A 110543-nucleotide genomic window follows, 5' to 3' on the forward strand; every position below is an offset into this window, starting at 1 on the left:
AATGATCCCTGATGAAGGGACATTTACAGCCTTGCATTTCATACTTAAAAAACACTGATTACAAAACTCAAAGTAATATTTTAATATTTTCATTTCTGGTGTGAACTTATATTTAAATTGCTGACCCCTGTCAAGGTATGTTGTTAATTATGGTTAAGAAATAGAATTTACTGCAACCATCTAAATCTATGAGCAGCAATTTGTTTTTGATATCAGATAAAGTATTTATGAAACTTATATTTCACAGCAGTATACTGACACCTACTCTTGACTACAGTTTAAAGTGAATAAAAGATATCTTCTTTTAGCAGTAATAGGCTAATGAGCACAGCGTGTATACTCCTTTGATTTCATAAACTGACATTTTATGAAATCTAAAAATATTTTCTCAGAAACTAAACTTTGAAGTCTTGTATGTGGGAAAAAATAATCACAGTAAGTGTTATTGATTGGTTCGATACCAAAAAAGGAACAGTTCAGAACAGTATGAGCTAAACTGTACAGTATCAGGGAAAAAAAATACATACTTTGATTAAATTTGTAAAAAATATGAATTAATTCATAAATATATGTAGTTCTACTAAATTATTGATACTCAATCATTTGAGGATGTGGAAGTCCAAACTTATCTTTGAAAACTGCTTGTTATTATTTTAAGAAAGGGCAACATGGCAGCAAAAGCCAAGTCAGGTATATCATTTTACCCATTAAGACACACAAATATGCAGAATCCAGCAGTTATCGCACATAAACACACACAAAAAAAGTTTCAACAGAAAAGTACTGCATGCCTTGTTTTTGCTCTTTTGGATTATGCAGTAATTGAGAAATAAATAAATGTGTATATGCTGTGGGCTGTGACAGTGTAATCTTTCCATGTGCACTAGACAGAGAAATCCAGGCTGCTGGGTGCTTTGTTTATACAAGATTAACAGTTTGAGATTTATGATCCTGGAGGCACATCGTGTTTGGACATTTTGCTCTAACAAATATTTTCCATCATCATTTCTACATCCTGACAAAACTCCTCCATGCTTGTAAAACCTTTGAGCAGGGGGAAGATATGCAGCCAAAGTGAAAGCCAGACGAGGAGAGGTTGGTACTTGCATGTTATACCAGACGCCAGCGGAGCAGCCATGGCAGCAGCTGAACAGAGCTGCAGAGAGAGGGAAGAAGATACACGACGGATCTCTGTCCATCACTCCACTCCTTCCCCTAAAAACACGCAGCCTGCGTCCAAACAATCTCCTATCTCTATCCGTCACTCATTTCTCTGTTTTTAGCAGGATGCTTTCAGGGCAGCCAAAGAGAGAGGGTCTGTTGCCACAGTAACCACTCCAGCTCTTGGATGAAGCCCAGGGTTGTAAAAGTGAAGAGAAAGGGCTTGTAACAAGCAAAGTCTGTTTCCTTCCAAGTCCAAGATTTAATGGATAGGGTCACAGAGGGGAGACAGTTGTCTAAGCCAACATTTGAACTCAACTACATCAAGATTATTTCAAAAGGGATGAACCCACCAGTCTATGCCTGTAAATTTAGCCCAGCTTAGAGCGTAATAAAAAGAGGAGCAAATGGGCTTTGACACTGTTTGCGAAGGAGAAAACAAGAGTTGAGTTTGAGGCACATAAAGTGGGTCAGAGACAGCGAAACAGACTAAAGGGAAACAAGAGGAAGCAGCCAAGACCTTGGATGTTGTTTTTATCAAGTTCAGTTTGTCGCCTGGTTATTTCCCCGACTCCAGAATACACGATTACATCACTCCGAGCATGGGAAACTTCTCCAAACCAACACACAGCCGCAGAGTGTCTCGCTTATCTCTTCTGATGTCAGCTGCAGAGAAATTAATCATTAGTTGAGCATCATCCTAACACAATACAGTCTCCTTATGCATCTGCTCAGAAAAAATAAGAATAATCATACAGTGAGCAGAGTGCACTTCAAGCATTGTAATTACAGATTAAACATTATGATAGCAGGATAAACTCATTGATGAAAACATTTTGGCAAAAACCTTTGCGAGTATCGTGTTTTTTTCCCACGTGTTTATATACTTTTGAGGCAGTACTGCTGAGAGAACAGTAGTCTAATCCTCAGAGAAGTTGACATAATATATAGATTTACTGGAGGAAAAAGTAAACAAACCAGCTTAACATAAAACAAGACGTCAAAAACCAAATCAGCCTTTCACACACTCTTCAATTGTCTGTTCTGTCTGTGGATAAAAGAGGAGTCATGTCTTGGAAATGTTTGAAGCCATCTTGATAGGCACAGCTGTTGGAAATGCAGAGGAAAAGCAGAAAAAAAAACACTTTTATGGCAACCACAAACATGTTTTATTCACATGAATGTATCTTTCACAGACACAAAACAGAGGGAAATAAACAACGTCAGGGTTTCCCTGGTATTCTACCAGCAACTTGTGCTGTCTACCACTGGCACCATCTCTTCTATTTTATGGTCTTCTACCTCCAAAAGTGAGCCCTTCAAACGTTTTGCTATGATACAATTACATAAACCAAACAAAAAAAAAAAAAAAACTCTGCGGAACAAGCAATATAAAAACAAGCTGAGGGAAGTAAGGAAGGCAGCAACCACGGCCTGGAGACACAGTATGGATTAAATCATGGAGAGTGACAGGGAACAAGATTCAACAAAAGCAAGTGTAGCTTTGCTCAGTTCAGACTACTTTCCATTGCAGTTCATCATAACAAGTAGGAGCATAGTAATGCTTGAGGTGGGATTCAGGGCCTTTAAATACCCTCATGGGGTTTTCACTGGGTTAGCCAAGGATCTGAACTCCAAATAACTTCTATGTTTTCCAAGGCTGATGTAAACAAGCATCTCTGCTGATGAAGTGGCAGGCGGATGGTCTCCCTGAACGGATTATAATCCCACTGTGTATTCTGCGAGGAGTCAGGTCCTCCTGGTGATGAAAACAACAGGAAGACCACAGCTGATTTCGGCCTATCATGATCTTTTCAAGTTCTCAGGGAACATTGCCATGTGATGACATCTGGTTGGCAACAAATTGAGAAGTTTGTTGGGAAAACAAAAACTGAAAAACAGAAAAAGGAAATGCTTCTTCTCTGTGTTTCACCATTTGTTAACAAGCTGTTCCAACTTGATTGCTTTTCAGACTGTGAGCAGTTTGATGTTTCATCAAGACTGGTTGGGAGATGCTTCAGCATACGGAGGTGGACTATGTTGAACAGGACAATCTCTCAGGTGGCTACAGATGTGACGATCTGGACTACCTCGCCGTTCTCTCCCTGGATGGCTCCCTGGATGGCTTCTTTCACCTCCATGTCTGCCTGCAGGGCTGGGGCCAGCTCAGCAGCCTGGAGCACAGTAAAAAACAATAAGAGATGTTACACATGAAAAATGATGCAGACACAAAAGAAGGATTGTGTGTGTTACCTAACATGACATACGTGTTTTATGGTGCGGAAGTGCTTTATGTACTTGGAAGTCGGGATTCACAAGTCCCAAGTGGGAAATTTCAACTGGAACGGGCCCTGAGGTCAGAATTTCCTACTAGGAAGTTGGCGAATCCACACCACCCCTGAGTTTACAATCAAAGATGGCTGCCCTGGGTGTAAACATCAGTTAAGCTTCTGTTATATTCTGCTTATTTTAGCATTTCTGACCAGTGTTTGTTGACATAAATCAGCCACATAGTATCATTCGATGTTTGTATGTAGAAATATTGCTGTTATGGCAAGTTTTTACGACTTGGCAACTGGAACGCTTTCAACTCGGAGATGACGTCATTCCCACTCCCCACTTCCCAGTTCCAGTGTAATTGGAACACACCATTAGGACCCATTTAGCATCTTAATAATGAGCCAGTGGTTTGGGCTGTTTAACTTCGTATCCCCTCATTCCTCTCAGGCTAACTCTGGCTTTGGAATACAAACATGGTGCCAGCAAATGCCAATTTTGAGGCTTGGATGAAGTCTGAGTTGATATTTGTAATTTGTATTTATAGTCTACAGTGTTTTTATAAAGAAGCACTGACTTGACCAGAGAGATCAGAAGGAGGGGACAAACAATGAATGGCTGGGAAAAAGTAGTGGGGACTGTTGGAGTGATGAGTTTTTGTATTTAGATGCATCCACACTGTCTCTGTGGCTCATGTCTGACCGCGAGGTTTTGTGAGGCTGAAAAAAAAATCCTTAAAAGATGAGAAGGGTTCATGACTCAGTCCTGGATGATGACCATGAAAAGTGACTCACTCCTTCCTCTAATGTACGCCAAAGGTTCCCTCAAACACACCTGCAGCATTTAATCCTCCCTCCAGCCCAGCATGCTGTCACTAGACAACAGCACTGAGTGGTTCACAGCTGCACCACAGCAGCACAAACACAAAAACAACACATGAAGCTGACACAGTATGACCACCATCTGTAAAAAAAAACTACAAATTGAACTCATCAGTTAGTTTTCCAATTGAGGACACAACATGGGGGCTGCTGAAATAGCCTTGCTCTTTTTGATTTTGTAGATATCAGAAACTGGTCTGGCATTTCTTTATAAACTCTGCTAGAACCAGGCATTAGTCCAGAATCTAGACCAGAGCTGGAGAAGAGACATGCTGCATGAAAACGAGCCACATCATCACAAATGTGTGCACAAATGGTCCCAGAAATACAGCAATGTCATTGCATTAACCCCAAGTTTATCTGCTTTGTGTAATGGAAACCATTAAATAAAAAAAGAAAGGAAAAATGCAGAGATAAATAAATACAAGGGCTCAGGTCATTTTTCAAGAATTTCTATAAATGCTACAACATGTCTGGAGACAGACGAGAGCAATTCACTTGATTCAACACTTAGAGAGATGGGGGAAGAACAGCACTGACTTTTCTGTGAACTATGAACTTCACAATGTTTATTTCCCAAGTGGGGAATGCTGGTCCTTTTCCCAACTTTACTTTCTAGTTTCTTAATTCATGCACTGCATAGTTTTTGTCTAAGTTACTCATAAAGTCCTAGAAAGTGCCAAAAAATCACGGAGGCATCAACCTCTTTTTTCTTTGACCAAATTTAAGGGGTTAAAGATGAGCAGAAATCTGTTTCACTGTCTTATAATTTTTAAATCAACAGACTACATCATGCACCCACTGGTTTTTTGCCCATGTGCCCTTGCTGAACCCACAGCTGATGACTGGTCAGACGTCTGGCTGACTTTGCTGAGTTGTGTTCAAATCTGTGTAGAATCGAACAATAGGAAAAACTGACCTCATTTCGGACTCAGAAATCACTTCAAACAAATCAGTTAAAGTAAACAAACAATCTGATTGCTCTCAGTGCCAAGCAACACAGAGCGCAGGCCTTTGTACAACTCTGCCTGATGTGGCAACCATTGTGGATGTCTGTGAATATGTAAATAATTAGCTGTTTGGTGTAAATCCATTCTTTTTTTGATCCACATGCAGCAGCATTAATCAACACAAGCCTCTACAGTCATTTGAAAAATTCAAAAGAAAAAAAACTGAACACAATGCGTGGCTAATCCACATTTGCTCCTCTTCCTTCAAAGAAAAGAGAATATGATCACTTCCACTACATCTTCAGAGGGATCCATAGCATGGCAGGGCTGGTGCACTTCACAGACATGATTCATTTGAAGTTTTTTTTTTGTTTGGACAACAACACTGCAAAGAATTGACTCGGGCCAGAGTTAAAGCAGAGAGAATTCAGACTTTGGGGAAAAATGCTGTGGGGATAATAAAGGACAAAATTCAACAGAAAGCAGAGAGCAATGGTAATGTGCTCTTCTTTTACAGTTAACCTGACCACTTCAAAGGCTGCTGAGCTTCATGTCTGTTTACCATCCTGATTCAACATGTGGTCATTTCATAACAAGCTCAATCATCTCAGGGTTTAAGGTAAATATCTCCAGATCCTTATGTTAAATTGAGGTTTGTTATCATGACTGGAAGAGAAGTGGATTTTACAATGGATGAAAAAAAGATCACAGTAGTGGAAACTGATCTATTGCATAGCCCAGAATTTTATCTAAATGACAGAATTAACAGTTTCATACCTCCAACTACCCACCACAACAGTACAACTGTTGAAAGATCATTTCTGTCACATTATTAACTTTGAGGGAATAACAGACTGTACAGAATATGGACGGCTCAACTACTCCCCAAAAAATGAAACCGAAACATTTGGAGTGTATCCTGATGTCTTAAGTCTAAAGTGACATAGTGTCCAAGATCAAGCCTTTAGTCAGACTTGAGCCCTGATTTTCAGGAACTACGACTCAACTTCCACTGACTCAGACAGACTCAGATTTAAGCACAGACGAACGCCTGGTTTCTAGTTCTGCACTGACCCTATGCCACGGGCTGATGCAGTTGTGAGCTCTAAACGCTTCTACGTGTCTGCTTCGCTCTAGAATACTCATCTGAAATGACTGAGGCTGGTGTGATATGTGTGATGGCTAAATTGTCTGTTTTTTTGTTTTGCTATGTTTTGTGCTTTAACAGCAATTCAACAGCGATTTCGTGCATTTTATGTTTCACTGAAGCTGAAAGATCTTTCAGTTTTTCATATAGCAGCAATAACAACGGACAGAGAGGATACATTGGAGGAGATAAAATGCACAGCTGATATGCAGTAAAGCCTGGCTCACACTACAGGATTTTAAAAATCTTCTAAGATTCTGAAAGCGGGTTATATCTCACACATTAGGAGAATCTTCACAGATCATCTTCTCTTAAATCTTAAGCACACTGTAACAACAATATTTGAAAATACTGACCAGCACACACAACAGGATTTCACCAAGATTATTCGACCAGAGAGAGTGATGCACCACATGTGCTCAGTTGTTTGATCTGAGGTTTTTAGCGCACTGGTGGGACAGGAGGAGAGACAAGCGGAGCCGTCTGCGGTGCCTTTCATCCATAACATGCACGCAGAGGGACAGAGGTGAAACTGTTGCTGTATCAGCCAATAATGGCATGATCTCACACCGATCACTGATAAAACAACAGTTTGCTACTGAAAATGGCGTGATTATGTGTTATTTTTAAAGGCATTATTGATCTGGCTCGAGTGGGCCAGTGGAGCGCGCAGTCAGCTGACCTGGAGCCTTTCAGTTGCACTTTGAGCCTGTGTTTGTTGTCTGTTGTCTGGTCTCTTGTAAGGGGTCTCTCTCTAATTGTCTGTTGTCATCCTCAGTGAGAATGAATGTTGTAATCATCCAGATAAATATCAAACATGTTTGAAAATTATCGGAGCGGATCCGACAAGTCTGTGAGACGATCGTGGGGCTAAAGATTCATCTGTCAACCGCTCACACTAGAAGATAATCTTGCCCGAACGTCAGGGCCGATTTTAGTCCCCGACCAGATTTCTTCATCGATTGTTGGGAGGACCGAATCTGGGTCAAATCGGGCCGAGAATCCAGTGGTGTGAGCCAGGCTTAAGATGACATATACATACAGGGAACACTATCCTGGTCAGTGGACCATTCATAGGGCTTTCAGCTCACATTGATTTTATACAGTGGCATTTAGGAAGAGGTGCACGTCAATCATCGATGCAGAAGTATAAGCCAGACTTACGTCTGAAATACACAGAATGTGTCTGCAATGCGCATCCGTTCTGTCATTAAAATAAATGTGTCAACTTGCACAGGATCTGTTTTGTCGCTGCATGTCTGTGTGGCTAGTCCGTTGTGTTGCAAGTAATACCTAGCCATCCTGTTTTTGACAAGGAGCTGCAACGCATAAATTCAGAGAAGGGAAGATCGAGCGGGACAGGAAGTCGTGACCGGAAACTACCTGTAAATACCCAGTGACTTTCAAAATAAAACAGTACGTGACAAAATCAGTTCGTATTTAGCTTATCTACGATGATGGACAGTCATAATGAGCGAAGCCAGACCAGGAGTCAACAGGTTTGAGGTTTTATAGCCCAACATGAATGAAGAGAGACTTATCAATGGAGTGGAAAGTGCGGGAACTCCTCAGTCTGTGACTCCAGCTGTCTGTCAGTCATGCAGCTTGTTGTGTTCATGCAGTGAACACGCAGTCGGTGTAAGTTGATAAACGCAGTCAAGACACAGCGCAACGTAGTCGTACTGCACACTTATCCAGTGTATTTCAGGCATTAAGAGCCACAAGTCGTGTTTCGCTTTCAAAGATTATTAAGTAAAATCAGTGACCACTGGGTTAAGATGTGATACAGGACAGATCATGCTTACCAACTACACCTCACCCTTTGTAGACGTAGTAAAATGTATAAAAGGTCGGCACACCAATGCTTTTCTCAGCCCTCAAACATGTCTGTTGGTGGACTGTATGCTACTGCTAGACTGTGCTCTGTTTGACTTTAAAAAACATTTTTTGTCTCTTTGTGTTAACACTTGAACTATGCCTTAACATGTTGAAAAATCATCATAAATAGTCAAAAGTGTGTTTTTTTAAAGGAGAGAGGGTAAACAAATTTTTTCCATATTAATAGATGTATCACAAAAGTGAAGATCATTTATTATACTTAGTTCTTAATTCAAAGAATATCTAATGGGTAAGAATAACTGCCTCAAATGTTTTCTTGAAAAACAAATACTAGTTTCTTAGATCAGCATGATTTTTAAAGCCAAAAATACATCATGATAGCTCTGATAAAGGGGAATTTGGTACTTATTGAAACTGTTTCTTTGAATTGTTGTCGTAGACTTGAGGTTTGACTGTGTTAGGTTGTTTGTTTGGTACGATAGCGTTTGATATCACCAGTTTATACAAAAATTATTGTGTGGCTCAGAGAGAGTGTGTTTAGTTCCATTTGTCAAAACAAGCTAAGAAAAAAGTGTGATATAACTCTGAAATATTAATTACAGATGAGCCATAACATCATCATGCAGCTTCATAACAGTTCTCAGAAAACAAATAGTTTTGGAAAGCTAATGCTTCTCTTAACAGTAAACTTTCGAATTAAGAACATCAAACCTGATTTGACACACTGTATATTTAGGTTTGTGCCATTTTCTCCATGCATTCAAAATCTTGATGCTTGTTTCTTCAAAGTATTGGGAAATGATTAATAGTGTCAGTGAAAGACAGACTGTGGTTTGTGTATTTCAGAAGATGAAAGAGATGGCTTAAAAGAAACATGTTACTGAAGACAGGATAAAAAGCCAAACATGTGAAGCTGAAATGATTTAGATTTGAACATGGGTCTGTTTATTTTCACATGATCACCATCCATGTGTGGAAATTCCTAGAAAGCCTGTGTTTTTATGTTTCTGTGTATTTGTGTTTTTACCTGTACTGCAGCTGTATGATCAGCCACAGGCGCTAGCTGGACGTACTGCACTTGGATGTCAGGGGGGAGGGGCGAGCCCTCAACTGCTGTTGCCCCACCATCAGCTGACGCCACAGCTATGAGCTGAGCTCCACGCAGCACCTAGGACAGTCAAGAAGAAGAAAAAAGTCAGCCAGTGTTTACACTTTCAGTCTAATTTCAGTATTATCATCAGTCTTTCAATCTCCTTTGACACATGAAAGTGTGAAAATAACCCCCTCATTAGCTATCTCTAGCTAAAAGCCAATAATCAGACTGGCCTCCTAGAAATGATCTAAAGCACACATCACTGGAAACATGAACTGAATAAAAGCAAACAGCAGAAGGCCTTGTCCACGTCCTATCTGATGTGTTTATGTTCTTTGGTTGATTACTGCAATCAGTGTATACAAGTAAGGTGTCAAACAAACACCCAGAAACTTTGGGGAAGAGAATAAGTCATGTGGAGGCACCTAAATGAAGTAAATAAACATTTCAGTCCTGCTGTTCCCCCTCTTCCTCTTTTCTGTTTTTACATCAAGATGTAGAAAAACTTTATAGCACACAGAATTAAGTTATGTTTTACAAGTTTTCTTTTTCCAGGCCAAGAACACGATAGGCTTGTTAAGATTCATTTTTATCTTAGTTTGTTTTGTTGAAGCTATACTTCGACAACGATATAAAAAAGAACTGGCAGAGAAATGAGAGCAAGTCGTCACAGGGAGATCCTGATTCCCCCAAAGTGCTGAAAGTCAGCCAGGCAACATCAGAGCTCGGCGGATTCAGTGGGTTAATTACAGAGCAGCGAGGGCAGCTGGTGTGTTGTTGGGTTTCCCTATAGCTTGTTGAGGCCATTCTCTATAGATAGACTGCAACCACAAACACAGAGGGGACAGCATGTGTGTGTGTGTGTGTGTGTGTGTGTGTGTGTGTGTGTGAGTGCATACAAGTGGCTCACACTCATATGCTGTGGGATTAGCAAAGCACTGCTGTTAATTTGCATAGCATAACTCCCATGTGACAACAGACATACAAATTAACATACAATCATCCTGTCAACACAGGCCCGGAAAAAGACGAATGGAGGGAAACATTCACTGAGTTTCTTAGCAGGATGTTTGTTTTAATCAGAAAAGAGGTTCAAGACAACACTTCTATCCACCAGTGTGGCCAAAAGCTTTCCAACAAAAACTTTCTTTAAGAGAGAGGTTGAAATAAAAGGCATTCCTCCATGATCTGACAGCTTGGTCTCGTTTTGCTTTTTTCTGCTTGCACGGCCTTGAACTGAACACAGGCCTCTTTCAGTGTCTCCTGTCTTACAGATTTCATACGTATGTCTTTGTGAGCCTTCTCCACAATGTTATGTGAGGTCTCGGTCTCCAGTTCAGCCGGCTTCCAGCTGCATTCATTGCTGGGACTGGCAGGGGCATGCTCCACAGACATGAAAAATTTAAAGGAAAATATGCAAGCCTGCAGAAAAACCCGAACCCTCACAAACCACAATTACAGACGATGTTTGTTGCCCCCAACCCTTTCAATCCCAGAGTCCCACACTGCCTCCCAGACCCTGGATCCAACCTTTGCTTTGAAGTTCTGAGTTAGCGACAGGCACGGAGGGTTCAGTTAACCCATCCCCCTCCATAAACCCATTGGTTTGCTTCATCACCGGAGACACTTTGCCAGTTTTACCACAAAATCTGTCGCCTCATGCCGTAACGCGCCGTGCTCAGCCAAGCCGATGGAAGCTATTAGTGTAAGAAGTCTGCCTGACTCACCCAATCAGAAAACCAGGACACTTCGGGAACAGACATGAATCAAGGCTGAGTGAGTGAGACTCTTTTAAACCAAAAGACTGTTAAATTTTGGTTAAATGAGTCAGAGTTTGATCACCCTAAACATGTCCCATCAACTGCAGCGTTAGCCTAAAGGGCTGGTGTTTCGAGTAATCAGTCTGTGAAAAGTCGTTTGATGAGCTGGAAAATACGCTCATTGACTTAAGCTTTGATCAAGAGAATAAATCTAAACCATCCTTATGACTGAATTTAAAGGTTGAAATCAACGGTCAGCTTGCTTTGCTTAGCGCAAGGACCGTATTCTGTAAGCTAATAATACTTAGATATCAACACTTAATGTTTTTTTTAATTTTAAACTACTCCATGTTAGGGATGCACCGATCTTGCTTTTCTGGTCACCATTACTGATACGGATACCTGGGCCTTGGGTATCAACCAGTACCGATCCTGATCCAATACCAGTGTTAAATGATAAGCTGCATGCTCTACTGTGGGATAAGACTGGTAATGTTTTGAGCAAAAGTCAAAAATGGGTACATATGGAATGACTGAAGTAAATATTTTAACTAGTTGGTGGGACTTGATTAAAAAAATTAATCGAATTGATTATGCCATTTGCAATTAATTAATTGTAATCGTATTTTAATCACATCAATATTCAACATCAAAAGCAACACTTTTCAGTTCAAACTGATTTTGGTAGAAGACTAAATTATTAAATATTCTCATACGCAAGTTTAAACAACAAAATCCTGTTTATTTTGTTCAGAAGATTTTTTTTGTGGACACTACTTTCAAGTACATTCATCAGCCATTATGTGGTAAATAGTGCTGTCAGGAGATTAAAAAATAATCTAATTATTTACAGGATTTGTAATTAATTGATCTAATTAATCACATTTTAATCTTATATATGCTTAAGGTCCCCACATAAAGAATTTGAATTCTAGGGCATTACAAAATTATAGTGCATGACTAATCGAATGAATACACGAAAAAGAGAAGATTTGAAAATCCTTTTTTTTTTTTCAACTGGTCAATATTAATTAAAATGTCAGTGTTCCCTGCCATTGACATTCGATTATTCGATCTATAGAAGTAAAATATATTTTTCAGCAGAGGGAGGCTGGGTCTAGTGGAGCTTGTCAATCAAAATCCTGCTCGTAAACCACTGTGGGTGGTGGGCTCTTTGGACGAGAGCTCAGCATGGATATGAGGAGAAATGTGAGATGACAGAGGCATAGCAAGACGCTGCGAGTAAGAAAAGGACAAGATCATGGAGAGGATCAAAGAATGGAGCGCCCAAGGTGAACGCGATCAAAAACGTTTGAAATTTCTATTTTTTGGACCAAAATCAGGAAGAGAGACATAAAAGAAGAGAGTCCACTCTTCTTAGGTAACTTTGGTGTGTACATGGTCATAGAATATATATTTGGGTCTTAAAAGATTGTTCAAGACGCTCTGAAAATGGCTGGCAGCCAATAAGTTAATCTTGCGTTGATTTTTATAACGCGTTAATGTGCGGTGTAATTAATTAATCTAATTAACGCGTTAAAGTCACAGCCCTAATTTTAACTTTAAATGTTTAAATTTTAACAGCAGTTTGGTTTAAAAAATGCTCCAGAATTTACAGAAATTACTATTTGATTGTACAATTTTATACCTAAGTCATAGTATACTAGTATAGTATAGTATACTAAGTCATAGTTTAGCCTTAGTGTCAAGTTTGGACCGATCCTTTCCCACCGATAACCCAATCCAGCTTTGAGGGGCTAGATCGGGTCGCATTACAGCAATGCCAATATTCAATACTAGGATCAGAACAGTGCATCTCTTCTCCATGTATGCATCCTTGAAGTTCTTTCACAGAGGCTCAGTTCATATCAAGAACCCTGAATCAGACAGCTCATTGAACACAGTGCTAAAAACAAACACGCAACCAGCTGCTCAAGTGACTAAAGTGTATCTTCACGGTCAACCCCTGAAGAGATACATCCTTATCTTCACACTTCATCACACTATTTCTTTTTTTGGAATCAATCCAAGTGCTCATCTGTCTGCATTCATGTGAATCTGTCTGCATGTGTGAGTGAATGTGAGTGTGTAAACTCAAACACGATTATGTGTCTGTACTTTCTAACTTGTGTATCTAAGTGCATAATTACCGGAGTTCAAGAGATGCTACGGTTGATACTCGATAGTGTAAACCCTTGTCTTATTCAATTAGCTTCTCAACCTCCATTTGAGAGTAGTTTGCATTCTCAGCTGTGAGGAGCCGCACACAGAGGCTCATAAAAGCATTTACAGAGTTGGAACGGTGTGTGAGATCTCCGTGGCGATTACACAGGAACTTCTCGGGTCCACATCCTGTCCCACGACTCAGTTCAAAACATCTCACTTCCACTCGTTGGGTGTGCTAATGTCATGCTTTAAAGACAGGCTTGGTTAAAAGAATCAAAAAAGACAAACGCATCCACTGCAGCAGATCCATTCAGAGGGTACCCAGAGGATTAATCTCAGTCATGGGAGATAATTTTGTCATATTTGCAGAAAATATTGGCTTTTTGTTTATGATGAGCCATGATTGTGAGTACATTTAAAGCCCTTATTGAGCAACTTTAAGTGATTCTCTAAGCACTGATGATAATTACCTCTCATTCAGCTAATTGGATATAATCATCATCAAGCTGGTTGGCAATGATACAAAAGCACAAATAATTACCAAATTGCATTGGGGGAAACATTTAGGAGGAAGAAGATAAATCAACAAATCAAGATCATGAGAACAAAGAACTTCACTACAGAGCAGGAAGAGAAATGATGATGGAGCTCTCTTGGAGCAGACAAGTCCCACGGCTCTAAGAAACTTCACAGTTTTGCCTCAATGCAACAGTTTTCATCTGAGAGCTGGAGTGACTCACTAAAGAATAAAATGTAGCCCACAATATTCAATTTGACATAGTGAGCTCAATATGTCAGAAACAGGGGCCACCTCCTGATCTTAAGTGCATTAACTACTGCTGACCTCAAGCTCTGATGAATAGGGACCTTTAAATAATCAGTGCTGACTGGCTGCTCACCACCACGCAGGAGGTCCAGAGAGCGGAGCAGACGAGCAGGATTAAAGAGCAGTAAGACAAGAAGAGCACAGAACAACCAAGAGCATCTTAAATCCTCTGCGGGCTTTGCTTGCTGCCATGGCCTTGGGAGAAAAATGGGAAGAAAAAATAAATCTTTTGCTGATGCTGTAATGCTTTCAGTAATGGATTCAGTACATGGAGAGGGGAGAGAAATGAACAACAGCAGCAGCTTGATGCAGAAAACAGTCATGGCTGTCAGACTGAAAAAACAACAACAAATACATAAAAAGTCATGTTCTGTGCTTGTCTTTGAGTTATAAACTCATTTCTATCTCACCTTTTTACAACATACAGCAATGAAAGGTTTCCTTCTTTACTCTTTATTACACTTTCAGAGTTTTGTATTGTCAAGGAAATCCGTCTCAACAATGCTCTGATTTCGTACAGGCTGGTATTAATTCCCAGGCTCACAGGAGGTCTCATTTAAACTCAGCTGTTCATCGGACGATGTGATGACTCACCCTCTTGATGTGCATGTCTGTGTGTTTGTGTCTGAGGATGTTTTTAAAGATTATGCTACACCCTAGCTGCAAATGAAGCACATTGGAATCACCCGTACCACGAGAACCTCCTTTAAGAAAAAAACACACACAAACCAAAACAACAATAAATTTACATGAGACCGGTTTCCTTGTGCTTTAGGGGAAGACAATGTGGTTCCTATCATTCTCAAAGGCATGTCTAGTCTTCTTACAGATGTGACAAAAGAGGGGGGGGGGGGGAGAGGGGGATGTAAAAAGAAACATTTGGACTTTGGAGTGGCTGGAACTTCCTCCCGGCTTCACAGCCGTCAACAACATCTGCAACTGCCAACGCTGGACAGATGTCCAGGCAGAAACAATATCTCCGGGTGGGTAGGTGGGGCGGAGGGAGGGGGAAAGGCCTGGCCTTCACTTGGCTGCAAATGTGCCCAAAGACAGTGAGATTTTAAAAGATCTTGTTAGGTGTAGACTGGGAAAAAGAAAGAAAGACACTGCCCTACATGTTTTTCACAGTGGTCGTTAACTCGTGGTTATACAAGCCCTTTCGTAACCCTGTAAATAAACATAAAGACTTTGACAAAAAGCTGAAACAGAATAAAAACTGATTATACTTTTCCCTTTTATTCATTCCTACCTTTTTTCCAGTATGTGTTGAGATTTCTATCAAGTGATCTTGCCATTTCTGCTCTTTAAAATGCATCTTCTTTACAAACAATCATTATGCTTGACCCTTGGCTTCCTAACCTGGCCCACTGCATCCAGTCTCCACCCACCCACTGACACTGTCTCAGCACCTGCATCTAATCAAACCCTCCCTTTGCATCTTTTACTCCAAAACTCCCACCAGCAGACCGGGAGTCAGATTCAAACACAGCTGAGAAAGGTTTTATGACAAAACCAGCTTGACTTGAATCCTGATCCAGAACCAGCAAATCAAAGGGGGACTGATGACAAAAATAACAGTTCTAATTAAAAGTCAGGCTCTTTAAAAACAAAGTGGGAGAAAATTCAACTGGAAGTTCTTTCTGTTCTCTCAAGAGCAAATCCAAATTTGGCCTCCTTAATTGACAAAGGCATTTTTACGGTGTCGGTAAATTTAACGATTTAAGATGACGACCGTATCGTGTTTTCAGTTATCTGGTTTTACTCAAAGAAGCCACAAGTCATGATAGACGCAGGTTGTAAAACTTAGCTAACACAATACCACATATCACAAAAGCACCCATTTTAACGTGTCATTACGTCCTTTGTTCTCTTTTAGAATTGAGCTAGAAATAAGTGCATGCTGACGAATCCACAACTCTGTAAATCAAAAGTAGCTTTTGAAAAAAACCTGCAGTGATTCAACTCAGTTTTTGGCTCTGGCACTGCTTTTTTAAATATTCAAAACAAATGAAAATGCTTTGGAAAAGAGGTTTGAAGACTTGACATCTCCAAATGACCTAACGCTGAACCTTCAAACAAACCCCCCCTTTAAGAGAATTCAGCGGGCCTGAACCTATGCACGTCTGACAAACTGCAGGAGACAGTCCAACTGTTCTACCTCAGGTCTGGAGTCACCTGTCAGTTGATGTTAGGTTGTAGAACACAGAGCTTAAACTCATTGAGATATCTCTTCTATCATACACAATCACTTTTGATGTGGTCTGTTCATAGGTTATGAATCTGTTTTCCCAAAAAATGTGGTCTTAATACATTATATTTAAGGCATTTAAAGCATTTCATTCATTTTTTTATATATATAAATGATGTGTTTGAGTTGATTTACCTTATTTTTTGTTCTTTCATTTAGAAATATAAAACCTGCCTTTCTAAACCCCAGTGTTTTTGTATCTGTCAAATTAAGATTAAACTCTGGCTCATAGATGGGGACATTGGGGGTAAGAGGGAACAGGATATGTTTTTTATATTTTGCACAATTTGACAAATCTGTCTACCCAGATCAAAATGCTATTTAGGAAAAAAAGAGATGCAGTGTAGGTGGTGTACACTCTTTTACCATAATTCCCACAAAGAACTAAACTTCTCCTGTTCTCACACTGCTTACCCTGCAGATTCCCTTTGTTTACTTTTTGTTTTTTAAAAGGGTGCCTCTATTTGAAGGAACAGCTTTGGAGAGACAACTTGGAAGAAAAGAGCAAATGACATGCACGTGATATAGTATTCGAACAGCCAATGCAGCAAGATCTGTAGTCTCCTACGTGGAGTGTCTGCTTCACCAACTGAGGTAAACTAGTGCCACGCAATTTTCCCTTTTTACAAACACAATACTTTGAATTCCATATTTTGTGGTGCTTGTGTCAGCAGAAAATTCAGACAGCAATCAGACGAGAGTCGTCTCGAACAATGAGCCATCTAGCCCTATAAAACAGACATGCTTATTCAGGCTATGACTCCAATGTTTGTCAGAAACCTTAACAAAGATGTTTACATGACAGAAATATTACTTTAGCCTCGCTACAATAAACCGTCAGATCATTTAAAATCACATATTTGAGGAGGACTGCAGTCACCATCAAGATCCCGCTGGAAACGGATGATGAGTTCTGTTGGCCTGGGACTGGTGAGGAAGGGCTGCGCCCAGCCTGTGCTGATGATGAGTCACACCAAAATAAATCAGATACATCTGGTCCCCTCTTGCTCTGCCCACAGAGACATAAGTAAACACCGCTGGGGGTACCCTCCTCTGCACTGCTCCCAAACGCTGAGTAACAAACACACACACACTCACACACTCACAGGGACAAAACTCAGGATTCCCGATCTGTTGCCCTTTATCTCAGGGCCAAAATGCCACAAGGACACAAAGCAGACCACTACTCCTTTGAAACACAATCCACCACTAGACCTCTAAATCCTACACTGCTTACGTACATCCCACTTACGCTAAACATCGGTCATAAAACATCTTGTTTGTATCTTTTCATCTCCTTTCACCCTCCCTTTGTGCTGTGAATCACAAGAATCCCCCCCCTTACACACGAGGAACAACATTCTTGAGCAGAGAGAGAAAAAGGACAAGTGAGGAACTCGTGCCAAGAGGCAGCTGTTTGATTCCAGCACAAATCACACCCTGATTCAACCCTACACTTTGTTTAGGCATCTGCTTTGTGCGCAGAAATGACATGTCATGTGATATGGTAAGGAAACAGAATACTCTGTGACTGCACAAACCTACAGACACACACAATCTTTTCAAGAGCACTTCAAGTGCAACATGAGTTCAGAAGTGGGGAGGAAAAGGAGGAGGAGGAGAAGGAGGAGGAGGAGCTGAGGTCAAGATACATTAATTTATCTGTTTCCTCTTCATCTCTTCTTTATGACCTCACTTTATTCCCTTATGTTTCCTTAATCATTCTTTTATAGAATGTACAGCCTGTACTTTTCCAGGTTCTGTGTTAAAAAGGTCGTACAGTACAGACCGAGAGACCAGAGTCAAACTGGAGTCCATGACCCAGTTCCCACAATGACCGTGAATAATGCATCTTGGGACAGTGCAACAGATGCACCGCAACATGTGCTGACAGAAGGGGATGGCAGGGGTTCAACTAGGGTGAGGAAGTGAGGTGGGGAATGAGTTCAGACTCTTCAAAATCATATCCAAAGCCCCCAATGGGCGGTGATCAGGTCCATGGTGAGTGAATGACGCAGGGAGATGACAGGATCAGTAAATTTGAAGAAGTAAACGGCTGTCTCTTGTGGTATGCTGAATATTTCACACTGTCACGCCATAGGTTCACAGTTTACAAAAGAGTTGTTACATCACCAAACGTGGACTTTCTACTCTTTCTATACATTTTGTAGTAATTAACCTTTATTTAGCTTTGCTTCATGCAGAAGGAAGACTGACATTTTGATGTGAAAGAAAAGTCTAGGTCATTTGTGCTAGCTTGAGTATCATCATCTCCTTCAGTGTTCTCAAGCAGCACCTGGTTGAATGTGTTGGTTTAACTATGTTTTGTGCACTTTAAATGGTCTCAGTTTTCAATCATAAATGGGACAAAACATCTTTTCCAGACGGTCTGCCTTTTTTGGCTTTTCTCCCCGTCCTTTTTTCCCCTTTTTCCCTTCCCCTCATCAGTTGCGCCTTTCATCTTTCAGTTCTCCATTTGGTCTGCATCAGTGCTGGGTAAGATCACAGCACTGAGAGGAGGGCACTAGATAAGAGGCTACGACAGACAAGGAGAGTCGTTGTTTTATAGTTTCTTTTCTTTTCTTTTCTTTTGTCTGACACAAGTTTTCATCGGCACAAAGAGATTTATTTTGGTTCACCCTCTCAGTTAGCATTGCTAAGCTAAGCTGAGGGCTAAGCTGGCATAGCCTGAAGTGGCAGCAGACACAGAAACATCAGATGTAATTAAGAGTCACCAGCTGGACAAATAAAAATGTGGGATGTGTTGGGCATATGGAGATGATCTTGAATGCAGAGATTATTAGGTGACAGTAAGAACAGAGGGCAGCCCTCTTAAAACGTAAACACAGCGTGTCCACTTAACTACAAAGACACCTCAATTACTTTGTCATAAACTGAAGCAGGAGTTTGACCCCTCTGAGTTAGAAAAAAACTACAACCCTCTCACTCTTGTCTTACTTCAAGGGGCTGAGGACTATCCAGAAAAGCCAGTGTTTTTCCAGGAAAAACACTCAATTTCCCATGAGCTCTTGCACCTACTGTTGTGAGGACATGACTCTTACTAAGGTGTGTTTGATTTGAAGCCAATGAATAAAGAGCAGATCTTCTTTTAACACTACATTTCTCTGGTCAAGACAACTTTTTACAAAACCTTTTTACAAAGTGACGTGGTACTGTATTTATCGTCCGTAACTTGTAATGTTAGTGAATCCTGGACATGTCCTGCTAGTGCTCAACTACCAAGCAGAGTTAATGTAACCTTACTCTTCATTTTATTTATAGACTGTCAAGTTTGAACAGACCACTGCAGAATAACAGCTGCATGCGGGTTGGAATGAACATTATCACAAACATTTTAACTCATGTTTTAGCCTTTACCTGTGCTCTACCACTCTCCAGTTAAGCTGTTTTTTTTTGTTTGTTTTTTGCTCTTCTGTGCTTTTTCTGTCTGACAGTTAGGCTCCTGTGTCCACCGTCACTTAAAAATTTATCCAAGAAATCCTTTTCAGCAGAAAAAAAAAGCACAGCTCTCTCTTCTCACTACTAAACTTTGTCAGCCAGCTTGGTGTTGTCATGGGAACTTCTATCTAGCATAAAATAATCTGGTCCTGTCTGGCTTGATGGGGATTTTACGTTCCAGTCTCTTGTTTACACAGAAACAGCGTTTTAGCTTACCTAAAACGGAAACTTTTGAAACTTCCAGGGTGGTATTTTTCTGAGAGGCCTCAGCCACTCTTGCCTTGTATACAGCAAGCTGGAGTTGTCAGTGAAAACGCTGATGTCACATTCTTCTTTGAGCATAAAACAGTACAACAGTACAACGGTACTGTTATCACAAACTACCATGTTGTGCTTGTGCTGCAGAAAGAGCTGAATCTGCTCTTTCAACAGCATCTGTTGCACCACATCTGCATTTGGCGTTCAATTATTACACCAGATGATTGGCCCAACTCCACTTCGGTGGAGAGCTACCTCCTAGACAAGACAGTTATAGCACCAACTACAGGGTTGCATGCTTACCACAGCATTTTTACTCCCTCAGTGTTTCCGTGAAATGCAGATTTTTTTTATTGAGCTTTTTCCGTTTTTGGGTGAATAATTGTTATGGGCCTAAGAGAGGGGGACACAGGTCACATTTTGGAAGTACAAGTCAAGTCTGAAGTCTTAAAGGGCAGCGCTTGTTCACGACAATCCAAAACTGAAAGTTCTGAAGCCAGCTGCATGCAGCTGCAAAATACTGCCAAAAACAGCAGAATGACACCTTACATGTGGCTGTTAAGCGCTCTCTCCCAAAAAAGTGAATGAGTTCAAAAGCTCAAGTCTGCATCAAGTCTCAAGCCACGTCAGTGTGCAACTTGACTGTTACTAAATCCAAGTTCACCCACAGACTTTGCAGTTCTGTGTCTTAACAGGTTAAGGAAATTTCACTCAGTTTTGACTCTTTGCTTAGTGTTTTTTAACCTTTGGTCAGACGGTTAGCCAGAATTCATATCTCTGTTCCAAAAGTTAGAAATTATTCACTTTGGAAAATCTCCATTCAAATTCTGCATAAAAATAGTCCTCTGGTTTGCATTTAAGTGTGTTTTTAGTCCAAGAAAGATTAACCAATCACACATTAGGCTCTGGCTTTCTGCACGGAAAGCTGTTCACGTGGGAAGCACATCTCAAAACCAATGGTATCATCTTAGGATGATTGTGCTTTTTATGAATCCCTAGAGACCAAAATTTGCACACAGCTGTACTTAGATGTGCTAATAGAAGGTGGTATTCTGTTACTTTATGTATAAAACATGCAAGCACTGAGATTCTGTTTCTATCTGTTGGCTGTAACGGAAGCTTTTAAGAGTTGGCTTTTGAGATATTAATGCATTCTAATCTCCAGATTGCGCCTGTAGTGAAACAGAAAGGGCACATTTGCTCTAAGTTAACTTAGTGACTGAGAATAATTTACGATACCATAACATCTGTTTAAATGCTGAATTAGGTTCAAATGAATACGATGAATAATACCCTAAGGTCACAGATAAGATGCATGGAATCTCCACCCAAAACTGAGATCCAAAAAGAAAAACAAAAGACATGTAACTGCAAAATCTGCTTTTTGATGATGGACCTTGAAAGGAAAAGTAGTGCAGTGCAGGGAAACATGAATAAATGTATCTACACGTGCATTAAATAAAAGATCCTGATTGAGGCTGAGTGTGACAACTCGTCATTTTCAAGTACTACATCTTAGTGCAGCCAAAACTCCACCTAAGAGTATGAACATCTGTCAGTTATTGACAGTGAGTGACTGAATGAGGCTGGCGGCCTTTATAAGACAGGTGTAAAGAAGAGCTACATTGCACTGGGAGGATAAAAGATTGGGAATTTAAAGGAGAAGAAAACAGCCTGAGAGTAGGAAAAAAAAACGTGAGCCTTTGTGTGATGAACTGTATGGTGGGTTACACTAACACAGCCTGAGCGCTCTTCTGCCAGATTACAAAAACAGTGACATCATTCATAGCCCATTTGATCCAAGCCTCTCTGTAAACACACAAATTACACATTAAAAAGCAGACACCAGGAAAAAAAGTCTGATCTGTATTATCTTTGTTCGAGACTCTAAAAATCTTGTCCAAGATACATTACACTTATCATCACGACATAATATTTCATTTGTATGCAGGCATATGTGGTGATAATGATTTATCTCATGAATAAATGCTATCACCAAAATCATTCTTGCTCGGGCTCTGTTTCCCCTCGAGTGTCCTTGTCCTCTTTCTGTGATTCATCAGCTTTGAGAGCTGACCTTGTTGCTCCATGAGGGTATGCGAGGAGACACTGCCACTGTTAAGCACAACTGCATCTGTGTGAAAAGCTTGACCTGCACATGACGGTTAAAGAATAAGTGAGTATGTGTTTGTTTTGGCGCTGCACTTATATCATTTTACAGACCCAAACAAAGCAAAAGCAAAGAAAAAAGGAAAAAATAAAAGAGCTTTTTATTGGACTGGGCTCCCAGACGCTGCCAAGGGAATTGAGGCCTTTTGTGCAGTTCTTTGTTCTTGCATCCTGGAGCGCTTCGGTGTCGTTCTCACAACCAGCGCCTATGCATATCCCACAATGCAGTCACAATGACTTCTTTTTGAAATGCATTACTTAAACCCTATGGATACAACTCGATGGTAACCTGCAAAATCAACTCAATGAACTTCTTTGAAGACATGCTGCAAATGTGTGTTGTGGTGCAAAATCTAAACCAAAAGCTGTCCTAATCTTGTTCCAAGATCCTAGAGAGAGAGACAGAGAGGAATGCCTGGAGTCAAGCTCAGCGAGCAGGTCACCCGAGGACACGAGCATGAGTGTGTGTTTATGAGTGTGTGAGAGAGAAGAAGCAAGGGGATATGTGGTGACTACCTCAATCAATTGGAAACACACACTGAGTCAAACAGCTCATAAAACAATACAAACAACCAAAAAAAAAAAACAGCTCATACAAAGCAGATGCATTCACACATTATAAATGAGTGCAGATAGATAGCCGATGGCGCCGTGATGATATGAGCGAACTGGATGACTGAGGTCTTAATCAGACCATAAAATGAAGAATAGAGCAGCCAAAAGTACATGCTTCCAGGCTGTGGGTGGCTTGTAACTTATTCTTCTGCTCAAGTTTCATCATATGCATTACATGCAAAGGGCGATGACTGTCTTGGTTTGAGAGCACAGCATCTGAGGTTCTTAGAAAGCAATAATGTGATCACACTGCTATTTGCAGCATTGAATTCACTACTCCTGTCCTGTAGTGAGCGAGGAAAACGGTTGTTACTTCCATTACATTGTCAATCCTCTAAAGTCTCTTAATTGGCGTTATGTCGATGGAAAAACCTACTTTTCAGCCTTCAGATGGTGCCAGAGGTGTATGAGTTATGGGCTGAGAGCATACGACAGAGCCAAAAAAGTGGCACATACAACTCAGAGAGCTTGAATTTATAGCTGCAGACTACATTCTCGACTATTTTTACTACAACCTTGGAAGTAAGAGGCAAGCAACTTTACTCGGCCTTTAAAAACGAGGGCCTCTGTTGGTCCAGGCCTGTTGTCCTTACAAGAGGCTAAAATATAATTTGGTAAGGGTGGTTTAAGCAGTAGGTCCATAAATTTGAAAGTTATCAGTTGCCAAAGCATGGCACACTGGTTTATTGCTCCATGACGAATAACTGTTTAACTCTTTAAAGGTCTCATGGTGATTACTACTTCTCCTTCATTCACTTCTCAAACAAAAGCATGACACTGCTAAGTGTTAGCTTGGTCAGTGCTCCACCCAGGGTCTTGATACAGGGCATTGTTTTGCTGCACAGCTCAAGCACTTTTGGGTCCTAGACCTCTATTGTTTTGTGCTCAAAGAGTTTTGGTTGGCACCACACCGAGCCTTCACATGGGCAGTACGCAGCATGAAACAATACAGCAAACAAGAGGGGTGTCTTCATCTCTTTCTTAGAATATCTAAGGATGTGCTCAAACATATTGGGATGTAATGAGTGTTATTTCTACTTTCCTAAGTATAATCTATGTGCAGTATGTCACATTTCAGTCACAAAAAAAATCTATTGGCTTTCCCATTAAAACACCTGTCCTAAAGAAACAACAACAGCTAAGCCGCCAGACAGGCAGCGTGAGACAGAACTTCCTCCCCCAAAGCCTCGCTGCTGGACAAACATGATGAAATCATGAATGTGGTAATTATGTGTTAGTCTTCAGGCAGCCATATGTGGCCTTCAGTGAACATACACAGGCCAGCTTTGCTTTGATCCAGATTCACTTGGATCTTAGAGGAAAGAAAGGAGAAACAGGAAGAGCCCTCGATCCAAAACATCCAGGACAGGGATGGAGGAAGAGGATGGACAAACAGACATGGACACTGACTGGGTGGACACAAAACTGTGTTTGTTTGTGTAGGTTTTAGAGGTGTTATGTTGGATGTTTCTAATTAGTTTATCATGTTTGCACCAACTATTGTATTGTTTATGTTTCTAAAAGGCAATGTGCATAGCTGGCTCTGGATTAAACCATCCAAACATAGCAAACTGTGCCATTTGCAAACACTAAATAACAATATACTATGATACATGATCAACAGGAAAAATAAACAGATGATGTAATCAACACTTTCACATCATGCACAGTGCTATCCTCTACATATGCTGAGCAAACCAACAGAAGAGACTTATAAAAAAAAGATGTAAAGAAAAAAACCCAACGGAGTTATAGAAATGCTTGAAAAACTATTCTGTGTATGTTTTAGTATGTATATTCAACACATGTGTTAGAGCTCAGGGGTCCACACAGTGCACTCTGTTGAGTGAGACTGAATGTAAACATAACTTCTGATTGTTAACGTAGAGACTCAGCAGGACACCTGCAAACTTAGATTTTCTGCCATTTTGACAGTAAACCCATATTTCTCACAGCTCTTCCACAGCCTGCCTCAGCAGTGTCTGGAAATGCCCCCCACTGACCAAATAAAACTTGTTTCATTCAAGATTTGATTCATTTTTAGTTGAAAAGATCACAGACATGTTCAAAGCAGGGGTTTATGTTTTTAAGGATTTAAACTGTCCCTCTGGTAACCACATTGTAGCTTTAGATGATTTACAGCTAAAAAAGATTGTATTTTACTTCCACTAGTGTTTTAGAAAACCTTTATGTCAGCCTGTGTGTGGAGCAATTCATTTTAGTTGCTGTCTCTTTAAGGCTCCCTGCTCCTTAAACCCCCTTATTTCTGATTGGCCAGCTCTCTGGAGGCATATCAGGGGCAAAGCTATGAGCAGACTTTGGTTGAGGCCCATCTCTCCAACATGTCATGAATGTCAGGAGATCCTTACATGACTGCCTCATAATTTCAGCAAGTTTCATGAAGATTTTTAGAATTCACACCTTGGACCAGAAACGTCTATCCTGAGATCACTCTTTTTGGCTTTTAATTTCCTGCTACAGATGCTAACTAACCTTGAGCCCCATACACCTTCATTTAACACTTACAGATATATTTTTTTTCCATCACAGAGTACAGGCTGCTCTCTCTGTCACATCCACACACAGTGCAGAAGCAGCAGAGCGGAGCAGATGACGACAGGGGAAAGTAATGAAGTGGTGCAAAACGTTTGTTTAATTACATGAAGTGTGCTGTGCCTGGTGTGTTAGTTGTGTGGTTTATCTTCGAATAGCTATGCTGATATGATTAGCACCAATCATTCTGTATTGATAAATTAAAAGGAGCCTTCCTCAATAAATACAGACATGATAACCTATGTTGTGCACCCTATTTATTGTAATGACAAGAAAACTAAGAACACAGTGAGACAAAGCAGTAAATATTAAATCTAGCAAGACGGTTGTTTGTTACTCCTCATAATCATTTCCGAGGATACGAAGAGGGTGGCTGGTTCTTAATGTGGCCGGAAACAGAGCCACACACTACCAGACAAATGTGGACAAATGCCCCCCAAACCCCCTCTGCACGGGGACGGAGGGGTCAGATCAGACAAAGCTGTTTAAGCAGTGTGGAGCTCACTGGGTCCATCCATCAATCACGGGACTTAAAGGGTTGTGCAGAGACTCATCAATTTAAAAAAATGTATAAATGCAAAAAATGAGTCAATACACACTAGAAAACTAAATTGGATGTGATGTATGTTTTGAGATTTAAATTTGAATTTTTGGGGGGGTTATTTATTTTATTGTGGGTTATTTATTTGTTTTTGTTTTGTTGTTAAAATCAATGACTGGTTAATGTAGGCTGTTGAAATTCAACTGTATGTGATGTCAGACCATCTGTTCTTTTTTAAAAGTTGTTCTAGTAGGGGCAGACAAATATAAGAGACATTTCTCTTCACGCTGCTTCTGCTTTTCTATCATGAATGTGTTTGTTTTAGGGTGTAATGTGCACCTGTGTATGGATTTGGTTGTCAGCTTTCATATATGGAACAAATGAATAAATAATAAGTAAATAAATAAAAACATAGACTTCTAAAGGACTTGATTTAGTTGTAAATATTTTCCTGTGATTTCTTTTGGTGAATATATTTTCTCTAACTTTTCAACCAACTCAGTACAGCCCTGGTTACATTTTATTAATGATGAGGCTCAGGCTTAAGTAACCATGTTTTTAAATGTCTATTTGAGTGAGTATGCACTGATTAGGTGTGTTTAGACTATTAAATTTAACCAGCTTCTCATTCTATTAGGTCCTCAATGGAAAAGTGGAAAACTGGCAAAGCGTAACATGTTTGTGAGAGGAATTTGGTTTAAGTAAATGCAGCTTTAGTCAGACTATTGGCCAAATGTTCTGTACACCAAAAGTACAACAACTGCATTCCCAGGAACAGTTAAACAGAAACAAGACACCAGGGTTTGTTAAGAGTTATTGCACATATAATGTCCATACATTAACATAGATAAGCCCATGTGTTGGAGAAATTACGTATCTTATCATCAAAGATCTGATGAGGACTTGAGCAACAATCTACAGCATGGATTTGTTCCTGTAGAGTAACTAAGATCACATTTGCTGAGACTGTGTTCTTACCTGTCCGTCCTGACCGACATGTACCTGGTGGATCTGAAGGTTTCCCTGAAACAAAGAAGTAAAACATTACATCAAAGTCCTGATGCCATATCGTACATTCACAGCTCTGTATACACATTTCAGCCAGCAAACTTAAAGACATACAGATGTCATAAACATCCATATTTCTACTTTCTTTGCCTTTATTTTTGCAAAAACCTGTGTGGAACTCAGACTGACAAGACCTGGGCTGCCACAATATGACTGACGCAAACATACAGCTGGAGTGAGACAGTGTGAATATCTCCTTGTTGAAAATGTTTACATTGGACTCTGGGCATTTGGGGTTTGGCACAGAAGTATTTGAACACGATGACATAAGTGTGCAAATCGGATGCAATGTCTTTGCATGTATGTCAGCTTTTCTGTCATTTCTGGCAACGCTAATGCTGCTGTAAACAAAAACAGAAACCCCTTCAGGCACACGCAGGCCTAATCACTGTCTCATCAAGATAAAATGGCTATCATAAAGTATCTGAACACCCACAGTGATGTTAACAAGACCACAAGAGAGAGGACATCATTTAAGCCATATTTAGCCAACCCTAAGTTTCAGCTGTGTTCCCTTGCTAATTTTATTTCATGTATATATATCAAGCTGTGTCTGAGCTGCCATATGGCCAGAGAGCAGTGTAATCTCTCAAACAGCTCATTTCCTTTTCATGCACGCAAAAACCAATGTCTTTGAAGAGAGGGGCCCATTCCTAATGAAAACATATTCCATGAGTGGCAGTTGAGAGATTTGGGATTTTGTTGCTAAGCTTTGAACTCCAAAAAACAAACAGTATCAAGGAATAGGAAGGAGAGAGGAGAAGAAAATCTGGGCTCGGGCACAAAGAGCAGGAAAGACTTTAGAGCTTTTCTGCCTCCAGTTCATTCTGTCTCTCTCACTCAATCCTGCATTTCTTCTTCTGAGTTTAGCCCAACTGAGTAGGAAATGAGAAAAACACTTGGTCAAGGTGTCAACTGCTTTTTGCATAAATGTCCTGCTCGTGTGGAAGCTATCATTTACAGTATGTGATTACACATGCATGTGTGTACACAGACTGGTGCCTTGGAGTGGAAATGTTTCCCACATTCTTAAGAAGTCACTAACAATGATGCGGAAATTTCTTTCAGCAGTCGGTGCAGTGAGGAGTCAGATTTTGATTTCAGCTGGCAAGCTAGCGCTGCGTGTGCTAGTCTGCTGGAAACATGAGACATCTGGGCATTTTGGGGACTGAAAAGTCATGAGCGAATGGATATGGAAGCAAATATATTTACACATCAATATGCTCATCACAGAACATCTGTTTTTGATCAAACTCACTAATAGCTGCAGTGTTGTTAGGTATACTTGGATGCATTAGGCTTCACTGAAATGCATTTGGTATGGCCCAACACAAACATAAAGAGCGCAAAGAGAGCATGCATGTTTAGATTCTAACTAGGTTAATTTGAGAGATGAAAAAGTATTTTACACTCTGTTTCTGCTTCTCTAGATGGAAATCAGCCTCTTGTTCCTACAAAAGGAGTAACTACAATGCAACTTTTAATACATCACACCAATTCTTCTTTTCCACAAATGCAATTTTTTTTCCCAAATCTCAAACCAGACTTCTAGTGAAATGAACTGACATCCCCACACTTAAGAACTTGTTTTCCTTCCCAGACCATTTCTCCCTCAAGCGTGAGTTCGCTGTAAAAATTATATTCTTGTTTAGAGACTAATTCTCCTGACTGACGTGTTTGGTAAGAAACTTAATACACTGAGAATGACTCAAGAAAAGGAGCGGCACTTTTCTCTAGATAAACACACACACACTAAGTTACCTCACTGTCTTGTGTGATCTGCACCTCCTCTCCTTGTGGCACCTGGGCAATATGCAGCTGACCCTGTGGGATCTGAGAGACACAGATGACAGATGAGGGACAGAAGAACCAAAGAAAAACTCCACAAATTAATAAGTGCACACATGTTTTCCTGTAATCCTTAACATTACTCCACAGGGAAATTAAGTTGTTTATTGTTATGTGGTGGTAAAGTATGGCTGAAGGACCTGTTCACACATTTTTAAACCAACTGTCTGGATCCCATAGTTTGATTGATATGGTTTATGAATTTATTGTTATAATGTATACATTACATTTGCTATCAATCAGCCAAAGAAACAATCCAAATCTGCTCAGTAACTATTGATGGTTCCCGCCCTGAACCACAGCCAGTAAGTATACTTGATTTCCTTCGCTGTATTAGCAGCACTCATAAATTTCAGGCTCAGCTGCACCCTCTAATAGCCTGCAGAGCGTCGGGTGGGTAATAACTGCACAGCAAGTTCCTGACAATCATCAGTCTCTCCCACTCCTCCACCTTATTGCCTAGCTTCTCTTCCTGCCTATCCACCGTCCGTCTTCTGGGTTGGTTCCTTCCAGTCACCTATCATGAGAAACTCCAAACCCATGCATCACGCAAGACCCTGTTAACAGCAGCAATGCACCACGCTGTAAATTATGAGGTTGCTTGTAGCACTGTCATTACATAAAATGGGTGTACCTCCCAGCAGAATGGAAATTACTTCCCTAATGCTCACTTAGTATAATCAAATCATGTGTTACAATTACATTCACATATTTAAATTGTTTACACCTGCACTCACACTCAAGCATTTGTAGCACTGCTGAAAGCGACTAATCTAATTTCCTTTCCCTGTGAAAGAAACGTTCACCGGCTTGCAGCTTGTGTGCGTGTTGTATTGGCTGATTGAACGCACAGCATGTAAACAAGCTCCTCTCATCTGGCTAAAGTTTGTAAACCTCAGTGATTAAATTTGAAATAACATCTTGTCCTTTATCATTTTGATCATTTCTGAAACAAAGTTAAGATCCAAAGCTGTCAACTTTCTCATCTTTGAGACAAAAATTGTGTGATTGTTTTAAAGACCCAGTGTCTACCTCAGTTAAAACCAGACAGTAACAGCTTTTGACCCTGCACCAACTGTTAGTTAATATGGACCATACATCTCCACTTAATGAACAAAAGTAAAGCCAAAATTCAGGACATTAAACCACATGCTGGCCTCCTGACATCACTTTGGGGCCTTTTGAGTCAGTCTGAAGCAGACAGTCAAGGATGAGGAAAGTCAGGTGACTCATTTAATTTCTATGTTGCCACTCTTTTATGTAGCACACACTACATTTTGGTGCAATATTTGTCAACAGAGCTATTAATCATGGTGTTACACCTCTTTTTACAACATCAAAAACAGCTACATCCAAACGTGGGCATGAATTGTCTTAAAAAATAATGTTAATGACAAAAAAATTGGCAATTTTTGACTCATGTCTTGTCTGATAACACAGAGAGGGCAGAGTTTATGACCTGTACAACAGTAAGTCAGATAGGAATCAAAATGGTTTGCCTTCACTTTTGGGGAGCTGTGATGTTGTCCATCTGTTTTGAGAGTTCATACACTCAATAGTGACCCTAAGTCATTACAGCTGTAAGAGATCATCCAGAAAATATAGTAAACTGCTTATCAAATACATAAGAAAGTAGTAAAGGGGATGATACAGACATAGAGGACACTTCATTATGTGTCTTTAAATTTAAACATCTGCAAAAGAGTCATAGAAAGAGCCGCGCCTCACACTTACCACTTGAACTTGTCCATCCTCACCAATTCGGTGAAACTGGACCTGCTGGTTGGCGAGTGTGTAGTGCAAAGTCTGTGGAGTGGTGGTCTCAATGTGGGCTGTTTCCTCAGTCATGCCTCCCTCTAGTTAAGAGGACAAGCAGAGTGGTCAGTGATGGGTTTGTGTGCCCAGAGAAAGTAGGTCAGAGAAACAGAGGTCAGCACAAATAATTCCAGCATACACAAGAAATACAAATGAAACAAAACACAGAAACGAAAACCCAATCTACAGTCAGACAGGATCCTGTAAAGGGCCTCGGAAACCTCCTTGAAAAAAAACTGGCTAATTCCCAGACCATCTGTTCAATGTTGCTGTGTTTATAGTCTATCAAATGCCTAAATACACAACAAGGTCTCTCCAGCTTGCCATACAAACACACTTGTAGTCAAGCAGCTAAACACAAACTCAAGGCTTGAATCAAAACACTAGAAATCATACAAGCAATCTTAAATCTTTTTGCTTTTCATTCAAAAAAGTGTGTCGTTTTCTAACCACTGTAGCATCTCTATTATTCTAGGATGCCTGACAAGTCCAAGCAAAGCGGCTAAATTCAGGTATGGCTGTATTTAATTCTTTTTAAGTGTTGATGAGCAATGTACAGAGTTCATCAAACAAATAAAGATAGATTTAAATAAATAAAGACTGCACGTGTGAATTGGTTTGTAGCTGCAGATAATTCTTTTAAATCACCAACCCCTGCTCCAAACCAACTTTTAAAACATGGAAACAGAGGTGGGACATTGGAGAGATGCAGCCTAAACTGAGAACTTCTTTAAAAATTATTGCTTTATATCACCAGCTCATAGTATCCCAATATTTTGCAAACTATCACATTGAGCCGTTGAATTGCAAATTCATTTTCAAAATACAGTCAAAATCAAGGCTTTTTTTAGTTTTGAGGTCATTTTTCTAGCAGAAGCACAGGGAGCTCATTGTTTTAGAAACAGAAGATTCACCTATTTCCGGTCTATAAAATGTAATCTGATGATGGATGAAATGATTGTTTGGCGTGTGCGTTTTCATGTCTGTTCAAGGATCAACTGATTTTGTATTTTTGTTTTTACTCTAGGGTGTGTGGCCTAAAAAGGAACGGCCTGACAATCCACCCCTCATGTGTGCACACAGGATATTTGGGTTTCCCCCACAGTTTAACTTTTCCCTGGTCAGAGGTGAGAGGTGATGGCTCACAGGGAGGGAAGGACAGCAGGCATTGTGTGCAGATTACAACCATCTGCAGCAATTCACGCTGTGTCTGCGTTTGGGTTAAGGTCTAAGAACTTTTTTTTTTTTTTAAGCGGATAAAATAAGACGTCTGACTGACAGACACTGAAAACGGTTTTTGTGATCATTTCTATTCAAATTAAATGATAGAAGAGGAGTTCTCATCATTTGTCTTACATTGTGAAAAGTGTCACAATAAGTGATATCTGAAATATCCTTATTTTTATACTTGGCAGTTGATACAGTCGAGTAAGGAGACAACTATTTTTTTCAGCAGAACAATTCACACAAAGAAAAAAATTCTGGTATAAACTAAGCAATACCCTGGTATTTGGGTATTAGCACATCTAAAATAATGAATTCATCACTCAAGCTGTGCAGCAGTGCTTAGAAATGGGCTGCATGATTCTGAGAAAAACACAAGATATTGCCATGTGTTTCCTTTCTCCGATATTTGTTGCAATATGGTAAAATTTCAGGAAATGAAACCACATAAATGTGTCTTACATCATCAGCTGATCATTTTTCTGACAGCAGAGCAAATAGAAAGTGCTGTTTTCCTCAAACCAAGGAGAAAGCTGTAATGTGCTTGCTACCAAAGTCTTTCACAAGAAAGTCTCAGAAAGTTCAAATGTGCTTTTATTTGTGCAGCAACAAACACTTAAAAGCTTTAACAGTTGAATGGAATATGCTTTTAAAATGTCATCTAGGCCGCAACTCACATATTTTAAGGATTATCGCATACTTCTTCACTACAACATTTCAACATCACACACATGAACATGCCAGTTTGTAAAGGGACAATAAACTGAAATGTACCTGAAGATGCAGCGCGAGGTGTACGCTTGGAGAAGCTCTTGACAGCCAGGCTCTGGCCTCTCTGTTTACGTCTCCACGCAGTGCGACACTTGGAGTCAATGCTTTGCTTGATGCGGTACCAGTCTGACTCAGAAATTCCAAATTTATGGAACAAGTGGCCTATGAGGAAACAAAGTAGAAAAGGGGCAAAAAATATCAAACATTTTTGGCTTCCTCACTAATGGGTCAATTTTATCCCTAAGTTTACAACATGTCCACAAGAGACCTTTTATTTTAGGTGCCAATTTGCTTTGAGAACTGTGCCGTGCCTGCTCTATTCAGGTAAAAGTTTTAACTTCAGTGGATAAAACATGTAAACCAAGTGGGAGTACAGCACGAAGCAGTGGCAGCACAACGATGTATATTATGAAAAAGCCAAGGTTTCACTGACTGACCCTGACAGAGTAGTAACATGCCTATGGCTTTCATTCAGCTCCATAATAATACCAATAATTGATAGAGATCAAAGAACTGTCATTGTTAATAAGGCAGACAAGATCACTATGGTTGATATGAGCTAGTTATTCTGCAATCCACATTCTTTGTAGCAAACAACTGTTCTGATGTGTTTATTTCACCTCTGTGTCCATTCACATGCAGAGCAAACACAGGTTTGTGACAGTGCCTCTTCAATCCAGGGAGATATAGGCATGTATGACTGGGTGCAGCTGTATTCAGCTGCTGTCTACCTCACCGTAATGAACTGTTTAAAGGGAGAGAACAGCTTGACAGCTCATTTATACATAAATTAAAAAAGCAGCTCCAGCCTCAGGGCAGAAAATGAGATAGGGAGACAGCTAAGGGGTATCATGGGATGGCAGTGTTTTTTCACCTGACGGGTCCTGCACAGGCAGGCAGAGCAGTTGCTTCTTCATTCCTTCTCTTTCATTTTTTTTCCCTTTTGGGAAAGCAGAATGAGTCACCCAAAAGTCACCTGGCTCTGCTCCAGCTTCTGCATACCTCGATGTCAGGGCAAATCTGCATGTAACTGTACACACCCACAATGCACCGACGAAATACAGGTAACCGAGTGCGCAGCTACTTTTGCTATGGGGGATATTTACTCAAATCTCCTGCAGGGGGCACAAGCTGCACTGTGGAGGATGGGAAAAGCTAACACAGACTTCACTTGTGCGATATAAATTTACTTTATAGCCAGAGAACTTACATAAATATCCGTCTGTCTGCCTGTCGTCACAGACCTGACTCTGCTTAATCTGAAATCAAAGAGTTCACTGTACGGAGGGTGACTCCATAAGGGTCTTTGTAGCAGACATGTGCTTGTCATTTAGAGTCTGGTATGTTGTAAAATGTGTTGCACATTTATGCGTGTGTGCTATGATGAATGCATGTTGTTGTAACCCAGCCTTGGGAATACAGGCTACAGTCTATTTCTGTGTTCAATTTGATGCTGCTTTGTAATGAAATAGGGATGAAATGTGGGAAGGTCTCACAGAGTTCATTTATCGCTGTGAGGGGGCATGGATTAAAGCATGGCTGAGTGAAATTCATTAAATCTAACTGTGCAACAAACATGAAGTACTAATAAACAAAAAAAATGACTACAGTAGAAGCTACATCTGGGTCATCTGCTCAAAGAAGAAATCACAAACTTGCAAGTTAAACTGCAAAACTAAATGATGGAGAATGTGCAAGGCTTGTTGATCTCTTTCACTACCGGCAGCTGCTACTTAAAAGACTCTTCTTTATGTGAACTGAATGTATAGTGATTAATGTATACCATCAGGCTTTTCTCCGCTTTCTGAAACACTCTCACCAAATCAAGCAGCTGGCATGAAGTCATTTGATGCTTATGATTTTCACACAGGAGGACTCACAGCGAATGCCGAAGATCATGAGCGGGTCCAGCTGCTTCTTGCCGTGTTTGCCCTGGCCTGAGAGGTTTGACATGGCTTGAATCTCTCGATGGAACAAGTAGTCCAACAGTGTCAGGGCCATTTTCTCTGGTGTGCGGCAGTTTGAGGTGATATGGATCATGTCAGCTGGAGACACTGGGCAGCGAACCCGCATCTCAGAGTTGGTTTCATCCCCTAACCAGGTGCCTGCTGGGTAATCCTCTGGAGGACACAGGAAAGGGAACAATTACCCAAACGATTCTCAATCAGCAAACATCTTATACAACAGCACACCCATGTGGTGATTGAGGGGAAGTAGGTAAATCCTGGGCAATCCTGTATTTTTCTGAAGCAGAATATGTGCTTTGGCTGTTTTCTCTCAGCGTATGTTAGACGTTATGTCAACCACACAAACAAACAGACAAACAAAGTATGGGAGACACTGCTCATAACACCAGATGGTACCATCCAGCTTGTTCTGACGAACATTTTATCATGGCAACCCACAGCTGCTAATAAATGAACGGTGGTATGTCTTTGAAGATAACTAAGTGCTGCCCAAATCCAATAAAGATTACTAAACCAAAAATCAGCTAAATTAACAACAATGTGGACTTAATATAAGTTAACAGAATGAGAAACCAACTGATCCCTTTCAGCTTTAGCCAGACCAACGAGAACAGACACTAAAAAGCTGAAAATACCAGTCAATAAAGCCTGAAGCAAAACCAAAGGGACATGAACATGACACATCAGCAAAGTTCACTTTCCATTCAATGTGGAGACCATCTGAAGGAGGAATGTAAGCCAAGAGAACTAAAACAAAAGTTGAAAAATCTTTTAAGTATTTATTTTAGGAAGAGTGCGGCTTAGGAGGGGATGCGGCTCATCCACTTGCCAAATCAGAGTTTGACTTAGGGGGGCACTTAAACCTTTTAATCAAACTTAAGTACAGGATTACTTACTCATCAGCCCAAAATTGGCAATGACAGCCCTGATGTAGATGTTATTTGATAGTATGTCTGTTTAGTGACAGGTTAGATTAGCAGCTTAACCCTCACAAGTCACACCAAATGGAAAATCATCCAAATCAAGGATAAGAAGGGTCACGAAACAAGCCAGTTTAACAATGGTGGTACAGTAGAAGAAGGTCGATTACCAAAACATTGCTCATTAAATATTTCTGCAAGTTGGACTGGGTGCAGGATTTTTTTTTACTGATGCTGGTTTTATTTTATTACCTGTATTTAGGCATCATACCTTCTGAATTCAGTGTGATGAATGTGACATTTGGCGTGTTGCTAGAACTTCCACCATTTGACACAGAGTCACTGGCCTCCGAGCCGCTCTCTTGATCTTCCTGGCTCTCTTCATGACCAGGAACCTTTACTAAGATTGTGTTGTGCCGCCTCCTGGCTGCCGTGCTTTAATGAAAAGAGTAATGTGTTTACAGCATATTTGACATGCACACACATAAGGAGGTTGCATTCAGTGAGTAATCCAGGTTCAGTATTGAATAAAAACAAGATGAATGCTTGCATAATCGGTGTTTTCCACTAAAAACTCAAACATTGTCTTTGAGTCACAGTGATGAAAGAATTCATGCTTCTTTGAATTAGATAGGGCAAAAATAAAATACTCACTTGCTGAGCAGGTTCTCCAGTGGGGTGTCTTCTTGGCTGGTGCCTTTTGGGTTTTCATTGCTCACTATCACGTTTGTTTGTGGAACCACACTGAAGGTAAAGTAAAACACATAAGTTAACCAGCATGTCTGCACGTTGCGGCAAGTCCTGATACATGTAAGAAATGGGCCCCACATTAACAGTTAGGGTGGACGTGCGAGGCGCCTCCCTGTTGGCTGTGGCTGCCTGTTTCAGCAGCTCTCTCCTCCTTGTCCATTTCTTGTAATTTTTCATCTCTTTTTCGTCATTTTTGCATTTGGAGTGGATCATTACTTTGAATGATTCATTTGTTGGTCATGGACACCAAACTGTTAATTTCTTCAGTGATGTTTTGACTATTTTTGCTCCTGTGTGTGTCTGGATATCCTACATGTAACCATGGCCTCATTGTTTACATGTTAAACCAGGTGTTATCAGCCTGCAGTATGTCAATGCTAACTGGTGCAAGGCCTGATGATTTCCCACAAGGTTAGAAGATTGGCTGACTGGAGAATGATGGCCAAGCAGTCATCATCTATGTTGTTATGGACCTTTTTGCACTTTCTTTACACTTTCTTTCTTTTGTTTTCTTGATTGCTGCTGTGACTCCTCCTGAATTTCCCCTAGGGGATAAATAAAGTATTTTCTATTCTATTCTATCTAGTTTAGCCTTGGATTTACAATTCATCCCATTTGTTAACTTCTGAGTCTGACAGGTATAACAGAAAGTGGAAGCTGAGAGGATGCTAGCATGTGATGACTTACCATCGTACTTTGTTCCAAGTCTGAGTGGCCCCCTGAGGAGACCCTGCAACCATAGGGACTTGGATAGGACTCTTTGCACTGGGCATCATACTGTCCAGTTTTCGTCCAAGGGCTCTGCATGTTGCATCCAGAGCTTGTAACTTTGACTCAATTCCCTCTAGTCTCTGATTTATTGATGCCGTAAATGAGACCAACAGGTTCTAAATACAAAAATGAAAAGATAAATATGTGATTTGTCCTCAAGAGTCATAAAAGGTATCAATTCCTATATGTGATTTTTAAGTAAATATTTTCGGATGAGCTTTTTCACACAGCTTGTACCTTAATAAAAGATATGTCTTGGTTCATGTTGACACTTTCCTGGCTGTTGCTTAGTTTCCTCTTCTTCTTTTGAGGCTTCTCCTCATTGATATCTTCATGATTGTCAAGCATTTCTGTCAAGACAAACACAGAGACAGAAAAAAAGCTGTTGAAACCAACTTTCAAGATTCATATAGAATACACAGAATGATGCTCGAACACCACTGTTGGTGCATATTAAATACAAATTAGAGATGATAAGGAGAGGATGTAAATCTTGCACAGATAAAAACACAGAATAGAATAGAATAGAATAGAATAGAATAGAATAGAATAGAATGCACTTCATTAATCCTGAAGGGGAATTCAGGAACTAATAATAATAACAGTAACAAGCCATAATATTTTTACACAGCAACTTTACCTGTGTGGTCATCGTGGGCAAAGTCTTCAACTGTTATTTGCACAATTTCATCCAACTCTTGCTCGGACATCGTTTACAACTGAAATAAGGCCAAATGAAAACTTGATGAACTGCACAATACATTTCTTGACATGCTGCCATGACACAAAATATGTTAATGTGCACTGATATTTTAAGGGTTTTTTTAAGTTAAGTACTATAGATAAATCATTTGCTTCTACATTTTGTTTTTACTGTAATAGAGTCTGGAGTAGGTGAACTACACTATATGTGAATCATTTATAGTCTTCTCTTCTTAAGTAACACATGAAATAAAAACAAAAACATACAACTCTAGATAGAGATATCAAACTTGAAACATCCCAATAAATGAAATTATTACACAAATTACAAATGCAGTATATGTCAGGCTTATTCCCAAGGGCTCTGACCGTCTGTCTCTGTGGTCTGAGTAGATTTTTTGTGCCATATCATGTCTGCTGTGCATGTCTGCATCTTGTATGTTGCTTTTAAGGAACCTCACAGTGTCATGCTTTTCCATTTGTCTACTACTCACACTTACAAACACTACAACTCACACTCTATGTAAATATACTTGTTTTTGCATAATGTAATAGTCATTCACTCATGACCCATTGTCCATACTTATATACTTGTACAGCAACTGTGTAGCAGTCCTACAACAAACCCTTTAATTGCTTACTAGACTGGATTTTGTAGTTAGACTCAGGTGTATTGGCACATTTAAAATGAACAAACACAAAAGGTGTGCTATAATTTATTTTTGTGAATCAGACATCCTGCAATGCACGTTCCACGTGCACGTTTATTTATGATTTACATGTTGTTGTTGTTGTTGTTGTTGTTGTTTTGGTTAGTTTTTTAGCTCTCTTTTAGTTTTGCATTTCAGAGTTTATCTATGTTGGAGCAGGGGGAGTACAGTTTAAAACTGTTATCACTTGGCGATTAAATGTTTCTAAAGAGAAGATGAAAAAAGAACAAACAGAAATTCGCAATGACGTGTTCGTCGGATGTTTTTCACTGACTAAGCATAAGTCCGAGTCTATCATTTCTGTCTTATATTACCAACAAAAAGCCAAATTGCTTAAACGGTTCGAGGCATCTCGGAGATGAAGACGCCAACTACCAACATGTTTCAGTACCTTCAGCAAAGCGGAGTAGCATGGTATAGCACAGTTAGCTCTAGAAGCATAAATTGGATGTCGTACATACGCACTAGCAATAGCCCGCTTTGCATGACACTGCCCTCTATAATCTGTTTTAATTTCACAGCCATGAAAAGGCTCACAAAGCCAATGTTTGTCACTCTGAAATGTATTTCACGTTATGTCCCAGTTACGCTAACAAGGCTAGCTGTTAGCTCATGGGGCGGGAATGTCGCTTTAAACTAAACGAAAGTTAACCAGTGTGATATATATGCATTTACACATACTACGGATACTTAAATAGCTAACCCACAAGATTATATTTATACAAAAGTTAGTTACAACGCATTAATATGAACGCAAACACGCAAACCGTAGCTAGTAAAACCAAATAGGATTTGAAAGCTTGCGCGCGAACATCGAAGCTAAAGCACTGAAAATGATTCTATATTTAAGCTAGCATTGTGGTTAGCATGCTAGTTGGGCCTAAAGGCCGCCGACACGGTATTCCAAAGTCGAAAACATTTAGTAGAAATTATGATAAAAAATGATTTTGGGTGGTGTCTTTCCTCTCACTGCTGGCACACAACACATGTACCGTGTAAGATTGGGTTATATTACCATGTGAATGATGAATTCTCGTGTTGTTTGTAGAGATTCCGATAACGGCGTCGTTCCTCGCGAGAGATGAGCCTCCGCCTTCGTGTGTTGCTCACATGGGGACCGCTCAGCTGTAGAAGGAGCACAAGGCTGTCAGAAGCAGTCATCCTCCTGCTCGGCAGCGGCAGTATGCATTTTAAAGGAGGGTGTAACATTACTTTTTGTGTCATCCAACAGCTTCACAAGCAAAAAATAGAAATAATAACGCCGTTAATTGTGTGGTAACGTGGTTTCCACTAAAAGTGGACTAAACGGTTTTTGCGACGTAGATTGTGGTGTTGTAACATTTGACCCTTGACTTCACTAATAGCACAACACGATTAACCATGACATCAGTCATAATACACACGCGCGCGCGCGCACACACACACACAGACACACACACACACACAGACACACACACACACACACACACACACACACACACACGTTTGTATGTGTGACAAGAGTACAGTCAAGTGAAATACAGTTGAACTGCACCTAACATAATACTGTATAATTGGGACTTTCATGCAGAAGCTATACTTAGAAAGGCTATACCAAAATGTAAAGATGTAAAGAGGTATTGCTTAGTGGTCGAGCGTTTAACTGCAGAGGTCTCCAATTCAAATTTGGATATCCTTGGAAGGTTTTGTGATGGCAGTAGCTTATTCCATTGGGACATATCTATGGCTTGGCAACCAAAGGGTTGCTTGTTCAAGTTCTGATCTGAACCAAAATTTGAAATTGGTCTGGTAGCTGGAGGAAAGCTTCCTGGGCCCCAACTGGTCAGGTGCAGCTACTGGTGCAGCCCCCGCACTCTACATTCCCTAATGCAAAAAGTCCTGTTTTATGGTGGAGTGTAGAGTGAGGAAATTAAAGAAGTATATCTTCTTCAGAATAAGACAAGATGGAGAAAGTGACATTGTGTGTATAAAGTACAGTACAGATGCTGAAAAAAAAGAAAGACTGGTTACCCTGATGACAGCACAAGGATTTTGTTGTCATCAAACAGTCTGATGGCAGTGGGTACCAAGGAGTACATGAAGCACTAAGACTGGCACCTGACTGAGATGATGTGGCTAGATGAGCAGCCCATCTGCCAGAGGATGCCAGACCCAAGATGGCTTTGATTTTGTACTTTGTCCTCTATGCCACTGATTCTGCCAAGTTCTTGCAAACCACTGAGCATTTTGATTTTGCTGGCTGCACCGTTCATGACAGCATCAGCACTAAAAGCCTGTGCCAAATTGTACCACAAGGGTGGTGCCATTTCTGTCTGTAGAAAGCCTGTAAGCGGTATGATTTTGACTTACCTCACTCACCCTTACTTTCACTGTGTGTGAGCAATCTTTTATCTAAGTCTTTTAGATAGTTAATGAATTTGTTTGATGATGTCTGGAACATATGGAGCCTTCTCACTAACTCAAAATACAAGCTCTGACCTTATTACTTTCATTCAGTTTACAGGACCACAGGTTTGCTAATTGTGTCTGAGTCCTCTGTGATGATGTATTGTGATCCTTATCAGAAATTCATGTAAAACTGTATGGAGTATATCTCTTGTAAAAATCTGCTAGTACAGTCAAAGTATCTAAATGATATTAAAATGTTAAACAAATGAACATGTAAGGGGAGAAAAACATTGCTTACAAGGTTTGGTTTCAGTGGGGAAAATCTGCCTTTTACCTTTTGAAAAAAAAAAATAAATGAAATAAAAATTTAAATTACATATTTTATATTTATTCTGTCTTTTGGACGTTGCTGGTTAAGCATGTTACTCCCTACCAAAAGAGGAGCAGAACGTGGAAGTATATGCATCCTGGCTGAGTAGGGTAAAGCATGACGGTGAATATGCTTAATCAGAGGAGAGAGCAGGAGGGCAGGTTGAGACCAAATTGTCATAGTGTGCTTGGTGGCAGCAGGGGAATGAGGAGTTTTTCCAGCAAATTGTTAAGTTTCAGATACCTGTGACTGACTGTTTTGTGCCTTTGTAGATACACATCTACAAATCGATGATCTGTAAGTTTTAATACACATGAATAAATGATTAGACATCATTTTTGTGAAAATTAACTTCTTTTTCTTAAAAAAATTACAGGTTGTTAGGGCTAATGCCTATAATGTTTCATATGAAGATATGTCATTAAATGTGAGAAAATTTAGAATGCACTCATAATTTTTGCACTAAAACAAAATTCAACTTGTCATTATTAAGTTATTTAGTGATCATCTCCTGGTTAGGTCAGCTTGATATTAAATTGTGCTGTATGTGGCCAAGCACTAATATGAGTTTCACAACCCTGCTCTCCAGGCTGAAGTGCACTGTCTGAGAGAGCCTGAGGTTCAAAGAGGAGACTTGGAAAAAGGAATGCCTGGTTAGGCATAGACTCCAGTCTCCATCCTTACTCTCACATACTGTACTCACCTGTCAGAATTCCTTGTGTTGTTTTGACTTCAGACACTGTTTGAAAGTCAAGTCTGGATCAGTGTCAGGTTCAATTCAAAAATTTTATGATAAGCTCCGTTGCTGTTGCTTTTGATAAAATGAGCCATGCTGAACACATTGCAGCGTCACACCCAGTAATTCATCACACTGGATCAGTGTGGGATTCAGGTGGCAACTGGCACTCTAGCTTTACTTTGTGCACCCTCGAGTGTTATTCACTTAAGGTAGTTTCTAAATGCTTGTGTTTTAGCGTGCTCAATTGTGACAGACAATGTATTTTTCCATTTAGAGACACGTTAATATAAACATACTATTGATATTCATTCCACACGTCAGTTTTCCTTTGTTTTACTTTGTTACCTTTTACCAAACGCCATTCATATTTGAAGTCTACTGGGAAAACTAAAAGTATCAATTTAATTAAACAGAACAATAAGTGAAGAAAGTAGGAAAATAATTGGAATTTCACTCCAAATTCAGAGGCTTGGACACAAAAACTGTCATCCATGATACACTGTTTCCTGAAAAGCATAGCTGAACTCCCACATGTGTAGGCAGGTATAGTAAACTGCTAAAAAAGTTCAAACGAGAGACTCCTAAAAATTATGCTTAGTATCAAGCGTGTCCATACACACATCGATATAAAATTCATATTGAGGTTATCTGTTGTCATAATTAAGACACATATGTAATGTATGCCATAGGTCATCCCACTGTTGGAGCATGTGCTCAAGCCTTGAGCGGCTACAATCGTGCATGCGCGCTGGCAGCTGCAGCAAATGCGCGCATTAAAGAGCGAGCCTTTGGCTGACCTGGATATCCCCATTATCGTGGATAATTAATGGAAAAAGCCAATGACTGTTAACGGGCCAGACCAAATGCTAGGTATTGTGTTAAAATAATTCCGCTATAGGGGGCAGGGAAGGGGCGGGCCCTTAAACCCCCTCTGGTGTGCACGTTCCTGTGAGGCAATGTGTTTTCCTGGAAGAGAAGTTGTTCGTTTTAAAGAGTGGAAAAAAATCTTTGTTCTTGTATCATCATCATCGGCAATAATAAAATCAATAAAAATGAATAAAATAATAAAGGCAAACTGTTCCCCCCGGATTGTCCCCGATTCTGTCGTCACCTGGGATAAAGCATAAGTGTAGTTAAGGGGTGGGGAGTCGCTGTCCCGTTGAGGTGGTGTAAAACAACCCTACGTCATATAATGAAAGTAATATAATCCAGCAGCACATCGGTCGAAGTCACTGTAAGCTTGGTAGCTGGAGATTTCTTCAACAGTGTCACCTCTCTGTCAAAGAAGATTGACATGAAGTCTCCTGCAAGGCGAACTTTAATCTTCTTCTCAGCGTCTGTGCTGTTGCTCTTAGTCTCTGCAGACAGAATTGGTGAGTGAGCGAAATACTTCATTTAAATGTGGTGAAATCGTCTATGTTAACACCAAAAAAGCGGTTGTGATAGTCTTTAATACCTTTCCATGACATTAGTACACAGGTATAATATACATGCTTCGGGACTTAATCCCTCATGCAACACGAGTGCTTGGTCTCCTGGTTGATTTTTTTTGCTCCCCAGTTAACCTTCTACCAACCATTGACTCAGGCGAACCTTGTGGTGTCCAAAGGTGAACCCTCAGTGCCAACCAGAGTGCAGACTTTTTCCAGAACAAATTCATTTAAATCTCTTTGTAGAATTGCCAAAAAAGAGCACTACAACAGGCATTATTTTTATGAATTAAATATATTACTGCTTATTTTTCTTTCTGTACAAAGCAGTATTCTTCTACATTTTTACTGTCTACATTTTACAACAGATAAACTGCGGACTTATCAATGTAACTTTAGATGTAACTTTCATGCACAGAACAAAAATAAGCATGTAAATGCACCGTGTTGTATTTGAAACCTGTTTGACGTCATTCCACTCCCTTGGCCTTTCTATTGTCCATTGGCATGAAAAATGATTTCAGAAAAAGAAAACAGTGACTGGATCTGCGGTGTCTTTAACCCAAATCCACTAAATCCATCCCTCACAGGCTTGACTCACTAACACTTTTGTGACAGGCCAGTGGGCAGTGAAACCTGTTTTGCAACATGGTTAGTACTAACGTGGCCAGAATTAAACTTCATTGTATGAGACCCAGTTGAGTAGAGTTTGGTACTCTGTTGGAATCTCAGTAATGTTTCATAAAAACCTAAAGACCCTTACGAAAGAAAAATATATGTACCAATATATTTTCTGAGATGTATTGTAATATATTATTGATATATTATGATATACATGGAATAATATATTGAGGGTACATATACAATATATTATTTATTCATGAAATATATTGCAATATATTGCAAAATATACAAATGATTGCCGCTTTCCATATATTGCAATATATTGGAAAATATAAATACTAAATCTCATTTATGGGAATACATTACCTAATACATGACATGATATTTTCCAATATGCTGCAATATATTTTTCTTTCGTAAGGGGAGAGTCTTGAATTGCACCATAATCTCTCCCAGGGACGGAATAGTGCATATTCTGTCACTTCAGTAAGGATCAAGAATGTAGATATTGGAGATAGTACTATCATCTTAAAAGAATATAAAAAATGAATATTTCATTATAAAATGAATTGAGGTTAAACAGATTATTTTTAACTAATTTATGCTTTTATGTATTTTTATAATAAAAGTATGCATCAGGTTATTTGAAAACTACCAAATCAGTATCCTCTCCAAGTAAGTGTGTGTACGCTGATAAAACAGATGAATGATAATGGTAAAAAATAGCACAGAGTTCATGCAGTAGGCAAAAGTTGAATCAGGGTGTGCCTGTCAACCTGACTATCACATATTCAGTCCCAGTGGATTCGTAGGCTCTTTTTCATTGCCTAATTACTTGCTCCAACAGTGTCTATCGATGAATCGTGAATTTTCATTAATGATTAATCCATCAATATCTTAAAATGCATGACACCATAAACTAGATTTATTGTAGTGACACTGACAGGGAAGGAAATAATACCAGGGCAAAGGGTAAGTCATAGTTTCCCTTGTTTTTCCTCCTAACTATCCAAAACCTCAGAGTATGGTGTTCATAAAACTAAGCTAGGATCAGTTTTTGAATGTGATATCAACTGATTTTCTTTTTAAATGAATAACACACTCATCAAAATAGTTGTAGAATAGAATAGAATATAACAGAATAGAATAGAAGAAACAGAAAATAATTGAAACGATGAATTTCATGGTTACATAATATCATGTTGAAGAAACAATGGGCATATGTAAGTTTCCCTTACACATTATTAACAAGTTCTGTATTTTTTACTTTTGACTCTGTTTTAATATCCAAACAGTGCCTGAGGTCCACACTGCTCTTGGATATCTGAGAGGTGAGTATGTGAATGTAAAGGGCACAGAGGCTGGAGTCCATGCCTTCCTAGGTGTCCCTTTTGCCAAGCCGCCTGTTGGCCCTGCTCTAAGACTCTCTGCGCCTCAGCCTGTTGAGGGATGGAAAGGAACGAGAGATGCCACCAAGCAGCCACCAATGTGAGTCATTCATGTGTTTTCATAACAGACAACACCTGGATAAAACTGTACAATAATTATCCATATTATTTTCAGGTGTGTTCAAAAAAAGAGTCTGGTTATTGATCTCATGGAACATTTTGGTGATATGGCAGCAGATCTTCCTGACGTTTCAGAAGACTGTCTGTACCTCAACATTTACACACCTGCAAACAGAGCTGAGGATTCCAAGCTTCCAGTAAGAGCTTGTTGCTGTCAGTTTAAGAATTTGTCTTTGGGGAGTTGATTTGATTACTTTTGTAGAATCTTCAGGTATAACAACAGTTTCTATTAATTATTACCACTATTTGTTCAAGACTGAAAATATTAAGCTGTCATAAATTTGTTTTTTTTATTTCACTTGATCTGACTGAGATAAGTTTTTTTGTGAGGTCAGATTTAATGATATGCTCTTATGTTGTGTTGTATAGATAAAGAGCTTCTTTTATCTTCCCAGGTTATGGTCTGGATCCACGGAGGTGGCTTTGCAATAGGGTCAGCGTCAATGTATGATGGCTCTGCTTTAGCTGCTTACCAGGATGTAGTGGTGGTTCTGGTCCAGTATCGTCTGGGACTCCTGGGATTTTTGAGGTAATAAAGACACACTGTAGATTCACAGTGAGAAGTGAAATACTTCCTTTTGCCTTTTGAATTCTCAGTAATATTCCTGATCAAATTGATTGATAAAGGAGGATAATAATTTTGATTTTTATGAAAAATTTCTTGAATGCTAAGTACACATGCACCAATCGATCTCAAACTGATCTCATATACCTCCCGTAAGGTCTGTCAGCCAGCCATTGTTGCTTTTTGCTCTGAGACCTAAATCTCAAGACATTTAATTGGTTGTTTAGGTTAAAACATAAAGATTTTATTGTTTCACTGGTAATGTCCCATGATTTTCAACAAAATTAAGTTGGAACATTGAAGGCATATGCTGTTAGTTATAAAAAAATAAAAATTGTCCTCCACCCAAATTGGTATCGGCAGGTCAGTCTTTTTAAAGATCAGTGATTGGTGATCGGCCAGAAAGTTGTGATCTGTGCACCCCCAATACTAAGTAACAGAACAATAATCTAGGATATTGTCTGCGTTAAACGATATGCATTTGTGAAATAGTATTACACAGCTTGAGAGACTATTTCTAATGATATAACCACCTTGGATGGCATCACTCCAGCATCAAGTGCCCTCAAGATTCAAGAACAGCCTTAGTATGAATATATTTATTGTTGTGTTGTGTTTTCTGGTTTCAAGCACAGTTTCAATAGTGGGCACAGAGGGTTTCGGACAGGGGCACCATCCAAAGAACCAGAGAGCCAGGGTGGCTCATGAGACAAGATGACACAAAAATGTGTGCCATCTTGTCTCAATAGCCAGTCATGCCAGTCATGTCAAAGTTGTCCCATACCCAGACTATGGGGAGTGTTTTTTTGCCTTGTGCTTGGTTAAATCCTATACTCTCCCAATTCTCATGATATAGGTGCCAACCCTAAACTTTGTGTCTAAAGGGTCCTGGAAGGTTAGAGAGATCAGCTAATGCCCCCTCTATTATAGCCTTGAAAATACTATACATATGAGACCAGAGCCTCTTTACCGGCTCTGATACCTGGTGCCCCTCTTCATGCCACTCTAAACTTAGGGCTCTGGATGGCGCAAACGACAGAGGGGGCGCTCAGAAGCCACATTCATGTCAGATCCAGTGTAGACTTTCTACCATGTAATTTTTCTATGAGGCACCAGGGTGAGCACATGTAGAACAGCTACTCTATTTACGGACTTTGGCTTTTCTATAACAGCCTTAGGATGGCATCTTAGCCAGGGCCACAGAATATATTGTGATATTCTCTCATGCCAGAACCACTTTCCTTGAAGTGGTATTTTAACCTAAAGGTTAGAAATTCTGGACCTGTCTCCTGAATAGTCCTTTACACAGTGCCCTGTATTCAGTTGCAGTCCTTGTTCAAAGGTTCCCCGAGTTCCATAATTCTTAACAAGCAGGAAAGTTCTTTGGATGCTTGGCATTATCTTACAGCCTCCTTTTGCTAAAGCCTACTCCATGAAATGTGCAAAACCAGAATGCACTCAAGATTAGCCCAGACTTGTTGGCTCCAGGCCTAAGGTCAGTTGTGTGAACCCTGCAAAGTGGTTCCCAAGAGTTCCCCACTACTTTAAGTATTCAGTTTTCTGCAGTCATAGCTGGTCAAGAAGCTCGCAGCCCCAGCTTTGAGAGTCTATGTTGCTGCAAATTCACATCACGCAACAAAAGTTGTTTTACAGCTGAAAACACATTCTCATAGAAAACAACTGTTTCCTTTATCCAGCACTGGAGATGAACACATGTCTGGGAACTTTGGTCTACTGGACCAGATACAAGCTCTGAGGTGGATCAAGCAGCACATTCACAGCTTTGGGGGTGACCCAGATTTAGTAACAATATTTGGGGAGTCTGCTGGTGGAGTGAGTGTGTCCCTCCTGGTAAGTCGTACTGTGTGTGTGTGTGTGTGTGTGTGTGTGTGTGTGTGTGTGTGTGTGTGTGTGTGTGTGTGTGTGTGTGTGTGTGTGTGTGTGTGTGTGTGTGTGTGTGTGTAACTTTATCTCAAGTATTTTATTGTGAGATCTTACAGCCTCACCAACCTTCAATTTTCTTATTTGTTTCTGATCATCAGCTTCTTTCTCCGTTGAGTGAAGGACTTTTCCACCGAGCCATTGCTGAGAGTGGCACTGCTGCAATGGATTTACTCGTTAACAACGACCCTCTACCGGTGACACAGGTACAGTACTGGGGGGTTCTCTTGTTTTAAACTTTTTACTGTTCTTACCCTCAGAGAAGCTTTACCCAAAATACTCTGGTACTCGGTTTCTTAACTGTTGAAGTTATTTGTTTTCTGTCCTCAGATAATAGCAAATATCTCTGGCTGCAGCATGGACAGCACAGAGAAGCTCTCTGAGTGCATGAAAAACCTTGATCTTGAAACTATTTTAAATGTTGCAGAAGTAAGTAAATCTATGAACTGCTGCTGTAGACTAGGTTGCAAGTTTTTAGTGTGAAGCCTCCTATGTGGTCTTTTTTTCAATGTTTTAACACACAAATGTCATTCTCTCAAGGATGAAAAATTAAGGTATGTTTTAAATGTTGATGGACACTTCCTGACAAAACCTGCGGATGAGCTGTTGAGGAAACATGAACTTCTAACTGTACCCTTCATGACTGGTGTAACCAACCATGAAGGGGGGTTTTTACTTGTTAATGTGAGTATTCAAACAGAAATTTCACTAAAGTAGAAATAACACAGTTCATGGGATTTTTTGTCATAAGCCTACCTGTGGAAGGTGAAAATGAGTTAAGCTTTTGTGAAAGTCTGAAATATTGAATTATGTCTCCCTCTAGTTTTTTGCACCCCAAAACTGGACAGAGGGACTGGATCTGGAGTATGTCAGGAGCATGCTCTCCATGTTTTACCCCGATACTGTCATCGCAGATTTGATGATAGAGGAGTACATGGGAACTGGTGAAGATCGTGTGAAAAATAGGGATGCATACACTGAGCTGCTTGGGGATTTGATATTCACAATCCCAGCCATCAAGGCTGCTAATGCTCACAGAGGTATCTTTTGCAAAACATTTGAATTTGTTGAATATTCACCATCACACACTTTTAGAAATAAGAAATGAGATTGAACACAGCCATTTGTCTTCTACTAGATGCTGGTGCACCTGTATACCTGTATGAATACCAACATCCTCCAAGTTTACTGCAGGCAAAAAGACCAAGCTTTGTTAAAGCTGACCATGGAGATGAAATTTTTTCAACATTAGGCATTTGCTTCACAACTAAACACGTCACATTGACAGAATGTAAGCATGGTCTGAGTATCAGAATTTTCTTACTGACCAATAGAATCCAAATTAGGTAGTACATATGAAGTTTAACCAGATAACTGATGTTTATGCAGCATGCACTGAAGAGGAGAAACAGTTGAGCAAGACTGTGATGAGCTACTGGGGCAACTTTGCTCGCACAGGGTAAGAACCAGCATTCAATATTGTAATCATAGGACAAAGAGTAAGGCAGTTTGTTCTTGGTACATTTTTTCTTTGTTGTACCCATCTTGGCTTTATTTGTTTATCATATGAAAGCTTCTCTGTTTAGCCTTGACATGACCTCACATTTGTAAGGAACATTTGTGGAATCAGCAGCAGCAGAGCTGAGTGTGCAGATTGCACCCATGAAAATTTGCCTAATCTTCACTGCCGATGACAGATTTTTCTACCACTGACTCGTTTAGTGGATTATATGATTAAAGTCTGAAGAAACAAGATGTTTTGGTAATTTTTAAAGAAAAAAAATTGTTAAACAAAAAGGAACATTAGTCCGGTATGGAAGATCCATACACAGCCACAACAGTCTGTCACCTCTTCATGCTGGTCTCCAGCCTGGTCACACACTGTTGTGGGATGGCATCCCATTCTTCAACCAGCATTTGATGCAAGCAAGCTAACATGGTTGATTTGGTCTCTCTGGCATGTCAGGCCTATCCCTTAAGTGTTCGTTGAGGTCAAAGTCTGGCCAGCTGGCACACCAGATTCCATCCTCTCTGCTCACAAATTCAGAAGGTAGTCTGAGAAATCCGGCTCTGCATAGGCAAGTGTTGTCACCTTGGAAGATAGAGTTCAATCCCAGAATGTGGAGATATTGGATTGCCACTGGTTGCAAAATCTCATCTTGATATTCCTTCTGCTTTGAGATTTCCACCACTGATAACAAATCTTGTTTCTCCAGTAACTGGGGTGCCGCCTTTCACCATCAGACTCCAATTAATGCCACTCTTGAGCTTGCAGAACACCCAGTTTAAGTTTTCCCTATTACAGGGGCCCTGTCCAGATTAGTCAAAAGGGGCATGCTGATCTCTGTGAAGACATAGACCAGGGCTGTAGCAGGGCCCATGTTCTTAGATGCTTAAAATCAGATGCAAATTAGGCACCTGAGGGAGCAGCAACTCAAAACAAGCAACAGCAAGATTAACTGTTTGGCATCAGCAGAAAGGATATAGCAAATTTTCCATGAGCACAACCAACATACTCAACTCTGCTGCTTAACCCTCAAATGCATATCCCTAAGAAATGTGGCATGTTATGGATGGGAAATAAACAGTCTTTCCAATGGTAAAGAATGTTATGCCAATATGCTTTGTTGCGACAAAGAAAAAGTCTGCCAAACACAAACTGCCTTCCTTTTTGTGCTGGGTTTTTTCATTTTAAGTTTTTACAATTTGTTTTTGGGTATGTTAAGGTCTCCTAATGGGGAAGGCCTTGCTAACTGGCCAAAGTATGGAGCAGAAGAACAGTACTTGAAGATAGATTTAAAGGAGCAACTGGTTGATCAGCATCTGAAGAGGGACCGGTTTGTCTTTATGACCCAGACCCTGCCCAAGAAAATCAAACAGTTGATAAGTATGAGTGTTTTCCATTGCTTCATTATTTGTTTTGGAAGTCAGGCTGTGTCAATCAGTAAATTTGTTTGTAGATGATTATTAAGTCAATAACTTTTTATTTACACTAATAATACCCTGGTTTACAAAACGACAAATTTTTTAACAGAAAAAGTCATCAGCGGGCATGAACTGATATACCGTAAGCATCCATAACAAGTTACAGTTACATTCTAGTGTTTACGCAAGGTTCACAAATGCAGAAATTTGAGACATGAAAATCGTCTACATGACTCAATATGGCCATTATCATCTGAAAAGATGTTGTACTGACAATTGTCCTTTTTTAGTGTGTAACATGACAGTTTTAAATGGAATGCTGTATGATACCAGACTGAAATACACACATAACAAACAAGCTCTGTATTTTTTGTCTCAGCTCTAACTCTGTCCTAATATCCAAACAGCGCCTGAGGTCCACACCGCTCTTGGAAGTCTGAAAGGTGAGTATGTGAGTGTAAAGGGAACAGAGGCCGGAGTTCATGCCTTCCTGGGTGTCCCTTTTGCCAAGCCGCCTGTAGGTCCTTCTCTGAGATACTCTGCACCTCAGCCTGTAGAGGAATGGAAAGGAGTGAGAGATGCCACCAAGCAGCCACCTATGTGAGTCATTCATGTGTTTTTCATGATGAATACAACATTTTAATTAGTTTTATTCACTTACTCTCTGTCTCATTTTCCCCAGGTGTATTCAGCGTAGAGAATCTACTCTTGAGCTACTGAAAAAACTAAGTGGTATGAGTGTAGAGATTCCTGATATTTCAGAAGATTGTCTGTACCTCAACATTTACACGCCGGCAAACAGAGCTGATGACTCCAAGCTTCCAGTAAGAGCTTGTTACTATCAGTTGATTGTCTGGGGGGTTGGGGGTTGCTCGAAATGCAATGTTAATGTGACTGCTACCCATTTAAGAACCATGCATCAAATACACTGTGTCAGTGTTTGATTTAGTCTGATCCAAGTTTTTTTTCTACCAGTAGGGTGTCCTTTAGTAAATGCTCCTGAGAGCTTGAATTCAATGATATGTGTGTATGTTATGTAGGAAAGATAAAGAGCTTCTGTTATCTGCCCAGGTTATGGTTTGGATCCATGGAGGAGGGTTTGCTATCGGCTCAGCTTCAATATTTGATGGCTCCTCATTGGCTGCTTATCATGATGTGGTGGTGGTGATGGTCCAGTATCGTCTGGGACTCCTGGGATTTTTGAGGTAAGGAGACACAATGTAGACTCACAGTTAATAGTGAAATATTGCAGAAGCCATTTGACGTGATAGTGCCTGTCCTGGTCTAACCAATAGAGTTTGTAGGGGTGTTTTTTTCATTTTATTTTTCTTGCACATGATGATTAATGGCTAAATTTTGGCTGCATTGGGTTGTTCAGACCTGCCATTTCCTCCCTCCTAATATCTCTGAATCACTATAGATGGCCTGCTGCTCTAGACCTGCCAGACTCTTGCAAGTCATACTATTAGTATCAGAATCTAATGTTAGTTTTAGTACAGCTCAATTTCAACTGCTTTTATCGATACTTTTATTCGAATGTACATTTTTTGAATGTAGAATCCCTGTTTATGATTCCTCACCTTAAATGCAAAAATCATCCAACCTGTCATAGTTGGACAAAAAGCTCAACTCCTCAATCTTGAGGGCTTATGTTGCTGTAATTCCATATGGCAAAACAAAGACTATTTTACAGCTGAAAACACACTCTCATAGAAAATAACTTTCCTTTATCCAGCACTGGAGATGAACACATGTCTGGGAACTTTGGTCTACTGGACCAGATACAAGCTCTGAGGTGGATCAAGCAGCACATTCACAGCTTTGGAGGTGACCCAGATTTAGTAACAATATTTGGGGAGTCTGCTGGTGGAGCAAGTGTATCCCTCCTGGTAAGTTGTACTCTGTGTGTGTGTTTGTGGAACTTACTAATTATCTAAATAAATTTACAGTGAGATCACTGCTCACTTACAGCCTCACCAATAACCTTTCACCTTTTTCTAATTTGTCTCTGATCACCAGCTCCTTTCTCCTTTGAGTGAAGGACTGTTCCACCGTGCCATTGCCGAGAGTGGCACTGCAGCAATGGATTTCCTTTTTGTAAATGACCCTCTACCAGTGGCACAGGTAGAGTACCAGAGATTTCGATACTTTCAAAACTTTATCAGCATAAAGAAAAGGCTACTAGCATGCCAAGGTCTGTTGACTGTTAAGGTTATTAATTTTCTGTCCACAGATGATTGCAAATATCTCCGGCTGTAGCATCGACAGCACAGAGAAGCTCTCTGAGTGCATGAAAAACCTTGATCTTGATACTGTTTTAACTGTTGCGAGTGTAAGTGATTTCATATAATGCTGCTCTTTACTGGCTCGTACGTCCTATGTGGTCTTTATCCTCAATTTCTAACCTACATGTTGTTCTTTCAAGGATGAAAGATTAAGGTATGTATTAAATGTTGATGGACACTTCCTGACAAAACCTGCGGATGAGCTGTTGAGAAAACATGAACTTCTTACTGTTCCCTTCATGACTGGTGTTACTAATGATGAAGGAGGCTTTTTACTTGTTGACGTGAGTATGAACACTGACTTGTAAAGAAAATTCATTGATTTCCATGAGCCTGTAGAAGGTGGAAAAAAGTTAAGCTCTTGTGAAAGTTTGACATCTTTAAGCTGTGTCTTTCTCTAGTTCTTACTACCCAAAAACTGGACAGAGGGACTGGATCTGGAGCAAATCAGGAGCATGCTCTACATGTTTATCCCTGATCCAATCATGACAGATTTGATGATAGAGGAGTACATGGGAACTGGTAAAGATCGAGTGAAAAATAGGGATGGATACACTGAGCTGCTTGGGGATTTTTTATTCACAATCCCAGCTATCAAGGCCGCTAATGCTCACAGAGGTATCTTTTGTAAAACATTTGAATTTGTTGAATATTCACCATCACACACTTTTAGAAATAAGAAATTTAACACAGCCATTTATTTCCCACCAGATGCAGGTGCACCTGTATACCTGTATGAATACCGTCATCCTCCAAGTTTCCTGCAGGCACAAAGACCTAGCTTTGTTGGGGCTGACCATTCAGATGAGATTGTTGCAGTATTAGGCTATTGCTTCACAACTAAACATGTCACATTGACAGAAGGTTAGCTTGGGCTGAATATCAGAATTTTCTTACTGACCAATAGAATCCAGACTGTGTAGAACAAATAAAGTTTAACCGGATAACTGATGTTTATGCAGACTGCCCTGAAGAAGAGAAACAGTTGAGCAAGACTGTGATGAGCTACTGGACCAACTTTGCTCGCACAGGGTGAGAACCAACCCTTGTTATTCAAGTTTTTAATGCACTTTTGTATAATCATAACTTAACATAAGTCGTTTTTAACGGGTTTGGGGTGTGTTAAGGTCTCCTAATGGGGAAGGCCTTGTTCAGTGGCCAAAGTATGGAGCAGAGGAACATTACTTGAAGGTAGATTTGACAGAGCAATGGATTGATCAGCATCTGAAGAGGGACCGGTTTCACTTTTTGACCCAGACCCTACCTGAGAAAATCAAACAACAAAAAGAGAAGATGGAACATTTAATGAGTATGAGTGTTTTCTATTACTTCATTATTTGTTTTGGAAGACAGTCTTTTCTAATGTGTGATAAATTTGTAGATAATTAATCAGTTAATATCTTTTTATTTACATGAATATTACCCTGGTTTACAGCAATGGCAAATCTTATAAGGGAAGGAAGTCATCAGCTGGCATGAACTTATATTTACATTCTTGTGTTTGAGGGCATGGTCACATTTGCCATCCATACCATGCTGTTCCCAAGCATAATTGAGCCCCACAGCTCCTGCTGGCCAGTACAGCTCACAGTCTCACTACTCTAGTACCAAGTGGACTTAAGGAACATGCATGGCCTGCCTACTTCATCATGCAGCATCTGTGTACAAGAAGCATGGTTTTACCAGAGTCAGCACAATGATAAACACAGAGAGCATGGTTACGACTTTAGTTACTTTTTGGCTCTCCTTAAATCATTTTGGTCTGAATCAGCCCTCTAAGACCCCCGCTATTTTTTAAAATGATTGTTAAGAAGAGTATAATCAATATCTTACCTTGCAGAAATATGAGACATGAAAATCTTCTACATCACTCACTATGGCTATTATCATCTGGAAAAAATGTTGTACTGACAATTGTCCTTTTGTTGTATGTAACATGACAATTTTAAATGGAATGCTGTATGATACCAGACTAAAATACACGCAAACTAACAAGTTCTGTAATTTTGTCTCAGCCTTGACTCTGTCTTAATATCCAAACAGATCCTGAGGTCCACACTGCCCTTGGAAGTCTGAAAGGGGAGTATGTGAGTGTAAAGGGGACAGAGGCCGGAGTTCATGCCTTCCTAGGTGTCCCTTTTGCCAAGCCACCTGTAGGCCCTGCTCTGAGACTCTCTGCACCTCAGCCTGTAGAGGGATGGAAAGGAGTGAGAGATGCCACCAAGCAGCCACTTATGTGAGTCATTCATGTGTTTTCATGATGGACACTACACTGTGATAAGTTCTGTTCACTTACTATTTATATCATTTTTCTAGGTGTATTCAACACAGACAGATTACTGTGGATCTCATGGAACATTTTGTTGGTATGAATGCAGAGATTCCTGACGTTTCAGAAGACTGTCTGTACCTCAACATTTACACACCTGCAAACAGAGCTGATGACTCCAAAATTCCAGTAAGAGTCTGTTGCTGTCAGTTAGACTCTTAGGAATACATCCAATAGTATGTTGTGCTGTCATGACAAAGAGCTTCTTTTATCTGCCCAGGTTATGGTTTGGATCCATGGAGGGGGCTTTACATTAGGCTCAGCTTCAACATATGATGGCTCTGCTTTGGCTGCTTACCAGGATGTAGTAGTGGTTCTGATCCAGTATCGTCTAGGACTCCTGGGATTTCTGAGGTGAGAATTTAACAATGTAGATTCACAGTGAGAAGTGAAATATTGTGGAAGCCGTCTAAATTAAAAGTGCCTGTCCTGGTCTAACTGATCTAATTAGCAGTTGTCTCATTTTAATTTTCTTGCACCTGATGTCCAATAGCTAGACTTTGGCAGCTACTTGAGCCTGCCCCAGCCTTTCCCGTAGTCTCTCTTGACAAGGCTAGAGGCCAGGTGCCTCCATCTCCATTGTTGTGCCACATGGACCTGCTGGTCAACAGACAGCGTGAATGTAGCCCTTGACGATTTGAGAGAGCACTCACACTGGCCATCCAAACCAAGTTATACTCAAGCACAGCTGCCCCCCTATGGCGCCGTTACCCCACTGGCCAATATGGCCCGCAGTCACATACCCCAGCATGAACAAGACTCAAGCATGATTGCCTCTCATCCATATTAGTGCTGCACGATTTGGGGAAAAGGTGCGATTTGCGATTAGGTGGACAATATTGCGATTGCAATTGTGCTTGCGATTTAATAAAAAAAGTTGTGTCATGATGAGTCTACAGACTTGCTTGGTTACCATGGAGAAAAATGTGCTGACATTGCGATTGCGATTGCGATTGCGATTGCGATTGCGATAACCTCTTTTGGGATTACGTAATTGCATGTGCTGACATTGCGATTGCGATTGCAATTGCGATAATCGTGCAGCCCTAATCCATATGCGTCTTCACATTATAATACATCACACACATGGCCATTATGCTGTCATGAAGTGTGTGTTTACAAGAAGTGCAGTCTCATCAGAGTCGACACAACAAGACAAAGAGAGCACAGCTAGGACTTAAGTAACTTTCTGACGTATGTTAAGTCATATTGGTCTGACACAGCCCTGTAACATCCTCCCTCTGTTATTTGAACCACGCCCTTAGTGACACCCTTGCAAGTGTTTTGCACTTAAGTCACAGGAACTGTGACCTGCCGGTCCTTAAGCTATAGGGCCAGCAGGTGGTTATTTCTCCAGGCAGAAACTCACTTACTGGACAATCTGTACATCATGGAGTCTACCTTAACCCAGGATTACAGGTTTTGATTCACATGACAGTCCCTGGCCTCCATCCAGATTGAAATGACCATTATCACTGATTTCCCAAAGACCATAACCCTGATCCAAGATCCCCTTGTCCAAAGGTGTCCACCACTCCCTCAACTTGGGGAATTCTACTCGACTCACTAATTTTGGGAAACAGAAATGATGAAGTTTAGGGGAATAAGTTGAATCAGTGGACCTTGAAGACACTCATTTTCATGTTCCCATCATGTCTCACTAAAAGTGGGTCCTGCATTTCGGATTTTAGTACCAGTTTTCAGTGGAGTACTTCCATTTGAACTCTTTTTCCCACCACAGGTGTTCACACAGTGCATCGCTTTGCCCCTGTCACCTGTGCAGGTGTGTTAAGATCATGCTTTGCCTGGGAGACTGGCTGCTAAATTCACCGTCCCATTTCGGGACCTTTCGCCTGTGGCATGGCTTGGACTCTGGGTGAACTTGGAGAAGAACTCTCTGTCCCCCTCTGAGTGTACAACCTTTTTTGGGCTGGCTCCAAATTTTGTTGAAGTGAAAGCCTGTCCACAGCAGCTTGTAGACACCATCCTCAATTTTCTAAGCACAAATTTGGAGAGGTGCAGTGGTACCCTACAGCCTTTCTTTTACTTCTTGGGCAAACTGACAGCCATGTCAAGGAAGCCAAGGAACATTGAGTATGCTTGACCCTTGCGCCACGTATGTGGTACTTAAGGATCTCCTGTGGTGTAAAAGGGGAAAGCTGGTACATCATAAACTCATATTGCAGCATAGCATCCATTTAAACTCAAGCTATGCTAAAATAATGTCGATAATGACATGAATCAAACCCTAAAAGGACATCATTTTTAGCGGAGCTAAGCCAAACTTCAACATTTGGTGGGTTTTTTTGGATCCACCATGATTTTATGCAATTTGGTGACATGCTGCACTTAGTGACAAAACATCTGCCTACACAGTAGGTCTGGATGGATAAGTAAGACTTACTAATTTTGTAATCCAACCAAGTTGAGAGGGGAAAGCAGTAATGGTTGGACAAAAAGCTCAACTCCTCAATCTTGAGGGTTTATGTTGCTGTAATTCCATATGGCAAAACAAAGACTACAGCTAAAATCACACTCTCATTAAAAATAACTGTTTCCTTTATCCAGCACTGGAGATGAACACATGTCTGGGAACTTTGGTCTACTGGACCAGATACAAGCTCTGAGGTGGATCAAGCAGCACATTCACAGCTTTGGAGGTGACCCAGATTTAGTAACAATATTTGGGGAGTCTGCTGGTGGAGTGAGTGTGTCTGTCCTGGTAAGTTGTACTCTGGGCGCACGCACACACGCACGCACGCACGCACACGTGTGTCTGTGTGTGAGTGTGTGTGTGTGTGTGTGTAACTTACTTTTTATCTAAAGTATTTCAGAGTGAGATACTTACAAACCTCATCAATAACCTTTCATCTTTTTTTGATTTGTTTCTGATCATCAGCTTCTTTCTCCGTTGAGTGAAGGACTTTTCCACCGAGCCATTGCTGAGAGTGGCACTGCTGCAATGGATTTACTTGTTAACAACGACCCTCTACCGGTGACACAGGTACAGAACTGGGGGGTTCTCTTGTTTTAAACTTTTTACTTTTCTTACCCTCAGAGAAGCTTTACCCAAAATACTCTGGTACTCGGGTTCTTAACTGTTGAAGTTATTTGTTTTCTGTCCTCAGGTGATTGCAAATATCTCTGGCTGCAGCATGGACAGCACAGAGAAGCTCTCTGAGTGCATGAAAAACCTTGATCTTGAAACTATTTTAAATATTGCAGAGGTAGGTCATTTATTAATAATACTTAATTTACTGTTGCTGTAGACTGGGTTGTAGTTTATTGATTTGAATGTGGTCTTTGTAGTTAAGTATTATTGTAAAAATTTCGTTCAAGGACGCCACACTGAGATATCCTGTAAACGTTGATGGACACTTCCTGACAAAACCTGTGGATGAGCTGTTGAGGAAGCATGAACTTCTAACTGTACCCTTCATGACTGGTGTTAATAATGATGAAGGAGGCTTCTTAATTGCTGAGGTGAGTATGAACATTGAAGTGTAACAAAATTAGAAGTGACCCACTGCTCAGGGATTTCCCAATGAGCCTGTGGAAGGTGAAAATGAGTTAAGCTTTTGTGAAAGTCTGACATATTGAAATGATATCTTCCTTTAGTTCTTTGCTCCCAAAAACTGGACGGAGGGACTGGATCTGGAGCAAATCAAAAACATGCTCTCCATGTTTTTCCCTGATCCAGTCATCTCCCATTTGGTGATAGAGGAATACATGGGAACTGGTGAAGATCGTGTGAAAAATAGGGATGGATACACTAAGCTGCTTGGGGATTCGATATTCACAATCCCAGCCATCAAGGCTGCTAATGCCCACAGAGGTTTCTTTTACAAAACATTTGAAATTTTTATATAATTACTGTCGTACAGTTTTAGAAATAAGGAATGAGATTGAACACAGCCATTTATCTTCCACCAGATGCTGGTGCACCTGTATACCTGTATGAATACCAGCATCCTCCAAAGTTCATGCAGGCAAAAAGACCAAGCTTTGTTAAAGCTGACCATGGAGATGAAATCCTTTCAGCATTTGGCTATTGCTTCACAACTAAACACGTCACATTGACAGGATGTAAGTATGGTCAGAATTTTCTTATTGGCCAGCTGAAATCAGGATTGTAAAGAAAATATGACGTTTAACCAGATAACTGATGTTTATGCAGCATGCACTGAAGAAGAGAAACAGTTGAGCAAGACTGTGATGAGCTACTGGACCAACTTTGCTCGCACAGGGTAAGAATCTATGCTCATTGTTTTAAAAAATAACACAGAAGGTGAGGCAGTTTGTGTCTGGTAGATTATTTCTTTGTTGTATGATTTTGGCTTTATATGTTAACTATAGGAAAGCTTCTTCATTTACTTTTTACATGATCTCACTTTTATAAGGGACATGCATTTGTGGAATTCAAAAACATGTTCATTTATCTGTTTTCTTTTGTGGGTGTGTTTAGGTCTCCCAATGGGGAAGGCCTAGTTCACTGGCCAAAGTACGGAGCAGAAGAACAATACTTGAAGATAGATTTGACAGAGCAATCCATTGGTCAGCATCTGAAGAGGGACCGGTTTATCTTCTTGACCCAGACCCTACCCGAAAAAACCAAACAACAAAAAGAGAAGATGGAACACAGCGAGCTGTAGAGGAGTCTTCTTTTTTCTGTGTCATTCATTTCTCAATGAATTCACCCCCCCCCCCCCCCCCCCATAAAAAAAAAAAGCTGTATAATGGATGTTTTTGAAAACATCCAAAGGAAATTATCCTTAAAAGACATAAATTTAAACTCTATTTTCTGTAAATTTAATGGTTGGAGAGTCACAAACTTAGTGGGCTGTAGATTTTGTCACTTTTTTTGTAAACCCTCAATTTAAAGTTTAGACACTCCGCTATTGGTAAAACCTGAAAAACCCACCACCATGTATAGAACTACTGGGTCTTTATAGAAGCATGAGATTGACTTTTAAAGTTTTTGAGTGAAACACATTATTAAATGATATCCTGTTTATATTTCTCACTCCACCTTGTTTGACAGGTATATTCAATGACAACATAGGCCTTGTACTCGTGTAGTCAGGTATTTTCAAAAATGAATCCCCAGTCATTTATTTTGAAAAATACTGAGACGTAAAACCTGTCAGCCAATCAGAATGAACCCCCGTCATTCAACTGTGAAGTTTGAGAACCAAGAACTGTTTCCAGGCATCTACATGAAACCATTAACTGGAGTTTTTAGAAAACAACGATTTTAGTTTAAGTACTTTTGTGTGGATGACAGGTTTAAACGTGCAAATATGCAGTTTTCTGGATACCCGGCTACGTGTGGACATGGCCATAGACAGACTTGGAATATACACATCTCATGATCAGGGTCTTTGAAGGGTCTGGCTCCTGAATCAAAGGTGAACATGTATCATTTGTACTAGCCTTATATACTGATAACAGTAGTGTGTTATCTATGGTTTTATGTGTCATGGGCCACACAACAGTGGAGGGAGATAGTAGTCCTGGTTGATGGTTGACAACATTCACATTCATTTAAGTAATGCACATGCAAACAGCAGAAAAGAATAAACAGATTTGACAAAACCTTGTTTACAGTTTTGTATTTTTTATTACTGAGAAGAGCATTTATGCTGAAAAGCTCCCTGAAGTCTAAAGTGAGCAGTTCCATAGGTCAAAATTAAGATTATTTTCCATAAAATCAGGCATTGAAAATAAGACAAAGCAACACCTTTTTAAAAGCAAATCATTCAAATAGCTGGGTACAGAAGGCTTACAGATACAATAATGTATAAATAAACGTACCAAATTAAAGAGGAAATTAATATAATCATATCCAAGTAAATTGAAGATGCTTGAGCAGACATTTTTGTTGTTTTCTTTTTTGCAAATGTTAGTAAAGCTGCAGTCTGATATAAAAGTGCTGGCCAGTGGTTCTCACTGATTCGCTATACTGCCCAGAAAAGTGCACTTGGAGTAGGAAAGCTACTGGGCACCACCATCAGGCCGTAATGACACATACAGACACTTACTTGGTACTTTGAGATGCACTTTAGCTGTTACATTGTGTAATATTCAGCCTGCTTGGTCTCAGGTTCAAAATAAATTAAGAAACTGGGGGTGGGGGGGTAGCTTTGCAAGTGTAAAGCCAGGCAAACGCTTTGTCAGCTTTTTGAACAAACAACAAATGCAGTACATTTCCAAGGTAAGAGAAGCTTCTGTTTCAGACCATAATTATATAAGCACATAAACTGTATAGTTTTTGTTAAATCCAGCTTACCAGTATGTTTAGGTTATGTTGATCTATTGCAATACAATATTTTTTCAGCTTATATAACATTATGAAAAGTATGTTTGATGCAAAGCATATACTTGTAAAAGTTATCACCTACGGTTAAAGGGCAAAAACATATCAGCCCAACCAAAACTGGCTGATGTAGCTACACTGTTTGATAAGACAGCAAATCCTCTTGTCAATGGTTAAAAAAATTGCCCATTATAAATCTCACTCAGTACTCTTATGGGACAAATTAACAAATGTGGATGCATTATCCTACTGTTTTCTTTACAACATAAATACTTGTGTCCTGTTTTTCCCTTGCTTGTGGAAAAGAGTGAAACACCTGAGATGCTGTTCTTCTTTAACTAAGGATGTCAAAAGTAAAAAAAGAAAAAAAACAGACATCAAGTTGGGATACTTGTTATGATTGTTACATGATTAGATCTAAATAAAATGCAGCATGCAGTTTAATATGTTGGGCACCAAAATTGGCATAATACTTTATAGTAGAATACATTGGACACCATTATCTTCTTCAAGCACAACCAAGTACAGACATGGTTTTAGAATCAGAGGCACGTACAGTTTGCTCCATAATAAGTGGTATGAAATATCATTCCTCTTCTCCTGCAGGGAATAAATAAATAAATAATAAAATTTAAAGTGACCTGTTCTCATGCTGCACTGGAGGATTAAGGTCGTACTGAGGTGAGGTGATAAACGGTGACTGAGGAGGTCTTCCAAAGTGCTCGTACAGGAACAGGAGCGTGAGTGTGACATAACTAGCATAATAAGACAGTAAGACACATGTTTCTGAAACAGATATGGACAGAGTAGGGATATTTAAGGTCAAGGGCTATTGTGATAGCAGTGCTGTCAGTGGAGGGTGGAGGTTATTTGTGTGTAATGGTATTTCTATGTATTGTATTGAGGGAGGAGATTTAGAGCGTGCTGCATCAGGATGTCCAGGACTGCATGTTGCGCAGCATGGCCTCAAATCGCTCCATGTTTGGAGCTTCAGCGTGAGCTAGGTGGTCCGTCAGGCGACTGTACAGACTGAAAGACTTCAACTCCAACCAGATGAAACCAAAACGGTCCTCATCAAACAGCACAAAGAGCCCTGGGGTACGCTCTGGACTTGTAAAGCCATGCCCAGCAATCAGGCCTGTCCCATAGAAGCTAAAACATAAGGAAACAGAGATACGAATCAATTAATACTTTGATGTATATTAAATGGAATTTTCTAAAGAATCAAGTGCACAAAAAATAACAGCTTTGACTTATTTCAGGTGAACTGTCCCCCCCCCTAACAATGAGGCAAAGATGGCAACAGTTCATGTGCTCTTTAAGTTATTGTAGTCAGATGTTTACCATTTCCTGCAGGTGCGAGGGTACACCTCATTGCGGGCCATGACTCCCAGGGGCAGGACAAAAGGCTGGGCTTCAGAAGGGCTGGTGGTGCTGGGACCGGGCTGGCAGCCGTCTGAGGCGCCACAGTCTGCCTCTGCTCCCTCTGCTGCATTAGCACCACCACAGGCTCCCTCTGTTGCATCTCTGGCATTGGAGCTCTTTGCCTGTTGTTCTGCTTCTCTCTCTACCTGCTTGTGCACACCCATGACCAGCCGAGACAGCTCCTCTATGTTGCGCTGTTGCTCCAAGTCTGGGAGGACCACAGGTCGGCTAAGGTCGACATCCAGAGTGAGTTGTCCTGCAGGAACATTGGGATCTCCCTGCAGATAGAAGTAATGTTATGGTCTGCTCCAGCATAAGATAAGCCCTTAGAGTTTGTACATTTTGTTCATTGATGTGTGAGACTGTCTGATACAAAGCTGAGCACTTATCACATCACCGTAGTTGTAAGGCTGTATAATGAGGCCAACGGGGAGGGATAACACATTTTACAGTTAAGCAGCTCTTCCACAGAAAGAAAAACACAAACTACATTATATTCATCGTGGTTATAAAAAATCTTACAGTGAGCTTTGTGGCTCTTGCAGAGGTCTCATGGAAACTTAGCATGACAATCTCCAATCCATGGCTGCCGTAAGTGCCTTTAAAGAGGCCTGGCTGCAGTAGGTCAGAGGGCATCATGGGAGGAAGGTAGATCCTGCGGTATGTCAAGCAGTTGCTGGCAAACAAAAGCAAATAGAAATTGTTACCTGGGAGTTTCTTGAAAGGGAATGGAACACTCACCCACAGAGGAAACAAGAATCATCTCCCCAGATTATCTGTTAAACCTGTCAGAATTACTTTGGGCATTACATGCACACACACTCTGGTTTTCACCTCAGATAAAGTGTAATAGAGGAAAGAGATTCATACTCATATTGACTTGTGTAAATGAACTTCATTAGGATGAGCTCCTGCATGTGCTCATGGAAAATTTCTTCCAGTGTTCGACCCCATTCTTCTTCCAACCACGTCCTGAACTCCTGTATAAACATTTGCACACACAGGCATACAAGCATAAAAATTATAGATACTGATAACAGTCTTTGGATTTGATTGTCATTATCACTGAGGTTATAAAAACATAATCAGACGAGATAAGTCAATAAGTAGAACAGGTCATGGCCTAGTTACAGCTAACTGTTTTAACTCACCTCCTGTCTGCCCCCTGGCATGCGATGATGATCTGTCTGGTTACACTTTGTCGAAAATTCGTCCTTCTTCACAGTCTAAAATTAAGAAAGTATGACACACATTAAAGGATGACCTACTTTTAATCGCTTCTAATCTCAAATTGAAGTGAAATGTGTCAAGGAATATCCTCATTATAAGGGTTTCTGATTTCTGTAGTGCACAAAGAAGCTTCTGAGCTTCTGACTTGAGCTATCACCTGTATGTCTCCTTTGTGGGGCCCTTTGTGTCCGTACATGCACTCCACTGTTGCTTTCTTGCTCTCCCACATGTGGATACGGAAAAGTGGCCGTCGTCTCATTGGATCCTCCACGCGGGGGTCATGAGGTGGCAAATACATCCAGCCAATGATGAAGAGCCCATCCACCTTTATGGACACTTTTAATGAATGTTTGGTTTTTTTTTGTAATAGAGTAACAGCTCAATACTGTCCCACCTTCCAATTAATCTTTATTTTTTTTTCATGTTTCATGCAAGAAATCATGAATTCCTCGCATGTTTATGCGTATAAAGAGGGACCACTTACCACAACGTTGAGCAGTCCACCATAAGGCCCAATGTCAGGCTGCCATAAACCCAAGATATGTCTGTATGGATGAAGCACTGCAACACAACAACACAACATTACTCTATGTACACCAGTCTCTGTGGTGAAACACACATGCTTTATGACAAGCTACATCTATCAATGTTAGAAACACTTGAGACGATGTCAAAACTGTGAGATCTGTTTAGTGTCTGCGAGGATTCAATCTGTGAGGTTTAAACATGAAGAGAAAGAGGAAATTATCCTGGATCCTGTCAGTAAGCCCATACAAAACACACAGCATCCACATTTTCCAGTTTTCTGTCAGCAACTTAACAGCAAACAGCCTCGGAAAGAAGTATTAGCACATTTCTTCTACACACGATGCAATCAGCTGCTGCAAACAATAAGACCTCAACCCACACAGCCCCTACATGCTTCAGCCATGTACATACAGTGTGTGTAAATGTCTCTATAGTCCATGTGCTCGTAGTCCGGGAGGAGTTTCATAAAGCGCCCAGACTTCACTCGGGGGTTGACACCTGGACACAAAATAGGTATGTATAGGGCAGCTGCAGGCCGCTGTGGGCTCATAGCAGCCGTCCATTGAATACAGCATAATCTAATCTGTTAGCAAACAGGTGCTGCCACTGTGTCAGCCATGTGATGTGGAATTGCTGAATTCCAGGAATTGTCTGTCCCTCACATTTTTGAGCAAATTTCAGTCTGTCAGGGAAATTTCTTTGACATTTAAACCCACATACAATAAAGAGAGCAAAATGAGGTGGAAATAAAAGATGAAAATAAATTATTTATCTATTAATGAATAGATCAAAAGTCAGTAAACTCACGTTTTACATAGAGGTCTCGGCTCGATACTCCTCCCACTTCCATTTTACGTAGATCCTCCTTCATGCCAAACTCTGCAGGAAGAAAACACATAGAGGATAGTGGCTTAGCATGACATTTAGTTCCTTAGTCTGAAGCATTATGTTTCACTTTTTTCTGGTTGAAATGGTAATGTAGTCAGTCAGATCTGTTAACTTTAGAGAAATGCAAACATCAAACAGACTGTAATCAAACTGTCCACAGCGGATTTGAGGTGTCTAGTCCAAATTTGTTCTTTAGTCAGCGACGAATACAAACTTAACACAACCTTGACCAATGGACAAATGTATAAAACACAAAGCTTACTTTAGAAGGAAATAAACCAAATCAGAACATTGAAGCACAATGCCAATGCTTAAAATATATTTATTCATTTATCTATATGATAAATCAACTTTTTTTGTTATTCAATTTACTTTTTTTGTTTAAATGACAAACTGTTGACATGAAAAGGATTGTCTTCAGTGATGATGAGTATGGCTTGGTTTCAGGGAGACTACAAAAATTTGGCAATTTGCAGTTTTTTTTTCTGGTAGACCAACATAAATACCAGGGGCTCTTATCTCTTTAGGGTGTAGCTGGTTAACACGGGCAGTGTTCAAAGATATTACAAGGTAAAACTACTTTGTGGTAGTACTGAACCTTGGGTAAACAGGAAACTGTGTGTCATAACAGATGATTTTATAACTCAGCGCCTGAAATTAATAAATTGATCCATTACTCATAAATATATATTTTACGTTATTTGCCTCAAAAATACTCTTCCAACAAACTATGAGAATGTTTGTTGTTGTTTTTATTCCAAAGATCTTTATTTTGTTTATTGAATGGTACCTGTGAGACCTGTACTATCATCTCATTAGTCTTGTAGTGGTAGATGTGATTCAGAATAATACTCAAGGCCTCCACAGGGCTCGACCCTGCATCGTCTTCTCAGCTGCTCGGAAAAGCTGACATGAATTTAAAAACAAAGAGACGCCTCAAAGATCGCTTTTTCGGTATGAGTGACTAAGGACGTTGAGGTTGACGATAATTTCCACGGCGGATCAATAGAAATGCTTTTAGCGTAACGCATTTCCAAGGAGATACAGCAGGGCACCGAGCCTGACACTAATAGTCAACAGGACTCAGTCTAACGTAGACAACTATTTATACCTGAGTGCTTTGTATAGTATTCTGTCAAAAATCGCTTCATTTACCCTCCGTGCATCGCCGTCTCCAGATGGTTTCAGTGTTCACGATTTGCCTGAATTTTTTGCAGACAAGGGAAACATTTGGTAGCGCTGTTCCGGGGAGCAAGGACAGTATTTCTACTAAAAGCTCCGGTGGTAAATCCGCTAATGATTGCGGGTGTGGAGGTCCTGTGTGATCCGGAAAGCTTCTTCTGTTGACACGACCGCTGCCATATTCACAAGCGTCACTGGGCCCTGCAGTGGCAACGTCGCTCTCCAGGCCTCCGCCGCCGACTCCGACGTCGGCTTGCCTGTGTCCGACAATCCGCTCTTCTTCCTCCTCGTCCATTTCAGAATCGCTTCCCTGGTCCTGTTGATTTTGCCGCTGTCGCCTTCTGCACCTCCGCGACTGACCCACTCCGCACAGCCTGGCACAAACAGCCATCCGTAGTCACCAAACAGGCAACATTACATCACTAAACACATCCAGCAGCTGCAGGAGGCTCATCTCCGTGGAAAGCCCTGGGAGCATGAGCAGAGCGTGCATAGACAGAGCGTGTGTTCTGACGTCACAGCAGGAGACGTACAGAGCGTAGAAACTCTCCTACTCTGCCTTTCCTGACCTTTACCTGTTTTTTTTAAAGACAAATAATTAGTGTGACGGGGTTCTGCTGACTTTCACAGCCTTTACTTTGAAAGCTTAATCTCCTTTTTTATGATCATTTAATACGGAAGGCCATTTGGCTATCCATCAAAAACCCCCTCTTATGACTTGTGACTGAAATGCTTGATGTGGATTCATACACCCTTGGCACATGTACTGGTGTGCAAGTGCCTAACATATTCCTTCATAAACACAAATGACAAGTATTAAGAAAATGATCAGATTAAAAAGAAACATTAGAATAATATAATCAAAATAAACAACAACAACAACAACAAAAAATCAATTCTCCTTAGAGTGCTTTTTGTCATAGAGCCAACATGAGATGCTGTGTCAGCATGCTCAACATCTTGACAGGTGAGTTTATTGGAGTAATGCCAGTGACTTATTGCAACACAACTAACCTGCAGTTAGTTTCAATTCATCTGAACACTCTTCACAATCTGGAGTTGGTACGAATTGAAGAAGTCAGGCAGCAAACTTTGTGCCATTCTCAAAATTTTTGGCCATGACTGTAGACTTGGTGTCTGACTTGGTGTTTGCCATAAGAAATAATTATCAATAATTTCTCTGATTTTAGTCTAGCCAGACCGTTTAAATAGTGGCGTCACAGGGGAATCAGACAGTTGTATGCTATTTTAGCTGCCCTCGTTCCACAGAGAGGCAGGAATTCTTTGAGTTTCACCAACAACAGGATGTAAGAAACCCTGTTGCCCAGAGGCTCTTCACTAGAACGGACAGCATGGCAAAGAAATGGCTGACATAATGGTGATCCAAGTACTTTCATTGGAGGCATGACAAAATGGAGGCATGTGCACTAAAGAACACATGAGCATGGGAGAGGCATGGCATTGATTAGGTTTGCATACAACAATATAACTTTGACTTTACAGCAGAATTTTGACTAACTTCACTGAACACACAAACAAATATACATCACTCCCTCACAAAAGATTTCTATTCGATACATCATTAATCTCCTTTACCACACAGCTGTGATGGCTGGAGGAGCTGTCACCCCATCTTTGAAAGGACATTTTTGTACATTTACATGTCTTCATATAAAACACTTAAAGTATTAGGTAGCAAGTAAAAACATTAACAGGAATATTAACATATACAACACAATAACAATGTAAATGGACACTTTTGATGTATCAACAACAAGCATTCAATGGTAGCATATGGTAGCACTCCAGGGTAACTGGAAGTCTGCATCCAGACTGAGACCAAACTCTTTTACTTTTCTGTTCTACTTTCACTGGTTCTACTTCTTCTTTATTTTATCTTATGAAATATCAGAAATGCCATACTTTCAAGGAATGCAACTTTTAGTTTAAGATATTTCACAAGATACCATATTAGTCATGGTTATGAGATACTATCTCATTAATATGACCACCAAACTTGTTTTTTAAGGAATTTTCAGGAATAGGCTTCCAAATATAACAGCTTTGTATCAGGTGGGAAAAAATATTTTTTGATGAGTGAATTTTTTTTTTTGCAAATAGTAAAAATAGAGCGAACCAAAATAAGGTAAAGTAAAAAAAAAAAAAGTAACCAATTTAATTGTGTAATTTATAAATTATTTTACCACTAACTGAAATTTTCCTACTGCAGTAATGTACAAGCGGAGGTAAGGTTAGCGCTGTGATTGACAAAGTCTTTGGCCAACCGTTGGAAGGGGGCGGGACTTCATGTTTGACCTGTTTCCGGAAACTAAGAAAACATATATACACACGTGCGAGAAAAGCCTGCATTCAACTGCACTCTCCTAAATTTCACAAGACACAGGTAAGTTGACAACGGGTTGTCTCGGGACAGCATTTTACATCCCATGTACACAGACTTATCAACTTAACGGGTCTGATTGCAACGGCGACATTAGCAAGCTGTGTTAGCTAGCAGCTATTTGATGACCATGCCATCGCGATAGCGGCTTTGCTAGCTTTTAATATGCCAGATGCTTTCATGATATCTCCCAGCACTACAGTTTAGTTGGGAGGTGTTTTTTCAGGAAGAGTACTACAGATCGAATGCTGCTCTCCATAACACCATCGCAACAAACGCTAAGCTAGAGGCTTTTCTTTTAAGGCCAATGATGCAAATATTGTTGTGTCATTTGTCATACAACTACACTGCAAGTGCAGCTGTATTTATGACCATTCAAGATTTTTCATCGTATTTTTATTGTGACAGAGACATTGTGTAGTCATTTGGCTGTACCAGAATTAGCTATGAGCTGATTAACATCATCTTCCCTACACAAAAAACAGTCCATTGTTCAAACTGCCGAACAAAAATACATAACTGCTGTACAACAACACCGCAGTGACATTAACAGTACAGAAGAACAAATATTAGAAGCTAAACGCACCGTGCTATGATGCTACAAAAGTAAAACAATAGTGCATTATCATTATTCAGCAGTAGCCTCCCGATTGGTTTTATTTTGAATTTAACATATCAAAGTGCTGCAGATTTAGGTTCATGCATATCTATTGCAACATGTTGCATGTTTTATAGGTCATTAGATAATATTCATTCATTCATTCATGTTCCGAACCCATTACACCATGATGAGTTCCCTTGGAAACATTTTCACAGCAAAGAGTGCTCCAGTGACTTGCATTTCACAACATTTCAAAGGTTCAAAATTGATCAGTAAAATCAAACACTTACATAGATGATACATCCCAGAGATACCTGATAATAATTGGTCAAACACGTTTAGATGCTTAAATGGGCAATAAATTCAACTGAATTGTGTTTTCCACCTTGTTGTAGCAGGCTGGCTCTGATGGCTGATTCAGAGCCCAACCCTGTTCCTGCTCAGGTAGGAGAAAAGAGAAGCTGTCTTGAGGACAAAGAGGAAAGCACACCATCAAAAAAACTCAGAGTTGAGAATGATAGCAAGAATGGAGGCCCCCCCGAGCCAGATGAGGAGGAGGAGCCTGAGGGAGAAGCAAGTGATGGAGAAGGGGAGGATGGCGAGACCTTTGCTGATATGATGAAGCATGGACTCACTGAGGTAGATGTTGGTATCTTGAAGTATGTCAGTGACCATGAAGGCTTCTCAGGAATCCTGAAGGAAAGGTACATCCTCCATAAGTCAGGGGGTAGTATGCAAGAATGTTTTCAGAATGTCAAATGTGATGATCACTTGGGTCTTTTTCTTTCTCAGATATTCAGATTTTGTGGTGCATGAAATCAACAAACAAGGAAAAATAGTGCACTTGGATGACCTCTCAATCCCTGCGGAGGAGGAGGTAAGACATTTGATTTTGGTTGTTGCTTTTCTAAATCGCCATCAATATTTGAATTTGTTAGATTGGTCAGGACCCTGTCTTTTTATGTTTCTTGGAAGTGAAACTGAAATGTAATTTCCTTTTAGGGATCAAAAAAGTATTTCTGATTCTGATATGAGGAAGAATTGTTAACATTTCTTGTTAGCCCCAATTAGAGCCAAATAAGTAAAGGTTTGAGAATACCTGCAAACTGTGATACATTGTTACTTTTATTGATACAGATATTTGCATAGAAATCTTTACAGAGAGAAAGTTCCTCCAATGTAATCTATGTGTTTCTTTTATGTAAGGCAACCCCAGAGGTTGAAGAGCAGCCAATCGAATCTGATGTGCTGACCGAAGAGCAGAAAAGGCAGCTTGGGGAGCTGCAGCTATTCAAGAACAAAGAATCGAATGTCTCTATTGAGGTGAGTTCACACTTTCTGAATTAACAGTATTGACAGTTGGGGGTTAATTGCTGAATTTAATACAGTGTATTGAACCAAGGTCATTTAACAGATTGAAACGGCTCATTACAACATCTGTAATACTCTTTTGTGGGCTTTAAATTTTAAGGTGCTGGATGACACAAAAGAAAAGCGGACGCTGGTTCACAAAGCCATCAAGACTCAGTTTCCTGGTCTGGAAACAAAGACAGAAGAAAGGGAGGGGCGCAGGTTTATAGTGGCATACCATGCTGCTGGGAAGAAAGCTCTGGCAGGTATGTAGACAGGAGACAAAAAATAAGTTTGGCCTAAATTATGCTGATAGAGTTGTTGATTAGTTGATCTGTCAAATTAGCAGACATTTTTGCTTGTCTACTTTAAGCTTCTCGGGTGTAATGCATGTGGTACCACATAAATTCCATGCAATAAAGTATGATGCATGCACCAGTGCATCTGCATGATTACGGTACCTGCATGACTGCTCCAGTCTTTTTTCAGAGTGGTTTAAACACATTGTCATTATTTCAGCAGAATGCCTAGATGTACCTTATTGACCCTAATATAAGACAAGGTTTTATTGACTGAAGGGGGTGGCGTCTTATAATTGGGGTCTAACTATTGACACATGCTGATAGTTGTCTAGGGTCGCTACACAACCATAAGAGCAGAGAGCACCAGCCATAAATGAAATCTTAACTTCAATGATTGTCTCCGATTTTAAATAAAAAAATAATTACAAAGTAAAGTTTGGTCATTAGTCTTTTTCTGAAGATTGGTTTTGAAAAGAGAGCATCCCTTTATAATTGGGGTCGTCCTATATTTGGGTCAATATAGTAAGTCTTGTCTAAATCAGAGACAGAATAATTTTTTTATTTTTTTTTAAAGAAAGGGATAACTTTTAAAAACTCCCACATCTATCCGACACTGCACACCACTCAAAGGCTCTGCATGCAACCTCACCCCTGGCAACTCAGCGGTGTTTTAACATCTTTAGTAACAATATTCTATCCTCCTTTTGCCTTTCTCTGATGGATAGAGGTCAAAGCAGCTACAGGTAAGAATCTATTCTCCGCTCAGCACAGATAAAGTGGTTCAGGACCACAAGAGACTAGGCTGGGTTTTTTATTAGTACAACATACCATGTTTTTATTCTTTTCTTCTAAAACCTGAATACAATTTTTGGTTTGAAAAATTAATTAACAGAAATAAAAAAAAGGTATTGATTTTTTTACAGGTGACATAAGAGTCTTTTTCAGCAAAGGGTTGACTCTTTGAAGGGAATTCATTCTGGTGGATTCATTTTTGATGTTTAAGTGCAACCCTTTTCTCTGTGTCCATAAAGCTCCAAGAAAACACTTCTGGCCCAAAAACCGGGGCAGCTTCTGTCACTTTGTCCTGTACAAGGAGAACAAAGACACCATGGATGCTATCAATGTGCTGTCAAAGTTCCTCAGGTCTGAATTTTTTTTTTCAGTGACAGACAGATTGACAGTCTGATGAAATGTGTACATGTGAAGTTTACCATGATGTAGAATGCTTCCTGTCTTTCTAGGCTTAGACCCAACATGTTTTCCTACATGGGAACCAAGGACAAGAGAGCCATCACTGTGCAGGAGATCGCAGTGCTCAAGTGAGTAAATCACAGCATTAAGTACATGTAGCATCTTGGTGAATCAGCTTGTTGCACAGGATTTGTAATCAAAGAAGCCCTTTCTCTCAGGATCACAGCAGAGAGGTTAGCTCACCTCAACAAGTGCCTCATGAACCTCAAGCTGGGAAACTTCTGTTACAAAAACCACCCTCTGAAACTGGGGGAGCTGCAGGGAAACCATTTCACTGTGGTCATCAGGTAAGTGCACATTGTCTATGAAGGTTTCTTTATGTGGCTAGTAATAACTACAGACTTGAGGCTGATACTTTTTGCTTGATTATATCGTTTTTTGTGCCTCAAGGTGTCTCAGTCTTTCTCAACACAGTCTGTCCTTGTCATCAGTGTTTTATCCAACCATTGTTGTGCTTGATTCTGTTTGTGAAAACAGAAATATCTCAGGGACAGATGAACAGGTCAATCAGGCCATGACATCCCTCAAGCAAACAGGATTCATCAACTACTATGGCATGCAGCGATTTGGCACCACAGCTGTGCCCACACATCTGGTCGGCAGGTGGGCCCATGACATTAAGGTCCTAACATAAATCATAAAAGATAAAGAATACATTCAACCTTTGCTTCCTTTTTTTGTTCGTGGACAGGGCAATCTTAAGAAATGACTGGAATGAGGTGGTGGATTTGATTTTGAAGCCCCGTCCCGGAGGTATTTTACTTCTCACTCTCGTTTTTTTGTTTCTTCTGTAAATTCATTTCACATGTTTTTCAAGCCACCTTTCCTTTTTCCCTCAGCGGAGAAAGAGTTTCTGGTGCGCTGCAGAGAGGAGTGGGCAAAAAGTCAGGACCCAGAGGCAGCTCTAAAGAAGCTGCCCAACAAGCGCTGTGTGGAGGGGCAGCTGCTGAGAGGCTTGTCTATGTATGGAAAGAAGAACATTGTCACTGCCTTTGGACTGGTTGGTTTCTTGCTAGTTATGCTTCAAATACTTAGTAGACATACAGAACATAAATAAATGATGCGTTAATTGTATTTGCTCTCGGATACACAGCGTCAACAGGATGAAACACACAGACATTTATCTTTTTGGACAGGTTTTCTTATTAGTTGTATGTGTCCCCTTTTTTCAGATCCCCCGTAACAACCGTCTGATGTACATCCACAGCTACCAGAGCAAGGTGTGGAACACCATGGTGAGCCGCAGAATTGAAGCCTTCGGCCTCAAGGCTGTGGAAGGAGACCTGGTGCTACGAGGAAGTTAGTAGCTTTTCAGCTAGCTTATGCTAGTTATTATAAGATTGATTGATATTTTGGATAAAGTATGTCAAATAATAACCCAGTCCAAACTATGACAGGCAGTCAATATGTTGCCATCCAAAAAAGAAACAACCATAAGGCTGTCATTTTTATTTTGGCACATGCACTTAAGAGCCATGTAAACAGCTAAAGATCATCGGATTAGAAAATGCTCTGAACTGATATTGTCTCTGATTTACTCCTAAAGCTACAGCACACGTGCTGTCCGCAGAGGAGGCTGAGAGTCACTCCATTCATGACATCGTGATGCCATTACCTGGGTTTGATGTCATCTATCCAACTCATCATGGTATGAAGGGGCTTAGGATAAAAGAAAAAAATATTTTGCTGACTTAAACTCATTAAAAAAAAAGTTTTAAAAAAAGTTGGATTCTGGGTCTGTATTGACTTGTTACACTTGTGTCTTTCTGTCAGTGGGTAAAGGATACAGAGAGATGCTCTCTGCAGACAACCTGGACATTGACAACATGAGACACAAAGTGAAGGACTACTCTCTTGCTGGAGCCTACAGACGCATCATCATCAGACCCAGTGACGTTAGCTGGTCAGTAGCAAATTAAATGAATAGTTTCTACGTACTGAGGTTGATTGCAAAGCCTAAAACTTTGTTTTTTTTCTGTCCCATGGTTTCTGCAGGGAGGTGATTCAATACGACGACCCCAGGATCTCATTGGTGCACAGTGATTATGAGATCCTGGAAAAAAAACCTGCCCCTGTCTTTAACACAGGTGGGTTAGAAGTAATCATAAAATGAACACAGTTTTTACTTAAAACTAAAATACAATAACAATTTGAAACACAAGTAATTTCTGTAAATATATCAATAATAAAAGAACAGTTTAACCAAAATCTCAACTTATTCTAGATCACAGAATTAAGAGTTGTAAACAGAACACTGATATGATAGCCTGGAGAATGTACTGAACACAGTAACTGCTTTTCATATCCAGTGTTCATCAGGCATTGAGATTATCTCAGTATAGACTAACTTGAGTACACTTCTACAAAGAAAGTATAGAAAATTGCAGACACACAGCTTATCATGGAGCAAAGCTTGGTCATAAATGAATGATCAGGTGGACATTCAGCTGATTGAGCTGCAATCATTCTATTTTGTTTTTTTAATACTCGTAAACAAATTAACTGTCAGATTAATTGGCTTTTAATAGTTTACTTTATAAATGAAGACAAAACAAAATGACTTGGCTTCTTCTTTCTTGCTTCTCCATCAGAGGGGAAATATCGAGCTCTGCGGTTGGAGTTCTCCCTCCCTCCCTCCACCTACGCTACCATGGCCATCAGAGAGGTCTTGAAGCTGGACACCAGCATCAAGAAACAGACGCAGCTCAACACAGCCTGGTTTAACTGAGATCTAAAGCACAACCTGGGATATAGCAGACTGCAAAACACCTCCTCACTGTGGCTACTTACTGTTGTGAGTGTTATTAAGAGTACTACTGTATTTGTTTGTGAGTGTTTCTGTGTGTGAGAGAGAGCAGTTTTAGTTCTGTGCAAACCCAAAGAGACTTTCTTTGAAAGAGCAACAATTTACCAACTTTTTTTTTTTTTTAATGATGTTTTTACTTGCTCTAAAGTATCTTAGTGCTGCAGTGACTCAGCACATTTAGATAATGATTTCCGTGGACCTTGTGCTTTGAGGCTGCTGCCTCACTGTTATCTAACTGCACAGGGCCCCCGGCATGTCCTTTTTGTACAGAAATATGACTTAGTTATTTTTTACGTCTGAGCTGAATGTGTGAATGAAGCAAAACTTACAATGAGAAATTAAAATGTTAAGTTCATTCTTTGATTGTGTGTCTGTTCTTGAGTTCAGATTATTCAGAAATTTTAGATATGATTTGTGGGCTTTTTCCCTCTTTGCCGAAAGTTGGTTGGTATGATAAAGACTTCCTGTCGTGTTTCTTAAAGGAAAATAACAATACAGCTCTCTGTGGCTGTTTCTGTTTTCATGTGATGGCCAGATATTCTAAAAAGGAGTCAAAAGCTGAGGAGATAAATGTGAATCCCTGAAACACTAAAAAGAAAGCACATCTGAGGAAAGCTCTGGTACGCTATGCAGTATAAAATAGAATTTATAGCTGAAATATAATGGATGAAAATAAATTAAGCTATAAGTTTGCAATAGTTCGAAGTAAGTCTTGTTTCAGCAATCTTGCTGGTAAAGTTTGTGATTTTATATGCAGTTTTCGTCTCTATAGATTGACCTCTGTAGGGGGAAAATGATTGGCAATTACTCGTGAATATGAATTATGAGAAAGGCAGAAAAAATGATTTGATTTCAGGTAAAGGCACCACTGCAATTTCCCCCAAATCCAAATTAGTGCTAAAAACATAAACCTTATGTTTGCAAACTTCCCCACTGGAGAAATGGGACCATGTCTAAACATAATGTCTCCCTCTACTGGTCTTCAGAGCTAATGGTCTCTGAAACTCTGGATATTTGGGGTTTTTAGCCGTCTGCTGTGGAGCAGATTATTCGGCACTTGTAGAAACATTGGCCAGCTGGTAGACAGAGCAACACTGTGAATGTGGTTACTGTTGTCTTTCATCCTGTGGCTTTATGCCCTCTTTAGTTTTGGATCATTTGGTTTTATATCATCCATCACCTGCTCCACCAAAGCATGAAGAAATGTATTATACCAATATAACTTGCTGTTAATTGAACAAATTTAAAAACAATTGATGTCCCACTGCGTTTATTCTTAGTAAACCTTTGGTAGTTCCTCTCAGCTGTTTAAGATCAAAACAAACTTTCACTCCAAAACAGTCAAATGAGGAATTATTGAGCATAAAAGCTTTTTTTAATTCGTATCATCATAAACACAATCAGCTGCTTGGTAGAGGACATGAGAATTCATGTAGTGTCAAGAAGCAAAACTTACAATGATGCGACTGAATGGTAATGTAGACCAAGTTTACTGTGCTGCCGTGTAGAGGCGGTATGTGTAAATGTAAAACCATTGATGTAATCTTTGTGATGAACAAAAGGCTGACTGAGGCAGTCCTCAGTCAATAAAACTACACACAGTACTCACACATGAGATAAAGTGGATGAAGGTCAAAGTATGTAACTACTTTATAAGTTTTCAAAATATTTTAAGCAAATAGAGATCGTAAAAGTTTTCTAAATGTGCTCTTAACAGAGTTTGATTTGTTGTCTTTGAGCCTGCGTGCAGCTGAAACTACACTGTAAGTTAGAATAATTAGATATGTTTAAGAAACAGGCAGAAAAAAAAATGTTACAAGTGTGACTACCAAGCCAAGAAGACACTGTTCTTTAAACTCTTATATTTGCATGACTTTTACTTATCTCTGAAATTGCAAGTTTTTTCTTAACCAGATGAAAATTACACTGAAATTAAACAATTAATTATTAAAAAGCTGCTGATATTGACTCTATGGTGTGCTACTACTGCATGCTACCTTTTTCAGGCCATCTCCATTAAGAAGGGTGCAGGGCACTGTTGATACTACCAGGTGGCACACAGTTGTCATAGAAAAGTTGAAATGAGCTGTCGACATAGGTCACCTTCTTCAGAAAGTCCTCTAGCTGCTGCACCGTCATCTCTTGCACTTTATTATTCTCCCTGTCATTCAACCCGTAAGCTGCAAACGCCGGAAACTTGGAGCGCTCTGAGTACGGTGCATTGTGGTCAAAATCAACACAGCAATAAGCCGACCAGAGGTAGGTGGGGATGCCCAGGCGGTTGATGTTGTGGCGGCGGATGGTCTGCCCTGAGGTGGTGACTCCTGTGACAACATAAGCGGTTCCCCTGCAGTAGTTGTTGAGGCGCCTGCGGATGGTGTGCTCGTGTTTTTTCCAGGGGCCAATGTTGAACTCACGGACCTGAGGGACCACGTTTGTCAGAGTGTAGGTGGCAGCTTTGTCATCAGGGTGGGCCTGGTGCTCGTCTGGATTAAGCTGACCTCGCTCAAAGATGACGCTGTCAGAGTAATCCTCAAGCACGGCCTGAGCATCCTCAAAACTCCTGTGAAGATTTTCTGCTGGGAGCTGCTGCATGTCTCTGGGCCCTGTCACTGTAGAGAGCTGCCAGGAGAAACAAGATCATTACTCTGAACGAAACTCAACAAGATGATTGATATTTTCAACATACAACACTCAAAGCTTCTTCTAAAGAAAGGAGAAAGCAACTCTCCCTCCCCTTTTTCCCCTACCTGTGGCTCGTACATCCAAGGCACATCAACCTTCTTGGAGCCATCTGAGCGCTTGAATGTGTAGGCAGAGTAAACAGGAATGTGGTTGTAGGTGTCATACAAGGTGAAAAATCTTGGGTTTCCTGAGTAAAACTGGCAGATCTTCTTGAAAGGCCTCTCCAGTCCTCGAGGTAGTGTGCCCATGTAGAGGAACTGCTTACACTCAGGTGTGATGCTGTCCTGCACTTCTGCTCCTGCCATCACGATGAAAAGAAGACAGACGAGCATTTCATCTGTTCTGAAGATGATCATGGTGAAATTCACAGGCAGACTACACTGTTCATTTAATCCCTTTGAAATGCTGCGCTACTGTGAGGACTTTGGCTCCTCTGTGCTTTATAACATGAAAGTCATATCATGCAAAGTCTTATCTCTGTTCCCTCATAAGTAGCCACACCATTGTCATGTTCAAAAGAGACATTAACCTGCACCAGTTTCCATGGAGGGACAGGAAAGCTTAAGACCTTAAAGTCGAAATCCTTCACAAGGAAAAGCAATCAGTCAGAATTTGTAAACACCTTTGATTTTCTCAGCATACATTATTTATCATGACCCCTGCACCCTTCAAGAGCGAGCTCACTGTCATCTGTAGCTTTGTCTCTGTTTGTTACACTGCAGCAGATCCTTCTCGCCTGTGATGCTCAGCTACACGTAAACGCCTGATGACTGTGGGGGTGACTGTGGAATGTTTTCGGAAACATCTTGTTTCCATCACAACAGGTTGAAGGCAGAGTGACCTCTCTGGCCTTGTGGAAACAAACACTTCCTGTTTACCATTTGAACATCTTCCTTGTTTACACAATGGCCCCACAACTGGATCCAGTGTCCCTTTGTCCAGCTTGAATGACAGAAATATGACTCAGATGTGTCTAAAACTTTTACTTTTCTGCAGGTGAGTTGCAGGGATCATCCTGGATAAGTCACCAATCATGTTGAGTCGAAAAAGCACTCACTCTCAACTACAGGAGATTCAGAGCAGTGGTCAGCCTGAAGCACATGAAGTTAGAGTTCCTGCATAGACCACATTCATGCAGAGGGAGAACGTGCAGACTCCACGTGAAGAGGCACCTGCTCGACCAGGGACTCAAACCAGGAACCATCTTGCTGTGAGCACCTAACAGTCCACCACCGTGCAGCCCATTATTCAGACTGGTACACTTTCTTTTTTTGTTTGTTTTTTGTTTGTTTGGTTTTTTTTTTACCAGACTGAAAGCACATTTTTTTCTGTTGTGAAGATTTGAACGTGTGTTGATGGAATCTCCTAGGATTTGGAGTCAGCCTTAAGGAGACTTTTTTGGGAACTGCAGCTTTTTTTGCACCTCCACATCTACTGAGGTTGTTGCTTGCTTTATGTTGCTACCCTGAATAGAATTATGGCACAGATAGACCCTTATATACAACTGGATTAAATGGATTGGCTCAGAAAGTTTTCAGTTGTCATTTGACCCAGCTATGTGATTCGGTATCAGACAGCTCATCATGGCCATCTTTGCCAGCATTACACACATGCATTCTGAATGAGTCACGATCTAATGTCATTAAAATGCCTTTATATTATATCATTTTTTCAAAAGATGACAGAAAAGCATTGTTTCATAATGAAATGTAGCTAGGGATAACACAGCTGTGGGTTGGGATCATCTTTCATCTGAGCTAGGCATTGTTCTTCTACAGCAGACATTCACTGGATAAAAGTTTAGAGGCCTTTTTAAAGTTTGCTCACTGCCTCACACATAGTCACTCCTCTTTTCTATCCACCTGATTGTGAATGCGAGGGCTATAAGTTGGTGTTTGCTCTCTGTGTGGGTTGTCACACTGACCACCGTACACACACTGTGTGTTTGAACTCAACTCAGTTTGTGTTTGCATGCATTTGTGTACCTAATGTGCATTTGGATTTGTTGTGTCTGTGAATAGAGCATACGCGGCGATGCGTTTGTGTGTCTGTTTGAGTGTCTCAGGGTTTGTGTGTGTTCGTGGGGGAGGGATGAGGAGTGTTATTGTGTCTCTGGGGAGGTATGTGTGTTTGTGTTTGGAGGGGGGTGGGGGGGTGGGGGGGGGTGTGTTTGCAGGTCTCGTACTGGTCTGCTGGGGTGGTCCAGTTTGAGAACAAGGGAAGGAGGGTGTGTGTATGAAAGACGTGGCTATATATACAGGCTTAGTGAGAAGACACACCTTCCTCAGCAGGCACATCTGAAAGGTAGAAACACAGAGAGGATAGGATGACAGAGAGAAGAGGGTGAATTTTCTCCATCCTGGTACATGATGAAACCTGTGGTAAGTGACTTTTTTAAGCTTTATCAGAATTCCTGTCTGAACTAAACCCCAATTTAGAGTTGCAAGGGCTCAACACCAATATACATGAAACATACATTTAGATAATGACTTTATTACAAAGTCATGGCACTAATTTGAAGATATTGAGTAGGGATGCATGACATATTGGTATCAATATCCGTATCGGCCAATGTTGGTCATTTTTTTAACATACTTGTATTGGCTGATGTGTAAAAGTGGGCCGATATTAACCTATTAGCTGCTGGCCATTATCAGAGCATCTTGAACGATCTTTCAAGACCCAAACAATGTTGTTTTCTGTGAATACATAAACACCAAAACTACCTAAAGAGAGTGGACCCTCTTCTTTTATGTCTCTCTTCCTGTTTTTGATCAAAAAAAAACAGACAAAACAAAATCCTTTGATCCTCTCCATGGTCATCTTTTCTCATGCTCGTGCCACTTTCTCTTTGAACTACCTCAACACATCATCTCAGATTGTTTTTTATTTTTTTAAAATGTATTTATTTTTATTTTTTTTAACCACTATTGATATCGGTAAATATTGATTATTGGCAATAACAGCAATATTAATATTGGATATCAGTATCTGCCAAATTTTCATATTGGTGCATCCCTAATGTTAAGCAAATTATGCAGGAACAAGAGATCAAAGATCAAATCTGAGTAGTTTCAGCTGGATAATATTTTGATCTAGAGCCCTCATGTTTACATTTGTTGTGAGAAATGAAAATCAGTCATCTAAAAAGTGCCAGTGAGTTTCAAGTAATAACTAAATGTAATCATATCCACACTGCATTTAAAACTGGAGGTCATACCACCTTGAGTTTTAGTTATTTTGTGAGATAAAGAGCGTAACGTCTTTCAACAAACCTCTCAGTAACTTGGTCAGTATCACTGAAATTTACACAAACTAACAATTTACATTCACTCACAGGTTCTAGTTGTTTGTTGAGAAATTCCTGACTTAATTCCTGAAATGAGACGTGCGTGGCTTAACTCTGACTTGTCATTACAATCTTTGCATGTACAGTATTTACTCTTTGTGCCGGCTGCAAACGTTTAAGATGCTCACTGTTTTGTTTTGTTTTCTAATCTACAGACCCTGTAAGTCCAACCACTGAGGAAAGAGTGATGATAAACTTGAGAGGAGCCCACGACTGGGATTTCAAGCTTTGAATTCTCCATCCAAACCTCTTCTGCAAGAGTTTCAAAGTGACAAAGCTTGAGTTTAATGTCCAATGAGTCCAAGAGGCTGACACAGATATGTCAGACTTCCTCACCTCCCCCTCTCCTTCCCCTGATCCCTTCTTCCACTGCGACTACAGTGACTGGTCCCCCTCTTTCTCCATCATTCCCTCCGTCTATCTGCTGGCCTTCCTAGTTGGATGTCTTGGAAACAGCCTAGTGTTGTGGGCTTACCTGGACCGAGCTGAGGGAAGAGGAGTGAGGACTAGAGGGTGGTTCTGTTGCTCCAGTCAGTTGAATGAGCTGTTTCCAGAGAAAAACAAAGAATCATATGGATCTTCGTCAGGAAAAAGCTGCAGACCCTCCTCCTCTTCCTCCTCTCATCCTCCATCCATCCCCCGTCCACCCCGCTCCCTCACAGAGTCCCTGATAGCCAGCTTGGCTTTGGCTGACCTCTGTTTTCTTGTCACCCTCCCTCTGTGGGCAGTCTACACAGCCATGGGCTACCACTGGCCTTTTGGGCAACCTCTCTGCCAGATCAGCAGCTTCCTCACTGCCCTGAATATGTACGCCAGTGTGTTCAGCTTGAGCATGCTCAGTGTGGAGCGCTACTGGGTTCTGACAGGGCGCCGGCACTCCAGCCACCATCATCCCCGGCAGAGCTGTCCCAGCAGGGTGGTATGGATACTCGGAGGGGTGTGGGTCCTGGCAGGGGTGCTTGCCCTTCCTGGTTTGCTGCTGCGCTCTGTCAAGGTAGTGGAGCTAGACTCTGAAACTGAGGATGATTGGCAGCTGGAGGAGATCCACCCAACTGACTCTGGGCCAGCCTTCCTCTCCTGTCAGATGGATTACTCCATGCTGATTGGAGCAGAGGTGGATGAGACAGACAGAGAGAAGATGGAGATGATGTGGGCAGCGGCTTTGAGTCTTAAATCCACTTTAATTGGCTTCCTGCTTCCTCTTGTCATCCTCCTGGTCTGCTACTGCTCCTTGGCCCAGCTCCTCAGCAGACACTTTGGACGAGGCCCTCGTCCTGACCGCAGGCGCCAGCGGAGGCTCCTCAGGGTCATTGTGTCTTTAGTGCTGGCCTTCTTCCTCTGCTGGCTGCCTCTTCATGTTAACAAGACTGTATCCATGCTGCTGGAGTTTGGATTTATCCCGTATTCTTGCTCTTTAGATCAGATTTTACTGGCTGCTCAGCCATATGTCACCTGTTTAGCTTATCTCAACTCCTGCCTCAACCCTTTACTGTATGCTGCCTGTGACCCCTCATTCAGGAAGAGATGCAGGGGAGCTCTGTTCACGTTGTGTAGGAGAGGAAGAGAGGTGAGGGAGGGAAAGAAGGAAGAAGGAGAGGAGGGGAAAGAGGACAGGAGTTCAGCTTTTCCCACGAGAACACAAGAGGAGACAGCAAGGACAGAGGAAGAAGAGGGGGAAGGAGTGGAAAAGATGGTTGGGATTGTTGAAGCCACATGGACCCCAGTTAATCCCCCAGAATGAAACTGTTTGAAATCACGGAACTGAGCAATAAACCAGGACTTCAGCATGGTATAGTTTTGTCTCAGTGTTGCGAGAGAAAAATCTATTTTTGCATATCAAAACTTTTGGAAAGATAGTTGAGCCTTTAAATGATCTCTGACCACATCAAATGTTCTACAGTCATCTGATCCATTTGTTTTGTTTTGTTTTGTTTTTCTTAAGAATTTTGTACCAAATATTTACAATAAGATGTTTAATGGATTATTGGTGCACTGTTGTTTTTGTAATAAAGTTTGTATGATGAGCTGCATAGATATCCCAGATGTCTAAATTGATTTGTATCTTGGGTTGAGCTCATAAAACAGGATTCCAGTATTTTTGCAAAATAAAATATATATATGTATATATTACATCTTTGTTTCAATCAACGCATTTCCCAAGTTATAAACAACATAGAATAATAAATTCAATTGCATTTTTCAGAAGTTAGATAATGACACTTGATAAACCTTTATTATACAGACTTTGGATAAAACACAATTTTATTGCAAGGTCTTTAACTATCGCAGTACACAACTCCAACGTAAAGATGGCGCTACTGCATTAGAAACAAATTTGAAACCTTTGAAAAGTCACGGAAGACTGGTCAGATTTGATTCATGCACACAGCATGCCGTGTGCAAATTATTTCTGGACTTTCTCAATATGCGATTTTACCTGTGTAACTATTAGAAGTCCAAGTACTGTGACTGCGTTTTACTCATCAGCTATCTGGGGATTTATTTTGCACTCGGTGGAGCAGTGAAGCAGTTACTGTTCGCAGTTGGCCCCAGAGTTTAGATAAATACTTAAGATGGGAACAGCACTGTTTTACGATGAAGAGATGACCAAATACAAACTACTCTGGGTTGAGTGAGTTATGGCGGTCACATGCTACTTATTGTAGTCTTTGTAGTATAGCTTCCTAAGCTAGCTCAAACTGGCACACATAACTTAAAAATTGTTTGAGTTTGTTGCGAATTGTCACAGTCTGAGTGTTTTTCAAATAAAGTGCGAAGTGGATGGAAAGGTTGTGAGGCAACTACTTTAGCTATGTTACTGTCTGTTTTTAGTTAACCCATAATACAGTCTGTGCGTTAACCCTAGGGAAAGATAATCTTGAGCTTGAATTGACATTACGTTGAAATATTTTTTTTTCATCATCGAGCCAAATAACAGAACGTATAAAATGTCCAAATGCTTTTCAAGGGGAACTGAAGTCGCTCCTTGTTGTAGCAAGTCGGGTCGGTTTTCAAGGAGCACCCACCGGAAGCCGGTAGCTGATAGCTGTCTACAATAATACACCTGTTATTTAGCCCTTTTGAAAACTCGGTTACAAGTGTTTTGCGAAATACAATTTAACAACAAAAGAGAAATGTGACTAGGACAAGATTAAATCCACAAAAATGCCACAAAATAAAAATAATATATAAAAAGGCAAAAACACCTCAAGACAAAAATAAATTAAATATTAGCAAACAACGTTCAAACAATAAAAAAAAATAAATCAAAGATTCCAGATACTGCTTGAAAAAAATAAATACCCTATATTATACTTTAAATCTCTACTTGTAGATTATAATAATTGTTTCCTTATGTTGTTATGATATTTATTTGGAGCTTTTCTTTTCTTGCAATGCATGCTGAAATGTTAAGCTTTAGGCAACAAAACGCAAAGCTATGACGGTTTTCTCAGACATAATAACAAACTCTTTTGGTGATATCTTGTGTTTGTGCCATGTGTGTTTAAACATCTAATGAAACAATAAAACAGACAAAAACAATGATTTTTTTCTTAATCCTTGAGGTTGTAGTTAAGTTTTGTATGTGTTAATGACGTTGTTAACTTCAGTTTAGAACTATAACTTGCTTTATCTGCTTTCCTGAATTAATAAATAGCTAAAGGCATTCCTTAATTTACAACAGACATATCTTTAACTTTATGTCTTTAAATTTGTACAACAAATCAGATTCATCTGACTGTAACATTTATTTGATTTCTGTTTACCAGCCCTGCATGTAAGATTGAAGTACCTGAGCGTCTGACTGTCAGTTATGAAGCACTAGTGAAAAATGGCCTGGCTGATCGCTGCATCTCTGGACCTATCCGTGAGGCAACAGATGCAGACATTCTGCTAGTTCACAGGTCAGTGAATGTTAAGAGAGGGCCCTCACCTGCATCTGATCTTATAATTTACTTTCTATCAAAATCACCCAGCTGTATTTACTCTGCTGACCAACAGTGAGGAGTACCTAGAGGCAGTCAAGAAGACCCCATACATGACCCTGGAGGACTTGAAGGAGTTCACTCTGCAGTATGGTGATGTCTACTTCCACCCAGTTAGTCCCATTAATATTTCTATTGGCTGAACTGTAGCTCTCATTGTTTATTTTTCTAACACTTGATTTTGAGAGTGTTTGCCACCTGGCTAAGCAATTATATCCTGCTTTATTCCTACACCAGAACATCTATCACTGTGCCAAACTGGCTGCAGGTGCTGCACTGCAGCTTGTGGACAGTGTGATGACAGGGACGGTGAGGAATGGCATGGCCTTGGTCAGGTGAGGTTAATTTTTCTAACAAAATTGTCCTGACATTGAAAACCACGCTGCACATACTCTTTACAAATCTCTCCTTTTTGTGCTTTTGTTTACTAAATTAGCACCTACTGACTATGGCAATAAAAAAGTGAAATTATCAATTTGACTGTCACATAACAAAGCCCTATTTTGTTCATGTTTTTTGTCAATGCATAAACAAAATGTGATGTACATTGAAGGATTCAGAACCAAAATCTTTTGTAAAGAAGTACTTCACATAAGTTACTAAAGTAGACAGTTTAAATGTATAAGTTTACAGTTTTTGTACAGTTTAAATGTTTTATGGTTTAATTTTTACATCTTTGATCATGATATAATCAAATATTGTCTTCACAACAGACCACCAGGACACCACAGTATGCGCAGCGCTGCCAATGGATTCTGTGTGTTTAACAATGTTGCCACAGCAGCTCAATATGCCAAAAAAAAGTACAGTGTTGAAAGGTAATATGACCTCAGATTTTTTTGTTTCAGAACTTGACCGTTTCAGGCACAATTCTCATTAATGTACAACAAAAATCCACTTTCAGGGTTTTGATAGTTGACTGGGATATACATCATGGTCAAGGGGTGCAGTACTGTTTTCAAGAAGATCCGAGGTGAGTCTTTCCTAACAAAGGGAATCCTGACTTTAACATTTTCAGATGTGGTCAGACATTTTAAATTCTTCATATGATGCATTAATCTACTACAGCGTGCTATACTTCTCATGGCACCGTTATGAGCATCAGAAGTTTTGGCCTAACCTGAGAGACTCAGACTTTGACATCATTGGCACGGACAAAGGGGCAGGGTTCAATATAAATGTACCATGGAACAAAGTAAGTCATTTTTTGAGTTCAAATGTAAAAGGATGAATCCATTTTTTAAATACCAAATGTGTACATTTTTGAAAAGTTGTTAAAAACTAAGCTTTTTAACATTGATTCCAAATAGTCTTTATTATATGTTCATTTGTGTGTATTAGACTGCGTTTCTTAATAAAGACTTGTCATGAATCTATAGGTGGGAATGAACAATAGCGACTACCTTTCAATCTTCTTTCACGTCCTTCTACCAGTTGCATATGAGGTACAACATGATAGATAAACATGTTTTTCAGACATTTCTGAGATTACTGTTATAAACATGATGCTTTGTTACAGTTCTGTCCAGAACTGGTTCTGGTGTGTGCAGGCTTTGACTCAGCCATTGGTGACCCAGAGGTATGGAATATAAAAAGATTTCACTGTATATATATGCAGTTTTTGCTTCCCAATCCCACATTTAGCAGCCACTGGTTCACTGACTGAAGTTATTCAGTGTAGAGTCATATGAGTGATTCTAAATTTAGCTGCAGAAAGTTTCACATCGATGAAATCTCAGTATTATAAATAGTTGTTTTGTAATGCATGTCTTCAGTTCCAGCGTTGAAAATGTGTAAATTTAGTTCAGGTGTTTTATATAGTAGGAGACTAGTTGAAGTATTTGCATGAAAATTCATTCTTTATGTTAAATTAGGGCAAGAGATGAATAGACTTCATTGAATGATTAAAGAAAGGCTGAGATTGTTTTTTTTTTTTTTTTTTACAGGGTGAAATGTGTGCTACGCCTGACATCTTCGCCCACCTCACTCACTTGCTGATGAACCTAGCTGGAGGGAAGCTGTGTGCTGTTCTGGAGGTAAACCAACACATCACACAGGTTACTTCATAACAGCAAAAACACATGACACAAATTTGTTAATGAATATTAATCACCATCAGTTCTGTTTTTTATTTTTTACCCCAGCCAATCAGATTATTTTTGAACATTATATGATTGTGCATATTTTTGTGGTATAAGCTTATGGCAGGAAAGTTTTGTCATGTTAAGGAATGTTCACTTGTGTTAACATTTTCCAGGGAGGATACAACTTGACTTCCCTCCCCCAGTCTGTGTGCCAAACAGTTCAAACTTTACTGGGAGATCCTGCACCTCTACCTACAAATCTCTTTGGTCCCTGTGAAAGGTCAGAAAGTTGAAAGTCCTTGTCAAACCTTATTTTGTATAAGTATGTGTTTTATATATTAAAGGGAATGTACTTTCTCCTTCCAGTGCGCTTGAGTCCCTTCACTGTGTCCGATCAGTTCACAGGCAGTACTGGTCCTGCCTCAAACATGCAGGTAGTTATTACATGAGGACTTCATTTAAAGTACAGTGTTGGGCAGCACTACACAACACAAACATCACCTAGAATACAACATGATGATCAATATATAGTCAATAATCTCTTTTTTCCAGCTGAGCTACCCACTTCTGAAATCAGCACAAAACGCATCAAAATAGAAGAAAAAGAAGATGAAAAGACAGAGAATGAGGAAGAGAAAAAAAGGGTTGAAGAAAAGGTTTGGCCAGAGCCTCCAAAACGAGTCTCTCCTCTAATCCACACGGCTGTGGTCCTCCCTGATGATGTTCCCTGCCCAAACAGATGTGAACGCTTCAGCACGTTGGCGATTCCTGACCTGGTAACGGTCAACAAACTCAGGTATGGAGCTGTTAATGTATTACATAGGCTTATTATTCATTTTAATGTACTTTGTTTTTTAGTCATAACAAAGGAGGGTTTATTTTGAGTAACTCCTGTGTGTTACTTTTCAACAAGGGAGAACCTCCTTGAAGCTGCAAGTGACAGCAGTGCTCTTTCAACCCTCTCCAGCCTTATTTCCCTGATAGAGAAGATGGGGCAGAATGAGGTGCAGTCAGAGTTTTTTTATTGTGATATGATCAGCTTGTAAATACATTTTTAACCTCTAATGTCATTATGTTTGTCTACTCCCTGTCAGATCCGCAATGGCTTGGCTCTGGTCCATGATGTCTGCATGGTAGTGCCCTATCTTGTCCAGCATGCTGCAACTGCCTCCAACAGACGGTAAATCAGTGTGTATCTATGTCATATGTACATAGCAAATCATCCAGAGACTTTACAGAATGTTTTCTTTTCCATGTGGAACAATATTTACACTTAAAGGAGGATTATTGATAAGAGTGGTTTATCTTTCCATAGCAGCCTCTGCCTTCATTATATGAATGTGGTGTAAATGGGTGAATGTAACTTGCAATGTTAAGTGCTTTCAGTGGTTAGAATACCAAAGAAAGTGTTACATAATTACATCCATTTGCATTTTTCACAGTAGAGTTTCTGTATAAATCAAAGGTGACTGTACTGAAACAAGCAAGATCTCACAAGTGAAGTTACATTTGAGTTAAAAGCTGCTTAATTTGGTATCTCTGTGTTGTTTTCAGGGTGCTGGTTGTGTGTGTTGGAGATGCAAGGCTCCGAAGTCCCTTCAAAGATGATGGGTGATTATTGTTTGGATTAGTTGTTGTGTTTAACTGCTTAACAATGCTTGCTTTATTCTGCAATACAATAACAAGGATATTTTTGTCTTTAGGAAAACTCTCCTGGTGCAGTTTGGCAACAAGGAGTTGGAGGAAAAACACAACAAATATAACATAACTGTATGCCTGCAGAAGGTACAGGATTTTTCAATGTACATGTGATACTGGACTGAATTCAAACTCAATATTATAATTATTTTATATAAATACACATAATTATTTTTGTCTTTAATATTACTTTCAAATATGGAGATCTCTATGAAGAAATGAAAATAAGGAGACGTCCTTGGTGTATTTCTCTGTCCTCCTGCAGGGCTGCACTGACATTTCAGGCTTTACACACACTGTTCTGAGCCTCCTTCTACCTCTGGGATATGAGTATGACCCAAGTCTGGTTCTGCTGATTCGGTCAGCAGATAGTGGTGTGTGTGACAGTGCGTGGCAACATTTAACAGGCCTGCTGCAGGGCCTGGCACATGGACGGACACTGGTGCTCATGCAGGTAACCACCATCTTAGGCCTTGACACAGAGAGTGGAAGTGTTCACCTGGTTTTTAATAGTTATAAACTAAATAAAGTGCTGTTTTTAGGAAACTGAGAAGGCCTGTGTTGGAATCACAGCTTCCTCTCTCCTCGGGGACGCTGCCCCCTCTCTGGGGCAGCTTCATGCTCCTCTACTTGAGGATGTGGAGACAATAGAAAGGGTGAGACACAGACTGCAGGTGGACTGGAAGCTACTGCAGACTACAGGTGAATATACTGCAACATTAAATGTTAGCATAGCACATAGTCAAACTTCCTGACAGCAGAAGACTTCACTGTTTTGCTGTAATCACAATTTTTGTCTCCTAAAAACAGTGATGGAAACTGGACGAGGTGACAGTCCCTGAAGGAGATCTTGCAACTTTCTACAATAGAAACAGTTTAAATAGTTTGTGTAATTTCCAGATGTATCATTCTTACTGACCTTTGATTATTACCTTTCATAATTTAACACACTGTGCTCCATAATTATTATTATTTTTTTGTATCTTTGTTTAATTTTTTTTTGCAACTGTACAATAAATAGTGAAATGATCGCATTATGCCAGCTTTCTTTAATAATGGTTGAACTAATGATTCATGCTAAACATTGTGCGCTACAAGCTCTTTATACAGTATATCACATATATGATAATAATTCAAATTAGAAAACTAGAAAACTGCACTATACACATGCTCAAAACGTTTTTTTTTTTTTTTTGGGGGGGGGGGGGGGGGGGGGGGGGGGGTTCTTCCTTCTGTTGTAAGACATGAGAACAAAGTGGCTTCAAAACATTAAAATACATAAAATACAAACTATTTTTATCGCTTGCTAAATGTTAATTTAACCTATTGTAAGCCCAAAATGACTATGGATATTTTAAATCATAGTGAAAATAATGCTAATAAGTGTGCATATGATGGAGGATTGTAGAATCAGTTCCCCATCCTGCCGTTAGGAGGCGCTGTGGATAAACAGGAGGATAAACAGTAAATCAGATGAAGCCTTTTACTCACACGTGAGTCATTTCGTCCGTGTGGAGATGCTGCGACCAGCACAGCCTTCAGTCTGTGTGTGTGTGCGTGTGTCGGCAGGCGTGTGAATGTGTCAGTTTGCTGTCCTTTGGCCGTGATTGGGTCGTTCACCGGTCCCTGACTGCATCACAGGGAGGGGTGACAGTTATAGCCCACACATTGAGACCAGCAACCACTCACACGCAGAAAGATGTCTGGGACTGCAAACACATCTGCGACCCTGCTGTCCGGGAAAATGAAGAAGGACGAATCTTTCCTCGGGAAATTGGGAGGAACCCTGGTGCGGAAGAAAAAATCCAAAGAAGGTGAAGGCTTTATTTCGTCCCTGTTCTTATTTCTCATGTCAATGGGAGGCCTCTTGTTTGTTTCCCTTGTGTTTCTGTCCATGGTGCTGCAATCACAAATATTCTCCCTCTGGGTCAGTTCTATAAAGATAGGCTGCATTTATAATTCTCTCTTTGAACCATGTGTTTCCTAAGTGTGGGTCTCTAATTGTCTTTTACAAAACATGATTTAGATTAAATCTTTATTTCTGTCTAAATACAATCCTGAGCCTGATAGTAATGCCTGTTTTGATACTCTCAATAGGAAAGAGAAGCCTGTCAGCTAATCAGAAGCTAGACAAAGCCTCAGAGTGCCTCCACAGGAATTTAACATGGACCAATAACCATAAATAGATCATACAGTCAGTGACCTGTGCCAAGAATGCAAGGTTATGAAGATAAACGTGTGAGAGGATTACTGAGCTCACTGTCATTTTGAGACCAAAACACTCTTTTCACTTTATGTCCCAGCTCAACAGTTGTTGTCCAGACTATTTTCCATCCTCCCTCAGGACAGTCAGTGTGTGGTCAAAGGGACAGCTGCAGGGTTTAACAGCTAAGTGTGTGTTATTTGTGTGTGTGTTTGCTGTGTGTGTATGTTCACAGCCATGTGTTTGTATCTCCATCAAAAGAGGGGGACAGACACAAAGCATTTTTTAAGAAAGCTATTCACAAAAGAATTGGTTTAACTAAGCCTAAAACAAAATCTTTATTTAATCTGACTGAAAAAAAAACATTAAGGTTCATTATTAAGAAGGTTCACTCTTTGGGACCAGCTTCTTATGTATAAACTGATGCACGAGCATGAATCTACGTTAAAAAGATGATAAAAACAAGTGATCATTTTAGTCTTTTATAGGCTCTTCTGTTTCACCAGAGTTATTACAGGTGTTTTTCTGACATGTAAGCCTCTGTGGAGGTTACACAAAGAAATCACAGACAGATCTTTGAGACCAGGTGTTATTAGAATAATTGTCTTCTGAGATCAGAGTTTTGAGATAGGTTTTGTCATCCACAGGTTAACACTTTGTGCAGTTCCAGCCAGGAGTGATGGTATTAAGGTATTAAATAAAGGTCAGCACAGCAGAAGACTTGCATTTATTTTTTTTAGTTTGCGATACATCTTGACAGTTAGCAGTGCAGCAGAGATGTAAACAGCTAAACAGCGAAGCTAAATTGTAGGATATCATTGTCGTATCCCTGAAAAATAAAAAGCTGTAATAATAATTTTGGTGCCTTGAGGAATAAACCACTGAAATAGTTGGTTATGAAGCTAAATTGTGAATATAGCTAGCATTAAATGTGGCTAATATTTAGCTTAAATGGTAAAATCTTTGAGTTTGTTGAATGCATTTAATAAATGTTAATAAAAGAAAGCTAAAGGTCATGCAGCAACAGTTTGAACTTCAATTTTAGCTTTAGGTATTTATTGATAGCTTCAAATGTATTTTGTGCATGGTTAGCTTTAAGCATTTAACTGTTGAAATGGTTGGGGTTGTTTAAAGTCATAAAAAAGTTTGAAACACAGTCAAAAATAATGATATATAGTTAAATGAGGCTTAATTTGAGAAATGCACAGCAATTTTATGTACGAGCAAGAATCATTGGTTGGGTTAACATTTGATGTATCCCAGTAATGATTAGCCACAAGTTATGAAATGTTGAAGAAGTTGGCTAAAAGTCATGCATTGGAAAACACACAAAAAAATAAATGTAAACTGGAGTGCATGGATGAGGATGAATAAATTGTGAATTTAGTTTACAAATAGCTAAAGGTATATTGGTAGTTTTCAGTTAATTAGATAGTCGTTCATAATGGCATTGCACTAACATTAGCCATGATAAAATGGTAGAAATTTCCAGCGTCTGATTTTCTTTCTACTGAATACTGACCAACCTGAAAATTAGCTCCACTGTATATATTTTGAAAACATATGATTTAGTCTATTGTATTGTTCGTCATCATTTCTGTTAATTATATTACTATCGTAGGATGGAGAGAGAATATGTAAAGAGAGTAGTGCCCCTCTGTGGTCACACTGGGTTAAAGTTCAGAGAATACAGTGTGCAGTGTAATGCTAAAAATAGATCTCACTAATGTTAGAAAAACTGATCTGTTTAACAGTAGAGAATAAAGTGAGGTGTAGTCTTTCTAAAGAACAACTTGTGGCCCACATCTTGCTCCTGCTGTGGTTTGTTGTAACATTGGGGTGTGGCTCTTCTTTGAGGAAACATCCGAGAGGGACGAGTCACCACTGGAAAAGTTGCCTAACATTTGCTGAATGATCATTAAAGGTATAATTGGGTTTCTTATTAAAGTAAAGAGGCTAACGTGTTCTTAAACTGAGTTGAAACTCCTTAGCAACAGTACGAAGGACACTTTGTACTGCAGCATTAGAGGCTTAAACCAGCACTGTTGTAATGAAAATGGAATGGAAAGTGTTGTTAAAGACTATCAGAGAAAACATGAAGCAACATTTATTTACACAGCCCTGATTCCTAACACTGCAAAGCTTCTGTTTCAGGATGCATGCAGTAACTCTGATAAACTAGAAGGAAGTCAGCATTTCTTTGACAAGACCCAGCCGCCTCTGTCAGCAACAGGACTTCAGTGATAGTGGAGAAAAAGAACATATTGACTTTATAAGGACTAAAAGGAGTGTCTCAGCACATCCTCACAACTCTTCAGTATTTCTGTGTTATCTCTGTGTATGGAGGAGAGTTTTTACCTTGTGAAAGTACAAAACACAGTTTAGATGGAAAGTCCTAAGATGGATGCTAATAATAGTAAGTTATCTCTTTTACTTATTTTCCTTGTTTCATGTTCTCATTTTGTATTATGAAACTATCACAATTACATATATCAATACATTCATAGATACATTTACAGTTATAAATGTCAGGAGTTTTGAACAACATGTCTAAAAATAAGATTTAATTTTTCAAACTTTTCTTTTGAATTTTTAATATGATAATTTTCTTAATTTAACATCTTTGGACAAAAACCTCAAAAACTATTTCTAAAGTTCCTTTTTAACGAGTAGCCATGATAATCCCAGTTAAGTAATAATTCAAAATATTACAGCAATCTCAGAAAAAAAAGCATCTTTTCAGTTAAAAAAAAAAATCTGAGAAGCTGTATTGTGAAGCAAAAATTTGGGATTGGAACCAAAAATGCTGTAAGAAAATGGAAAACAAATATTTAAGTTGTTTGATTTTATGACTGTTGTACCTTTTGTTTTGTTTTACCACATGAGTGCTCTTAAAGGGTATTTTAAAAATTTAAAAAGTCCCACCTGACACATCTTAGGTGTGAAAATTTAAAGAACACTGATGAAAAATTATGTTGCTCATACTACATGTTTTTATATGAGCAGACTGAGTAATCTTTTCCCCAAGTTTCCCCCAGTCCATATAAAACTCAGACTTGCCGCTGAAGTCTTCATAGGAATAAAATAATACAATAGGAAGCATTACTAAGAATAAAATGTCTCTTCCAGGATCAAATTATCATGGCGTAAATCTAGAGTATGCAAATTAGAGGGCAGTGGTAGACAAATCATTACATATACAGGTGGAGTACAGTTAATTCCTTATGATAATAAGTAAACATAAGTGTAAGAGCTGTCATGGTTTATTTCTGCAGAGCCCTCCCTGTAGGGCAGTGACACTGTCATCTCCTGGCTGCTATTACTCACTGGTGCTGGATGGTGTAAATAACCAGAGCTATATTTAAGGTTTGGTCTGCCTTCTTCATACTGCTGCATTATTTATATCTCCCCTGGTGCCACAGTAATTGCGTCCCTTCCCTTGGGAGCAGTGGGACCAAAACATTAGTCTGGTTTCAATTAGCTTAATGCTCTTTTATACGATTAAAATCCTTTTTTTTTTGCTTCTTAAAAAGAAAAAAATCTGATTATATGTTTTCACTGCATCCTTTCTTGTGTTGTTTGTGATACCACTTAGGAGCTCTTTCCATAAATATATGCAATGAAGATGAATGTTTACTACTGCAGGCTTTAGCTCGCGTTCAATCAGTGTAATTCTGTTAACTGGGATACAGCTACCTCCTGATTGATTATCTGCTGCTGCAAAACATATTAAAGGCTCCATTCACATGCTCCCTGGCTAATTCACTGAAACTCCTCTGTCTAACATGACAACATAAAGCTAAGATTTACTGTTACAAAAAATTAATAACAAATTTGAGGACATCCAGTTGATACTGTACCTGTCGTAGCTTCCTGAAGTCTCTCTTGTGTCCGCTGTCTGACATCCCAGGGGTTAGTGATTTTGTAGAGTTGCTTTGGAGCATTTATGTCTAGTGTGGTGTCCCCTTCCTGTCCCACATGCACGCACACACACACTACTCAGGGTCTCTTGTAACTGGACCGTAGAGGTGGGGTGGAGGGTTGTGACAGAAATAAACACGTGACAACTCCCCCCTGCCACCGCTCAGCTCCACAGACTACGATTCACACACGTATACAGTATTTAAACTAGCACTCACATCTTTATGCCTCCTACATTTTCTGTCTTTGCTCGCTGCCACTAAGAGGCGAATCCTTTGGTTTATAACGGGGACATGGCGGGGCTGCTGTGTGGGACCAAGAGGAAGAAACAAGGTAATTTGATTTAGCTTTAAAAGGAACTTAGAAGTAGAATTGGGGAAGCAGGATCTGTCACCTCAGTTCACTGCAGGGTAATATCCAGAAATGTGTTGTGCTGGTTGTTATAGGAGGTCATCAGTATGTAAGTAGTTCTGTTAAATGTGCATTTAACTTGTAGAATCAGCTGTTTGTGAAGTGTTGTTTTATTTCTGGATTCCTCAATTTTGTCCATTGCTCTCCTTACATCAGCTGTCGTGTGTAACATTTTATTTTTCTATTTAAAACTGCTTTTTACTTGACTGTGTGAAGTGCCAATGCAGCAGCAGCAATGCAGTCAGTCGGACACAGAGGGAGGAGGCAGCACAATTATGATGAAATGCTGCAAGCTGGCTCAGTAATTACAAAGCAAAGTGCTGATGGGTGCTGAGATTCAAGACTAGACCTCTTACGAGCTGGATCAGATAGGAGACCTGTAGGGACCCCGCCTCCTGGGGTAATTCTCCACATCCTCTTTTTTATGCTTTGAAGTTAAGATTCTGTCCAGATTACATCACAAACACAGTGTGACTCTTGATTTTGATACATGTTGAATATTCTCACATTCTTTCAGTAAAAAAGGTGCTTCATCTCGAACCTTGGATCTCCTGTCAGATTTTATAAATAGCAAAGTCAATGAGACCATAGATTTTCAGCCATTGATTTCGATGTAGCTTGCTGCGGGTCTTACAAATTGAAATGCACGGTGATAAAAGCAGCACAGCCATTAGAGGAAGAAAGCTTTTATATCCCTAAGGGTCCAAAGTGAAAGCATTTTTGTAGAGACAGTTTAGATTTAAACCCGAACTCAAGTTGTGTGCTTGTGGGACTTTTTGTGCATCTTGTTGCCTTTACTTGACTTTAATGTTCCCTGTTTTGGACTTGATTCTGTCTCTAAACACATTTAAGTGTAATTTTGGTTCACACTGACAAAGAAAACATCAAACAGTCCCCTAAGAGCCTGGATCCTTTTATAAGTGGCTCTCTGTATGACAGTGATAGAGAATCCTGCCTCATAGTGCCGCCAGTAGTGGAGAAGAAAGAGCCTGAAATGACTCGAGGGAATTTCAAAAGTGTAGGATGTGTGAGAGCGTTTCGACATCTCTGGATAAACATTGATTACATGCAGCAACAGCGTGAACATTTTGTAACATACAGCAAGACAAGCAAACTTGCCAGTGAACTCCCAGCTAGCAGAAAAAGAGAGAATGTGTAAATTCATGAGATTATAGGAGTAAATATACCAAAATAAGCATTTACATTTTTAGGATAAGTTGAAATTTTATGAATAATTTGCAGTTTGATTTATTCACTAAAATGAGAAACATGGATCATCTTGTAAAATTTAACTCAGGTGATGAGGATAAACAGTGGCTGCACGAGTCCAGGCTGACTCGTGCAGAACAGACTGAGTCCAGATAGACTTCATGTTCAGGTCTCCCTGTCACATCTTGACTCGGTCCAAAACACCTGCACTATGGGAATAGAATAAAACAGTGTTACAATATTACCAAAGAATCTTCATCATTCTCTTGCATTTGATTTTACCCATAATGGTATTCGACAGCTGAAGTTCACAGCTACAGCTCATTGAAAGGATGAGAGTGAACTAAATCAGTCTGGTAACTTTATACATACAGTATTAATCCAACATACCCTCAGATTATTAATACATTTTTTTATTTTCAGTTCTGTGGTTTGCATTCCTAGTTGACTCTGACTCAAAAAGTGACATCACCTGAGGTAACTTGTAAAGTCCCTCATAGTCCCCTAAGAAGCCACACTTGTCTGTCATAGACTGTGATGAGAAACCACCTTGGCTCCTCTTTCATATTCAGAACATACAGTCCAATCTAAAGATCTAAAGTCCCCTGCAGTCTCTTTAAATATCATTCAGTGCAGCTCTGACTCTTTCTGGTGCTGGATTAAAAGTCTTGGAGATTGTGTGAGATGGTGGTTTGAAGAGGAGGTGACTAACTGACTCCACACCTCACCAACAGGGGAAAGAGTTGTTCAATATTCACACTGTAACCACACAAAAGGCTTTTCTCTTCTAAAGCCTGTTGATAGTGATCATGTTTCTAAATCACCACTAATGTTGTTTTTTTGCACTACGTGTCATTCAAAATTTTGATTTACTGAGTAATGGTCAATTTTGATGTCAGAGTTAACAAGGAGGCAGGTCCATTCTCTGCATTGATCCAAGGATTGAGAGAAAGAAGTCTTGTTTCCCAAGTTTTAATATTGTCTTATCTTGAGAAACCTTCATTTTGGTGTCTTGTGTCTTTCAAACAGGACTAACTGTCAAGCCTCCTTTCTTGATCTTGAGCTTGATTTGTTTCATTACAGTGACTTTTGTTTGATCTTACTCGTGAAGGCTACTGATACCAGCAGCCAATGTTCAAGGCAAATTAATCTTGCGTCGAGTAAGTCCTCCTTGCCAGTAGTTGGTACTACACTGCCACAGTTTGACACAACAGCAAATGTGCATCATGTCCTGTTCAGACTATATAAATGAACCAGGGAGAGTTAAATGTTAAACAGTTTTATTTTGCACCTCAGTTTATTTAAAAAAAATACTAAAGCAAACAGTTTTTATTTTTGTTTAACATTCTTGTTTATTTATTTTGGACTCAACTGCAGTGTGACTGTGTTGTCTTTGTTCAAAAGGATCTGTCACTGTTAACTGAAATTTTATGTATAAAAAGTACTAGTGATTACGTAAGCGGAAGTACTCGTACTAGTACCAGATTAAAAAAAATTGGTATCCAACATCCCTAATCTTATGGCTTATGTGTGCTTGGTTTTCTCACCAGTGAGTGATCTCCAAGAGGAGGGGAAGAATGCCATCAATGCTCCCATGCTCCCCACTGGGACAGACATCCATCCTGAGGACACACTGCTTGGTACATAAACACACAAACACATGTATGCACGCATAAAGAAGAGCTTACTCACATTAAAACCTTCATATGTGTAACATATTATAGTAAACTCATTGCTGTTGTAAACACTGTTGCTTATATTCAGCTGGTCAGACTCAGCTGAAGTCACACTCTGAGCAGAGCAACACATGGTGACACACAGTGACACACGGGGACACTGACAGTTGAGGAGCAGGAAGTGAAAGTGGGTGGAGGGGAGACGCCTTTGTTTGAAGTCATCATGTGAAACACTATTGGGGAAAGGAACATTGTGTCTCTTTCTTTGTCTTATGTTTAGGTGACACATAAAAAAATGACTGTATCAAATGAAAATAAGAGTGCTCCTATAGAAAATGTCCACTGTTTCATTTCACCTTCATCAGAGGAAAATGCTGAGAGGATCATGTTAGACCCAACATCACGGGAAAATCTTAAATTCAAAGATCTCCTGAAGGTAATCTAGTTCCCTCACTCATCACATCTCTTCAGGAAAATCACAGCAGTTAAAAAACTAAACTGCACATTAAAGTTTTCATTGTGTTTGGATTTGTGTCCAGGTCCTGATTGACTGGATCAATAGTGAGCTGGAGGAAGACAGGATCATTGTCAAAGACCTGGAGGAGGACTGTTATGATGGTCAAGTGCTCCAGAAGTTATTTGGTAAGACATAGATTACATGGCTTCTCCTGTTGTCTGTATGCTCGTGTATGATTGTGAGTAGTTTTGAGGGTTGTATAATGTTCTAAGTTTATGCAGTTTGATTCAAGTTAATTGGAAACAAGAATCTTTGATCATACAATTTTGCATGCAATCCCGCATTCAAAATATTACACTCCAAAAACTGAAATCCGAGCAAAAGTTTATATTGTGTTTTTGTAAAAATTGTCCTTTAGACTTAATATGAGCCACATTCATCACAAAATTTTCAGTGAAAAGGTTTTATTTTAAGATGTTAACTGACAAAATTGACACTTGAACTGCTTATAAAGACAAAAAATCTTCCAGTCAGATAAGAAAAATGTACTAATTTAGTTTCTTGTTTTATGGCATTATTATTATTCCAAGAAACTTAACAAATAAATTTTAGATTTCAGTTTTTTGTACTAGTTTTTGCATGTATCAATCATACTGTCAATCTATGGATTCAGTAAAAAGACATAATTTTGTTTTATATCATGTGTCTGAATCTTGAAAACATCCACATCAAAAAGTTTTATTTTCACAAAAAAGGTGCTGTAACTAAACAATAATTCTGAAACTGTGTAAAGTGTAAAGATCTTGTAAATATTCTGCCTTAAACTGACATACTTGCAGTATTTATTTGCATTGAAACATCATAAAACAAATACTGTTGGTTTGAAATGCTTAGATTAGTCTATAATTACTTAAATTAGTCTTAGTTTAGTCTTACTTATTTACTTAGATTAGTCTATAATGACTCACCCATTTTTTACATTTTGCAAAGCTAGTGTCTTTAGTGAGGCTTCAGTTGTCTGTGATGTGCTGCCCTCCTGTGTCTATTATTTGTTACGACAGGTTAAAAACTCACTGTGTATATAGATACTACACCAAGCTGACTAAACTCATATATGTTAATACTTCTGGGTTTTTTTTCTATATTAGCAAAATGAAAATAACATTAACCACTGCACTTTTCTTCACACTATAGTTTTTGCATTTCTAGAAGGGCTGCATTTATTCAAATGTTTGTGTTTTGTGATCATTTGCTCCTTTGATTCATTTTCTTGTGAATTTTTTTTCTGATAATTTCTTTGTCAATTCTCCAGTTCCCAATTCTGTGATGAACTCTTGTATGATTTGTTTCATCAAATGGAAATCTTTGCGATGACTCTCCTCCTTCTCTCATTATCATCAGCACACTGAGGCTTGTTTCATCTTTGCTTTCAGAGGATTGATTCAGTGTTTGTTGTCCTCTGTAAAAACACAGTTGAAGCCTGACAAAGGGTTTCATCAGCATCACAAGGGTACAAGAACAAAGCATTTGGAATTATGGAAGAATATCCCCTGCTGCTTGTAAAAACTAAATGAAACATTTCTGACCATGGGAACTTGTGTGTTCTTCTCTTATATAACTCATAGTTTCATACTTTGCACTGAATCACTGTTTGTGCCCTTTGTTAGTTTTCACTGTTTTTATTACTTTAACTCTACAGTTGTCTCTAATTTTAAATTTTCAGCATGCACAAAAGAAAGCTTCCCAAGTCCCTCCTCATAGAATTACTTAGAGAAAAGTCCTTTCTTTGTAGGTCATCTTTTTGATCTGCTGCTGCAGTTATATATTTTCAACACCATAATTTTCTGGTTTTCCTGCAAACACCATTCAGACATGAGAAACATTTAGTTATGCATTTTTTGTTTTTGATCTTAGTGAAGTTTTTTTTCTCTTCTTGACCTAGTTCCAGTTGCATCTCATTTTATATCTTGGATTTCCTATTTTTTTCCTGTAAACCCACTGTTCCCTACAGTTCACCCATTTAGTACTACACAGCACAGCAGAATTATGCTAAATGTGGTTTAACTCCATTCTGTTTTGTCATTTCTCTGTAAATTGATTTCTTGTATTTTTCTCCTGCTGTTGATAGAAAAGTTGTCAGGGAGGAAGCTTAACGTGGCCGAGGTGACCCAATCAGAGATTGGACAGAAACAGAAGCTTCAAACAGTTTTGGAGGCAGTCAATGAACTGTTGAGGCCTCATGGCTGGACCATTGAGTGGAGTGTGGACTGTGAGTTTTACATTATTATTATTATTATTATTATTATTATTATTACTATTATTATTATTATTATTATTATTATTATTATTATTATTATTATTATTTTAACGACACCTCATAAGTGAGGCTGTTTCTTGTGTAATAAAGCCGAACTTCTCCATGTTAACAGATGGGACATGATTAAATCTTTAAAAGCATTTAACATGTTTCTCTTGAACATGGTCTTTGTCATAGCTCTAAACCACCTTAATCATCTTTGTTTGCCAGCAATAAGGTCACCTAGTGCTAGTGTGAATAAATTTACAGACAACACCTCCTCTGTGCCAGCTTTGGTGTCTAAATGTACCAATGTACACTGAAGTAAATGAAAACATTTTATTGACATACAGTGCAAAAACAATGTGATTCAGAATTGTTATTGCACAGATTCCACCTGTATTCAGCACCCTTAAAAGGTTTTCAAAAATGCACACGAAAACTGTATTTTATGTTCCTTCATCATTAACTCATAATACATATAAAAGGGTCTAGTTGTACACCTGATTCATAACTCACTTTAATAGCATATTTGTCATCTCTCCTCTCAAGTATTGTTTTCAAAAATTCAATTACAGCTTTGCTTTTGTTTTTATCAACTACATAATCCTCCCTGATAAAAACTAACTGAACTTCCTCTGTAAAATAAGTGAACTTTCCCTTTAAACTATAATTAAGCCTCTTCATTTGCATCACAAAAGAGAGTATTTAATCCTGCACAGAGTTTTAAAGGAACTCTTCAAACATGTATTTCCCTCAGGAGCTAACCTCAGAGTTAATTTAATTCATGCTCCATTAACCGTTCCTTTTAAATTTGACTTTTATCTTTGAGGGGGGAAAAAAAGCGCCAACTGATACCTTTCATCTTTGGAAAAGTGCTCACATTGTTATTTGAGCCTTCAGCTGAGAGTTTAACTGATGGTTTTTCTGTCACAGCGATCCATTCAAAGAACCTGGTGGCTATTGTTTACCTGCTGGTGGCTCTGGCAATGCACTTCCAAGCCCCCATCAGACTGCCCGAGCATGTTTCTGTGCAGGTGGTAGTGGTGAAGGTAGGTCAAGTTTCTCATTAAGCTCATATTTTGCATTGAAAGAGCTGTGATTACTGCTGTGTAATTGAATTTGATTGTTCATTTTCCCTTCTGATTAGCGCTTCATAACTGAGAATTATTATTTTAAAGCAAGCAGCAATAACTGTAGCTGGCTCAGAAATAACACGACACAATCAAGTAAGGACACGCCTCTAAATCAAGCAAAATTTGTCCAGAAAATCACAAAAAATACAGTTTTAAAATCTTTCTTTCATTCTGTAATGACCCTAATGATGACGAAAACAACTCTCACTTAAAAACTATACAAATGTTTCAGCTGTATGAAAGGGCAGAAAGTCAAAGTGCTGTAAAGTACACAGTCATCTTCCACTGTTTGTTATTTTTCGTAATGCACAGTGACAGATTTTGATACTCTGTGATAAAGTCAGTAAAGAAAGATATTTATGTTTGTGCAGAAGAGAGAAGGCATCCTGCAGACTGCTCTTGTGACTAAAGAGCTGACGAGCACCACAGAGTAAGAGCTTCAACTGTTTCCTTATTGTTTTGAATAACAATAATACTCAATAATATTTTTGTAAGATTCCTGCTTGCAAAATATGGAAAATGTGACAGTTTTGCTCTTCTTCTTTGTTTTTCAGAATGATGCTGGGAAGATTTGGTGAGTTTTCACTACGGTATTTTTGTGCTTCTGCTCAAAGGAAAAGTTCACTGTCACAAAGTTAGAGGAAAAAATAAATTGCACTCTCTTTGGGAAGCATCAGGTAAAAGTCTGAAAATGAATCAGTGAAAAACTGTATCCAATACTAGATAACAGAAGCCATCCACCTTCACCCCAAAGTACACAAGTGAAGATGTTCAATCTTGTTTTTCATTCCTTACAACAACAACAAAGGTTGAAAATCATGAGTTTCAATTCTCAGTTGTTCAGATGTTGAAGTTTTTATGTAGTGGAGTGTAATGAAATGTCTCTTCTTGGTCAGAAAATGGTTTGATACATGACTTGAACAATAGGGATTTTCCTTGGAGTATTTAACCCCAAATCCATAAAAACACATCTAGATATATGGTAAAAGCAGAAGCACCCTCAAACATTTTTTAATCAGGCTGATCAAAATCCTCACATTGACTTTTTTTTAACTCACACCAAGACAGAAAAATGCTTTAAAGAAAAGAAAATGCATCATCAGTTTATGCTCTTGTACTGTGCTTGATGTAGAAATTTGAAATGAGACAAATTTAAATTTTCCATCAAGTACTCATTGCTTTTTGGTCTTTCCCTTTCATAATAGAGAGAGATGCATTTGACACTTTGTTGGATCATGCACCTGACAAACTCAACGTAGTAAAAACGGTAATTAAATCCTTTCTAATAGATGAATAAACAAAATAAGAAGAGTTGGTCTTTCGTCTTTATAAGTGACCTATGATTCTGTCACCAGTCTCTGATCACCTTTGTAAACAAACACCTGAACAAGCTGAACCTTGAAGTTACCGAGCTAGAATCTCAGGTAAGACTTATGATTGTTTATTCACAAAGAATCAATTATTTAAATGCTTATTTGAGGTGTTTGTAAGAGTCATGTGACAGTTTTTATCCCCTCATCTTTTATCTATTTGTATGCATGTATTTTTTTAATACATGCCATCCAAACTGATCCTCTCATGCAGTTTTAATGTTTCATTTTTTGGGGTTTATGTCCAGTTTGCTGATGGAGTCTACCTGGTCCTGCTGATGGGGCTGCTTGAGGATTACTTTGTCCCTCTGTATAACTTCTTCCTCACCCCTGAGAGCTTTGAACAGAAGGTGGTTTTACAATTAGTGCAACTTCTCACTCAAAGATATGTGTTAGATGCTGCATGTGTCTACACTGAGTTTCCTTCTTTCCTATTAGGTCCACAATGTGGCGTTTGCCTTTGAGCTGATGCAGGATGGAGGCCTGAAGAAACCCAAAGCAAGACCAGAAGGTATTCTGTGCACATACAAACAAGATAGAAATAATACAAACTCTTTAAAAAGACACGGGAAAGGATTTTTTTCTGAAAGATATACAGTTCTATGATTTTTATTGTTAGGGTGTTGAGTGGTGGCAGTCATTTTAACTGTTCACCAGTAGATGGAAACCTTGCTTCACTGTCACGCTCACATTGTGGATGGTTGAGTTCATTCAGTCTGAAGCTACACTATGCTGTCCTGTTACAATAAACCAGCCTGTCCTTAATTTAACAGCTGTGTCTTATAGATATAATAATCAGATAATATATTGTAGTTTTACATCATTATTGCTAATACTGTGCGACTGTTATAAGAAGTTGTTTTCACAGGTTTTAATTTTAGTAGTTTTTCTTACAACCAAGACTAAAAATATGGTAGCAGAAAAATGAAAGAACCATCAAGGTTTGGGCTAACTGTACAATAAAAACAGGATGTTCTTATAATATTAAAGAAGCTCTGCAAAAAACATGTACAGAACAAAATCAGCGAAGAAATTTTGACTGAAGCCAAAATTCCTTTAAAATTCCCATGTACTTATATTAAAGAAAAAAAAAACATATCCTAGCTGGCCTTGAAGCAAGGGTTTGAATTTAGTTGCAGAAAAAGTCACAAGTTAAACCTCCATGAAAGACCTCCTGCCTCTCAGTTTCTCACCTCATTATCCATGCAGTGATCTAAGTTGGCAGAAGTGCTATGAAAATGAGGCACAGCACTAATTGCCTGCCTGCATGTTGTCCAGGGTAGGTGCAGACCTGTGCAGAAAGATATAGAGTGCACAATTTTATAGAAAACTGTCCGTAGACTGATCAGTTTGCTTAATCGTGTTGCTCTGTGAGCCGATCCTAAGGGAAGCAGAAGAGAGACCGTTGGGACACCTCCCTGACCTGTGTGATTTTACACGTGAAAATATGAATAAAAGTTATTGATTTTGCCTTTCCTACATTATTCTTCAGTAGAGCCTAAAACATCAGAGACTATTAAAAATAACACTTGAGAGCGGATATAAATTGATGTTTTTCTTAATATTAAATTATCCATGCGTATTGCTTCGAATCATGTTTCATATTGATTTTTCCATCTCCATATCAATGATGGTACAGCTGAAACACAAAATCCAAGTGCAACAATAACAAATCAGAGCAAAAAATATTTTCATAGAATAAACAATTGTTATTGTCAGATTTAACATGCAGTGATGGTGGAATGTGATACTCTAAGTCTTAATTTGTGCAACGAGTCTTAGTCACTCAGCTTTGAATTGACTTTTTATTTTAGATTTTACATTTCCTTTTTCTAACTGTCCCCAAAGGTGCTTTTATTTTTCTGTTTATTCCCTTTTTATTGTCCTAACACTGCGCACAGTTTTCAAAGCAACTTAGCATTTTACTGCACAGTCTTGTGTGTGCAAGCCAAAAAAATGCCAAAGCAGAGAAGAGACTCGCCAGTTGGTGCGCAATGATTAAATATTTGAATTTTGAACCAGTATGAGCTACTGTAGACTTTCCAAATGTGTAAATATTGTTTCTCTCCACACTTATGCAAATGCCTTCCCCTTCTTCAAACATTTTCTGGACAAAGCCAAAAAGGAAAAATGTCCCCTGCCAAAGAAGCATCACTTAAAATGTTGCAGTAATTGGATGTACTAGCTTTGTGCTATCTTCATAACTCCACAACTGAACTCCAACATCAGCCTGATTACCATGTGGAGTAACTGCAGCTTTATTTAAAACGAAAACAGAGATCCTGCAGCTCTTAAGAAAATCCACAGCCTCAAATATTTAGTGATGAAAGCCTCAGACCTACATTAAGTAAATAATGTAGTACATCTCTAAGAAGACAGAACATATCTTTGTGCTTATGGATTGCTCGTGCGGTAAGAAGGAATTCATTATGAAGATCATTCACAAATTAAGTAATAATATTTGTTTGGTTGCACAGCTCATTTATTTTGTGTTTCAGAGTTACAAACATGTCTTTACTATCTTAATTTTGTTTTCCAGATGTTGTCAACCTGAACCTCAAGTCCACCCTCAGAGTCCTGTACAACCTCTTCACCAACTACAAAAACTCTGAGTGAATATCTCCAGGTTCCCTCCCTGATCTCTCTCTGGACATTGCCTCAGTGCCTCCTTGGATATTACGTTTTACAGTTGAAGGCTGGAGGAGACCAACTGGGACTGAAGTCATTATTATGTTGGACTTCAAAAAACCTTTGGGGAGTAGCCAGGAAAAGTCTCTGAATGTTAGTATTTAATCTTCCTCTAATGTCAGAATTTATTTATTCCTTCCTGACATGTTAGCTGCAGCCTGAAAACCCTGCAACCCTTGACCTGTGTTTGATACAAAGACTTTATAGGAATGAAGTGTGAGGGCAGAATGTTCACATGGGGAAAACATTTGTGTGATCATCTCTTCATCAGGGAATGCTGAAGTTAAAAAATGCTGTTACATATTATACACTATCTAAAAGTGCTTTGTGTAAATATGAAAGAGAATAGTTCATTATTGTGAAAATAAACATTTAATTTCAGAGTGTTATTGAAAGCATTCTAATGTTTGTTCGCTAAGTTCAACATTTATCTGACCGTACAACAGTTGGCATTAGCAAGTATAATGTCTAGGAATTTGTGAAGGTAGACTAGCTTTCCTTTTTTTACATAAATCCACTTAGTAACACCTCTAAATAATATATATGTACTTTGAATATAGGTGAAAATCAAACTTGGTCATACTGAATGAATGTAGTCTGGGTTATGAGCTGCTGAGGTGTAAATGCTGCTGTACAAAGCTAGCACTGTTAGCGAGGCTTAGAAGGTAAAAACCCCCATTTTCCTGCTACTTTTTCATCATATTTAGTTACAAAACCTAAAAATTGTTTGTCTTGCAGCAGAATAAAAAAACTAACCCCAGTAGTAATAATTTCAGTCATTGCTAGCCATACCTATCGGAACAGCTAGCTTTACAACTCGACAACTTTCAGTTTTAAGCCGGGACCCCATGACCCATGACACTGCAGTTTGTTTTTGTTTTGTTTTGTTTTGTTTTGTTTTGTTTTGTTTTGTTTCAAGTTATTTTTTGGGCTTTTATGCCTTTAATTGGATAGCAGAGAGGACAGTAGATAGCATAGGAAACAGGGAGAGGGTGGGGAGTGACATGAGGTAAAGAGGCCACAGCCCGGAATCGAATCCACATGAGTGCAAACCTCATGGATCACAACCTAAAGCCACCTGCGCTACAACAGTGCAGTTTAAGCTTCACTAAGAGTAAACACATTTACTTCTGCTAACTCATCTTAATGCTAACATGAGCTTTCTGTGACTGGCTGCAATAAAGGACAAATTTAAGTCTCATTTTAAAACTTTCAATGAGTAAAATGTACCAACGTGTTCTGCTCCTTTAAGAAACTTGAAAAGCTCAGTTGTACTTGGTATTATATTTGAGTATGTCTTGTATATCCTAACTATGGCTGCTTGCAAAAAGCTTTCACTTGACATCTGACAGGACTATGAACAGCTCCTGTCAAGCTTCTCAGAACTGTGCACTCCAAGTGTAGAGTCATATTTAAAAGCAGCTTCTTCCTGCCCTAAGTGCTGTGGTCGCTCTTTGTCCGGGGAGAGCTTGAGTCATACAATATCCTCGTATTGATCGTCCTTTCAGATGAGTCTCTGAGGAGGCCGGGGACCTCAGTGCAGTGGAGCTGAACTGCAGGTGTCACCTTGAGACCTGCGAAGATGTACGGTGCAGTTCACTTCTGCTTCATCCATTTCCAAGTTGAATTATTGAAAGGGTCGAGGAGTTGGTTTAAACTGTGCTGGATGGCTCTCCTCTCTGCAGGTCTTTTTTTTTTTCCTCACCTATTGAGAAATAAACGCCAGGTATCAAACAGAATGAGAATTTCATTACAACTTTTATTCGTGTGATAGGTTAGATTTGCTGTGGCTTTGGAAAGAGATTGGCTCTGGAACAGCCAATTCCTGCAATTTGGGTTCAGCTAAAGGAATTATGGGTTTATTTTGGGCCTTTATTTTTCTTGTCTCATTCCTTTGTTGCTATGGCAACCCTCCACATCCCCCAAATTGCCCCCTCGTCTGTCTGACGGGTGGTCTTTTTTTTCCCTCTTCTTCTGCGCAGATACAAAGCTTTTTGCTTTATTGTCTGTATCTTTTCCTCTATCTTTCTGTCTCTCTTTGATTTTTCTTGGTTGTGTTTGTTGGAGGATGGAGAAGGCTGGAGACCAGATGACAACAAATTAATCCAGCTGGTCACAGATAGAGATGTGCTAGTCGAGTTTGAGTGGTTCAGACCTCCGAATATCACGTTTCTCTCAGCCCCTCCTGAAGTGAAGCTGTTTTTTCCACAATGCATTTGCACCCTAGAGTCCTCCGCCTTCCCTTTCACACTGTATATCAAAGGAATGAAAGTTGTTTGTGACTCTGAACACAAAAACTTTCTTCATGTTACAAATATGAAAACTTGATTCTTTCATGATCAACATTTTTTACTGTTTCCATAATTTTATGTGCAAAAGACTCAAAGAGCATCTTAACTTACCTAATTACCTCCATAATCAGCTTTCAACCAAAAGTAACCATGGCAGGATTTGTATTAACACAAATGTGGATAAAGGTAAAGTAGCTATACAGATTTTGTCGCCAAATATGGAGCAGAGCTTTGCCCTTTTTTCCAAACCCTGAGGTGCTAAAGAACCCTTAAAACATTTAAATCAACTTTAATCATTGCACCATAGGCAGCCCCTTGGCCTTCTGCTGCACAGTCTGATAGCACTACAGCTGACAGAAAAAAACATGAGTCAGGGTACAAAGATGGCTCATCACTCTGTTGTGGTGAAAAGTTCTGACTCAGTAGGCCAGAGGAGGTCAGAGCCTCTTGCAGACAAATCAGAAATCCTCTTTGAAGTACTTGTTGAAAACTATAAGTCAGACTGTCAGAATCTGATGCAGAAAGTTTTTGTTGTGCACTAGAATGCAAATGTAGCAATGCTCTGAGCCCATCTTCTTCTGCTTTTGTTTTCCATCAACAGGTGATATTTGGTACATTTAGCTTTAAAAACACTATTTCAACCACCTCCTGGAACATCTACTTCATCCTTCTCTATAAGTGAGTCTCAAACAAAAGAGATGATTCCACAGCCTTCTGACATCTCCTCTCCAGTGGGTCGAGAACAATCCTCACTTGGACTGACAGTCTGAGGAACAGCTTTCTCCCCTGAGCTGTGGAGGGTTTGAAACTCTCAGAGACCTACGAGGGAAAGTGCAAAACTGTGTCATATGCAATAACTCAGTATCATCACACTTGAGACTGCACTTGTCTGACTACTTTTATCTTTACTTATCTTCAGATAAAGATTATTTTTGTTGCTTTTATATCACATGGTATTAAGCAATGCATGTGCATGGGTGTAAAACTTACATTTTATGCTTCTATGGAGATGATGCTGCCAAGTTACTGTGAATTTTGCTTTTGGCATGCAATGGTACCAAAGTATCTATCTTTATCTGTTTTGTTTTTTTTCGCTATTTAAATACCAAATGGCCTTAACAGAAAACAGCGTGCAGAGGCAGCATCAAAA

General features: G+C 39.6%; 8 protein-coding genes across 13 annotated transcripts; 5 read left to right on the forward strand and 3 right to left on the reverse strand.

Moving 5' to 3' along the window:
• Nucleotides 1-2144: 2144 nt before the first annotated feature.
• banp (BTG3 associated nuclear protein) lies at nt 2145-39651 on the reverse strand. Its single transcript, XM_074676699.1, has 13 exons — nt 39505-39651; nt 37718-37796; nt 37315-37427; nt 36994-37193; nt 36211-36300; nt 35828-35991; nt 34550-34789; nt 32673-32831; nt 30594-30715; nt 28773-28844; nt 26922-26966; nt 9283-9423; nt 2145-3335 (listed from the first exon to the last, which is right to left on the reverse strand). The coding sequence occupies exons 2-13, from the start codon at nt 37785-37787 to the stop codon at nt 3219-3221; spliced, it is 1533 nt and encodes a 510-aa protein (XP_074532800.1). The 5' UTR covers nt 37788-37796; nt 39505-39651; the 3' UTR covers nt 2145-3218.
• A 3590-nt stretch (nt 39652-43241) lies between these two features.
• On the forward strand, nt 43242-60350 carry ces2b (carboxylesterase 2b). The gene is made up of 34 exons (XM_074677451.1): nt 43242-43359; nt 45336-45528; nt 45604-45745; nt 46004-46137; nt 47871-48024; nt 48216-48320; nt 48445-48543; nt 48655-48798; nt 48938-49154; nt 49253-49405; nt 49504-49573; nt 50841-51001; nt 51447-51639; nt 51722-51863; nt 52111-52244; nt 52775-52928; nt 53059-53163; nt 53273-53371; nt 53465-53608; nt 53726-53942; nt 54036-54188; nt 54287-54356; nt 54452-54633; nt 55368-55560; nt 55641-55782; nt 55874-56007; nt 58222-58375; nt 58553-58657; nt 58782-58880; nt 58993-59136; nt 59272-59488; nt 59587-59739; nt 59831-59900; nt 60119-60350. The coding sequence occupies exons 1-34, from the start codon at nt 43281-43283 to the stop codon at nt 60303-60305; spliced, it is 4842 nt and encodes a 1613-aa protein (XP_074533552.1). The 5' UTR covers nt 43242-43280; the 3' UTR covers nt 60306-60350.
• A 936-nt stretch (nt 60351-61286) lies between these two features.
• fbxo31 (F-box protein 31) lies at nt 61287-67761 on the reverse strand. The gene is made up of 9 exons (XM_074678291.1): nt 67196-67761; nt 65960-66031; nt 65109-65185; nt 64782-64949; nt 64546-64620; nt 64265-64374; nt 63917-64070; nt 63314-63672; nt 61287-63121 (listed from the first exon to the last, which is right to left on the reverse strand). Exons 1-9 carry the CDS (start codon nt 67611-67613, stop codon nt 62899-62901), a joined length of 1656 nt encoding a protein of 551 aa, XP_074534392.1. The 5' UTR covers nt 67614-67761; the 3' UTR covers nt 61287-62898.
• A 1735-nt stretch (nt 67762-69496) lies between these two features.
• On the forward strand, nt 69497-76254 carry pus7 (pseudouridine synthase 7). Of its 3 annotated transcripts, none has more exons than XM_074676727.1 (17): nt 69497-69626; nt 70620-70928; nt 71017-71101; nt 71431-71547; nt 71696-71840; nt 72602-72619; nt 72908-73019; nt 73118-73195; nt 73286-73414; nt 73605-73730; nt 73819-73880; nt 73967-74127; nt 74300-74426; nt 74674-74775; nt 74901-75030; nt 75123-75214; nt 75719-76253. In XM_074676727.1, the coding sequence occupies exons 2-17, from the start codon at nt 70633-70635 to the stop codon at nt 75853-75855; spliced, it is 1917 nt and encodes a 638-aa protein (XP_074532828.1). In that variant the 5' UTR covers nt 69497-69626; nt 70620-70632; the 3' UTR covers nt 75856-76253. The 3 variants fall into 3 exon arrangements, with proteins under 3 accessions (XP_074532828.1, XP_074532830.1, XP_074532829.1); XM_074676728.1 differs by having other exon boundaries at nt 69511-69626; nt 70623-70928; nt 75719-76254; XM_074676729.1 differs by lacking the exon at nt 72602-72619 and having other exon boundaries at nt 75719-76252.
• Nucleotides 76255-77949: 1695 nt separating this feature from the next.
• Nucleotides 77950-78923, reverse strand: LOC141796239 (endonuclease domain-containing 1 protein-like). Its single transcript, XM_074677226.1, has 2 exons — nt 78684-78923; nt 77950-78555 (listed from the first exon to the last, which is right to left on the reverse strand). Exons 1-2 carry the CDS (start codon nt 78921-78923, stop codon nt 77950-77952), a joined length of 846 nt encoding a protein of 281 aa, XP_074533327.1.
• A 1925-nt stretch (nt 78924-80848) lies between these two features.
• On the forward strand, nt 80849-83857 carry aplnr2 (apelin receptor 2). Its single transcript, XM_074678060.1, has 2 exons — nt 80849-80999; nt 82123-83857. Exon 2 carries the CDS (start codon nt 82287-82289, stop codon nt 83706-83708), a length of 1422 nt encoding a protein of 473 aa, XP_074534161.1. The 5' UTR covers nt 80849-80999; nt 82123-82286; the 3' UTR covers nt 83709-83857.
• Nucleotides 83858-84277: 420 nt separating this feature from the next.
• Nucleotides 84278-90785, forward strand: hdac10 (histone deacetylase 10). 3 transcript variants are annotated; one of them, XM_074677645.1, is made up of 20 exons: nt 84278-84332; nt 85738-85872; nt 85970-86066; nt 86191-86288; nt 86667-86771; nt 86858-86926; nt 87022-87148; nt 87333-87398; nt 87473-87532; nt 87900-87989; nt 88211-88317; nt 88404-88471; nt 88590-88833; nt 88951-89041; nt 89132-89217; nt 89592-89648; nt 89741-89822; nt 90001-90189; nt 90278-90437; nt 90546-90784. In XM_074677645.1, exons 3-20 carry the CDS (start codon nt 86007-86009, stop codon nt 90575-90577), a joined length of 1791 nt encoding a protein of 596 aa, XP_074533746.1. In that variant the 5' UTR covers nt 84278-84332; nt 85738-85872; nt 85970-86006; the 3' UTR covers nt 90578-90784. The 3 variants fall into 3 exon arrangements, with proteins under 3 accessions (XP_074533746.1, XP_074533745.1, XP_074533747.1); XM_074677646.1 differs by lacking the exon at nt 84278-84332 and adding an exon at nt 84536-84599 and having other exon boundaries at nt 90546-90785; XM_074677644.1 differs by lacking the exons at nt 84278-84332; nt 87473-87532 and adding an exon at nt 84339-84599.
• A 409-nt stretch (nt 90786-91194) lies between these two features.
• Nucleotides 91195-108762, forward strand: parvb (parvin, beta). Of its 2 annotated transcripts, none has more exons than XM_074678585.1 (13): nt 91195-91549; nt 99030-99119; nt 99521-99591; nt 99695-99797; nt 101741-101881; nt 102845-102960; nt 103416-103474; nt 103599-103618; nt 104250-104311; nt 104400-104468; nt 104663-104764; nt 104853-104925; nt 106954-108753. In XM_074678585.1, the coding sequence occupies exons 1-13, from the start codon at nt 91435-91437 to the stop codon at nt 107028-107030; spliced, it is 1098 nt and encodes a 365-aa protein (XP_074534686.1). In that variant the 5' UTR covers nt 91195-91434; the 3' UTR covers nt 107031-108753. The 2 variants fall into 2 exon arrangements, with proteins under 2 accessions (XP_074534686.1, XP_074534687.1); XM_074678586.1 differs by lacking the exon at nt 91195-91549 and adding an exon at nt 96063-96192 and having other exon boundaries at nt 106954-108762.
• The last annotated feature ends 1781 nt before the right edge of the window (nt 108763-110543 follow it).

The sequence above is a fragment of the Halichoeres trimaculatus genome, unplaced genomic scaffold (genome assembly GCF_033239565.1).
Source record: "Halichoeres trimaculatus isolate MK-OKI-2021-1 unplaced genomic scaffold, fHalTri1.1 fHalTri1_scaffold_10, whole genome shotgun sequence".
NCBI lineage: Eukaryota > Metazoa > Chordata > Actinopteri > Labriformes > Labridae > Halichoeres > Halichoeres trimaculatus.

Excerpts from the sequence above, each read along its gene's own strand:
- fbxo31 (XM_074678291.1), bottom strand. The coding sequence starts at position 67,613 with ATGGCTGTTTGTGCCAGGCTGTGCGGAGTGGGTCAGTCGCGGAGGTGC. Across the intron at positions 66,032-67,195 it reads GAGACGGCGATGCACGGAGG|AGTTTGGCATGAAGGAGGAT; the intron begins GTAAATGAAGCG and ends TTCTTCCTGCAG. Across the intron at positions 64,950-65,108 it reads GTGGACTGCTCAACGTTGTG|GTGGATGGGCTCTTCATCAT; the intron begins GTAAGTGGTCCC and ends GTGTCCATAAAG.
- aplnr2 (XM_074678060.1), top strand. The coding sequence starts at position 82,287 with ATGTCAGACTTCCTCACCTCCCCCTCTCCTTCCCCTGATCCCTTCTTC.
- ces2b (XM_074677451.1), top strand. The coding sequence starts at position 43,281 with ATGAAGTCTCCTGCAAGGCGAACTTTAATCTTCTTCTCAGCGTCTGTG. Across the intron at positions 49,155-49,252 it reads GGCTGCTAATGCTCACAGAG|ATGCTGGTGCACCTGTATAC; the intron begins GTATCTTTTGCA and ends GTCTTCTACTAG. Across the intron at positions 54,189-54,286 it reads ACATGTCACATTGACAGAAG|ACTGCCCTGAAGAAGAGAAA; the intron begins GTTAGCTTGGGC and ends ATGTTTATGCAG.
- parvb (XM_074678585.1), top strand. The coding sequence starts at position 91,435 with ATGTCTGGGACTGCAAACACATCTGCGACCCTGCTGTCCGGGAAAATG. Across the intron at positions 91,550-99,029 it reads GAAGAAAAAATCCAAAGAAG|TGAGTGATCTCCAAGAGGAG; the intron begins GTGAAGGCTTTA and ends TTTTCTCACCAG. Across the intron at positions 99,120-99,520 it reads TCCTGAGGACACACTGCTTG|AGGAAAATGCTGAGAGGATC; the intron begins GTACATAAACAC and ends CACCTTCATCAG.
- hdac10 (XM_074677646.1), top strand. The coding sequence starts at position 84,541 with ATGGGAACAGCACTGTTTTACGATGAAGAGATGACCAAATACAAACTA. Across the intron at positions 87,399-87,472 it reads TTCTACCAGTTGCATATGAG|TTCTGTCCAGAACTGGTTCT; the intron begins GTACAACATGAT and ends GCTTTGTTACAG. Across the intron at positions 88,834-88,950 it reads GTAACGGTCAACAAACTCAG|GGAGAACCTCCTTGAAGCTG; the intron begins GTATGGAGCTGT and ends CTTTTCAACAAG.
- LOC141796239 (XM_074677226.1), bottom strand. The coding sequence starts at position 78,923 with ATGGCAGGAGCAGAAGTGCAGGACAGCATCACACCTGAGTGTAAGCAG. Across the intron at positions 78,556-78,683 it reads CTTGGATGTACGAGCCACAG|CTCTCTACAGTGACAGGGCC; the intron begins GTAGGGGAAAAA and ends TTCTCCTGGCAG.
- banp (XM_074676699.1), bottom strand. The coding sequence starts at position 37,787 with ATGTCCGAGCAAGAGTTGGATGAAATTGTGCAAATAACAGTTGAAGAC. Across the intron at positions 35,992-36,210 it reads CTGGAGAACCTGCTCAGCAA|CACGGCAGCCAGGAGGCGGC; the intron begins GTGAGTATTTTA and ends TTTTCATTAAAG. Across the intron at positions 26,967-28,772 it reads AGATCACACAAGACAGTGAG|GGAAACCTTCAGATCCACCA; the intron begins GTAACTTAGTGT and ends TCTTTGTTTCAG.
- pus7 (XM_074676727.1), top strand. The coding sequence starts at position 70,633 with ATGGCTGATTCAGAGCCCAACCCTGTTCCTGCTCAGGTAGGAGAAAAG. Across the intron at positions 73,415-73,604 it reads CATTTCACTGTGGTCATCAG|AAATATCTCAGGGACAGATG; the intron begins GTAAGTGCACAT and ends TTGTGAAAACAG. Across the intron at positions 73,731-73,818 it reads CCCACACATCTGGTCGGCAG|GGCAATCTTAAGAAATGACT; the intron begins GTGGGCCCATGA and ends GTTCGTGGACAG.